The 144,179-nt window shown below is 46.2% G+C and overlaps 1 protein-coding gene across 1 annotated transcript; it reads right to left on the bottom strand.

Moving 5' to 3' along the window:
• Nucleotides 1-56,925: 56,925 nt before the first annotated feature.
• HRH3 (histamine receptor H3) lies at nucleotides 56,926-101,149 on the bottom strand. The gene is made up of 3 exons (XM_068262290.1): nucleotides 100,587-101,149; nucleotides 94,415-94,581; nucleotides 56,926-58,507 (listed from the first exon to the last, which is right to left on the bottom strand). Exons 1-3 carry the CDS (start codon nucleotides 100,828-100,830, stop codon nucleotides 57,620-57,622), a joined length of 1,299 nt encoding a protein of 432 aa, XP_068118391.1. The 5' UTR covers nucleotides 100,831-101,149; the 3' UTR covers nucleotides 56,926-57,619.
• Between the last annotated feature and the right edge of the window lie 43,030 nt (nucleotides 101,150-144,179).

The raw sequence follows: 144,179 nt of genomic DNA, 5'->3' as shown, positions 1-144,179 counted from the left end.
AGCCTAGTTTCCCAAAATTCCCAGGTGGGGGGGAATTGTAGACCTCACCTCAGTTTGGCCTTTCTGAACGCACACGAAATATGTGGAATAACAAAGGTATCTCCTTGTGGTATTTACACTTCAGCATATCTCCCAACAGTCCCTGTTTGGGAACCCAGTTCCTCCGTTCTCCTTTCTCCCTTATTTGTCCCTCTTTCAGGACTGATGTACAGATGTATGTAAGTATATGTGTTCTACTACTGAAAATGTGTTTAAAGGACTTACGAGCCCAAATAAAAAAAGAGGTCTGTACCTGCAGGAATTTTGAAGGCACGGAGGACGCCCTCCGTGCAGTTCCGCTGTGTCCCCGATGCTTATTTTCCCCCCGGCCGGATCTCGACCCCACAGCCCGGGTCGGGCTCTCCTGCCTCCTCAAATATGGCCGCCGGAGGAGGCCGCGGCTGTGCAGTCCACACAGACGCGAGTGCGGCTGCGCAGCTCTAGGGCCTCCCTCCCAGATCCACGCTACAGGCTATCTCCTGTAGCGTGGATCGGGGGGGGGGGGGGGGGGGGGGCGTGACCTCTCCTCTGGCAGAGAAAAAGTAAATAGTTCAATAACACTTGAGATAATAAAAGTCAGATAACAGCCCTCTCCACGACTTTGAAAGTCGTAGAGCTTAATTGCTTTTTTGCATAGAGATAACAACTGGAGTTTCTTAACTCTTCCTGTACTGGAAACAATTAGACTGATGTATGTGATCTTAATGTTTTATTTCTTAGCTGTACTACACATACAAATCATAATATCATAATTTTTTTTCGCTTCAGTGTCTTTCAGCTTATGATCTGCAGAAGAGGGGATAACATTATAGTTGGTTTACATTCCTCAGTTGATACAATTAGTTAAAGCCAGCTATGTGCTTATACGGAACAGTACTGAGCTCAGAAACAGAGACAGATGAGAAATTATCACTAGATAGCTGCTGTATTTATATATTAAAACCTATGAATAAAATGCAATGGCAGCTTTCAGAGCAGACAAACTGTACTTTGGGACCATGTAATTTGTAAACAGACAATATTACTTGTGCATAAAAGCAAATATGGTAACTGTATGGGTAATAAAAAGTAGGAAAACACATTTCTATTTAATGTCAGAGTTTTATTCTACTTTATGTTCCCTGCTCTTTACATTACCATTCCAGCATAAGCCTGAAGATGGCGCTGTTGCTATAGCTGCTCGTCCAAGAGATTCTCCTTCCATAGCAAGATTTAGCAGATCTAAAACTCATGGCAACTTCTGGAGCAAATGACATTGTTCAGTAATATTTATTTCTTTTGCTGAAGATGTAACAGGAAATTGTATTTGGATGATATTCCTCCTGGTGAGGGCGGTTTGTGTGGCGGGTAATTCTCCAGCACACGGTGCTGCATTCTAATGACTGGGTGAGGCTGAGAAGCTGATTGACTTTGCCAGACTCCACACTGGAGATTATTAAGCAAGGAACTCTCAGTGATAGCTGGAAATCTTCACTCATATTGTGTTCTATCCAGACAGTGAGAGGTGACAGCGCTATTCACTCTCTGTATGCTGCAGTAATGACAGAGTGCTGCAGAGACTCACTGTGTACACCTGGCTGGATGGTGTAATGGTTAAGGGCTGTGCCTCTGACACAGGAGACCAGGGTTCGAATCTCGGCTCTCCCTGTACAGTAAGCCAGCACCTATTCAGTAGGAGACCTTAGGCAAGTCTCCCTGACACTGCTACTGCCTATAGAGCTCGTCCTAGTGGCTGCAGCTCTGGCGCTTTGAGTCCGCCAGGAGAAAAGCGCAATATAAATGTTATTTGTCTTGTTTACCTGCCTGTCTATCCATCCATCAGTAATGATCTGTTATCAAGTACTGCAGCCCTACCTACCCAGCCACCCGTCCATCCATCCAATAATCAGTAATGATCTTTAATCAGGTACTGCAGCCCTACCTACCTACCCATCCACCCAGCCATCCATCCATCAGTAATTATCGGTTATCAACTACTGCAGCCATACTTACCTACCTACCCATCCACCCAGCCCCTGTCTATCCATCCATCCAGCCATCCAATAATCAGTTATAATCTGCTATCAAGTACTACAGCCCTACCTACCTACCCATCCATCCAACAATCTGCTATCAAGTACTGCAACCCTACTGACTATATATTCTTGTGTATAACTACTTTTTAACCCTTTAAAATAATCTGAAAAGTCAGGGGTCGTCTTATACGCCGGGTGTCATTGATGCCGGGTGATAACGCCCTATCCTGTTACTGCCTCTCAGATCTCACTGCTGAGGACTGTAGTGAAGCGGCCCAGGCGCACATGTGCGAGATCTGAGAGGCAGAGAAGGAGGTAAATGGGATACAAGGGTGGGCCAGAAGGGTGAAGGAGGCGTGTTTTATGGGCACAGCGCGATCTATTCCATACCGATCTGATGAACAGGTAGACAAGGAGAGCTGACCAATCCACTTAGTGAGAGTTGACCAATCCAACCAGGCAAATGCCTGTATACTGTTATATACTGGGTACCACATACAGTACAGCACCAGTATCTGTCCATACATAGCACCAGTACATGATGTTTTTTTAACTTTTATTTGGTGTGCGTTGGAAGAGGGGTAGTCTTATATGGTGAGTATATCGCAAACTCTATCTTTTATCTGGAAAAGTTGGGGGGGTCGTCTTATATGCCCAGTCGTCTTATACGCCGAAATTTACCGTTACCTACCTACCTATCCATCCATCCATCCATCCAATAATCAGTAATGATCTGTTATCAAATACTGCAGCCCTCACAGCTGACACACACACCTACCTTCCTACCTACCAACCCAGCCACCTGTTCATCCATCCATCATTCATTCATTAATGATCTGTTATAAGTTGCTGCAGCCCTCACTGCATACACCTACCTGCCTGCCTACCTACCTATCCATCTATCCATTCAATAATCAATGATCTGTTATCAAGTGCGAGTCCCTCTCCAATCAGATAATGATGTGAGAGGAATCTTATCTGCTGGCCACATCAACCAGTGTATGGCCACCTTAACTACATATCCATCCTTCTGTCTACTTAACTATCCATCTATCTACATACAGTGGCTTGCAAAAGTATTTGGCCCCCTTGAAGTTTTCCACATTTTGTCACATTACTGCCACAAACATGAATCAATTTTATTGGAATTCCATGTTAAAGACCAATACAAAGTGGTGTACACGTGAGAAGTGAAACGAAAACCATACATTATTCCAAACATTTTTTTACTAATCAATCACTGAAAAGTGGGGTGTGCGTAATTATTCAGCCCCCTGAGTCAATACTTTGTAGAACCACCTTTTGCTGCAATTACAGCTGCCAGTCTTTTAGGGTATGTCTCTACCAGCTTTGCACATCTAGAGACTGAAATCCTTGCCCATTCTTCTTTGCAAAACAGCTCCAGCTCAGTCAGATTAGTTGGACAGCGTTTGCGAGCAGTTTTCAGATCTTGCCACAGATTCTTGATTGGATTTAGATCTGGACTTTGACTGGGCCATTCTAACACATGGATATGTTTTGTTTTAAACCATTCCATTGTTGCCCTGGCTTTATGTTTAGGGTCGTTGTCCTGCTGGAAGGTGAACCTCCGCCCCAGTCTCAAGTCTTCTGCAGACTCCCAAGAGGTTTTCTTCCAAGATTGCCCTGTATTTGGCTCCATCCTTCTTCCCATCAACTTTGACCAGCTTTCCTGTACCTGCTGAAGAGAAGCAAAACCAGAGCATGATGCTGCCACCACGATATTTGACAGTGGGGATGGTGTGTTCTGAGTGATGTGCAGTGTTAGTTTTCTGCCACAAATAGCGTTTTGCATTTTGGCCAAAAAGTTCCATTTTGGTCTCATCCGACCAGAGCAACTTCTTCCACATATTTGCTGTGTCCCCCACATGTCTTGTGGCAAACTGCAAACGGGACTTCTTATGCTTTTCTGTTAACAATGGCTTTCTTCTTGTCACTCTTCCATAAGAGCCAACTTTGTGCAGTGCACGACTAATAGTTGTCCTATGGACAGAGTCCCCCACCTGAGCTGTAGATCTCTGCAGCTCGTCCAGAGTCACCATGGGCCTCTTGACTGCATTTCTGATCAGCGCACTCCTTGTTCGGCCTGTGAGTTTAGGTGGACGGCCTTGTCTTGGTAGGTTTATAGTTGTGCCATACTCCTTCCATTTCTGAATGATCGCTTGAACAGTGCTCCGTGGGATGTTCAAGGCTTTGGAAATCTTTTTGTAGCCTAAGCCTGCTTTAAATTTCTCAATAACTTTATCCCTGACCTGTCTGGTGTGTTCTTTGGACTTCATGGTGTTGTTGCTCCCAAGATTCTCTTAGACAACCTCTGAGGCCGTCACAGAGCAGCTGTATTTGTCCTGACATTAGATTACACACAGGTGCACTCTATTTAGTCATTAGCACTCATCAGGCAATGTCTATGGGCAACTGACTGCACTCAGACCCAAGGGGGCTGAATAATTACGCACACCCCACTTTGCAGTTATTGATTTGTAAAAAAAATTTGGAATCATGTATGATTTTTGTTCCACTTCTCACGTGTACACCACTTTGTATTGGTCCTCCACGTGGAATTCCAATAAAATTGATTCATGTTTGTGGCAGTAATGTGACAAAATGTGGAAATCTTCAAGGGGGCCGAATACTTTTGCAAGCCACTGTATCTGTCTATCCATCCACCATTCTATCTATCTATCTATCTATCTATCTATCTATCTATCTATCTATCTATCTATCTATCTATCTATCATCAGTATGTCTATCTGTGTAGCATGGTGGCACAGACTAGCTATACAATATGCAGTAGATCAGGTAAACCATTGATACATCCTGATTTTCTGGTGTGGATTCTTTACCCCCTGCACCCTATCTTGGGCCCCAAAACTCCTGACCCATGCACATTTCATACTTGGATGCTAAATCCTGCCAGTCTTTGCACAGCAGCAGAGATCAGTGGCAGCAGCCCTGTGTTTGCAGATGTCATCAGCACTTGAAAAAAGGAGTAATTATGAGTGCAGAGAGAGATTTAAGCCTGTAGAGACCACAGTGCAAAGATTCTGACACATTATCCAACCACAAACAGCAGCTCACTTAGTTACTATCTGTATGGCCTATATCACACTCGGGTTGATTCACTAAAACTATCGTGCTGCAGCAGCGCAAGTTAAATGAACTTACACACCCTAATGCTAGCAGCGTGACTTATTTACAGAGCGGGCATGCTACACGTGCTACACGTACACGTAGCGCGAGCTCCTTGTGAAGTCTCGCGCGATAGTGACAACTGCTACTACAGCCGTCACTATCGTGGGGAACTCTACAAGGACTCCACATGGCCATTGCTAAGAAGTCCATGCTATGCTGCCTGTAGCACGTGTAGCGTGCCCGGTTTGTAATGAAGTCACGCTGCTAGCATTAGGGTGCGTAAGTTAACTTAACTTGCGCTGCTACAGCGCAATACTTTTAGTCAACCCCATTAACACTGAAAAACCCATATGGACTTTTACACATATATAAATAAAAGAGGTCTTCCATATTGATGTCATTTTGTGAAGTGTTTGTGAATGCATTGCACTGAAATGAATGTAACAGTTTGTTACAAAATCGTGTACTGCCCAACGCACACATGTGAACGACAAGGTACTTTATAAAGCATTACTTTCCTAATGTCCTTGTGGATCACAGACCATACGCATTGCTGAAGAGTGGAGAGCAATGCATGTAGTGTGAATGAGTAACACCATATACTGTACATACTGGCTGTAGCAGAGATCTGCACACACTGCAGCTAGTTTACTATCAGTACAAGCACAGAGTAACAGCTTATACTGTACATACTAGAGGCAGCAGATATCAGCATACACTGCAGCTAGTTTACTATCAGTACAGGTACAGAGTAGCAGCTTATACTGTACATACTGGAGGCAGCAGAGATCAGCACACGCTGCAGCTAGTTTGCTATCAGTACAGACACAGAGTAACAGCTCATACAGTACATAATGGAGGCAGCAGAAATCAGCACACACTGCATCTAGTTTTCTATCAGTACAGGCACAGAGTAACAGCTCATACAGTACATAATGGAGGCAGCAGAAATCAGCACACACTGCATCTAGTTTACTATCAGTACAGGCACAGAGTAACAGCTTATACTGTACATACTGGCTGTAGTAGAGATCTGCACACACTGCAGCTAGTTTACTATCAGTACATGCACAAAGTTACAGCTTATACTGTACATACTGGAGGTAGCAGAGATCAGCACACACTGCAGCTAGTTTACTATCCGTACAGGAACACAGTAGCAGCTTATACTGTACATACTGGAGGCAGCAGAAATCAGCACACGCTGCAGCTAGTTTACTATCAGTACAGGCACAGAGTAACAGCTTATACTGTACTGTACATTCTGGGGGTAGCAGGGATCAGCGCACACTGCAGGACCAGTGTGGTTTGAACTATAAAAACACATACTTTTCTTTTGAAATCTTTATAGTATGTGTGTCTAGGGGTGTGGCAAGGGTGTGATTAGGGGTGGGGCTTAAGTGTCCCTCCCTACTCATCTGAAAAAGTTGGGAGGTATGCTGATATTTCGATACTTCCACCACATTAAATAGTCCCACTTCAAAGCCTGAAGACAGGGAACTATTTCCATGTATTGATATCACAGGGCTGTAGTTCGGTTAGGCGGAAGGATACTGTTTTGCATTGCAGTGAAGCTGTTTTGAATCACAAAGTGGGACAGGAGACCAGGAAGCAAGCAGGGGGAATCCTCAGGCAGCAGGCAGCTGATCCTGTGAGTGCTCACCCCCCTCATCTTTCCTCACACACTGACCCTCATAACAATTGTATAAAGTAGTATCTGTTTATCTGGAATGTCAGTGAAGGGTGGACCCACAGTGTGATTCTCCCCTCATGACTGTGCTGTGTGCAGGCGGCTGTGTACAGAGGCTTCCTCACAGGAAATCCCTGAGGTGATAATGCATTGTACACAGCAGTGGGTGCTGTCAGTGGATTCTCCCACCATGACTCTGCTGTGTGCTGGCTTCTGTGTACAGAGGCTTCCTCACAGGAAATCCCTGAGGTGATCATGCATTGTACACAGCAGGGGGCGCTGTCAGTAGAGGGTGGCCACACAGTGTGATTCTCCCCTCATGACTGCCGTGTGCAGGCGGCTGTGTACAGAAGCTTCCTCACAGGACATTGCTGAGGTGAGGGGTTCATTGTACACAGCAGGGGGCGCTGTCAGTGGAGGGCGGCCACACAGTGTGATTCTTCCCTCATGACTGTGCTGTGTGCAGGCTGCTGTGTAGAGAGGCTTCCTCACAGGAAATCCCTGAGGTGATAATGCATTGTACACAGCAGTGGGCGCTGTCAGTGGATTCTCCCACCATGACTGTGCTGTGTGCTGGCTTCTGTGTACAGAGGCTTCCTCACAGGAAATCCCTGAGGTGATAATGCATTGTACACAGCTGGGGGCGCTGTCAGTGGATTCTCCCCCTATGACTGTGTTGTGTGTAGGCTGCTGTGTACAGAGGCTTCCTCACTAGAGATGGGAAGTTCGGATCTTTTCAATGATCCGGATGATTCGAATCGGATCATTGAAAAGATCCGGTTCTTTGATCCGAATCTCGGATCATTTTACAAGGTAAGCATTCGGGGGTAAAATGACTAGCAGGATAGGAGAAGGGGAGGGGGGTGGACACTCTGAGAAGGGGAGAAGATGGACAGAGGGCAGGGAGTGGACAGAGGAGGGACGAGAAGAGAGCAGAAATGTTTGTTTGCAGGCAATACCCACATGCTGCAATCATATGCATTACATATATTTCATCTATATGTTCATCTGTATACTCTGAATGCAAGTAAAAGAAAAAATTCCCCAAAGCATTCCCAGAAGTGAAGTGCAGCTGTTTAGTGCCCAGTGCAGCAGGATCATATTGCACAGCAATTACAGTGCCTGCAAAGTTACTGAGCTGTGCTGAGCCAAAAGTTTCCAATGTGTTCACTGTGCACAACTAGGAACAGACAGCCTATAATGAGCAGCACATCTCATCCAGTATGTGTGCTCTACACATATCTGGCAGTGGCACCCATGTCCCCTCTACCTGTCCCTGCAAGGCTGGCTCCCCTGAGTCCCCTCCAACAGAGCGATCCATCTCTGCTCTGCTTCCAGAACCCCGCTGCCCGCTGAGAGGGGGCGTGTCGCTCCTGGCCCCGCCCCTTTTGCAATCCGAATCACTCATTTTGATGATTCGGATGATTCGACTCACAAAAGAGATTCGGATCAAAGATCCGAATCGTTCATGATCCAGACAACACTATTCCTCACAAGACATTCCTGAGGTGAGGGGTGCATTGTACACAGCAGGGGGCGCTGTCAGTGGAGGGCGGCCCTTCAGTGTGATTCTTCCCTTATGACTGTGCTGTGTGCAGGCGGCTGTGTACAGAGGCTTCCTCACAGGAAATCCCTGAGGTGGTAATGCATTGTACACAGCAGGAGGCGCTGTCAATGGATTCTCCCCCCATGACTGTGTTGTGTGCTGGCTGCTGTGTACAGAGGCTTCCTCACAGGAAATCCCTGAGGTGATAATGCATTGTACACAGCAGGAGGCGCTGTCAGTAGAGGGTGGCCACACAGTGTGATTTCCCCCCTCATGACTGTGCTGTGTGCAGGCTGCTGTGTAGAGGCTTCCTCACAGGAAATCCCTGAGGTGATAATGCATTGTACACAGCTGGGGGCGCTGTCAGTGGATTCTCCCCCTATGACTGTTGTGTGTAGGCTGCTGTGTACAGAGGCTTCCTCACTAGAGATGGGAAGTTCGGATCTTTTCAATGATCCGGATGATTCGAATCGGATCATTGAAAAGATCCGGTTCTTTGATCCGAATCTCGGATCAATTTACAAGGGAAGCATTCGGGGGTAAAATGACTAGCAGGACAGGAGAAGGGGAGGGGGGTGGACACTCTGAGAAGGGGAGAAGATGGACAGAGGGCAGGGAGTGGACAGAGGAGGGACGAGAAGAGAGCAGAAATGTTTGTTTGCATGCAATACCCACATGCTGCAATCATATGCATTACATATATTTCATCTATATGTTCATCTGTATACTCTGAATGCAAATAAAAGAAAAAATTCCCCAAAGCATTCCCAGAAGTGAAGTGCAGCTGTTTAGTGCCCAGTGCAGCAGGATCATATTGCACAGCAATTACAGTGCCTGCAAAGTTACTGAGCTGTGCTGAGCCAAAAGTTTCCAATGTGTTCACTGTGCACAACTAGGAACAGACAGCCTATAATGAGCAGCACATCTCAGCCAGTATGTGTGCTCTACACATATCTGGCAGTGGCACCCATGTCCCCTCTACCTGTCCCTGCAAGGCTGGCTCCCCTGAGTCCCCTCCAACAGAGCGATCCATCTCTGCTCTGCTTCCAGAACCCCGCTGCCCGCTGAGAGGGGGCGTGTCGCTCCTGGCCCCGCCCCTTTTGCGACCCGAATCACTCATTTTGATGATTCGGATGATTCGACTCACAAAAGAGATTCGGATCAAAGATCCGAATCGTTCATGATCCGGACAACACTATTCCTCACAAGACATTCCTGAGGTGAGGGGTGCATTGTACACAGCAGGGGGCGCTGTCAGTGGAGGGCGGCCCTTCAGTGTGATTCTTCCCTTATGACTGTGCTGTGTGCAGGCGGCTGTGTACAGAAGCTTCCTCACAGGACATTCCTGAGGAGAGGGGTGCATTGTACACAGCAGGGGGCGCTGTCAGTGGAGGGCGGCCACACAGTGTGATTCTCCCCTCATGACTGTGCTGTGTGCAGGCTGCTGTGTACAGAGGCTTCCTCACAGGAAATCCCTGAGGTGGTAATGCATTGTACACAGCAGGAGGCGCTGTCAATGGATTCTCCCCCCATGACTGTGTTGTGTGCTGGCTGCTGTGTACAGAGGCTTCCTCACAGGAAATCCCTGAGGTGATAATGCATTGTACACAGCAGGAGGCGCTGTCAGTAGAGGGTGGCCCCACAGTGTGATTTCCCCCCTCATGACTGTGCTGTGTGCAGGCTGCTGTGTAGAGGCTTCCTCACAGGAAATCCCTGAGGTGATAATGCATTGTACACAGCAGGGGGCGCTGTCAGTAGAGGGCGGCCCCACAGTGTGATTCCCCCCTGGTGACTGTGCTGTGTGCAGGCTGCTGTGTACAGAGGCTTCCTCACAGGACATTCCTGAGGTGAGTGGTGCATTGTGCACAGCAGGGGGCGCTGTCAGTGCATTTTTCCCCCATGACTGTGCTGTGTGCAGGCTGCTGTGTACAGAGGCTTCCTCACAAAACATTCCTGAGGTGAGGGGTGTATTGTACACAGCAGGGGGCCCTGTCAGTGGAGGGCGGCCCCACAGTGTGACACCCCCCCCCCCTCCCCCCCATGACTGTGCTGTTTGGAGGCTGCTGTCTACAGAGGCTTCCTCACAGGACATTGCTGAGGTGAGGGGTGCATTGTACACAGCAGGGAGTGTGGTGAAGGTCTTCAACTTCATCATTTATAGGTATTGGTATCAGAAAATGCAACCCAACCTAACCCTTTTCGTACGCAAAACCCTCCTCTGCCGGGCAACTAACAACCCCCTGGAGGGAACTAATTGCCCCCCCCCCCCCCCCCCCCCCATGGACAAGTTGCAGAATGTGTCGTAATATCTTTCACCACAGGGGCTCTGTCAGTTTGTGTCACAGGGCTTGTTGTGAGGCTGGCAGCCTGGTTTCAATGGGAACATGTTCAGTGAAGTAATATGAAGAACGGGAAATCTGTGTATGCCACGGCCACTTAGGAACACTGCACTATGATAGCATTTCTAGCTTTAAACCACTATATGTACTGTACAGTATATATTACCTTGCCTTCTTCATTTCTCTCTGTGACCAGCCTCTCGCTCTCACTCCACATCCCCTTTTTCCATTTTGTTCAGAATATATGTGTATTCTCTCCCACTCTCATGTGTAAAGGAAACTTTAACTGAATAAAAAATATCTAGTTAATCACTGTGACGCTCACATGTTTCCCAAGAAAACCGTGTGTGCACCATTCAAGTTGCAAACGCAAATTCCATTGCAAAATAGTCAAAATGACATTTTTGGTTTAAATCCACTGTGTTTTTTTCTCTCTCTCTCCTTCCTGGCTCTGCTAGCAAACACTGACTCCTCTAATTACACAGCTTCTCTCACCTCAGTGTGATGAGCGGGTTTCCTGACCTCCTGGGACCCCCTGAGATGTTTATAGCCCCATCCATCACAGATAAGCCTGACAGAAATCGTGAAGCCTAAAGCTTCGTACACACATGCGACAACGATCGTTCGTTGTCAACGAGAACAAACTTTTAATTGATTAAAGAACGACCTAAGTAAAGTTAGTTTTAAAAGGTGTGTAACGATCAGATCGTTAGAACGAATGTTACATCACGTAAAAGTAACTATTGCGCCTGCGCATAAAAATGAAAAGTTCCATGGAGGAATAGTGAAATGCGCATGTCAAGCCTAGTACGAACGATCGTTTCCAACGATGTACTACTTTTGCAAAGGATCGTTGGGAAAAATCCGCCAAGCTAGATCATTCGTTTTGAACGATCTAGCTCGTCCGTCGTTAGACTTGGTCGTTGGCTGCTTTTTTTCAAACGATTGTCGTTTGAAAGGATCGGGGAACGATCGTTTCAAACGACTATAGTCGCATGTGTGTACGCACCTTAAGTTTCTGGGAGAATGGTGTCTCCAGCTTTCACACCTCCACACAGAGCTAGCAAATGCACAGATCTTATCAGGGTCTCTCTGGAAGCAGCTGACCTACTGTGACCCAGGAATCCCAATATCCATAGTTCCTTCACATTTTCTTCATAATTCATGGCATAGAAAGTTCCTAGGCCACTGAAAAGTGCACTAGTTCTGAGGTTCAACTTGGTGCAGGTGCTGAGAAAGTTTGGAGAAGCTAGATGCGTCCAAACCCAGGCTTACAAAGGGGAAAAGTAAAGGGCTGTGTTGTGGGTCATATCTGGTCCTCGTGTTTGGTACTAGAGATGTTGCGAACTGTTCGCTTGGCGAACATCTCTGGGGCTTTTACTACTTCCGGGTCGCTCTGACCCGGAGTAGTACGCCTGCACTGCCCGGCGAAGCGCGTCCTAGATCGCGCTCCTGTTGCCGGGCACTCTCTGCGCATGTGCGTGACGTCACACACATGCGCAGAGAGTGCCCGGCAACAGGAGCGCGATCTGGGACGCGCTTCGCCGGGCAGCGCAGGCGTACTACTCCGGGTCAGAGCGACCCGGAAGTAGTAAAAGCCCCATGTATCCAGAGATGTTCGTCGGCGAATGGTTCGGGAACCGTTCGCTACATCTCTATTTGGTACCAAATGATCCTAAAAGAGTACGGTACTCTGATGAAAGACACGCTCTGACACGTACAGTGTAAGCTGAGGAAGATTGTAAGCTTGATGTGAGAACGCGGAAAAGCCGCCACGTGTGCTGAAAGCGGCTGATTCCGCGTCCAACGCGGCGGTTTGCACGCGTAGGCCTACATCTGTTAGTATGGCCGAACGCGGAGAAACCGCCGCATGCCCTAATAGCGGTGCGGCTGGTTCCGTGTCCAGCGCGGCGGGTGGTACACAACATATGTCTGGTGTGGCTGGGACTGATAGTCCTCACAGGTTCAGAAGGACGCGCGTGCGGAGAGGCAGAACTTTTATGACAGCCAGAAGGTAATCAGCTGACCAGGCTGGTCAGCTGACGCTTGTACCAGTTCCCATTGGTCCAGCACTTAGGGGAGGCGCTGGAGAGCGCTGTGCTATATATACTGGGTGCTAGTCATTCACTGGTTGTCTGCCATTGCAAACACTTTTGTGGAAGCATTCAGACCATAGTCAGATCCTTACAGTGTGTTTGAACCAGGTGGACCTGGGAATTCACACTGAGCCAGATTACCTTGTACTGTTGTTGTTTATTATTATACCCAGTTCCAGGGTGTTGAGATCAAGGCCCTCCCACCCCAGACTAGGAATACTGTGTATTTTTTGTGTATTCTCTAGCATAGTTCCAGGGTGTTGAGATCAAGGCCCTCACACCCAAGACTAGGGAACTGTATTGTCTTTGTGTTATATTCCAGACTAGTTCCAGGGTGTTGATGATCACAGACCTCACACCCAAGACTAGGGAATTGTATTATCATTTATGTTATGCTCCAGACTAGTTCCAGGGTGTTGTGACTACGGACCTCACACCCAAGACTAGGATATTGCTATTCCTGCAATCCAGCCTCGGTCCCTCGCCCAGGGGTCCACAGGCTACAGGAATATCACCCACAGTCAGGGGTGAATTCCTCAGGAGTCTTAGGCCGCCAGCTCCTCTGGTGGTCCCTACTCAGAGTTGTTACTGTTACACCAAACACTCTCACTATTCTGGTGTCGAGAGGTTAGTAATACATCTGTATTATCGCTGATTCTGCAGATCATCGATAATCAGGCGTATATCTGCATTCTTGGTGATTCTGCAGATCACCAATAATTGGATTCTCTCTGCGTGCTGACACCGATCGTTACAGAATGGCAGACCGAACCCAAATGGACACACTGTATAGCCATGTTGAAGTCCTGACCACCGCGGTAAACCAACTTTCCGCGGCAGTTTTGAACCAACAGACCCAGATATGTCAGATATTTGGGGCTATTCAGGAACTTCAAGCAGTGCGATCTCCTCTTAGCACAGACATACGTATGCCTGTACCTGAAAAGTTTTCTGGCGACAGATCTGACTTTCGGAACTTTAGAAACAGAGTGTTATCATACTTGAGTTAAGGCCTAACTAGTCTGGAACCGTGGCACAGAGAATTACATTCATTAAGACTCTGTTGTCAGGGGATTCCCAGACCTGGGCGTATGGTCTTCCTGTTGGGCATCAAGCCCTGACCTCTGTCGAGGAATTTTTTAAGGCTATGGCTATGATTTACGATGACCCGGACATTGCCTCGACTTTTGAACGGAGGCTTAAGCTTCTACGTCAAGGCAAAGGTCCGGTAGAGAATTATGCTGCGGAGTTCAGGAGGTGGGCAGTCTCGGCTAGATGGGATGCATTCGCCCTCCTAGACTGTTTTTTGGCCGGATTGTCAGATACTATTCATGAGGTAATGATAGGTCATCCTGAGCCCGAATCATTGGATGAGGCAATTTCTTTGGCTATACAGATAGATCGCCGTTTGCGCCACCAGAGACAGGTTCGTGGCAGAGTGGCCAGAAGGTCTATCTTACACGACTCTTCTCGGTCTCCCTCACCCCCTGGCGAACCTATGCAAATTGGGTACACAAAGCTGAGTCTAGGGAAGAGGAATCACAGGAGCCCAAAAAAAGAACGCTTTATATGGGTCCACTAGACCAGACAAATGCTACCACCTGGGATTAGTCAATACCATAGGAGAGCAGGGTTCATCTCTGAACGATGGTCGGCTGATCCTTAATTGTTCGGTTGCGTGGGAGGGTCGGGCCAAGTCCGCAGAAGCCATGGTGGACTCGAGTTCAGCAGCGAACCTCATAGAGTACGATTTTGCTAAAAGTTTGGCGATACCGTTATCCGCACCCGACTGGCAGATTTCGGTCACTGCAGTGGATGACTCTCCATTGCGCAGTGCCCAGTTTCTTTACCAAACCCCCCTATTGTCATGTTGTTTAGGGGCATTGCATGAAGAGAGTTTACAGTTCCTGGTCCTGCCGATGAAAGGCTCTGCTGTTGTTCTCGGTATGCCCTGGTTAGGGCTTAATTTACCGCTGATTGACTGGGCTTCAGGACAGCTACTGAAATGGTCAGCCCATTGTCAGGAGCACTGTTTGAAGAGGGGTAAAGCAGGACAGTGTACAGATATTTCTAACGGATCCTGTTCCTCACGGTTACCTCTCATGCATGAATCAGATAGCAAAAGTCCCAAAGCAGACGCTATAGACAAGGGTTTTTGGGCCCAAAATCTTTCTATCACCGAAAATACAGGCTGACAAGAAATCATTTCAGGTGTCCCTGCTCAAGCCAGCAGTGCATGTGGATTCCACTCCCCCCCACCCTGTGTTGATTGATGGCCAGCCTGAGTATGAGATAAAAAGGGGATTCTCTAAACTACATCCTGGAAAGCCAGGAAGGAGATGTCCAAAGTCCACTCCTCATGGGGGGTGTACTGTGAGAAAACGCGGAAAAGCCGCCACGTGTGCTGAAAGCAAGGCAGCTGATTCCACGTTCAATGCGTCATAGGCCTACATCTGTTAGTATGGCCGAACGCGGAGAAACCGCCGCATGCCCTGATAGCGGTGCGGCTGGTTCCGCGTCCAGCGCGGCGGGTGGTACACAACATATGTCTGGTGTGGCTGGGACTGATAGTCCACACAGGTTCAGAAGGACGTGCGTGCGCGCTGAGAGGCAGAACTTTTATGACAGCCAGAAGGGAATCAGCTGACCAGGTCGGTCAGCTGACACTTGTACCAGTTCCCATTGGTCCAGCACTTAGGGGAGGCGCTGGAGAGCGCTGTGCTATATATACTGGGTGCTGGTCATTCACTGGTTGTCTGCCATTGCAAACACTTTTGTGGAAGCATTCAGACCATAGTCAGATCCTTACAGTGTGTTTGAACCAGATGGACCTAGGAATTCACACTGAGCCAGATTACCTTGTACTGTTGTTGTTTATTATTTGTTAGACCAGTTCCAGGGTGTTGAGATCAAGGCCCTCACACCCCAGACTAGTAATACTGTGTATTTTCTGTGTATTCTCTAGCATAGTTCCAGGGTGTTGAGATCAAGGCCCTCACACCCAAGACTAGGGAACTGTATTGTCTTTGTGTTATATTCCAGACTAGTTCCAGGGTGTTGATGATCACGGACCTCACACCCAAGACTAGGGAATTGTATTATCATTTATGTTATGCTCAAGACTAGTTCCAGGGTGTTGTGACTACGGACCTCACACCCAAGACTAGGATATTGCTATTCCTGCAATCCAGCCTCGGTCCCTCGCCCAGGGGTCCACAGGCTACAGGAATATCACCCACAGTCAGGGGTGAATTCCTCAGGAGTCTTAGGCCGCCAGCTCCTCTGGTGGTCCCTACTCAGAGTTGTTACTGTTACACCAAACACTCTCACTATTCTGGTGTCGAGAGGTTAGTAATACATCTGTATTATCGCTGATTCTGCAGATCATCGATAATCAGGCGTATATCTGCATTCTTGGTGATTCTGCAGATCACCAATAATCAGATTCTCTCTGCGTGCTGACACCGATCGTTACACTTGAGATTCAAAATGCTATAAGCCATGGGCGCAATCATTAACAGTTCTAGGAAGATTGTCGATCTAAATTGCGAACTGCATGTTAACATCGAAGTTTGGATGGCTGAATAAGGAAGGAGACATAATAGTTTTGATTACAAATTGCCATATCCCCAAAGGTGTCACCGAAAAAAGGATACAATAGCAATTGCAGGACAGTTATTGGTTCCAAAGCAGAGCCGGCTTAGTGTTAATAACAGTGCACTGTTACGGTGTGAATGTGGAGGCCTCGTGGTGTGCGCCGGGTGGAGGGCCCACATATGTCCAATTGTGATTGGGTACCTGATTGATTTGCATAGGCTTCTGCTGGGCGATCAATACAGGGATATTCCCTTGCAGTAACAGTGGGGTTGTGCACAGTAGCAGCTCTTTATGCCAACCATTGTTTTTAGGATGTTTTAAAGGAGTATTGTGAACTCCGCGTTGTATTGTCATTTTGTAAGCCACAAATAAAATTATATTAAGCGCATGAAGACACTCTGTTTTTTTGTACGGTTAAGACCTGGTGCACACCAAAACCTGCTAGCAGGTCCGTAAAACGCTAGCGGATTTTGAAATGCTTTTTCCTATTATTCTGAAGCATTTCAGCTAGCGTTTTACGGTTTTTGGAACTTTTTTGTGTAGCAGATTTCATATATTGTTACAGTAAAGCTGTTACAAAAACACCTGCAAAACCGCTCTGAACTGGCGTTTTCAGAGCGGTTTACGTTTTTCCAATGCTTTACATTGGAGGCAGAAACGCCTCCGAAATCCAAAAAATGCTGCAGCCCAGGAGTATGCGTTTCTGCAAAACGCCTCCCGCTCTGGTGTGCACCAGCCCATTGAAATACATTACCCAAGTGTTTCCACAGCCGCAAGCTTTCTTCATAGAAGGGGCAACAAAACGGGTAATTTTTTACAGGATGTTGGTAAATGTATGCGTAGTTGTAAGCCGAGTAGAAGGCAAAGCAGCCAATCAGATTTCAGCTAAGGAATGAAGCCAGGATTGTGGTTGGTTGCTCTGCTCACCTGTTGCTCAACTTTGACTTGCACCGGTTATTATAAATTAGGCTTCAATTCGCCAGAAGACGTTTGGCAAAAAAAAAAATCATGTTTGGTGATTTACCTCATGTGTTTAACTGTTTTTCCAAATTCACTAAGATTGTGGTATTTCATTCTACATTTGCTGGATTATTGCAGTGCAGGGAAAATCGATTAAAGATGTGATACAGGCAGCATTGTTTATTAATTACCGGTATACAGGACTGTCAAATAAAGTGCAAGTCCAAGCTGCATAAAATTAACATAAAATGTGTGTCACTAAAATAGCATCCATATCTTATTAAATTGGACCTAACTCCTACACAGGACAGAAGCAAAGCATAGAGAAATGCACCCTGTATGTACTTAGAGAGTTTAGCCTGTCCGATTCCTACTCATCTGTGACTAATCACAAGTGTAATTTGATCTCTCAGCTGTGTCAGCTGGCTACCTCGGCAGAGCAGCTAGATGGTAAACATGGGATGTTAACCCTATGTCTGATTACATGAAAGCACTATTGACTGTTTATAACCAACAGCTCAAGGCTGGAGACCCCGGAGAGCTCACTTGTGTTACCGCATGCTCTATTCTTTGTGAATTCACATTTATTGAGGTATTTACCTCACAAGTTGGTATCGGCCTAAGTGAACACAAAACCCTTTGTAAAATCAGCTGTTTTCTGTTGTACCGCATGCGGTGATGCTTAGTGGAGTGAAACTTTAGTCTGAGTTTGTAGACGGAAGGCACTGATAGGCCTATGCTCGTCCGTTGTGTCACGCCTCTTCACTGCCATAAAAAGAGCAGCCGCAGGGTGTCTGTTGCGCACATCTACATGTGATGGTCACGTCATAAGATGATAGACTTTATAAGCCACAATAAAGCATTTTGTCCTGATCGAGTGGCATCACATTATGCTGATACTTGCAGGGCTGGTACTAGACTTTTTGCTGCCTGAGGCAAACTTGTGAGTGTGCATCGCATTATGCTGCTCTTCCGGGTAGTGTGTGCGGCATCGCATTATGCTGCTCCTCGGAGTAGTGTGTGCGGCATCGCATTATGCTTCTCCTCAGGGTAGTATGTGCTGCATCGCAGTATGATGTTCCTTGAGGTAGTTTGTGCTGCATCATATTATGTTGCTCCTCCGGGCAGTGTGTGCAGCATCACATTATGCGGCTCCTCGGGGTAGTGTGTGCTGCATCACATTATGTTGCTCTTCGGGGTAGTGTGTGCTGCATCGCATTATGTTGCTCCTCGGGGTAGTGTGTGTTGCATCGCATTATGCGGCTCCCCGGGTAGTGTGTGCTGCATTGCGTTATGCGGCTCCTCGGGTTAGTATGTGCTGCATCTCATTATGATGCTCCTCGGGGTAGTGTGTGCGACATCGCATTATGCTGCTCCTCGAGGTAGTGTGTGCTGCATCGCATTATGCTGTTCCTCGGGGTAGTATGTGCTGCATCTCATTATGCTGTTCCTCGGGGTAGAATGTGCTGCATCACATTATGCTGCTCTTTGGGGTAGTATGTATGGCATCGCATTATGTTGCTCCTCGGGGTAGTATGTGCGGCTTCGCATTATGCTGCTCCTCGGGGTAGTATGTATGGCATCACGTAATGCTGGTCCTGGGGGCAGTGTGTGCGGCATTGCATTATGCTTTTCCTCTGGGTAGTATGTGCTGCATCGCATTATGCTTTTCCTCGGGGTAGTGTGTGCAGCATCGCTTTATAAAATATAGAGAAACCGAGAGCCCAATATAGTGTAGTATGTTAAAACATAAACGAAGTAAGGCAAATCAGTTGTAACGATTGTGGAACTTTCTCCGTGATCGGCGCTGCGCTGATACGGCGGAAATCCTCCACAAGCGTATATTTGCAGGAACCCAGCAAAAGGTGCTACGCACCCGTAGAGGGAAATTCCTGTCGGCAGATGGTGCTGAGGAGTGCAGAGGAACCAATCCTCTGTACCTCCACAGATGCCAGACAGGAATTGTACGAAGCGCAGAACGCAATCGCAAGAGAAGCGATTGCGAATGAGAACGAGCAAAGGGACAGGTTGTATGTGTGTGCGCCAATCTAGTCGCCACCCCGCGACAGCGCACACACAACAGCAGATACGAAAACAGAAACGCAACTGCAAGAAAGGCGATTGCCAAAAGTGACACAAGGCAGATCAGAACAGAATACGAGGATAGCAAAGGCACAGCAAATCATACAATGAGGAGATACGGAAAATAACAAATGCTAACTGAACGCGAACACCGCACTCATTCGCAACAGTGCACGCGTTCATGCGCGGTCTCCACGTGATAAGCACAATAGAGACAAGCACGCCTAACTAACCATCGAAAGACAAACATGTAACAGAGGACGCGAGCGCTTGCTTAACGGTTACCTCACCGAGCCTCCGGCAAGCGTTCGTAGCAGACAAGACAGACACACGAAAACAGGGACAAGCGAGAGATAGGATCCACAGCACTAGCGAAAGTGGCTAGTGCGATCCAGGAAGACAGAACAAAAGGATACACAGTACGAGCGCAGGATGCTAGTGCGATCCAGGTACAGAGTAGCAGAACAGAAGGATCCACAGCACTAGCGCTAGGCGAGTGCGATCCAGGCAGACAGAGTAGAAGAACAGAAGGATCCACAGCACTAGCGCAGGATGCTAGTGCGATCCAAGAAGGCAGAACAGAAGGATCCACAGCACTAGCGGAAAGTGGCTAGCGCGATCCAAGGAGACAGAACAGAAGGATCCACAGCGCTAGCGCAAGATGCTAGTGCGATCCAAGTGAGACAGATCAGAAGAGATAGCTGGTAGCAACCGCTGCACCAGCTATACTCCAAGAACAGAGATCAGAACGATTTCCTGTCGACCACCGCTGGGACAGGACAATCGCAACAGAACAAACAAAACAGATAAGCAATCCTAACTGCACTAGGGGAACCTGCCTAGCGCAGTTTCAGAAATTACTCTAAGCTGATCTTCAAACAGAGAGTAAGGCTGACACTCCTCCAGGAGTGTTTCACAGGAAGGAATCCTTATGACCAGCCAAGCATTGTGGGAAACACATAGTACTTATAGTACACGCCTCCAATGAATGTGGCCAGGCAATTTGCATGACAACGTATGCAAATTCCTCAGCAAACACAAGCTGCAAAACTGACAGAAGCTCTTCTTTCCAGAGTCCTGCAGCATGCAAACCTAAACAATGGTCAAAAAGCTTTCAATCTTCAAGAAAAAAGCAGTTAGCGTGCACCTTCCGTCTGAGAATGGGTGATTTAATGACCAAGAATGGACAGATAAGGGAGGCAACCTTGTAATTATGTCGGTAACCCAATATCGAGATGAGGCATTAAGACAGTTGGAGGATAGGGACACCTATCTCCCACTGCCATCCGATCCAACGTTGAAGTATCAGAAGAAATTACATACACTGTTACGAGAAGGCGTAGATAAAGGTTTCCTCCCTAAAAAGTTGGCCAATGATCTGTTACCACTCTTCCCACGTCGGCCTGTTTGGTATCACATACCAAAACTCCATAAATCCCTGGCCGCACCCCCGGGATGGCCCATAGTGTCTGGCTGTGGATCTCTCACAGAGAGATTATCCAGATACCTCGACCACCTCCTACGCCCCCTACTTGCTGGGGTCCCCTCTCACTTAAGAGATACCCTGGAGGTTTTGCAAATGGGGGAGCGTGCCACCTGGGTCCCCGGAGATAGACTGGCCACGATTGATGTGGTCAGTCTGTACAGCCGTATCCCGCACCGACTTGGTGTCGCTGCGGTCAGACATTACTAATCCCGCACCAATAAAGATGCGGACTACATAGAGTATATTCTGAAATGTCTTGAATTTGTATTGGCAAATAATGCCTTTTTGTTTGACCGCAGGTGGTACCAACAGGTGTCAGGGACGGCTATGGGGACCCCGGTGGCATGCTCCTACGCTAACCTCTTTTTGGGGGCGTGGGAAGAGTCTGCCGTGCTTTCGGAGCAGAACCCATTCCGGAGGTACGTCAGACAGTGGTCGAGGTATGTGGATGACGTCCTGGTGGGGTGGTCGGGAACAAATGACCAATTTATATCCTTCATGCAATATTTGAACACAAATACAGTAAATATGCAATTCACTCATGAATTGAGTGAATATGAGATCACTTTCCTAGATGTAAAGTTGGTGGTAGAGAACAACACCTTAATTAGCAGAGGATACAGAAAGGCAACAGCCACCAACTCGGTTCTCCATGCACACAGTTTCCACCCGGGACATGTGATCGAGGCCATACCTTATGGCCAATATTTGCGGTTGAGGAGAAATAACAGCAATGAAGAAGATTTTAATACCCAAGCAGATGAATTGACCTCAAGATTTTTACAGAGAGGTTATAATGAGGAACTGTTAAAAAGAGCCAAACAAAGAGCACAAAGACAGGAGAGACAATTGTTACTAGTTCCAAATAAAAAATCAAGAGCTGGAAATAACAGAACCACCTTTACATTTGAATTCTCCCCAATGGCAGAACAGATTAGAAAAACCATATATTCAAATTGGACAATGATCACTAGGGACTCCGATTTAGATACCATCTCTAAAGTACCCCCAAGGGTGGCTTTTAGAAGAGCACCCACCTTAGGTAACTGGTTAACTAGTAGCGAATTTACTACTCCGAGAACCAAAGACTGGTTAAGTATGTCCCTCCCAGTAGGGAACTTTAAATGTGGACATTGCAATTTGTGTGATAATATTAACTTGAACAAATGTATCCGCATCGGCAAAGAAAGGTTTAGAGTGAAGGAGTTTTTTACATGCCAGACAAATTTTGTAGTATATGTGATGTTATGTCCTTGTGAATTCTTTTATATTGGGCAAACTACCCGCCCAATGAAAGTCAGGGTAGGTGAACATGTTGCCTCAATTAAATCGGGCAAAGGCTGTACCCGTTTTATAACACACATGAGAGAAATCCATGGTGGAGACGGATCGGTCATCCGTTTTGCTGGTATAGACAAACAGAATGTCCCACGAAGGGGAGGAGATAGAGAAAAGCTATTACTTAGTAAAGAAACAAAAATCATTTTGAAAACAGAAGCAATGGGCCCTTTAGGCCTTAATGATAAGATTGAATTATCCTGTATGCTTGACCCATGAAAATATTGATATTTTGGCTGGTGTATCCTCTTTCTTCCCGCTTTACTTCCCCTGTCCCTCCGTTTTTTCCCCTCTCATCCTCTACTCCCTAGTTTCTAAAACCATTTTTGATTATTTACTGAAATTTACTCAATATGAAATTTAAAAGACCTCCTTCCCGCAGGACCTAGATACGTGTTGCAGATGACACCCGGGCATGGTGGGGGTTTATAGCGTTCACCTTGGAAAACTGGTTTATAGTCCAATACAATTCCTTGGAATCCCTAGCTGTAATTCTCCAGTAATGATCCTTGTGGAAATTCCGAATTTTTGGTGGGCGCTGTTCCTCTATGCCATGGTTGGTATCATGCTGTTGTTCCACCCCCATAATCTGGGTCCTATGTATGTTATGTACTACCCCTTATAACGATATGCCCCCTACCATGTCCATATAATATTTATTAAACCGCTCTGATTTCCTTAGCAACCAATTTTAATGTGCACTTTCACTTTAAGATGTTTTTACACCATTACGGAACGGCATCAATGGCATGGCGCTGCAATGTTTGTCTGGACGCATCCACCAGTGGAGATCTACGGTCCGCCTTATTTGCAGTTAAAAAATGTACGCTTAGGCGGCCCCCCCACTGGTGTTAGCAGCCCGGGGCAATTGTGCCTGTAAACAGGCGTCCAAAGGGCCGCTTTAGTATGCTTCCTTGACAACTAAGTGGTTCACTTCCGCCTTCTGCAGTGCCTTGTCATGTTTGCGTTCCACGCACAACTAGCCTTTGACTCCAGGAAGTGATGCCACCGGAAGAGGCGGGGATATCTCCCCGCTATAGATCGGGTCTTTCACTTCCGCACTTCACAGTGGTACGCGTGACCAAGCGTCAGACAGACGCGAAACGGCCGTCGCTCCACCGCTACAGCCTCCACCCACCTCCTACTCTCACACCCCTGCTACCATCGGTCACGTAAGAGTTGTCTGACTTTGTTTACCCCATCCGGGGATGTCACTGTATGATGAAATGGACAACCTGCTTGCAATTTTGAATGTACTGTCAGACGGAAGGTGCACGCTAACTGCTTTTTTCTTGAAGATTGAATGTTGATGTGCTTTTTCACTACACATAGCTGTGCACACGTCCATTACGCCAATTGATGGAAAAAGCAAGCAGGCAAGGTGCAGGGATTTGAATCAGCATATTGCAAAGTGTCACTTATACTGCTCGGCTCAAGTGTACATATATTTCCTATGGGATGTGCCACACACCTATATTTTCTCATCTTATTTAAAAAATTCCAATGGTCAAAAAGCTGCCTGCCTGCACAGGCAGCTGAGCAGATCATTACATCAGTGAGAAGAATATACTCACAAACGTGGGTTACCACACAGGCAACCACTGTATAAGCAGGTGAGGAGATTAGACCTGTCCTCACTCAGGATTAAGAAGTCGCTCTCTGTAGATGAGAAAAAGGGGTAGATCACCCCTCCACCAGGGGTGGACACGGTTTTGCAGTAGAACAGAGGCGCCAGCAGTAGCAGGTGTAGGCGCTACACCTGCTACTGCTGGAATTCTGTTTTGTCCCCACTTTATTGCCTGATGAAGCGGGCTCGGCCTGCGAAACGCGTTTCACTTTTGGGGTACCATATAATAAATGTGATTGCTACTTTTCAGACAGTCTTTCGTGTCTGCTTTATGGAGGTAAGTCCACCACTTCCTCCAAGCAAATTTTAAAGGTTTTATCCACTTTTATTCTGCTGGCGCCTCTGTTCTCCTACTGCAGCATCGCTTTATGCTGCTCCTCGGGGTAGTGTGTGCGGCATCGCATTATGCTTTTCCTCTGGGTAGTATGTGCTGCATCGCATTATGCGGCTTCTCGGGGTAGTATGTGCAGCATCGCTTTATGCTGCTCCTCGGGGTAGTGTGTGCTGCATCGCATTATGCTATTCCTTAGGGTAGTGTGTGCTGCATCATATTATGAGGCTCCTCGGGGTAGTATGTATGGCATCGCATTATGCTGCTCCTCGGGGTAGTATGTGCTGCATTGCATTATGCTGCTCCAAGAGGTAGTGTGTGCTGCATCGCATTATGCGTCTCCTGGGGGTAGTATGTGCTGAATCTCATTATTCTGCTCTTCGGGGTAGTGTGTGCTGCATCACATTATGCTGCTCCTCGGGGTAGTGTGTGCTGCATCACATTATGCTGCTCCTCTGGGTAGTGTGTGCTGCATCACATTATGCTGCTCCTCTGGGTAGTGTGTGCGACATCGCATTATGCTGCTCCTCGAGGTAGTGTGTGCTGAATCGCATTATGCTGTTCCTCGGCGTAGTATGTGCTGCATTGCATTATGCTGCTCCTCGGGGTAGTATGTGCTGCATCACATTATGCTGCTCCTCAGGGTTGTATGTATGGCATCGCATCATTGCACGCGTATGCCTACATCTGTTAGTATGACCGAACGCGGAGAAACCGCCGCATGCCCTGATAGTGGTGCGGCTGGTTCCGTGTCCAGCGCGGCGGGTGGTACACAACATATGTCTGGTGTGGCTGGGACTGATAGTCCACACAGATTCAGAAGGACGCGCACGCGCTGAGAGGCAGAACTTTTATGACAGCCAGAAGGGAATCAGCTGACCAGCCGGTCAGCTGACGCTTGTACCAGTTCCCATTGGTCCAGCACTTAGGGGAGGCGCTGGAGAGTGCTGTGCTATATATACTGGGTGCTGGTCATTCACTGGTTGTCTGCCATTGCAAACACTTTTGTGGAAGCATTCAGACCATAGTCAGATCCTTACAGTGTGTTTGAACCAGGTGGACCTGGGAATTTACACTGAGCCAGATTACCTTGTACTGTTGTTGTTTATTATTTGTTAGACCAGTTCCAGGGTGTTGAGATCAAGGCCCTCACACCCCAGACTAGGAATACTGTGTATTTTCTGTGTATTCTCTAGCATAGTTCCAGGGTGTTGAGATCAAGGCCCTCACACCCAAGACTAGGGAACTGTATTGTCTTTGTGTTATATTCCAGACTAGTTCCAGGGTGTTGATGATCACGGACCTCACACCCAAGACTAGGGAATTGTATTATCATTTATGTTATGCTCCAGACTAGTTCCAGGGTGTTGTGACTACGGACCTCACACCCAAGACTAGGATATTGCTATTCCTGCAATCCAGCCTCGGTCCCTCGCCCAGGGGTCCACAGGCTACAGGAATATCACCCACAGTCAGGGGTGAATTCCTCAGGAGTCTTATGCCGCCAGCTCCTGTGGTGGTCCCTACTCAGAGTTGTTACTGTTACACCAAACACTCTCACTATTCTGGTGTCGAGAGGTTAGTAATACATCTGTATTATCGCTGATTCTGCAGATCATCGATAATCAGGCGTATATCTGCATTCTTGGTGATTCTGCAGATCACCAATAATTGGATTCTCTCTGCGTGCTGACACCGATCGTTACAGAATGGCAGACCGAACCCAAATGGACGCACTGTATAGCCATGTTGAAGTCCTGACCACCGCGGTAAACCAACTTTCCGCGGCAGTTTTCAACCAACAGACCCAGATATGTCAGATATTTGGGGCTATTCAGGAACTTCAATCAGTGCGATCTCCTCTTAGCACAGACATACGTATGCCTGTACCTGAAAAGTTTTCTGGCGACAGATCTGACTTTCGGAACTTTAGAAACAGAGTGTTATCATACTTTGAGTTAAGGCCTAACTCGTCTGGAACCGTGGCACAGAGAATTACATTCATTAAGACTCTGTTGTCAGGGGATTCCCAGACCTGGGCGTATGGTCTTCCTGTTGGGCATCAAGCCCTGACCTCTGTCGAGGAATTTTTTAAGGCTATGGCTATGATTTACGATGACCCGGACATTGCCTCGCCTTCTGAAGGGAAGCTTAAGCTTCTACGTCAAGGCAAAGGTCCGGTAGAGAATTATGCTGCGGAGTTCCGGAGGTGGGCAGTCTCGGCTAGATGGGATGCATTCGCCCTCCTAGACTGTTTTTTGGCTGGATTGTCAGATACTATTCATGAGGTAATGATAGGTCATCCTGAGCCCGAATCATTGGATGAGGCAATTTCTTTGGCTATACAGATAGATCGCCGTTTGCGCCACCAGAGACAGGTTCGTGGCAGAGTGGCCAGAAGGTCTATCTTACACGACTCTTCTCGGCCTCCCTCACCCCCTGGCGAACCTATGCAAATTGGGTACACAAAGCTGAGTCTGGGGAAGAGGAATTACAGGGGCCCAAAAAAGAACGCTTTATATGGGTCCACTAGACCAGACAAATGCTACCACCTGGGATTAGTCAATACCATAGGTGAGCAGGCAGAGGCGTAGCTAGGGTTTTCAGCGCCCGGGGACAAAGACTATTAATGCGCCCCCCAAAGTCAAGGTTGCGGCGCGCGTAGCGCGCCGTGCCAAAAAGGGGCGTGGTCACATAATAAATGTGGGCGTGGTTATGGGTGGAGCCAAATGTATATGGAGGTTAGCAGGCTCACGCTCACCCACCCTCCCTCAGTATGTACCTTCCAGCATGTTCCAAGACAAATTCAGCAATCATGAGCCCCCCCCCCCCCATCAAGACAAATTCAGCAATCATGAGACCCCCAACATAACCAACTCAGCAATCATGAGGCCCCCAACAAGACAAATTTAGCAATCATGAGGCCCCCAACAAGACAAATTCAGCAATCATGAGGCCCCCAACAAGACAAATTCAGCGATCTTGAGACCCCCAACAAATCATGAGGCCCCCAACAAGACAAATTCAGTAACCATGAGGCCCCCAACAAGACAAATTCAGCAGTCATGAGTCACATAAATAGACAGCATTTCACATAAATAGGTAGAATGCCCCCTTAATATGGTAGACACCTCTCACCTGGCAGCAGTTCTCCAAAATACACTCAATCTGACGTGGTTCCCCAAAAATAGGTAGCCCCAGGTCTATAGTTGTCCCAGAATAGGTGGCAGCAGTATAGATATCCCCAGAATAGGTGGCCAGCGGTATAGATGTCCCCAGAATAGGTGGCCAGCGGTATAGATGTCCCCAGAACAGGTAGCCAGGGGTAGAGATGTCCACAGAACAGTGTAGCCAGGGGTATATGTGCCCAGTATATGTAGGCAGGGATATGTGTGCCCAGTATATGTAGCCAGAGGTATATGTGCCCAGTATATGTAGCCAGGGGTATATATGCCCAGTATATGTAGCCAGGAGAATAATATGTGCCCAGTATATATAGTCAGGCGTATATGTGCCCAGTATATGTAGCCAGGGGTATATATGCCCAGTCCATGTAGCCAGGGGGTATATATGCCCAGTATATGTAGCCATGGGGGTATATATGCCCAGTATATGTAGCCAGGGGGTATTATGCCCAGTATATGTAGCCAGGGGGTATATATGCCCAGTATATGTAGCCAGGGGGTATATATGCCCAGTCCATGTAGCCAGGGGGTATATATGCCCAGTATATGTAGCCAGGGGTATATATGCCCAGTATATGTAGCCAGGGGGTATATATGCCCAGTATATGTAGCCAGGGGGTATATATGCCCAGTATATGTAGCCAGGGGTATATATGCCCAGTATATGTAGCCAGGGGGTATATATGCCCAGTCCATGTAGCCAGGGGGTATATATGCCCAGTATATGTAGCAGGGGTATATATGCCCAGTATATGTAGCCAGGGGTATGTATGCCCAGAGTAGGTAGCCAGGGGTATATATGCCCAGTATATGTAGCCAGGGGGTATATATGCCCAGTCCATGTAGCCAGGGAGGTATATATGCCCAGTCCATGTAGCCAGGGGGTATATATGCCCAGTATATGTAGCCAGGGGTATATATGCCCAGTATATGTAGCCAGGGGGTATATATGCCCAGTCCATGTAGCCAGGGGGTATATATGCCCAGTATATGTAGCCAGGGGGTATATATGCCCAGTATATGTAGCCAGGGGGTATATATGCCCAGTATATGTAGCCAGAGGGTATATATGCCCAGTAGATGTAGCCAGGGGGTATATATGCCCAGTAGATGTAGCCAGGGGTATATATGCCCAGTAGATGTAGCCAGGGGTATATATGCCCAGTAGATGTAGCCAGGGGGTATATATGCCCAGTATATGTAGCCAGGGGGTATATATGCCCAGTATATGTAGCCAGGGGTATATATGCCCAGTATATGTAGCCAGGGGGTATATATGCCCAGTAGATGTAGCCAGGGGTATATATGCCCAGTAGATGTAGCCAGGGGTATATATGCCCAGTAGATGTAGCCAGGGGTATATATGCCCAGTAGATGTAGCCAGGGGGTATATATGCCCAGTAGATGTAGCCAGGGGTATATATGCCCAGTATATGTAGCCAGGGGTATATATGCCCAGTAGATGTAGCCAGGGGTATATATGCCCAGTAGATGTAGCCAGGGGTATATATGCCCAGTAGATGTAGCCAGGGGTATATATGCCCAGTAGATGTAGCCAGGGGTATATATGCCCAGTAGATGTAGCCAGGGGTATATATGCCCAGTAGATGTAGCCAGGGGTATATATGCCCAGTAGATGTAGCCAGGGGGTATATATGCCCAGTAGATGTAGCCAGGGGTATATATGCCCAGTATATGTAGCCAGGGGTATATATGCCCAGAGTAGGTAGCCAGGTGTCCCCCTCCCTGCCTCCCCAGCAGGAGGGGAGCAGCGCAGAGAAGAGGGAGAGCTGCTCTCTCTCCCTCGCTGTCCCCTCCATTAATGTCCGGGTGCTGGCAGCGGCGGGCGGAACTTACCTCCGTCTCGTCGCAGCGCGGATGGATCTGCCGCTACTCTGGTCTAGTCCAGACCAGAGCAGCGGCTGCGGGACCCGAACTTCCGGCCGGCGCTGGAGCGAGACGGAGGTGAGTCCCGCCCGCTGCGCCAGCACCCGGACAATAACGGAGGGGACAGCGATGGAGGGAGGGAGAGCCCTAAGGTGAGAGAAGGGGGGGAGATGGCCCCCTTCTCCACCGTCCGCATAGCTCTCCCTCTTCTCTTCTCTGCGCTGCTCCCCTCCGCAGAGAAAAAAAAAAAAATCAGCTCAGCTGGGCGCCCTTAGGGACCCGGCGCCCGGGGGCACTTGACCTACCCCGACCCCCCCTAGCTCCGCGCCTGTGAGCAGGGTTCATCTCTGAAAGATGGTCGGCTGATCCTTCCTTGTTCGGTTGCGTGGGAGGGTCGGACCAAGTCCGCAAAAGCCATGGTGGACTCGGGTTCAGCAGCAAACCTCATAGATTACGATTTTGCTAAAAGTTTGGGGATACCGTTATCCGCACCCGACCGGCAGATTTCGGTCACTGCAGTGGATGACTCTCCATTGCGCAGTGCCCAGTTTCTTTACCAAACCCCCCTATTGTCATGTTGTTTAGGGGCATTGCATAAAGAGAGTTTACAGTTCCTGGTCCTGCCGATGAAAGGCTCTGCTGTTGTTCTCGGTATGCCCTGGTTAGGGCTTCATTTACCGCTGATTGACTGGGCTTCAGGACAGCTACTGAACTGGTCAGCCCATTGTCAGGAGCACTGTTTGAAGAGGGGTAAGGCAGGACAGTGTACAGATATTTCTAACGGATCCTGTTCCTCACGGTTACCTCTCATGCATGAATCAGATAGCAAAAGTCCCAAAGCAGACGCTATAGACAGGGGTTTTGGGCCCAAAATCTTTCTATCACCGAAAATACAGGCTGACAAGAAATCATTTCAGGTGTCCCTGCTCAAGCCAGCAGTGCATGTGGATTCCACTCCCTCCCACCCTGTGTTGATTGATGGCCAGCCTGAGTATGAGATAAAAAGGGGATTCTCTAAACTACATCCTGGAAAGCCAGGAAAGAGATGTCCAAAGTCCACTACTCAGGGGGGGGGGGGGGGGGGGGGGGGAGGGGGGGAGGGGGGTACTGTGAGAAAACGCGGAAAAGCCGCCACGTGTGCTGAAAGCAAGGCGGCTGATTCCGCGTTCAATGCGGCAGTTTGCACGCGTAGGCCTACATCTGTTAGTATTGCCGAACGCGGAGAAACCGCCGCATGCCCTGATAGCGGTGCGGCTGGTTCCGCATCCAGCGCGGCGGGTGGTACACAACATATGTCTGGTGTGGCTGGGACTGATAGTCCACACAGGTTCAGAAGGACGTGCGCGCGCGCGCTGAGAGGCAGAACTTTTATGACAGCCAGAAGGGAATCAGCTGACCAGGCCGGTCAGCTGACGCTTGTACCAGTTCCCATTGGTCCAGCACTTAGGGGAGGCGCTGGAGAGCGCTGTGCTCTATATACTGGGTGCCGGTCATTCACTGGTTGTCTGCCATTGCAAACACTTTTGTGGAAGCATTCAGACCATAGTCAGATCCTTACAGTGTGTTTGAACCAGGTGGACCTGGGAATTCACACTGAGCCAGATTACCTTGTACTGTTGTTGTTTATTATTATACCCAGTTCCAGGGTGTTGAGATCAAGGCCCTCCGACCCCAGACTAGGAATACTGTGTATTTTCTGTGTATTCTCTAGCATAGTTCCAGGGTGTTGAGATCAAGGCCCTCACACCCAAGACTAGGGAACTGTATTGTCTTTGTGTTATATTCCAGACTAGTTCCAGGGTGTTGATGATCACGGACCTCACACCCAAGACTAGGGAATTGTATTATCATTTATGTTATGCTCCAGACTAGTTCCAGGGTGTTGTGACTACGGACCTCACACCCAAGACTAGGATATTGCTATTCCTGCAATCCAGCCTCGGTCCCTCGCCCAGGGGTCCACAGGCTACAGGAATATCACCCACAGTCAGGGGTGAATTCCTCAGGAGTCTTATGCCGCCAGCTCCTCTGGTGGTCCCTACTCAGAGTGGTTACTGTTACACCAAGCACTCACTATTCTGGTGTCCAGAGGTTAGTAATACATCTGTATTATCGCTGATTCTGCAGATCATCGATAATCAGGCGTATATCTGCATTCTTGGTGATTCTGCAGATCACCAATAATCAGATTCTCTCTGCGTGCTGACACCGATCGTTACACTTGAGATTCAAAATGCTATAAGCCATGGGCGCAATCATTAACAGTTCTAGGAAGATTGTCGATCTAAATTGCGAACTGCATGTTAACATCGAAGTTTGGATGGCTGAATAAGGAAGGAAACATAATAGTTTTGATTACAAATTGCCATATCCCCAAAGGTGTCACCGAATAAAGGATACAATAGCAATTGCAGGACAGTTATTGGTTCCAAAGCAGAGCCGGCTTAGTGTTAATAACAGTGCAATGTTACGGTGTGAATGTGGAGGCCTCGTGGTGTGCGCCGGGTGGAGGGCCCACATATGTCCAATTGTGATTTGGTACCTGATTGATTTGCATAGGCTTCTGCTGGGCGATCAATACAGGGATATTCCCTTGCAGTAACAGTGGGGTTGTGCACAGTAGCAGCTCTTTATGCCAACCATTGTTTTTAGGATGTTTTAAAGGAGTATTGTGAACTCCGCGTTGTATTGTCATTTTGTAAGCCACAAATAAAATTATATTAAGCGCATGAAGACACTCTGTTTTTTTGTACGGTTAAGACCTGGTGCACACCAAAACCTGCTAGCAGGTCCGTAAAACGCTAGCGGATTTTGAAATGCTTTTTCCTATTATTCTGAAGCATTTCAGCTAGCGTTTTACGGTTTTTGGAACGTTTTTTGTGTAGCAGATTTCATATATTGTTACAGTAAAGCTGTTACTGAACAGCTTCTGTAACAAAAACGCCTGCAAAACCGCTCTGAACTGGCGTTTTTCAGAGCGGTTTACGTTTTTCCTACGCTTTACATTGGAGGCAGAAACGCCTCCGAAATCCAAAAAATGCTGCAGCCCAGGAGTATGCGTTTCTGCAAAACGCCTCCCGCTCTGGTGTGCACCAGCCCATTGAAATACATTACCCAAGTGTTTCCACAGCCGCAAGCTTTCTTCATAGAAGGGGCAACAAAACGGGTAATTTTTTACAGGATGTTGGTAAATGTATGCGTAGTTGTAAGCCGAGTAGAAGGCAAAGCAGCCAATCAGATTTCAGCTAAGGAATGAAGCCAGGATTGTGGTTGGTTGCTCTCCTCACCTGTTGCTCAACTTTGACTTGCACCGGTTATTATAAATTAGGCTTCAATTCGCCAGAAGACGTTTGGCAAAAAAAAAAATCATGTTTGGTGATTTACCTCATGTGTTTAACTGTTTTTCCAAATTCACTAAGATTGTGGTATTTCATTCTGCATTTGCTGGATTATTGCAGTGCAGGGAAAATCGATTAAAGATGTGATACAGGCAGCATTGTTTATTAATTACCGGTATACAGGACTGTCAAATAAAGTGCAAGTCCAAGCTGCATAAAATTAACATAAAATGTGTGTCACAAAAATAGCATCCATATCTTATTAAATTGGACCTAACTCCTACACAGGACAGAAGCAAAGCATAGAGAAATGCACCCTGTATGTACTTAGAGAGTTTAGCCTGTCCGATTCCTACTCATCTGTGACTAATCACAAGTGTAATTTGATCTCTCAGCTGTGTCAGCTGGCTACCTCGGCAGAGCAGCTAGATGGTAAACATGGGATGTTAACCCTATGTCTGATTACATGAAAGCACTATTGACTGTTTATAACCGACAGCTCAAGGCTGGAGACCCCGGAGAGCTCACTTGTGTTACCGCATGCTCTATTCTTTGTGAATTCACATTTATTGAGGTATTTACCTCACAAGTTGGTATCGGCCTAAGTGAACACAAAACCCTTTGTAAAATCAGCTGTTTTCTGTTGTACCGCATGCGGTGATGCTTAGTGGAGTGAAACTTTAGTCTGAGTTTGTAGACGGAAGGCACTGATAGGCCTGTGCTCGTCCGTTGTGTCACGCCTCTTCACTGCCATAAAAAGAGCAGCCGCAGGGTGTCTGTTGCGCACATCTACATGTGATGGTCACGTCATAAGATGATAGACTTTATAAGCCACAATAAAGCATTTTGTCCTGATCGAGTGGCATCACATTATGCTGATCCTTGCAGGGCTGGTACTAGACTTTTTGCTGCCTGAGGCAAACTTGTGAGTGTGCATCGCATTATGCTGCTCTTCTGGGTAGTGTGTGCGGCATCGCATTATGCTGCTCCTCGGAGTAGTGTGTGCGGCATCGCATTATGCTTCTCCTCAGGGTAGTATGTGCTGCATCGCAGTATGATGTTCCTTGAGGTAGTTTGTGCTGCATCATATTATGCTGCTCCTCGGGGCAGTGTGTGCAGCATCACATTATGCGGCTCCTCGGGGTAGTGTGTGCTGCATCACATTATGTTGCTCTTCGGGGTAGTGTGTGCTGCATCGCATTATGTTGCTCCTCGGGGTAGTGTGTGTTGCATTGCATTATGCGGCTCCCCGGGTAGTGTGTGCTGCATTGCGTTATGCGGCTCCTCGAGTTAGTATGTGCTGCATCTCATTATGATTCTCCTCGGGGTAGTTTGTGCGACATCGCATTATGCTGCTCCTCGAGGTAGTGTGTGCTGCATCGCATTATGCTGGTCCTCGGGGTAGTATGTGCTGCATCTCATTATGCTGTTCCTCGAGGGTAGAATGTGCTGCATCACATTATGCTGCTCTTTGGGGTAGTATGTATGGCATCGCATTATGTTGCTCCTCGGGGTAGTATGTGCGGCTTCGCATTATGCTGCTCCTCGGGGTAGTATGTATGGCATCACGTAATGCTGGTCCTGGGGGCAGTGTGTGTGCGGCATTGCATTATGCTTTTCCTCTGGGTAGTATGTGCTGCATCGCATTATGCTGTTCCTCGGGGTAGTGTGTGCAGCATCGCTTTATGCTGCTCCTCGGGGTAGTATGTGCTGCATTGCATTATGCTTTTCCTCGGGGTAGTGTGTGCAGCATCGCTTTATAAAATATAGAGAAACCGAGAGCCCAATATAGTGTAGTATGTTAAAACATAAACGAAGTAAGGCAAATCAGTTGTAACGATTGTGGAACTTTCTCCGTGATCGGCGCTGCGCTGATACGGCGGAAATCCTCCACAAGCGTATAATTGCAGGAACCCAGCAAAAGGTGCTACGCACCCGTAGAGGGAAATTCCTGTCGGCAGATGGCGCTGAGGAGTGCAGAGGAACCAATCCTCTGTACCTCCACAGATGCCAGACAGGAATTGTACGAAGCGCAGAACGCAATCGCAAGAGAAGCGATTGCGAATGAGAACGAGCAAAGGGACAGGTTGTATGTGTGTGCGCCAATCTAGTCGCCACCCCGCGACAGCGCACACACAACAGCAGATACGAAAACAGAAACGCAACCGCAAGAAAGGCGATTGCCAAAAGTGACACAAGGCAGATCAGAACAGAATACGAGGATAGCAAAGGCACATCAAATCATACAATGAGGAGATACGGAAAATAACAAATGCTAACTGAACGCGAACACCGCACTCATTCGCAACAGTGCACGCGTTCATGCGCGGTCTCCACGTGATAAGCACAATAGAGACAAGCACGCCTAACTAACTATCGACAGACAAACATGTAACAGAGGACGCGAGCGCTTGCTTAACGGTTACCTCACCGAGCCTCCGGCAAGCGTTCGTAGCAGACAAGACAGACACACGAAAACAGGGACAAGCGAGAGATAGGATCCACAGCACTAGCGAAAGTGGCTAGCGCGATCCAGGAAGACAGAACAAAAGGATACACAGTACTAGCGCAGGATGCTAGTGCGATCCAGGTACAGAGTAGCAGAACAGAAGGATCCACAGCACTAGCGCTAGGCGAGTGCGATCCAGGCAGACAGAGTAGAAGAACAGAAGGATCCACAGCACTAGCGCAGGATGCTAGTGCGATCCAAGAAGGCAGAACAGAAGGATCCACAGCACTAGCGGAAAGTGGCTAGCGCGATCCAAGGAGACAGAACAGAAGGATCCACAGCGCTAGCGCAAGATGCTAGTGCGATCCAAGTGAGACAGATCAGAAGAGATAGCTGATAGCAACCGCTGCACCAGCTATACTCCAAGAACAGAGATCAGAACGATTTCCTGTCGACCACCGCTGGGACAGGACAATCGCAACAGAACAAACAAAACAGATAAGCAATCCTAACTGCACTAGGGGAACCTGCCTAGCGCAGTTTCAGAAATTACTCTAAACTGATCTTCAAACAGAGAGTAAGGCTGACACTCCTCCAGGAGTGTTTCACAGGAAGGAATCCTTATGACCAGCCAAGCATTGTGGGAAACACATAGTACTTATAGTACACGCCTCCAATGAATGTGGCCAGGCAATTTGCATGACAACGTATGCAAATTCCTCAGCAAACACAAGCTGCAAAACTGACAGAAGCTCTTCTTTCCAGAGTCCTGCAGCATGCAAACCTAAACAATGGTCAAAAAGCTGCCTGCCTGCACAGGCAGCTGAGCAGATCATTACATCAGTGAGAAGAATATACTCACAAACGTGGGTTACCACACAGGCAACCACTGTATAAGCAGGTGAGGAGATTAGACCTGTCCTCACTCAGGATTAAGAAGTCGTTCTCTGTAGATGAGAAAAAGGGGTAGATCACCCCTCCACCAGGGGTGGACACGATTTTGCAGTAGGAGAACAGAGGCGCCAGCAGAATAAAAGTGTCTAAAACCTTTAAAATTTGCTTGGAGGAAGTGGTGGACTTACCTCCATAAAGCAGACACGAAAGACTGCCTGAAAAGTAGCAATCACATTTATTATATGGTACCCCAAAAGTGCAATGCGTTTCGCAGGCCGAGCCCGCTTCATCAGGCAATAAAGTGGGGACAAAACAGAATTCCAGCAGGTGTAGGCGCTACACCTGCTACTGCTGGAATTCTGTTTTGACCCCACTTTATTGCCTGATGAAGCGGGCTCGGCCTGCGAAACGCGTTTCACTTTTGGGGTACCATATAATAAATGTGATTGCTACTTTTCAGACAGTCTTTCGTGTCTGCTTTATGGAGGTAAGTCCACCACTTCCTCCAAGCAAATTTTAAAGGTTTTATCCACTTTTATTCTGCTGGCGCCTCTGTTCTCCTACTGCAGCATCGCTTTATGCTGCTCCTCGGGGTAGTGTGTGCGGCATCGCATTATGCTTTTCCTCTGGGTAGTATGTGCTGCATCGCATTATGCGGCTTCTCGGGGTAGTATGTGCAGCATCGCTTTATGCTGCTCCTCGGGGTAGTGTGTGCTGCATCGCATTATGCTATTCCTTAGGGTAGTGTGTGCTGCATCATATTATGAGGCTCCTCGGGGTAGTATGTATGGCATCGCATTATGCTGCTCCTCGGGGTAGTATGTGCTGCATTGCATTATGCTGCTCCAAGAGGTAGTGTGTGCTGCATCGCATTATGCGTCTCCTGGGGGTAGTATGTGCTGAATCTCATTATTCTGCTCTTCGGGGTAGTGTGTGCTGCATCACATTATACTGCTCCTCGGGGTAGTGTGTGCTGCATCACATTATGCTGCTCCTCTGGGTAGTGTGTGCGACATCGCATTATGCTGCTCCTCTGGGTAGTGTGTGCTGAATCGCATTATGCTGTTCCTCGGAGTAGAATGTGCTGCATTGCATTATGCTGCTCCTCGGGGTAGTATGTGCTGCATCACATTATCCTGCTCCTCAGGGTTGTATGTATGGCATCGCATTATGCGGCTCCTCGGGGTAGTGTGTGCGGCATCGCATTATGCTGCTCCAAGTCCTCGGGGTAGTATGTATGGCATCGCATTATACTGCTCCTCAGGGTAGTATGTATGGCATTGCGTTGTGCGGCTCCTGGGGGTAGTGTGTGCGGCATCACATTATGCTGTTCTTCGGGGTAGTATGTGCTGCATCGCATTATGCTGCTCCTCGGGGTAGTATGTGCTGCATCGCATTATGCTGCTCCTCGGGGTAGTGTGTGCGGCATCACATTATGCTGTTCTTCGGGGTAGTATGTGCTGCATCGCATTATGCTGTTCTTCGGGGTAGTATGTGCTGCATCGCATTATGCTGCTCCTCGGGGTAGTATGTGCTGCATCACATTATGCTGCTCCTCGGGGTATTGTGTATGGCATCGCATTATGCTGCTCCTCGGGGTAGTGTGTGCAGCATTGCAGTATGCTGCTCCTAGTCCTCGGGGTAGTATGTATGGCATCGCATTATGCTGCTCCTCGGGGTAGTATGTATGGCATCGCGTTATTCCGCTCCTGAGGGTAGTGTGTGTGGCATCGCATTATGCTGTTCCTTGGGTAGTATGTGCTGCATTGCATTATGCTGTTCCTCGGGGTAGTATGTGCTGCATTGTATTATGCTGCTCCTCGGGGTAGTGTTTGCGGCAGTACATTATGCTGTTCCTTGGGGTAGTATGTGCTGCATTGCGTTATGCTGTTCCCCGGGGTAGTATGTGCTGCATCACATTATGCTGCTCCTCGGGGTAGTGTGTGCGGCATCACATGCGGCTGCTTGGGGTAGTGTTTGCTGCATAACATTATGCTGCTCCTTGGGATGTTATGTGCAGAATTGCATTATGCGGCTCCTCGGGGTAGTTTGCGCTACATCGCATTTTGCTGCTCCCGCGGTAGTATGTGCAGCATTACATTATGCGGCCCCTCTGGGTAGTATGTGCTGCATCACATTATGCTGCTCCTCGGGGTAGTATGTTCTGCATCGCATTATACTGCTCCTCGGGGTAGTGTGTGCTGTATCATATTATGCTGCTCCTCGGGTAGTGTGTGCGGCATCACATTATGCTGCTCCTTAGGGTAGTGTGTGCTGCATCCCATTATGCTGCTTCTCAGGGTAGTGTGTGCGGCATCGCGTTATGCTGCTCCTCGGGGTAGTATGTGCTGCATCACTTTATGCTGCTCTTCGAGGTAGTATGTATGGCATCACGTTATGCTGCTCCTCGTGGAAGTATGTTCTGCATCGCATTATGCTGCTCCTCAGGGTAGTATGTGCTGCATCACATTATGCTGTTCCTTAGGGTAGTATGTGCTGCATCGCATTATGCTGCTCCTCGAGGTAGTATGTGCTGCATTGCATTATGCTGCTTTTCAAGGTAGTATGTGCTGCATCCCATTATGCTGCTCCTCGGGGTAGGATGTGCTGCATCGCATTATGCTGCTCCTCATTGAACTAATCAGTGCTGTATTCCCCTGGAAGTAAGCTGCCATGTCTTGCGTCAGTCTTACACTAATGTCCTTTATGATTAGCCATCCAGTGATGAAAGCACATTCGGTGCCCCAATGTTCCTGTGTGTCTATGTGACATTGATCAGGGCTCGTGCTTGCTTTTATCAGCCATCTTTCATCTCTCTATCGTCCTTGTCACTTATGTTGTCACCTAAACAGCTCGAAATAACATCATTATACAAAGGAGAACGGGAGGGGGTGGAATCTTGTCACCGAAAGATTACATAACATTGCAGTATACCAGGATAGCTGTGTTAAGGGGGGGTACACTATAAGACGTTCTTAATAGATTAGATGTTAGTTTTAATGTAATAATTGAATCTAATAAACCCTAATAAAGGGAAACTATTGCGAAAATTTTTAAAATTTAACATACAGATATATAAATGTAAATTTCTATTAGAGTAAAATGCACTATAAATTCGTTTTTTTCCTATGCTTCTGTAACTTACAATAGGTAGTTAAAATCTGAGTCGCCGAGTGATGCAGCTGTATATTGGTAATTTAGATATTTACCAATATTTGACTATGCAATACCTGGCACCCATTCTAACTTGTACCTTCCCCTCCTAGTGCTTAACCCTCACCCCCATCTTAATGCCTTACCTTGACCCTCCTACTAATGCCTAATACTAACCTCCCCTCCTAATGCCTAACACTAACCTCCTAATGCCTTACACTAACCTCCCTCCTAATGCCTTATACTAACCTCCCTCCTAATGCCTTACACTAACCTCCCTCCTAATGCCTAACACTAACCTCCCTCCTAATGCCTTACACTAACCTCCATTGTAATAGCTAACACTAACTCCCTCCTAATGCCTTACACTAACCTCCCTCCTAATGCCTAACACTAACCTCCCTCCTAATGCCTTACACTAACCTCCATCCTAATGCCTTACACTAACCTCCCTCCTAATGCCTTACACTAACCTCCCTCCTAATGCCTAACACTACAATAACCTCCCCTCCTAATGCCTAACACAAACCTCCCCTCCTAATGCCTAACACTAACCCCCCCTTCTAATGCCTAACCCTAACTCCCCTCCTAATGCCTAAAACTAACCTCTCTTCCTAATGCCTAACACTAACCTCCCCTCCTAATGCCTAACACTAACCTCCATCCTAATGCCTAACTGTAACCTCCCCTCCTAATGCCTAACCCCCTCCTAATGCTTAACATTAACCTCCCTCCTAATGCCTAACTACAACCTCCCCTCCTAATGCCTAACACTAACCTCCATCCTAATGCCTAACGCTAACCTCTCTCCTAATGCCTAACCCTAACCCCCTCCTAATGCATAAAACTAACCTCCCCTCCTAATGCCTAACACTAACCCCCCCTCCTAATGCCCAACACTAACCCCCTCCTATTGCCTAACATTAACCTCCCTCCTAATGCCTAGCACTAACCCCCTCCTAATGCCTAACATTAACCTCCCTCCTAATGCTTAACCCTAACCCTCTTAATGCCTAACTACCACCTCCCCTCCTAATGCCTAACACTAACCTCCATCCTAATGCCTAACACTACCCTCTCGCCTAACCCTAACCTCCCTCCTAATGCCTAACAATAACCTCCCCTCCTAATGCCTAACACTAACCTCCCTTCTAATACCTAACAATAACCTTCCCTCCTAATGCCTAACAATAACCTCCCCTCCTAATGCCTAACACTAACCCCCTCCTAATGCCAACACTAACCTCTCCTCCTAATGCCTAACACTAACCTCCCTCCTAACACTAACCTCCCTCCTAATGCCTTACACTAACCTCCCTCCTAATGCCTTACACTAACCTCTCTCCTAATGCCTAACACTAACCTCCCTCCTAATGCCTTACACTAACCTCCATTGTAATGCCTAACACTAACTCCCTCCTAATGCCTTACACTAACCTCCCTCCTAATGCCTAACACTAACCTCCCTCCTAACCATCGTAATGCCTTACACTAACCTCCCTCCTAATGCCTAACACTACAATAACCTCCCCTCCTAATGCCTAACACAAACCTCCATCCTAATGCCTAACACTAACCTCTCGCCTAACCCTAACCTCCCTCCTAATGCCTAACAGTAACCTCTCGCCTAACCCTAACCTCCCTCCTAATGCCTAACAGTAACCTCCCCTCCTAATGCCTAACACTAACTTCCCTTCTAATACCTAACAATAACCTCCCCTCCTAATGCCTAACCCCCTCCTAATGCCTAACAATAACCTCCCCTCCTAATGCCTAACACTAACCTCCCTTCTAATACCTAACAATAACCTTCCCTCCTAATGCCTAACAATAACCTCCCCTCCTAATGCCTAACACTAACCCCCCTTCTAATGCCAACACTAACCTCTCCTCCTAATGCCTAACACTAACCTCCCTCCTAACACTAACCTCCCTCCTAATGCCTTACACTAACCTCCCTCCTAATGCCTTACACTAACCTCTCTCCTAATGCCTAACACTAACCTCCCTCCTAATGCCTTACACTAACCTCCATTGTAATGCCTAACACTAACTCCCTCCTAATGCCTTACACTAACCTCCCTCCTAATGCCTAACACTAACCTCCCTCCTAATGCCTTACACTAACCTCCATCGTAATGCCTTACACTAACCTCCCTCCTAATGCCTAACACTACAATAACCTCCCCTCCTAATGCCTAACACAAACCTCCATCCTAATGCCTAACACTAACCTCTCGCCTAACCCTAACCTCCCTCCTAATGCCTAACAGTAACCTCTCGCCTAACCCTAACCTCCCTCCTAATGCCTAACAGTAACCTCCCCTCCTAATGCCTAACACTAACCTCCCTCCTAATGCCTTATACTAACCTCCATTGTAATGCCTAACACTAACTCCCTCCTAATGCCTTACACTAACCTCCTTCCTAATGCCTAACACTAACCTCCCTCCTAATGCCTTACACTAACCTCCATCGTAATGCCTAACACTAACCTCCCACCTAATGCCTTACACTAACCTCCCTCCTAATGCCTAACACTACAATAACCTCCCCTCCTAATGCCTAACACAAACATCCATCCTAATGCCTAACACTAACCTCTCGCCTAACCCTAACCTCCCTCCTAATGCCTAACAGTAACCTCTCGCCTAACCCTAACCTCCCTCCTAATGCCTAACAGTAACCTCCCCTCCTAATGCCTAACACTAACTTCCCTTCTAATACCTAACAATAACCTCCCCTCCTAATGCCTAACCCCCTCCTAATGCCTAACAATAACCTCCCCTCCTAATGCCTAACACTAACCTCCCTCCTAATACCTTACACTAACCTCCCTCCTAATGCCTAACACTACAATAACCTCCCCTCCTAATGCCTAACACAAACCTCCATCCTAATGCCTAACACTAACCTCTCGCCTAACCCTAACCTCCCTCCTAATGCCTAACAGTAACCTCTCGCCTAACCCTAACCTCTCTCCTAATGCCTAACAGTAACCTCCCCTCCTAATGCCTAACACTAACTTCCCTTCTAATACCTAACAATAACCTCCCCTCCTAATGCCTAACCCCCTCCTAATGCCTAACAATAACCTCCCCTCCTAATGCCTAACACTAACCTCCCTCCTAATGCCTTACACTAACCTCCCTCCTAATGCCTAACACTACAATAACCTCCCCTCCTAATGCCTAACACAAACCTCCATCCTAATGCCTAACACTAACCTCTCGCCTAACCCTAACCTCCCTCCTAATGCCTAACAGTAACCTCTCGCCTAACCCTAACCTCCCTCCTAATGCCTAACAGTAACCTCCCCTCCTAATGCCTAACACTAACTTCCCTTCTAATACCTAACAATAACCTCCCCTCCTAATGCCTAACCCCCTCCTAATGCCTAACAATAACCTCCCCTCCTAATGCCTAACACTAACCTCCCTTCTAATACCTAACAATAACCTTCCCTCCTAATGCCTAACAATAACCTCCCCTCCTAATGCCTAACACTAACCCCCCTCCTAATGCCAACACTAACCTCTCCTCCTAATGCCTAACACTAACCTCCCTCCTAACACTAACCTCCCTCCTAATGCCTTACACTAACCTCCCTCCTAATGCCTTACAATAACCTCCCTCCTAATGCCTAACACTAACCTCCCTCCTAATGCCTTACACTAACCTCCATTGTAATGCCTAACACTAACTCCCTCCTAATGCCTTACACTAACCTCCCTCCTAATGCCTAACACTAACCTCCCTCCTAATGCCTTACACTAACCTCCCTCCTAATGCCTAACACTACAATAACCTCCCCTCCTAATGCCTAACACAAACCTCCATCCTAATGCCTAACACACTAACCTCTCGCCTAACCCTAACCTCCCTCCTAATGCCTAACAGTAACCTCTCGCCTAACCCTAACCTCCCTCCTAATGCCTAACAGTAACCTCCCTCCTAACACTAACCTCCCTCCTAATGCCTTACACTAACCTCCCTCCTAATGCCTTACACTAACCTCTCTCCTAATGCCTAACACTAACCTCCCTCCTAATGCCTTACACTAACCTCCATTGTAATGCCTAACACTAACTCCCTCCTAATGCCTTACACTAACCTCCCTCCTAATGCCTAACACTAACCTCCCTCCTAACCATCGTAATGCCTTACACTAACCTCCCTCCTAATGCCTAACACTACAATAACCTCCCCTCCTAATGCCTAACACAAACCTCCATCCTAATGCCTAACACTAACCTCTCGCCTAACCCTAACCTCCCTCCTAATGCCTAACAGTAACCTCTCGCCTAACCCTAACCTCCCTCCTAATGCCTAACAGTAACCTCCCCTCCTAATGCCTAACACTAACTTCCCTTCTAATACCTAACAATAACCTCCCCTCCTAATGCCTAACCCCCTCCTAATGCCTAACAATAACCTCCCCTCCTAATGCCTAACACTAACCTCCCTTCTAATACCTAACAATAACCTTCCCTCCTAATGCCTAACAATAACCTCCCCTCCTAATGCCTAACACTAACCCCCCTTCTAATGCCAACACTAACCTCTCCTCCTAATGCCTAACACTAACCTCCCTCCTAACACTAACCTCCCTCCTAATGCCTTACACTAACCTCCCTCCTAATGCCTTACACTAACCTCTCTCCTAATGCCTAACACTAACCTCCCTCCTAATGCCTTACACTAACCTCCATTGTAATGCCTAACACTAACTCCCTCCTAATGCCTTACACTAACCTCCCTCCTAATGCCTAACACTAACCTCCCTCCTAATGCCTTACACTAACCTCCATCGTAATGCCTTACACTAACCTCCCTCCTAATGCCTAACACTACAATAACCTCCCCTCCTAATGCCTAACACAAACCTCCATCCTAATGCCTAACACTAACCTCTCGCCTAACCCTAACCTCCCTCCTAATGCCTAACAGTAACCTCTCGCCTAACCCTAACCTCCCTCCTAATGCCTAACAGTAACCTCCCCTCCTAATGCCTAACACTAACCTCCCTCCTAATGCCTTATACTAACCTCCATTGTAATGCCTAACACTAACTCCCTCCTAATGCCTTACACTAACCTCCTTCCTAATGCCTAACACTAACCTCCCTCCTAATGCCTTACACTAACCTCCATCGTAATGCCTAACACTAACCTCCCACCTAATGCCTTACACTAACCTCCCTCCTAATGCCTAACACTACAATAACCTCCCCTCCTAATGCCTAACACAAACATCCATCCTAATGCCTAACACTAACCTCTCGCCTAACCCTAACCTCCCTCCTAATGCCTAACAGTAACCTCTCGCCTAACCCTAACCTCCCTCCTAATGCCTAACAGTAACCTCCCCTCCTAATGCCTAACACTAACTTCCCTTCTAATACCTAACAATAACCTCCCCTCCTAATGCCTAACCCCCTCCTAATGCCTAACAATAACCTCCCCTCCTAATGCCTAACACTAACCTCCCTCCTAATACCTTACACTAACCTCCCTCCTAATGCCTAACACTACAATAACCTCCCCTCCTAATGCCTAACACAAACCTCCATCCTAATGCCTAACACTAACCTCTCGCCTAACCCTAACCTCCCTCCTAATGCCTAACAGTAACCTCTCGCCTAACCCTAACCTCTCTCCTAATGCCTAACAGTAACCTCCCCTCCTAATGCCTAACACTAACTTCCCTTCTAATACCTAACAATAACCTCCCCTCCTAATGCCTAACCCCCTCCTAATGCCTAACAATAACCTCCCCTCCTAATGCCTAACACTAACCTCCCTCCTAATGCCTTACACTAACCTCCCTCCTAATGCCTAACACTACAATAACCTCCCCTCCTAATGCCTAACACAAACCTCCATCCTAATGCCTAACACTAACCTCTCGCCTAACCCTAACCTCCCTCCTAATGCCTAACAGTAACCTCTCGCCTAACCCTAACCTCCCTCCTAATGCCTAACAGTAACCTCCCCTCCTAATGCCTAACACTAACTTCCCTTCTAATACCTAACAATAACCTCCCCTCCTAATGCCTAACCCCCTCCTAATGCCTAACAATAACCTCCCCTCCTAATGCCTAACACTAACCTCCCTTCTAATACCTAACAATAACCTTCCCTCCTAATGCCTAACAATAACCTCCCCTCCTAATGCCTAACACTAACCCCCCTCCTAATGCCAACACTAACCTCTCCTCCTAATGCCTAACACTAACCTCCCTCCTAACACTAACCTCCCTCCTAATGCCTTACACTAACCTCCCTCCTAATGCCTTACAATAACCTCCCTCCTAATGCCTAACACTAACCTCCCTCCTAATGCCTTACACTAACCTCCATTGTAATGCCTAACACTAACTCCCTCCTAATGCCTTACACTAACCTCCCTCCTAATGCCTAACACTAACCTCCCTCCTAATGCCTTACACTGACCTCCATCGTAATGCCTAACACTAACCTCCCTCCTAATGCCTTACACTAACCTCCCTCCTAATGCCTAACACTACAATAACCTCCCCTCCTAATGCCTAACACAAACCTCCATCCTAATGCCTAACACACTAACCTCTCGCCTAACCCTAACCTCCCTCCTAATGCCTAACAGTAACCTCTCGCCTAACCCTAACCTCCCTCCTAATGCCTAACAGTAACCTCCCCTCCTAATGCCTAACACTAACTTCCCTTCTAATACCTAACAATAACCTCCCCTCCTAATGCCTAACAATAACCTCCCCTCCTAATGCCTAACACTAACCCCCCTCCTAATGCCAACACTAACCTCTCCTCCTAATGCCTAACACTAACCTTCCTCCTAATGCCTAACACTAACCTCCTCTCCTAATGCCCAACACTAACCTCCCCTCTTAATGCCTAGCCTTACCCCCCTTCTAATGCGTAACTCTAACCCCCCTCCTAATGCCTAACACTAACCCTCCCTCCTAATGCCCAACACTAACCTCCCTCCTAATGCCTAACACTAACCTCCCCTCCTAATGCCTAACCCTAACCTCCCTTCTAATGCCTAACACTAACCTCATCTCCTAATTCCTAACCCTCCCTCATAATGCCTAACACTAACTTCCCTTCCTAATGCCTAACACTAACCTCCCCTCCTAATGCCTAACTCTAACCTCCCTTCCTAATGCCTAACCCTAACCCCCCTCCTAATGCCTAGCACAAATCCCATCCTAATGCTTAACTATAACTTCCTCTTCTGATGCCCAACCCTAACCCCCTCCTAATGCCTAACACTAACCTCCCTCCTAATGCCTAACACTAACCTCCCCTCCTAATGCCAAACACTAACCCTCTTCCTAATGCCTAACACTAACCACCTCCTAATGCCTAACACTAACCCACCTCCTAATGCCTAACACTAATCTCCCCTCCTAATGCCTAACCCTAACCTCCACCTTACTGCCTAACACTAACCCCCCTCCTAATGCCTAACGCTGACCTCCCTCCTAATGCCCATAACTAACCCTGCTTCTAATGCCTAACACTAACCTCCCCTCTTAATGCCTAACACTATTCCCTCTCCTAAGGCCCATCACTAACCCACCTTCCTAATGCCTAACACTAACCCTCTCCTAATGTCTAACACTAACCCCCCTCCTAATGCATAACACTAACCCCCCTCCTAATGCATAACACTAACCCTCCCTCCTAATGCCTAACCCTAACCCCCTCCTAATGCCTAACACTAACCCCCCCTCCTAATGCCTAACACTAACCCCCCTCTTAATGCTTAACACTAACCCCCCTCCTAATGCCTTACACTAACCTACCTCCTAATGCCTAACACTAACCCCCCTCCTAATGCCTAACACTAACCCTCCCTCCTAATGCCTAACCCTATCCCCCTCCTAATGCCTAACACTAACCCCCCTCCTAATGCCTAACACTAACCACCTCCTAATGCCTAACACTAACCCACCTCCTAATGCCTAACACTAATCTCCCCTCCTAATGCCTAACCCTAACCTCCACCTTACTGCCTAACACTAACCCCCCTCCTAATGCCTAACGCTGACCTCCCTCCTAATGCCCATAACTAACCCTGCTTCTAATGCCTAACACTAACCTCCCCTCTTAATGCCTAACACTATTCCCTCTCCTAAGGCCCATCACTAACCCACCTTCCTAATGCCTAACACTAACCCTCTCTCCTAATGCCTAACCCTAACCCCCTCCTAATGCCTAACACTAACCCCCCCTCCTAATGCCTAACACTAACCCCCCTCCTAATGCCTAACACTAACCCCCCTCCTAATGCCTAACACTAACCCTCCCTCCTAATGCCTAACCCTATCCCCCTCCTAATACCGTCATTTACTTAACGTATTTATTACTCTATCTCAGATAAAGATGAAGAAACTATAAAAAGAATTGTTATAGACAATATTTTAACATTTCAGCTATACCCCGCACCCTATTCCTCCCCCCCCCCCCCTTTGATGTACAGTGGTTTGCAAAAGTATTCTTGCCACAAACATGAGTCAATTTTATTGGAATTCCACATGAAAGTGGTGTACACGTGAGAAGTGAAACGAAAATCATTCATAAGTCCAAACATTTTTTTACAAATAAATAACTGCAAAGTGGGGTGTGTGTATTTATTCAACACCCTTTGCTCTGAGTGCAGTCAGTCGCCCATAGACATTACCTGATGAGTGCTAATGACTAAATAGAGTGCACCTGTGTGTAATCTAATGTCAGTACAAATACAGCTGCTCTGTGACGGCCTCAGAGGTTGTCAAAGAGAATATTGGGAGCAACAACACCATGAAGTCCAAAGAACACACCAGATAGGTCAGGGATAAAGTTAAGAAATTTAAAGCAGGCTTAAGCTACAAAGAAATTTCCAAGCCTTGAACATCCCACGGAGCACTGTTCAAGCGATCATTCAGAAATGGAAGGAGTATGGCACAACTGTTAATCTACCAAGACACCTAAACTCACAGGCCGAACAAGAAGAGCGCTGATCAGAAATGCAGTCAAGAGGCCCATGGTGACTCTGGATGAACTGCAGAGATCTACAGCTCAGGTGGGGGAATCTGTCCATAGGACAACTATTAGTCGTGCACTGTACAAAGTTGGCCTTTATGGAAGAGTGGCAAGAAGAAAGCCATTGTTAACAGAAAAACATAAGAAGTTCCGTTTGCAGTTTGCCACAAGACATGTGGGGGACACAGCAAACATGTGGAAGAAGGTGCTCTGGTCAGATGAGACCAAAATGGAACTTTTTGGCCAAAATGCAAACCAAAATGTGTGGCAGAAAACTAACACTGCACATCACTCTGACCACACCATCCCCACTGTCAAATTTGGTGGTGGCAACATCATGCTTCGTGGGTGCTTCGCTTCAGCAGAGACATGGAAGCTGGTCAGAGTTGATGGGAAGATGGATGGACCCAAATACAGGGCAATCTTGGAAGAAAACCTCTTGGAGTCTGCAAAAGACTTGAGACTGGAGCGGAGGTTCACCTTCCAGCAGGACAACGACCCTAAACATAAAGCCAGGTCAACAATGGAATGGTTTAAAACAAAACATATCTATGTGTTAGAATGGCCCAGTCAAAGTCCAGATCTAAATCCAATCGAGAATCTGTGGCAAGATCTGAAAGCTGCTGTTCACAAACGCTGTCCAACTAATCTGACTGAGCTGGAACTGTTTTGCAAAGAAGAATGGGCAAGGATTTCAGTCTCTTGATGTGCAACGCTAGTAGAGACATACCGTAAAAGACTGGCAGCTGTAATTGCAGCAAATGGTGGTTCTACAAAGTACTGACTCAGGGGGCTGAATAATTACGCACACACCCCCCTTTGCAGTTATTTTATTTAATGTATTTTTTTGGGGGAATCATGCATGATTTTCGTTCCACTTCTCATATGTACACGACCTCCCCACCAGCCTTGTACCTCTCTCTCTGTGCTGCATGGAATATGTAAAATATGCCTTTTAATTTGTTATAATCGGAATAAAAGTGACGTTTTATCAAGGGATGTGCAAAGCCCTCTTCTTCTCTTTGTTGGATCTCATATGTACACCACTTTGTATTGGTCTTTCACGTGGAATTCCAATAAAATTGATTCATGTTTGTGGCAGTAATATGTAAAAATGTTGAAAACTTCAAGGGGGCCAAATACATTTGCAAACCACTGTATGCTTCTATTAGATTGGTCACTTGCTTACCACCTCCTAAGTGTGTATGCCCCACGTAAGCAACTACATCACTTCTACAATGGCTTGTACTTCTGTAACGGCAAAAGTGAGTCTACAGATTTATATAACCGTGCTAGTGACTTTAGCCCATTTAAAAACGGGCTAGGTCTGTCACTACATCGCTGCGCACGTGCGCCCCACATGCGCCCGCCGCACATGCCCGCCCCTTCTGGCCCTGTCCTCCCTCAGCTCTTCACAGTGTCTCTGTCCATCCCTGCACATGTACAGTAGCTCAAAACACGGGACACACACACACACACACACACACACACACACACACACACACACACACACACACACACACACACACACACTTCAGGGACGCAGAGACACTTAAATATTATTATATAGGATGAGGAGATAAAAACCATATAGAAGCGAAGGTATTGATTTTGTGTACTAGCTTACTGTTGGCAGCAAAATGTCTACCCTTAAAGGACATATGCACTTAAAGCAAACCTGTGGGGGGAAAATAGTTCCAAGTATACTTACCTCAGTAGGAGAGCCTCTGGATGATTGATCCTTTTCCACCCTACCAATGCTCGCCAGGACCCCTTCATCTTCACAGTCGCTCTCCCTTCCGTATATGAGTTCAGTAGCACAAAGCCGCTTGTGCACGGATGAAAAAGTCATGCATGAGCGGCTTCATGCTACTGTGCAAGCACAGCCATACTTGTAACTGTACACTGCGGCCACACGCATATACGGACAGGAGCGCCAATGCGAGATCATATTCACACGCTCTATCAAATATGTTCGGAGGGTCGTAGCGCTGCATCGATGCGGCCGGAAGGATGAGGGAAGCCCCCGCGCTACTATTATTGAGTTATTAGTTGTGAACACTTACAGCCAAAATAAGAAGAAAGGAAAGTGTAAGATCCCCAGTGTTTAGGCGGCGACAGAACACCGAGATCCAGGCTGCAGCTCGAAATTTCGGGTCTCGGCGAGCCGCTGACGTCACTGGAGCACAGGGTGGCTCTCAGACTTCATTGGATAAGCGGAGGACGCGTTCCCAGTACGCGCTCCGCAGATGTAAACTAAAAATTAGTTCACGTGTGTCAGCTGATTAGCTGACACGCTTAATAGCGATTGGTTTACTTTCAATTCTGCTTTATGTTGATTGGCCAGTCCTTGTTTTTAAACTCAGAGAGCGCCCCCAGTCATCGCCCGTGATAGCATTAGCTGTGGCTTGTTGCTGGGTATGGGCTCTCTTCCTGATTGATTCCTGTTGCCGACTATTGCCTTGTATCCTGACCATGCTAACCTCTGATTGATTCCTGTTGCCGATTACTGCTTTGCATCCTGACCACGCTAACCTCTGATTGATTCCTGTTGCTGACTACTGCCTGATACCTGGATTACGCGTGCTAGCTGCCTGGATTGACCTCGGCTTGGACACGGACTTGCATGAATGCTGCCTGGACTGACCTCAACTTACCTTGACTACGCTATTTTTGGAAAGTAATATCTGGACTGCCTTGCCATTCTGGGACATCTGTCTCTGCAGTCATCTGACTCATTCGTCTGGATTGCCTCATCCTCTAGGCCTCAGTTGACTATATATGTATATACTTGTGAATTCTGTGCCCTTTGCATTGCTAAAGTTATCGGGTTCTGTTGGTGGATTACTATCTGTCAATCTGTATGCTACATCTACCTGCAGGGTGAGTTGTAGTATTGTGCTAGGTAGGAGTTTTCGCAGGTGTTACGGGCTGGGCTATAGGTCAGTCATATGAGCATACAGCCTGACCTATAGTCATTGACCAGACAAGCCTGACAGAATGTAGGCAAGTTCTGTTTAGAGTTAGTAAATTTTTCCTATTTATCTCATTATGCTACGTGTCACTTTGGTGCCACATTAACCTTTTAATGGCCTCGTTTCTATAGTTAGTGATTGGTAAAGACACCCTGTTGTTCTGTGGAACCATCTTACCATTACTGAACTTCAGCAAAACAAGAAGGTAGAGCACTAAACAAATAGCACTCTTTCATTTGCCATTTTTTTTTTTAAAACCTAATAAATAAATGAAACACAAGTAAATAAAAATAATAAATTCCTTTTAGAATAATTCTTTAGCAAAGGAAATACCTGTAACTAGGGAAGAGGGTTGAGGAGTGTAACTACTGGGGAGTAGCCCCTGGAATCGCATGGGGGCCCAGATCTGTGACGGGTGCCCAACTACTAACCTTCCCTCCCTCCATAAGTAGCCACTAATGATACAAGTTGCTGAATGATCGTTTACAAACAATTCTTCCTATGAACGATTGTAAATGATCATTTGGAACCACTAATGGACAAAAATCTCCTAACCATTAATTAAATCAATCTGATTTTTGCTTCAATCTCCTCAATCTGATCGGATTGCTTAGGAGATTTTTGCCCATTAGTGGCCCCAAATGATCATTTCCGATTGTTCATATAAAGAAATGTTCTTAAACGATCGTTTGGGAAATACAGTGGGATGTGAAAGTTTGGACAACCTTGTTAATTGTCATGATTTTCCTGTATAAATCTTTAGTTGTTACGATAAAAAATGTCAGTTAATATATCATATAGGAGACACACACAGTGTTATTTAAGAAGTGAAAGGAAGTTTATTGGATTTACAGAAAGTGCACAATAATTGTTTAAATAAATTTAGGCAGGTGCATAAATTTGGGCATTTGTCATTCTATTGATTCCAAAACCTTTAGAACTAATTATTGGAACTCAAATTGGCTTGGTAAGCTTAGTGACCCCTGACCTACATACACAGGTGAATCCAATTATGAGAAAGAGTATTTTAGGGGGTCAACTGTAAGTTTTCCTCCTTTTTTAATTTTCTCTGAAGAGTAGCAACAACTCAAATGTCTTAAAACAACTCTCAAATGACCTGAACACAAAGATTGTTCACCATCATGGTTTAGAGGAAGGATACAGAAAGCTGTCTCAGAGATTTCAGCTGTCTGTTTCCACAATTAGGAACATATTGAGGAAATGGAAGACCACAGGCTCAGTTCAAGTTAAGGCTCGAAGTGGCGGACCAAGAAAAATCTCGGATAAACAGAAACGACGAATGGTGAGAACAGTCAGAGGCAACCCACAGACCAGCACCAAAGACCTACAACATCATCTTGCTACAGATGGAGTCACTGTGCATTGTTCAACCATTCGGCGCACTTTGCATAAGGAGATACTGTATGCAAGAAGAAGCCTTTTCTCCACCCACAGCACAAACAGAGCTGCTTGAGGTATGCTAAAGCACATTTGGACAAGCCAGCTTTATTTTGGAATAAGGTGCTTGTGGACTGATGAAGCTAAAATTTAGTTATTTGGGCATAACAAGGGGTGTTATCCATGGAGGAAAAAGAACACAGCACTCCAAGATAAACACATGTTACCTACAGTAAAATATGGCGGTAGTTCCATCATGCTGTGGGGTTTTGTGGCCAGTGCAGGGACTGGGAATCTTGTCAAAGTTGAGGGATGCATGGATTCCACTAAGTATCAGCAGATTCTGGAGACCAATGCCCAGGAATCAGTGACAAAGCTGAAGCTGCACCGGGGCTGGACAACGACCCTAAACACTGCTCAAAATCCACTAAAACATTCATGCAGAGGAACAAGTATAACGTTCTGGAATGGCCATCTCAGTCCCCAGACGTGAATATAATTAGAAATCTGTGGTGTGAGTTAAAGAGAACTGTCCATGCTCTGAAGCCATCAAGCCTGAATGAACTACAGTTGTTTTGTAAAGAGGAATGGTCCAAAACACCTTCAACCAGAATCCAGACACTCATTGGAACCTACAGGAAGCGTTTAGAGGCGTAATTTCAAAAGGAGGATCTACTAAATATTGATTTCATTTCTTTTTTGTGGTGCCCAAATTTATGCACCTGCCTAATTTTGTTTAAACAATTATTGCACACTTTCTGTAAATCCAATAAACTTACATTCACTTATCAAATATCACTGTGTGGGTCTCCTATATTATATATTTAACTGACATTTTTTATCGTAACAACTAACGATTTGTACAGGGCTACAAGGCTGCCCAAACTTTAGCATCCCACTGCATCATTGGTGGCTACCTTAACACAGTGGTCCATCCTCCAGTTCAGGTGCTTTTGAGGCTATACTTGCCATTGGTTGGGGGCGTCATGATGGCCACACTTGTTTTATGACCTTTGTAAGATGGGCCCCCACCTGTGACGGCCACCAGGGGTAGGTAAGGGAAAGCATGTGAACATTGGGAGGCCCCATCAAAGTTTTGCCGGGGGGCCCCATGATTGGTACTTACACCCCTGGGAGGTTTTTGTTTTATTAGGCAACTCTTTCATAAGTAACACAAAATCAGAGAAGTTTCATCCAGGCCCTCAGACCAGGGTCATCTCTCACTTATTAATACATCTGAGGCTTCTGGCTAATATCCTCAATTGTATTAAGGAGCCTAACGCAATTACTGACATTTTATTAAATCAGCGGAATCTTCCATATATATGCAAATCTCAGAGGTCATCTGCGCTGACTCAGTTTTTTATGAAGGAATTTGCAATCACATCACACCTCAGTGTCTGCGCTCAGAACAATGGCAGCACCATGCATAACAGCGTCCAACTGCAAGTGTAGAAAAATAGCCTTTTATTTTATAGACCAGGTTTGCAATCAGTTGACCTCTATTAGTTGAGGGACTAGAAATTCTAGCTCGTTGGACAATGCCAGTCGTTATGGGACTCTTAGGCCTGGTACACACGAGGGTATCTCTTGGGAGATTTATCCATCTAATTGATTCTACTATCAGTTAATTGAATGGGACTGTCATACCATTGAACACTTGGTACATGATGGCTCTACCATTAAGGCAGGGAACACACTACATGCGTTTTTGCGGCAAAACGCGCACGATTTTAAAGGCTATTGAAATTAATAGCCTAGCTCAGGAAACGCTGCGCCACATGCGTTTGTGCGCGTTTGCGTTCGCGTTTTTTTCCGCGTTTTGTACCCGCACAGTTTTCTGCTTTTTCCCGCACATTGCATGGCACTACATGCCATGCAATCGCATAAACGCGGAAACGCACGCGGAAAATCGCACGCGTTAGACGCGACCGCAAAACCCGACGGAAACTTGGGAAACGCAGGGGAAAACGGCCCTGCAAGTGTGTTCCCTGCCTCAGTCTTTTGTGAAATATTCTCCAATATTAATGTAGTGAAATAATACTCACAAAGGTGGGTTACCACCAAGGTAACCACTGTAAAGACAGGTGGGGAGATTAGACCCGACCCCAATTGGATTAAGATGTCGCTCTCCGTAGATGTTGAAAAACAATGAAAGGGTTCGCACCCCTCTACCAAGATTGGACTTCTGGTAATAGAACTGCTAGAAACAGAGGCACTAAAATAGAATAAAATATGCTAAAAACAGTTTGAAAAGGGAGGTAGTTGTGAACTCACCTCCCCAAACATAGACTCGGAAGGTCAAGAATCATAGTCTGACGTTCTATTTCTGGCTTACTATTCCACAAAGCTGCTCCTTTTATTGCCTGAAGAAGCTGGTTGATGCCTGCGAAACATGTTGACTGGAGCTTTTTTTATTAAAGTTTGAATTATGTGGAATCTCGGACTTCCTGAGTCTATGTTCGGGGAGGTAAGTCCGCTACTGCCTCCCTATTTAAACTGTTTTTAGCATATTTTATTCTATTTTGGTGCCCCTTTTTCTAGCTGTCTTATTTGCTTCTAGTAAATTCCTTTGTGTTATAAGATATAAGAATTAGCGGGTGTGTATGGTAGTGGAACATCAACAATCTATAGGAACCCGGGGGAAGAAAAGACAGAGAACACCAGGAGTGCTGATATAGCGTATTATTTAAAACACTGGGAAATTAGAGCTAGTAGATTACAACTTCTAGACTATTTCACTAAAAGGCTACCACAGTTACAAGCAGTTGGAGAATTTATTCTCCATGCTAATCTGTCAAAAAAAATCTTCTTAAAAATGTTGTAGTTGCTCTCCAATAAAAACATGGACCACTGGACTAATGTCACGGGGGAGCTCCTGTCTAGGGGAAAACACTGGGGTGGGAAACCTGAAGAACCAGGTAGGACCAGCGAAATGCTATAATAAAGTTGTGTTTTTTTATACTTTACCTCAAACTTGAGGTAAGACTGATTCATTATTCTAACATTCTTAGTTACATTTTTATTGCTGGGACACCTCCTCTGACCCCATCCAGACATTCCTGCCACGTTATGTGCAGGACAGGTCAATTTATTCTGCCATATTGGTCAATATTTCACACCTAGTCAATCACTTTGCTCTTTAGTTTAGAGCACATATTGCCTCGTGTCTAGCAGGCCTTAAGTTCTGTCACCACCAGAGAGCCAAAAGATACAGTCAACTGCGAAACAGGAAAAACAGGAACACAGTACATCACATGGAAAATACAATTTTTTGTTTTCTTCAGTGTGTCAGCTTGCCAAAGCCTGTCACCTTCGCTTATTACATGCAGTAAACATAAATGTTGCTCAGGACTGGAATAAGAACAACTCCAAGCAAATATTTAAACACACTCTCTCAACAAAAGTGTGAAGGCCTTTTTCAATCCTACTTTACGTCATTAGCAGAAATCTCGCTGTAACCTGATGGAGAGGATAAGGCCTCGTTCACATCTGCTGCGCTGAAAAACGTGTGAAAGCGCGTGGTAAAAAAATGCATGCGCTTGTGCGCGCTTTAGTGCGCGTTTCTGTGCGTTGGGCTGCGCTTCTTTAAAGCACGTTTTGCTTGTTGTACCAGCAGCAGTTGTCAATAAAACTTTGTTTTTGTATGTAAATGTATTTTTTTCTCCAATTAGGGGTAGAAAACGCATGCGCTTCTATGCGCTTGTACGCGCTTCTATGCGCTAAAAAAGCACACCCATTCACTTGCATTGATGTGCGCTTTCCAGCTCAACGCACAGAAATGCATGCAACCCTACGTTTCTGTAACGCTGCTCAGCGCAGTGCATAGATGTGAACCAGCTACATTTAGTTACATGGGAAAGTAAATACCTTGCTGATCGCACAGGGCAGTGCGCTGTAAAAAGCGCACAGAAACGGCCCTGATGTGAACAAGGCCTTAGTGTGTTCAGGTGGGCAAAATCAAATTGGTGATATGTAACAGGTCATAGGTGGGGCAATGATCCAGTATTTTTGCTCAATCTTTATCTTTCAAAAGGGACCAGAAGGACATCGAGGCAGCTGACAGACTACAGGGGATGGAAGAAGCCTCATTTAGTAAAAATCATTTTGTTCCCTTTTCACAATAGATGACATTGAGAACTGTCCATGCAGAAAGCAGGCAGCACTGTCCTGACGGATGAACCAGTGGACCCGTAGCCAAATCTTGCATAAAAAAAAATAAAAAAAAATAATATATATATATATATATATATGGTATTTAAATTTGGATGTTTCCAATTTAAGAAATAAAACAAAGATCATTTTAATACTTTGATGTTTACATAATTCCATACAAATCATAGAGAGAATGTTGTCTTTCTGTTGTAACTTCCATCTTTGTACAAACCCATTTGCCTGAGCACTGAACCACGCATGGCCCCCGGGTGCACCAAGAAGCTGTATAGAGGTTATTTTAGGTTTAGTAAAAATTGTCCAAACTCCAAATAGTGTAGAACCAGGCCAGTAACTACCATAGCATTTGTGAATTTGTATATTGATTAAGTTGAAGGCACGAGAAGACCCAGTCGGTAGGCTAGGAATGTGGTGTTTGAATTACATTGACCAGTACACATTCTTGAAGCAATTTCGCTTGAGGATTTTATGTTATATCCATTTGCTGAACATGAAGAATATTTCCAGATGTGGTTGAGAGCAGACAGATCCCAACCTTGGATAGGTGACACCAGTAGCAGCAACAAGACATTTTCTCAAAGCTGAACATCAAATGACTACTAGAAAATAAAGCAGTGTCCAGATAGTTGGTGGGGAACTTCTGCTTTAAGGGTTGCCCATCAAAAATAATCATTCTGACCACTTTTACCAAAGTATGTTTTTTTTCTAGACCCTTCCAATACGTTGACCTTGTAGATCAAAGATCTCTGTGAAACCTCTTGTGTCATGGAATATTTTCATTCAACCTGTTTCAATCATCATCACTTAAAGCAAGGTCTCTCCTTTTCTTTTCTGAAGGTCATTCATTTCCAGCAGAACGGAAATTTACTGTGTGGTTTTATTTTTATCTTTTGGGGACACAAGATCTTCTTGAATGCCCTCTTAAAGCTGTAATGGCAGAGAGGATAGAGAATGGGATTAACAGCTGAATTTATCCACAGGAGCCAAAAAGAGGCCTCATACCAAACCTCTGGCACACAGTGACCCCTACAAGCTGCCCTAATGATCATCAGTAAGGTGTAGGGTGCCCAGCATATCCCAAATACACAGACAATGACCGCTAAAGATTTTGCAACTTTTTTGTCTCTGGACAACCTGAAACGTTGGGCAATGCCTTGGGAGACCATTCTCATACGCTTCTCCAAAGACGGGTTGGTTGCCGACTCCGTAAAGCTTCGTCTAGTACTCCTTGTTTTACCTAGTACAGTCAGTGTACTTCCATTCAGAGAGGTTCTTTTAACGCCTTTAACCTTTTCCAGGATCTCAGCTTCAGCTGCCTTGTAGGCCTCCTCATCAGACCTTCTCTTTTTAGAGGCTTTCCAGCATTTCAGAGAGCTGGATTCGGTCACTTCCGGCTCTGGCTTTACATTGTCAGTGGTGGTCTGGCTATAAGGCTCTTGCAATAGGTCTAGCCTACTCTTTGTCCTCTTCTGGATATTTAAATAAATACTGACATTGAAGAAGGTCACACTGATGAAAGGAGTAAAGAATTCTATAGTGGAAGCTGTCATCAGGAAGTACCAATTGTAAAAGAATTCGGCAAAGCACTCTCCCTCAGGGATGATGGTTTTGCCTGCAATGTATTCCCAAGTTATGATGGCAGGTCCGTAAAGAAGGAAGGCAAGGAGCCAAACCATGGACATCTTCATGACTGCCCGTCTGCTGTTACCCTGCTGAGCTCGGTAACTCACCTAAAAGGAAAGAATAAATGGTTAGTAGGAACTTTGGTTAAAATATTGTGCATATAACTAAGAGTGATAATAAAAATAAAATAAAAGCCACTAAATACAGTCAGATCTGATGACACTCTCTTGGGCACCATTCAAATTTCAGAGCCAAAGACCAATCTGATAAGGCTGATAATCTGGTCCTTGTTCCTTCTCTCTACATCAGGGATATCGAACTCCAGTCCTCAGGCCACAGCTCAAATCAGTTGATGGGAGTGAATCAGGAAAGGTGTGGATCATCAGGTAGATCACATTTCTCAGTCTATCCTAAACACTGGCCTGGATATGGCCTTTGAGAATTGGAGTCCGACACCTGTGCTCTACATAAACCATTGATAGGTGACAACCACTGCTCTTGTCACCTGCTATAGGCATGAACGTTTTTCGGAATAATAAATCTGCCCTTTTGTGTTTGTGTCTTAAGTCATTTCAAACTGTTTGGGTGCCCCATAAAGTCATACGACAGCACTCAAAATCGATCATTATGATCTATCGGAAATGATCGGTTGTGCGCAATAATGGCCAAAAACCTGCTAACCAATTCGATCAGATTAATGGAACTGATCCATTTTTTTGAGTCGATCCCATCAATCTGATCAGATTGGTTAGCGGGTTTTTCGGCTATTAGTGGGCACAACTCATTATTTACTACTACGGAAACAATCGAAATTGAGCGATATTGTCTCATTCATTTCAAGGTCAGATTTGGTTGGAACTACAGTCGGGAGTAGTGGAAAATCTTTAAAGCAAATCTTAAAGAGAACCCGAGGTGTGTTTAAAGAAAGTTATCTGCATACAGAGGCTGGATCTTGCCTATACAGCCCAGCCTCTGTTGCTATCCCAAACCCCACTAAGGTCCCCCTGCACTCTGCAATCCCTTATAAATCACAGCCGTGCTGTGAGGCTGTGTTTACATCTGTAGTGTCAGTCTCAGCTGCTCTCCCGCCTTCTGCATAGCTCCGGTCTCTGCCCCCAGCCCTTTCCCTCCAATCAGCAGGGAGGGAAGGGATACAGGCGGGGACTGGAGTTCTGCAGGAGACGGGGAGAGCAGCAGACTGACACTATAGAGATAAACACAGCCAGCTCTGACAAGCTGTTTGTCAGCAGCGTGGCTGTGATTTATGAGGGATTGCAGAGTGCAGGGGGACCTTAGGGGGGTTTGGGATAGCAACAGAGGCTGGGCTGTATAGGCAGATCCAGCCTCTGTATGCAGATAATATTCTTCAAACCCAACTCGGGTTCTCTTTAAGTAAAAAAAATGAAGACCCAGTTATGAAATATTTTTCCCATTATGAAAAAAAATGAATGAAATCTCTAAAGATATTACTTGGTTCAAAAACCACCATTCAATTGTCTGAAAAATGGTACAGAAATTTCCACCACTCCTGAGTTTTATTGAAAAAAGTGGAAATAAGTTTAGATTTCTTGCTCAAATTTAAAAAAAAAAAGCATTTTTACAAGCTTTTTTTTCTGTAAAACCGATAGTTTTTATTAAATTGCCGTAAAATCTGATCTGGAATCGGAGTGGAATTGGCATTGGATTCTGTTCTTTCACTGACCAGAGCTTTAAGAGGATGAGGGGTGTATAGGGGCGAGATGATATCCACCATATGAGATAGACCTTTAACCTTCGCTCTTTACTGTTACAGCAGAGAAAGGCAAAGATGTAAAATACATAGTTACATAGTTATTTTGGTTGAAAAAAAGACATGTCCATCGAGTTCAACCAGTATAAAGTACAACACCAGCCTGCTCCCTCACATATCCCTGTTTATCCAGAGGAAGGCGAAAAAACCCTTACAAGGCATGGTCCAATTAGCCCCAAGAGGAAAAAATTTCTTCCCGACTCCAGATGGCAATCAGATAAAATCCCTGGGTCAACATCATTAGGCATTACCTAGTAATTGTAGCCATGGATGTCTTTCAACGCAAGGAAAGCATCTAAGCCCCCTTTAAATGCCAGTATAGTTTTTTCCATAATGACTTCCTGTGGCAATGCATTCCACATCTTAATCACTCTTACTGTAAAGAACCCTTTCCTAAATAAATGTCTAAAACGTTTTTTCTCCATGCGCAGATCATGTCCTCTAGTCCTTTGAGAAGGCCTAGGGACAAAAAGCTCATCCGCCAAGCTATTATATTGCCCTCTGATGTATTTATACATGTTAATTAGATCTCCTCTAAGGCGTCTTTTCTCTAGACTAAATAAACCCAGTTTATCTAACCTTTCTTGGTAAGCGAGACCTTCCATCTCACGTATCAATTTTGTTGCTCGTCTCTGCACCTGCTCTAAAACTGCAATATCTTTTTTGTAATGTGGTGCCCAGAACTGAATTCCATATTCCAGATGTGGCCTTACTAGAGAGTTAAACAGGGGTAATATTATGCTAGCATCTCGAGTTTTTATTTCCCTTTTAATGCATCCCAAAATTTTGTTAGCTTTAGCTGCAGCGGCTTTGCATTGAGTACGAATACTGTCTAGCAACCATAAATACATAAGTTTTAAATGTATAATAACAATAGACATTAAAAATAAACACGGTAGTAGTTTAACCACTTCCCAACTGAGGGGTTTTACTCGTTGACCACCAGAGCAATTTTCACCTTTCAGCGCTCCTTCCATTCATTCATCTATAACTTTATCATTACTTATCACAATGAAATGAACTATATCTTGTTTTTTTTGCCACCAATTTGGCTTTCTTTAGGTGGGACATTATGCCAAGAATTATTTTATTCTAAATGTGTTTTAATGGGAAAATAGGAAAAAATGTGGGAAAAAATTTATTATTTTTCAGTTTTCGCCTTTATAGTTTTTAAATAATGCATGCTACTGTAATTAAAATCCATGAAATGTATTTGCCCACTTGTCCCGGTTATAAAACCGTTTAAATTATGTCCCTATCACAATGTTTGGCGCCAATATTTTAATTGGAAATTAAAGGTGCATTTTTTTCAGTTTTGCGTCCATCCCTAATTACAAGCCCATAGTTTATAAAGTAACAGTTTTATACCCTCTTGACATAAATATTTAAAAAGTTCAGTCCCTAAGGTAACGTAACTATTTATGTATTTTTTTTAATTGTACTAAAAAAAAAATGGGGGAGTGTGGGAGGTGAAAAGTTAATTTTTTGTGTAAAACTAATTTATTTGTATGTAAAAAAATGCTTTAGGGTGTAGTTTTACTATTTGGCCACAAGATGGCAACAGTAACTTTTTGTTTAATGCGACCTGCAAGCGTCCTTCCGGACGCTTGCAGGAAGTACTAGGAGGCTGGGAAAGTTTTTGTTTTTTTTTCACAATGATCGCGCTGCTTATCGGAGAAGCAGCGGATCATTGCGGGGCTTAGATCAACGAACGGGAATGGATTTTCCCGTTTATTGATCTCCGGGTGAGCGGCCGGCGGCGTGTTTACGAGCGGGAGTGCACGCATGAGCGAGCGGGAGTGCGGAAAGTACGGATTTCTCTGTCCCTGGTGGTGAAAGGATGGAAAAAGGGACGGAGAAATCCGTACGCGTGGGGGTAAAGTGTTTAGGCTATATTAAACAAAATAAATAAGACAGGAAAATTGCCTACAAAAAAAAAATCTATATTAAATTACATTTTAAGTCACCGTAATGTATTTTTAAATTTTGCAATGTTAACTTCATGATGTTTTGCTTAAACTTTTTCTTTTTAATAACCTTGTAATCTATGGAAGTGATTATCGATCAGTGATAATGATCAGTAGCTGCTGTTGTTTCATAGTATTCCCTGTTCTATAATAGGTCACTGACTCTCAGCTGCTCTTTATCTCGTAGAAAAAGAACTTTTATGTATTAAAGAGGAACTGTAGTCAAAGTAACATAATAAAATTGCTTATTTTTGTTGCAGTATTTAGGGCCGAATTTGCCACAAGGCACTGTAGGCACATGCCTACAGGCGCCTGATGATGGAAAGGCAGCTTACTCCCCTTCCCGAGTGCCTCCCTCCCTTCTTGTCTATGCAGAGTCCTGATGAGAATTGGAGGCTAATCACCCTGCTCTCAGCATTCCACTGACGAGATCTTGCTTCAGTTAGGGGCATCTCCAGCTACTTAAAGCGTTATAAAACCCTGACATAATATTCAATAAAAACATTTTTTCTACTTTTTATATGCCATACGGTTATCATATTTGCATTTGTGCATAAATATTATTCATTTAGAAATTACAAGTTCCCAAAAGTAAAGTTTTTTGCTTTGAGAGCTGAATTTGCATTTTATTAATAACTGGTTTTATTCATTATGTATTGAAGGCAGAAATGCTTTAAGTGTCTGTCTGTGTCCAGGAGCTTCTGCACAGTCAGAGAATGTGTCACCTTCCTCACTTGATACAATTAAGTAAACACAAGATAACATTATCTACACTTTTGATGCCACCAGATTTCTCTGCACTGAACTTTGAAGTCCTGTGTGTAACCCTTTGAATGCTGTTCTAGTTAAAAAAAAAATGGTGGTAGTAGATAATATGCTGTAAATAATTTTTTACAGCAAAGAAGAAATGCTGAGTTTCATTTTGCTTTAAAGGGAAGATCTGAGGTAAAAAAAAAAAAAAGTTCTACTTACCCGGGGCTTCCTCCAGCCCCTGGCAGCCGATATGTCCCTCTCCGCAGCTCTGCTCCCAGCTAGTGGCCCAGAGTCCCCTCTGTTGGAAATGCCGACCTTACCAGGTCAGCCTCTACCGTGCCTGTGCGAGTGCGCGGCTGTGCCACTCGCGATCGCGCTCATTTGGCTTGGATTGTTCTGCACAGATTGCTCTAGACCACGTGAGTGTGATCATGAGCGGCGCAGCCACGCGCTCATGCAGGGCCACTGACTGGGAGCAGATCTGCGGTGCGGGACATATCGGCTGCCAGGGGCTGGAGGAAGCACCAGGTAAGTAGAACTTTTTTTTTACCCCGGATCTTCCCTTTAATATTGAGGGTACTTCTGGCTACCTAATGCTAAGGGGCACCTGTAGCTACCTATGACAGGCAAGTAAAGTAAGGGAGAAGTGACAGCTGAGTCAGCCAGCACACTTGTGGTGCAGTTCTGCGGGTGTTTGTAGGTTCATGGTGGGCGAAGTCTAGGGTGCCAGGACATCTGTGCCTATAGATTCCTCTGCGATAAATCCAGGCCTGACAGCAGTGGCATAGCTAGAGATCATGGGGCCCCATAGCAAAACTTTCATGGGGCCTTCAGATGGAGGCACTCTTTAGCACTGCCACCTCCCCCCTACCCTATGGATATGACTTAATTGGGCAATTTACATTTTCATGCAATCAACACTGCACATAGTTTATGGTCACTGAGACAAAGTCATCGTGTGAAGAAACAAGAAAGTTAATGGTGAATACATTAAGTACCCCCTGGGCCCCCTATGCTTCTCTATGCTTCTGTGCCCCATAGCAGCTGCTATGGCTATTGCTACGCCCCTGCCTGACAGTATTCATTTATAAATGATTTAGTCAGTGTTTGCCCATTGTAAAAACTTTCCTCTCCCTGATTTACTTTCTCAAATTTATCACAGGCGGCGACATTTTAGTATTGTCAGGTGATCTCTGCGGAATGTTTGTTTACTGAGCGTTCTAAAGCCAGAAGAGAAGATCTCTAGTTTCCCAGAATGCTCTGGGGTGAGGGCGCGGGAGAATTCCACATAATTAGCCTGGGCTAAGTCTCAGTGGGAGAGCAGGACTGCACACCAAAATACAGCAATATATACATAATAGATAAAAGGCCTGCCCATTTAAAAAAAAACGGGTGCTAGGCCTTGACTGCGACCTCCCTCACCCCCGCAATGCCGCACGGCCTCTTTCTCCCGCCACGACGTGCGTACAGGGACACGCCTGCCTCCCTTTGCTTGTCCTCCACTGCTCTCTGAAGTCTGTCCGCGTGCTGCGCATGTGTTCCAGGCACAACGCATGGGCACAGGAACACAGGAGCACGCAGCGACAGGGAGTTTATTATATAGGATATACTGATGCTGAAACCAGGAGATACCAAGTAAAAGTGGGTATCCTGAAACATTTCCTGCATTCTATTATATGTCACTACAGAGCCTCTTTAAAGTGTTTTCCTGACATGTCTTGTAGGGTAATTATTCTGGTGAGCTGTCCATGTGGGGCCTTTTATTTGATGTGCAGAAATCCAATAAAGGCATTGAGGATTACCCGGCTGATTGCTCCGCTGGCTGACACCGACCTTCCATCCCCCAGAGGAATGAGACGCTGTTACAAGTGTCTCCATGTAATTCCGCACATAGCGGCAGAGCTGGGAGCAGCTGTAGCAATCTTCCACCATTGCCGTACGGGCGATCTGCTCGCTGTGTTACTGTGTGACCTATCCTGTGATCCCCGTAGCTATGTATGCCTATGTGTAGGTGTTTATGATTATGACAGGTCCTCCATACAGCCAATGTAGCACATCATGCTTTGAGGTGCCCCCCCCCCCCCCGCAACACCCAGGCAGGCAGGAGCGATCAGACCCCCCCTGCACATCATCCCCATAGGGGGGAAAAAAGGGGGGCTATCTGATCGCTCTACCTGCAACCTGATCTGTGCTGGGGGCTGCAGAGCCCACCCAGCACAGATCATAAAAAAACACGCTGGTCCTTAAGGGGGGGGGGGGGTAAAGGCTGAGTCCTCAAGTGGTTAAAAGACACGGAGGACGCTATCCACGCCTTCCGTGTCATTCCGCCAGGTCCCCGCCGCTCATTAGACCCCCCGGCCTGTCACGACCGCAGGGCTCGGGTCGCGCTCTCCTGCCTCTGCCAATATGGCCGCCGGAGCTGGCCGCGGCTGTGCAGTCCGCACCTGCCGCGAGTGCGGCTGCGCAGCTCTAGGGCCAACCCCCTAATCCTCGCTACAGTAGCGTGGATCGGGGGGTTGGCCCTAGAGCTGCACAGCCGCACACGTGGCAGGTGCGGACTGCGCAGCCGCGGCCAGCTCCGGCATCCATATTGGCAGAGGCAGGAGAACACGACCAGGGCCGTGCGGTCGTGACAGGCCGGGGGGTCTATTGAGCGGCGAGGACCCGGCGGAATGACACGGAGGGCGAGGATAGCGTCCTCCGTGTCTTTTAAAGAGATGCAGGTACTTCACTTTTTTAACTTTTTTTTTTTTAATAATTTGGCCTCGTAAGTCCTTTAAAGGTACCTATTAATGGTACAATTTTTTCACCAAATGTGATCTTTCGATGCAATTTGAATGATCGAATTGTATAGAAAATTCACTGTTTAGGAAGGCAATCAATAAGTAATGATTCTTTGGTTGATTGCTAAATAGGATAAAATTGATTCAAAAGTTGGATTTTATGATCAAATTTGAAGACAGACTCATTCAGTAAATGTGAACAATCGATAATTACTTTCCGATTAGTTACCATCATTCAAATCTCATCGAAATATCGCATCTGATAAAAAAATTGTACCGTTAATTGGCACCTTTATAGAGAGGCCTTTTCTCATGTGGAGCGCAGCTGCACTAGTGGCTATGAGAACTGCGCAGCCGCGGCAGGACCTGTCGACCATCTTCATTGGGGAAGCTGCTGCAAAGCTGTGATTAGTGGCAGTAGGCAGACATTTGGGCTCCCGAAGGTGGCTGGTAAAATAGCATGTGCCGGACCACTCGCTTTGCAATTTGCATAATGGGTAGCCTCGGTGCCCGCTATTCTATCGTGCACCTCCGGGCACTCAAATTTTCGCCTATTGCTGCTAATCGCAGCTTTTATTATTGCTGAAAGGGACGGCAGCCTTCTTTCCGCGCTGCGCTATGTTCCACTCAGCCCCGTTTCTAAGGGCGTGCGGAGCGTGCAATCACCCGGGGCGCCAGACTAAGCAGCAGGAGGGGGGAAAGGCAAGGGGAGCGACCATAGCTTGTTAACTCACCTTTCTTCAGCCAATCCCCCGCAGCTTCAATCTCTTTCCTCTCCCGGCGTCCATCGCATGGTAATAGTGCCTCCTGTGATGATGTCACCGCATGTCATCACAGGGGGCGCTGTTATCAATGAGACAGATGCCAGGAAAGGAAAGAGATAGAAGCTGTGCGGGATCAGTAGAAGGAAGATGAGTTATAATTGCTATGTCCCTCCCCCGCCTAGCCTATACTGCGATTTTTACACCCTCGCCCTGGGTGAAATTTAGCCTAGAAAGTGCCCTGGTTCCACTACAGCTCATTGGAGATTGTACTCCCTATATATGCCTGAAGAAGTCCCAAGAAACAAGTTGCAGTCTATGAGAGTTTTGTTTTAGTGGATCAATAAAATTAGTTCTTAATTTCACCACTGAGTTTTTCCCTCAAGAAAAGAGGTAAGTTTATCTTTACCTCCTCTATTTTTGACCTCCCTGGCAGTTTGATTATTTCCAGATTTTAGGGTCTAAAAGTGGTGCAATTTTTTTGCACGCTTTTAGACCCTAAAACTAGGGAAAAAAATCATGCTCCTAGAGAGCCTGGAGCAGCCCTGCACATACTCACCTCCCTGGGATCCAGCGCTGCAATGCTCCCACTGTCCTCCGGGTGGCGCTGTAACCATGTAGTGAGATCACCACCTGTCGTCGTGATCTCACCAGAGGGATCCACAGCCTCCGAGGACAGGAAGGAGAATGACTGCTGGCGTCTGGATCTCGGGGAGGTGAGTTAAAACACCCACTGCGCACTATATTCAGCACAAGCCTCCCACCGGCTACCCCGAGTCAGACTCGGGGTTGCCACTCCTGGTTTCTTTTATTCCACCACGATGGATTCAGGCCTGGTGTTCTAAAGGCTTTTAATTTATATATCCTAAAAGCCTCGCATTGAAGTAATTTGCCATCCCAGTCACCACCCTGGGGTTCCCGATGTACCCTATCCAATCCGAAGAAACACATTTTTGAAGGATCCGCATTTTTACATTTTTCAAAGTGTCGTGCTACTGGGATTTGGTGTCGTTCACCAATATTATATGTGTGTTCATATATCCGCCTATTACATGTTCTACCAGTCTTACCCACATAGAATGCTCCACATGGGCAGAGAAGAAGGTAGATAATCCCCTCTGTTTCACAATTAGTGTAATGTCTAGTTGTAAAAGTCAAATTTCGCGTTGACAAAACACATTGGTTTATACAGCATTTCACTTCTTTGATATGGTGACTTTGATGCGAAAAAGATGCCCAAAGTGATCAATATATATCTTGCTATCTTCTAACAGGGGCAAATGAGATTTCCTATGTCAATACTTCTGGGGATGATACTGCATAAGGATTATATCCTGGTGGACTTTCTTATTACCCTATGGTGAAGTAATGTGATGTATAATACACAATCCTCATCAAGAAGGACCAATACTCCATGTTTAACAGTGCATTGTGGCCTTGATTTGTGGGGGCCAGTTCTTGTGGGGCCTTTGTAAATGGCTGCACATGATATAAAGACAAAGCTCAATATCTCCAATGAACTTCTTCCTATATGGTCTAACCTGCATAAGGCTTCTATCCTGGCGGACATTCCTCTATACATTTATACAGTCGAACCTGCATAAGGATTGTATCCTGGCGGACTTTTTGATCAACTGATTGAACAATCTTTAAGGTGTTAACTGCATAAGGAGAACCCTTGGTGGCGTATAATATCCCCTCTTTGTGATCTACATCTGTTGCGTAAACCTCTGTGATGTGGAATACTGAGGAATATTTACTATGAATTGAACTTTGGAACGTTTTCTTTACAGGCCATAAAAGATCAAAACACGTACAGTATTGTGCAATTTTGAGTGAACAGCTGTTATTAATGAAAAAATTCAATTGACTGACCAATCATAGACGATTAGCCACTCAGGTCCATATGGCCAAAACAGTCAATACCAGATGAATCCACTTCTAATCATGTGCTTGTGCTGAGGTTATATAATTTTAACCTTTTTATGAGAGGATAAATAAAATTTTGATAGTTTTATAATATTTCAGTAGATATGGTCTTTTCTTCCCTTTTTCCTTTGTGTATAAAATGCATTTTGCAAGCCTGTATCCTGGGAGGCAATTAGTGTGCGTGTGTACAGAGATGAAGGATCAGTGTATGTGATCTTCAGACTTGGAAGCAAGTTAGCATAGGCGGGGAAAGGCATGTAATCAGGAAAAAAAACAGATTGCTTTTAATATGCTTTCTAGGACGTTAACCATTGGGTTCCACGGCACCGTCATAGACAGCAATACAAAAGAAGCAAATTACGCAAAGCAGAACAAGATATGCTTTGCTTACAAGCAACGCGTGGCAAAAACATTACCGAACAGCTATAAATATGTAATTTCATAGCTTGCCAGGCTGAGTGCTTTAGAGTAGGTTTTATTACTCTTTTAAGTTGCATACGATTTCTGAAAATCTTGCTTGGTTATGAGATTCAATCCAAACAAGATTTCTTTAGACAGGAATAGGTGGAGATATAGTGACTCTTGATTTCATCTCTGTAGCACCTCACGATTGATCTTGCCTTATTAAGGTGTAGAGATAAGATTTCACAGTGAGAGAGTTATCTTATCTCTTCAGTCCTTAAAGAGGAACTCCAGTGAAAATAATCTAGTAAAAAAAAAAAGCTTCATTTCTACAATAATTATGTATAAATGATTTAGTCAGTGTTTGCCCATTGTAAAAGCTTTCCTCTCCCTGATTTACATTCTGACATTTATCACATGGTGACATTTTTACTGCTGGCAGGTGATGTCACTAGAAGTAGCTGCTGCTTGCTTTTGTGGCAGTTGGAAACAGCTGTAAACAGCTATTTCCCACAATGCAACAAGGTTCACAGACAGGACCATGGTCCTCACTGTTTCCTGTGGGAGGGGTTTCACCAAAAATATCAGCCATACAGAGCCCCCTGATGATTCGTTTCCGAAAAGGAATAGATTTCTCATGTAAAAGGGGGTCTCAGCTACTGATTGAGATAAAGTTCAATTCTTGGTCATGGTTTCTCTTTAAAGAGAAACTCCGACCAAGAATTGAACTTTATCCCAATCAGTAGCTGATACCCCCTTTTACATGAGAAATCTATTCCTTTTCACAAACAGACCATCAGGGGGCGCTGTATGACTGATATTGTGGTAAAACCCCTCCCACAAGAAGCTCTGAGTACCGTGGTACTTCTGGCAGTTTCCTGTCTGTGAACCTTGTTGCATTGTGGGAAATAGCTGTTTACAGCTGTTTCCATCTGCCAAGAAAGCATGCAGCAGCTACATCACCTGCCAACAGTAAAAATATCATCATGTAATAAATTGTCAGAATGTGAATCAGGGATTTAAAAGATTTTACAATGCGCAAACACTGACTAAATCATTGATACATAATTTTTGTAAAAATGAAGCACTTTTTCTATTACATTATTTTCACTGGAGTTCTTCTTTAAGTTTCTCCTCTGTAGTTATTTTCAAAAGTTTGCTTTCTAAAAACAGAAAGAATTTGCGATAATTCAGGTTGGAGTGAGCTCCGAGATTTCTCCCAGTGCATCGCTGCCCAATATATGCAAATTAACCATTGTTACCCTTAGAAGCTAAACACACCTCCAGAACCGCTGGAATGCAATAATGTGTCAGCTTGTTGATTTGTACAGAGCCATAATAATCCAACATGCATACAGACTGTTTCGGATTGTTTGATCCTCATCAGTGCATGGCATGGATTAATTTGGCTCTATGGAGTAGGGCTTGTAACACCGAGAGGCAGGGGCGTAGGAATAGGCCCTGCAGCCCCTACGCCCGCGGGGGGGCCCGGCCCCCCCCTGGGGCCCGCTTGGGGCCGTTTTGTGGGTGCTGGAGGGGTGGCAGCATGAGGGGAAAGCCTTGCCCACAGTCGGCGGGGAGAGGGGTAGTTCCCCCCTCTCCCTCACCTCGGGGCTCTCCCCTCTGTGCTCCCCTCCAGCTCGTAAGTGTCTGTGGGGCTGTGGTGGGCAGCGAGCGGCGGGCAGATACATACCTGCTTCCGTGCGTTCCATCGGAGACTTCTCCCTCTAGCGGCTGACGTCACTTCCGGAAGTGACGTCAGCCGCTAGAGGGAGAAGTCTCCAATGGAACGCACGGAAGCAGGTATGTATCTGCCCGCCGCTCGCTGCCCACCACAGCCCCACATTACTGCTGCCCTCATTACGATTTTCAGGTGTCTGCTGCCCTCATTACGATTTTCAGGTGTCTGCTGCCCACATTACGATTTTCAGGTGTCTGCTGCCCTCATTACGATTTTCTGGTGTCTGCTGCCCTCATTACGATTTTCAGGTGTCTGCTGCCCACATTACGATTTTCAGGTGTCTGCTGCCCTCATTACGATTTTCAGGTGTCTGCTGCCCACATTACGATTTTCAGGTGTCTGCTGCCCACATTACGATTTTCAGGTGTCTGCTGCCCACATTACGATTTTCAGGTGTCTGCTGCCCTCATTACGATTTTCAGGTGTCTGCTGCCCTCATTACGATTTTCAGGTGTCTGCTGCCCACATTGTGATTTTCAGGTGTCTGCTGCCCACATTACGATTTTCTGGTGTCTGCTGCCCTCATTACGATTTTCTGGTGTCTGCTGCCCTCATTACGATTTTCTGGTGTCTGCTGCCCACATTACGATTTTCAGGTGTCTGCTGCCCACATTACGATTTTCAGGTGTCTGCTGCCCTCATTACGATTTTCAGGTGTCTGCTGCCCTCATTACGATTTTCAGGTGTCTGCTGCCCACATTGTGATTTTCAGGTGTCTGCTGCCCACATTACGATTTTCTGGTGTCTGCTGCCCTCATTACGATTTTCTGGTGTCTGCTGCCCTCATTATGATTTTCTGGTGTCTGCTGCCCACATTACGATTTTCAGGTGTCTGCTGCCCACATTACGATTTTCAGGTGTCTGCTGCCCTCATTACGATTTTCAGGTGTCTGCTGCCCTCATTACGATTTTCAGGTGTCTGCTGCCCACATTACGATTTTCAGGTGTCTGCTGCCCACATTGCGATTTTCAGGTGTCTGCTGCCCACATTGCGATTTTCTGGTGTCTGCTGCCCACATTACGATTTTCTGGTGTATGCTGCCCACATTAGGATTTTCTGGTGACTGCTGCCCACATTGCGATTTTCTGGTGACTGCTGCCCACATTGCGATTTTCTGGTGACTGCTGCCCACATTGCGATTTTCTGGTGACTGCTGCCCACATTAGGATTTTCTGGTGTCTGCTGCCCACATTACGACATTCTGGTGACTGACTGCTGCCCACATTAGGATTTTCTGGTGACTGCTGCCCACATTACGATATTCTGGTGACTGCTGCCCACATTAGGATTTTCTGGTGACTGATGCCCACATTGCAATTTTCTGGTGACTGCTGCCCAGATGGCGATTTTCTGGTGACTGCTGCCCACATTGCGATTTTCTGGCCCACATTACGATTTTCTGGTGAACACTGCCCACGTTACGATTGTCTGGTGAATGCTGTCCACGTTACGATTTTCTGGTGAATGCTGCCCACATTACGATTTTCTGGCCCACATTACGATTTTCTGGTGAACACTGCCCAAGTTACGATTGTCTGGTGAATGCTGTCCATGTTACAATTTTCTGGTGAACTCTGCCCACATTACGATTTTCTGTCCCACATTACGATATTCTGGTGAACGCTGCCCACATTACGATTGTCTGGTAAATGCTGCCCACGTTACAATTTTCTGGTGACTGCTGCTCACGTTACTATTTTCTGGTGACTGGTGCCCACATTACGATTTTCTGGTGAACTCTGCCCACATTATGATTTTCTAAAGGCCCACATTACGATTTTCTGGTGAACTCTGCCCACATTACGATTTTCTGGCCCACATTACGATTGTCTGGTAAAATGCTGCCCACTTTACAATTAATTTACAGTGAAACGCTGCCCCATTACGATTATTTGGCACCTATGGGGGGGGCCCCATCCAAATATTCGCAGGGGGGCCCAGTGATTTCTAGTTACGCCCCTGCCGAGAGGTACAGACTAACCAGCAAGCTCATAGTGACCTAGAACTCATTGGAGTGTGTAAGGGACTACAATGGTCCTAAAAGCCTCCTTACTAAAATGCTAAGAAAAACAAAAGTTATTTTCACATGCAGTCAACTAACAGCCTGTCTTTAACTTTAGAATTCTGTAGTTATTTTAAGGATTGAAACGTTAATTTTAGAGGTCTCACCTAAAGATAGAAGAGTTAACTTTAGGTTTGCCTGAGGTAAATTGTTTCCTGAATACGAAACGTTAGTAGCAGGAGATAAGCTTAGTGATTTGAGGCCATTGTCTATATAGGTCATGCTTCTCTAGCACCTCTCATGTCTATGCACGGACCTTTTTCATGAATACACACAGTGTTGTGTCACTTTACCAGGTTTACATAGGTTTACTCGTCTCCAGTGTAAATATAGAAAATGGGATTAAGGGACATAGCGTCTCATCCCATTTTTTGTAGAAACATGGACAGAACCCGGCCCACTTGCATTTTTGTGGAGTGGAAAAGGTTCAGAACCCAAGGAGAGGAGGCAACTATATTAGGCTGCTTTCACAAAAAGAAACAAAATTAATTTTTGGACTTGAAACATTGACCCCTAAAGGATTCAATGTTGACATAGATTTAAAATGTTTTATCAAACAGGGCTGAGGCTGCTGGCCACAGTATATGCACGTATTAATTTATCTGAAACTCATTCCCGGCCCATTGTCTTTGAGAGGTCCCCCTAACTGCCAAAATTGGTACTGTATTGGAGTGATGTTTTGATCTGGGGAGTAATTTAATACATTGTAATAGAACTATATATTTGTACGATTAAAGTTTGAATGAAGATGGATTGGCATGGGAGTCTCATATGTATGGCTGTGTGCGCTTAATGCACCTGTGAGGGGTGGGCGGCACATAGCCTTGCATGTGTACATTCTTATGTCCTGATCTTGAAACGTTATTGGAACTGTAGACACCTATTGAGACTAAAAGTATTGAGATATAAGAACCCTAATGTATGAAATTATACAGTGTCTCCTGCTTTATAGAAATATATGTGAACATATGTAGCCTGAAGGCTCTCAGCTGCTAATGTCAGCCGGGCTGACTGCACTGCTTTAGGTACTTTAGATAGGGGAGGAACTAACTCCATATGCGCATATCTTTTTCTATAATTTTTTACATTTTTCCTCGTTTTTAAAGTTTTAAATTTTTATATGGTATTTTTCCCAAAAACTCATAGCAAGGTTACAGCACCAAATAATAAACCACGCTGGAGCGCATTGGGACAATAACGTTTTATTAAAGGGAGGGCTAAGTGTCAGTCCAACCTATGGCATAGCACTGAGCTATGTAAAGCAGCACTGAGCCGCGCAGCCCCGAGCCCCTGATGAGTCATGCACTTGTGACGAAATCGATTGGGCGGGGCTGCTGGTGGAACATGCGAGCAACTGGCATGGGGAAAGATTAGGCTAGGTTAGGATACCGGCGGAAATCTGGGAAGCCGATTGGTCAGTGTGACGGATTGCGGAGAAACCGCCGTGCGTTCTGGCAGTGAGGCAGCGGAATCCGCGCACGGAGCGGCGGTTTCCCCGCAGCAGCATGCTTCTGGTTTGTCTGGACCTAGTAGTGCACACAGATGAAGAGCTGCGCGCGCGCCGCAAGACAGGCTCTTTATGCCAATAGGAGAAGGGTCAGCTGATCGAGGCGGTCAGCTGATCCCAGCTCAGCAGGTGATTGGTTGATGGGAGCTGGGCGGCGCTGTGGAGCGCTTTACTATATATATATCTCTTGCTGTTCAGTTGCTGGTTGTCTGGAGTTGGGAATACCTATGTGTTAGCACTCAGACCTTAGTCAGATCCTTCAGTGTGGTGGAACCAGGAGGACCTGGGAATCCACACTTAGCCAGTTCACTGTATTATTATCTGTGTTATTCTCTAGCATAGTTCCAGGGTGTAGAGACCACGAACCTCACACCCCAGACTACGAATATTGTATATCATCTGTGTTATTCCTTAGACCAGTTCCAGGGTGTCGAGACCACGGACCTCACACCCAAGATTAGGGACTTTGTGTTATTGTGTTATACCTCAGACTAGTTCCAGGGTGTCGAGACCACGGACCTCACACCCAAGATCAGGGACTTTGTGTTATCATTCTATTATACTTCAGACTAGTTCCAGGGTGTAGAGACCACGGACCTCACACCCAAGACTAGGCATTGTTTGATATCTGTTATGACCTACTGCTTTCTTGACTTCTCTTCTGTTTTCTGATTCGGTACCTTCGCACATCTGATCTACTGTTGCCGACCCTGCCTGTCCCTGGTTACCGAATCAGTCTCCTGTCTCTGTACTTTATCTGCCTGTGTGTTGCCGACCCGGCCTGCCCGACCCTTCTGGCTGTCACCCACCCTTTGGGTGCTCAGTCCTCCTGCAGGGGTCCCCTGCTCCTCAGAGGGGGGCCCTGCTGCAAAACCAGTCGGGGACTCTCCCTCCTGGAGCCCTTGACTGCAGTAGAGTCCTTCTCTACTTATTGGACCACCTGCTACCCCGGTGGTTCAATTCCTACTGTTACACCAAACACTTACACGCTTCAGGTGTCTAGAGGTTAGTACTATATCTGTATTATTGGTGATTCTGCAGATCATCCATAATCAGGTATAGATCTGTATTCTTGGTGATACTGCAGATCACCAATAATCAGATTCTCTCTGGTTGCTGACACCTATCATTACAGTCAGCCCGGGGGACCAGGGGGGAGAGCCCGCAGGAAAAATTATATGCTGTATCCAATCCCGCACAGATTGTGAGTGTAATTTTGAATACATTTGACAATTTTTAATGATATTTGAGCAATGAGAATGATATTTGAGCACTGAATGTTCATTATCTTGAGGTGACACACTGTTAAGCAAGCTAAGGAGACACTGTGGACTATGGTGACTGCTGCAAGAAGGGGGATACGGGAATAGGCGGGGAAAGCCTGTGAATATCCCAAATGCGCATTTAGACCATTGTTGATAGTGGTCCAGCTTATCCGGTGAGTCGCTCTCCACGAAGGTGTTGGTGGTGGGAGTGACTTAGTATATACAGCGCTGGTCAAATAATTATTGATGTTTACTCTCCAGTGTATTCACCTCATTATATGTTGCGCCATCTTGCATGCTTTATGCTGGGAATACACGATGACATTTTTCAGCAGATTTACTGTCCGATCGATTGTCTATTCGATTTCTATTCACTTCTATGAAAGATGAATCAGAAAAATGATCGAAAATACGATCGGACCTGTCGGAAATTATCTATCGAACCATCTATCTGCCAAAAAAATCTCATGGTGTATTCCCAGCACTACTCTCAGATTCAGATTGACCTTTATCTATGTTGATATATCTTATACCATACAACGGTGTATTGTGGAGTCACTTATAATAATCCAATTTTATAAGCTGCAAGGACTTTCTCTTAGTGTTTTCTGACCTTTATGCTAACTCCTAGGTCTTTTAGGTTGTAATAAAGGGACAAAGGGGAATATTCCCACAATTGCAAAGGTCCCACAGTCCCCCAAAGGCTAGTCTGCGAATAAGCATGGATTTGGAGGCTGTCAAAATGCTCATATTTGCCCTTGACAACCTTGCGACCCTTGACTGGATATACTAAGGTTGGAGAAAACTGGAGAAAATGATCTGGCAAACCTAGACTAGCTCCCCCATATTGTATTAAAAAAAATATGTTATACGTTATTATGGACATAAAGAAGGCAACCCAATAATAATGGTGTCCGCTCAAAAAATAGGTGGGAGGAGTGGGGTTGCTCATATAAAAACTATATAGCTTTAAAAGAGTAAATAGCCAATTCTATTGGGAAGTTTTCAAATAGACAATGCCTTTCGCGGGTCTTTGCCTGCTTCCTCAGGTCAAGTAATCACTGTCTTTAAAGAGACACTGAAGCGAAAAAAAAATTATGATATTATGATTTGCATGTGTAGTACAGCTAAGAAATTAAACATTAAGATCAGATACATCAGTCTAATTGTTTCCAGTACAGGAAGAGTTAAGAAACTCCAGTTGTTATCTCTATACAAAAAAGCCATTAATCTCTACGACTTTCAAAGTCGTGGAGAGGGCTGTTATCTGACTTTTATTATCTCAACTGTTCCTTAACTATTTACTTTTTCTCTGGCAGAGGAGAGGTCATTAGTTCACAGACTGCTCTGAAAGAATCATTTTGAATGCTAAGTGTTGTGTAATCTGCACATATTATAGAATGATGCAATGTTAGAAAAAACACTATATACCTGAAAATAAAAGTATGAGAATATTTTCTTTGCTGCTAATCTTCTAGTAATTATTCATAGTACACAACCAATTCATTATATCATATATTTTTTTTCGCTTCAGTGTTACTTTAAAAATAGACTCTGTAGCTTAGAGCACCTGTAGGAAAGTTTTTTTTTTAAATGTAGTTAATGTTATATATTACCTCTCCTGCCACTTGACACAATGCAAAATACAATTCCCAGCCTAACCAGTGGCTAAGTCCTGTACTCCACCTACAATACTCCTGCAGCTACACAGCGCCCTCTGCTGCCTTGAGACTTAGGAAAGATGCCTGCAAGCGATCCTCCTCTTGCATAGTTCTCCTTGTGGAACCCTAGAGCCAGTTTTTTTTTAAATGAACGGAGGAAGAAGAAAAGCTGGCACTGCTGCAATGCTTTATTTATTGGTATAAAAGTAAACATCATAAATTATGTAAAGCACATACCAGGTATAGGAGGAGGCACGGTGGGTGATGGTGGGTGATAGGTGATGGATTGCTTGACGGCCATTTTGCGCACTGCTACGCTTCTACGGATGCTCGAAGCGGCCGGCAGGCAATCCATCACCTAGCACCCACCATCACCCACCGTGCCTCCTCCTATACTTGGTATGTGCTTTACATCATTTATAATGTTTACTTGATTGCACCGAGATGTTTACTTTTATACCAATAAATGAAGCATTGCAGCAGTGCCAGTTCTCCTTCTTCCTCCGTTCATCTATATAGCACATTGTTTTGCTTGAGCACACTGCAGAAGCTGTCTAAGAGGAGTGCCTGTTGGGAAGCCAGGAATACACGGCTCATCACAAAGTAACACTGTAGTGCCAACCTACTGCTACTCTTTCCATAGCCAGCTTTTTTAGCTGGGTTAAGACTGCGGAATCTGTGGAAGGTCCGTCTTCTCAGCTGCAATTAGCTGGTGTTTGACAAGAGTGATCTGAGGCTTCCTTCAAGTGAATTAAGCTTCATATCACCGGTTTATATTAACCACTTCATCACTAAGGGGTTTATCCCCTTATGGACCATAGCACTTTTCCACATTTCAGCGCTCCTCCCATTCTTTTGCCAATAATTTTATCACTACTTATTACACCAAAATGATCAATTCCTTGTTTTTCACCACCAATCAGGCTTTCTTTAGGTGGTACTTTTTGCTAAGAATTATTTTATTTTATATGGAATTTAAAGGGAATAAGAAGAAAAAATGTAAAGAAATAATTATTTTTCAGTTTTCAGCCATTATAGTTTTAAAATAATAAGTGCTACTGTAATTAAAACACACATTTTATTTGCCATTTTTTCACAGTTATTACAACATTTAAATTATGTCCCTAGTGCAACAATATTTTATATGGAAATAAAGGTGTATTTTTTCCATTTTGTATTTCCTTTTATTATAATCCCTTATATGCAAAAAAAACTATAATATACCCTTATGGCATCCATATTTTAAAAAGTCCCTAACGTAATATTTTATGTAATTGCTTTTAAATTCTGTAACTTTGGCTTTTTTTATTATAGTAACTGTAAAAAAGGAGTTAATGGGGTTTTTATTTATACGGTATGTGCTGTTTTTTCTTTTGTATGGATGAAAATAATAGTGCAGCGCATTAAGTATAGAAAGATGAATTACAGTTTTCTATACTACGAAAGTGAAAGTATGGTGATTTTTTACAGTTTTTCAATGAATAATCTCTGCTGTTCATTACAGCAGAAATTATTATTAAATCTGGCACCTAGATTGGCTTTGGGAACATATTTTCCCATTCACCAATCTGTTCCGTAACTGCTGGTCATGGGTACGAGCGCGGGTGCGCGCACTGCACAAGAGAAGCCATAGGCGAATATCTATGCCCCTGGTAGAGTAAGAGACATACTGCAGTCACGAGTGCGAGTGCGCGCATCAGAAGCCATAAACAAATACCTATGCCCCTGGAACAGTAAAAGATATACCGTGGAGTGGAGATATACTGCCGCGATCGTGGCTAGTGGTTAATTACAGTGGGTGATCAAAGCACTGCTATTTAGGGTCATCTGTTCTCAGCAGGAGGAAAAACCCATTGGAAAAGCCATTCTAGTTTTGGTGTTCCTCGATGTCCTCTAAGCTTAGATGATGAGCAGAGCATCACCCTTATGTGTCTAATATAATTGTAAATTCTTTTTCAAACAACATTATCGAGAGTGTGATGTTGAGCTCTAATCCTTCCCTTCCAGGAACCTTCACATTAATATAACCATGATCCCTGATAGATCTGCCGTGATATTTCCAGCTGAAACGATTACATATTAGTCACCTTCACTTACATGTGTGAAGATGTTATGTTGGCCATAATGATGTGGACGTTCCTTTTTCTTAATAATAGCAGGGGGAGGTGGCAACGCTTCCCAAAAACAGGCTACATCTGAATGACTACCAGGATAGGTGTACAGAGCCAAATTCTAGGAAGGATACACATCTTGCATTCTAAACAAATGCACCAAATTAACACCAATGGAGGATGTCAGCTTCCAAAACAGTTTACATGCAAAGTATTACTGGACCCTTCCACTGCAATGAGACCTCCTTTGGGAAGGGACCCTAACCTCTAACTAAGTAAGCAAACGAGCATAGTGTAAACCTGGGAGCAGCTGGTCATAAAATGGTTTACAAATTTCTTAATGGGTACGGCTATTTTAGCCACACCCATGACTTAATGGAACATAATATCGGAAATACAGCCACAACTTTTTAACTTTTATTATTGTTATTATTATTATTATGCATTTATATGGCACTGACGTTGATAGGAACGGTGCAGTTTGTGTAATTCCCAGCTAGATGCGATTACTGATGCTCTACTATATCTGCTGTGCTGTGCTGTTTTTTTGATGAGTTTAGCGCCTCTCCTCTGTCAGTCACTTAACCCGAACTGATCTCCTTATTGCTAAAACTCCTTCACGATGCGTAACCTTAACCCCTTCCTGACATCTAACCTTAACCTTTCTTCCTAACATTAACCCCTTCATGACACTTAACCCTAACCTTCCTAGCTATAATTAAATTCTTCCTGACATCTAACCTTGCTTCCAATGTTAATCCCCTTCTGCCACCTAACCCTAACCTCCTCTTCCAATGTTAACCCCAGGGTCGGATTTACCATGAGGCACTGTAGGCACGTACCTAGAGGTGCCTGATGATGAAAAGGCAGCTAACTCCCCTCCCCGAGCATCTCCCTCCCTCTTTCCCTATACAGAGTCCTGTTGCAAGTGTAAATGTGAGGTTACTCACCCAGCTCTCATTATTCCACTGATGAGATCTCCCTTCAGTCAGGGGCAACTCTAGGTACTTAATACTGAGGGTACCTCTGGCTACCTAATACTAGGGGGCACCTGTAGCTACCTATGACATGCAACAGAAGTAAGGGAGAAGTGACAGCTGAGGCAGCCAGTACACTTGCAGTGCGGTTCAGTGGGGGTTTGTAGGTTCATGGAGGGAGAAGTCTAGGGTGCCAGGACATCTGTGCCTGTAGGCTTCTGTGAGGTAAATCCAGGCCTGGTTGACCCCTTCCTGACACCTAAAGGGCACCGGAAGTGAGAGGGAGATGGAGGCAGCCATATTTATTTTGAACAATCCACTTTGCCTGGCACCCTGCTGATCCTCTGCCTCTAATACTTTTAGCCATAGGCCCTGAACAAGCATGCAAACAGCGGCAGAACAGAGAGGACTGGATGGACACGGAATGGAGCTAACGGATTACTTGGGTCAGATCAGAAAGAAGCCCCCGGTAAGTGCGTAGCCTTTTGTTTAGTGTCTCAGTTTTGCTTTTAGTGAACGTCAAAAGCAGAATTTAAGCGAAGGGCAAAGCAGGTGAGCTTCAAGAAGCAGCCCCCAGCTCATCGCAGTATTTGGCATCGGCCCCCCTCCGCACACTGCAATCTTCCCACGACACGTACAGGTGCACTTCAGTGTGACACAAGCGCACCGCTATGTGATTCACTCGGGGAACGCAGGCGGCCGCTAAGGGACTCTATTATCCTGTGCAGCTGGGTGCCAGCACCTAAATTGTCAGCTGCCAATATACTTATTTTCTAAAATTGATTCAGGGAAATCGCAGGACAAGTGGTAGAAGGTTCTGAGCATCGCCCTCTTTAATTCTCTTACAAGGAGATCGCAGAGCACAGATAATTACTCTTTCCGAGAGCCTAATATTATTAGCACATGAAGGTCATGAGGTTGATCTGACTGGTGCATTCTGGGACATGTAGTTCCTCCACCTGGCATATTCTTATGATTCATTTTTATAGTGCTGACATTTTCTGCAGTGCTTTACAAACTACACTAAATAATTAATGTCACGAACTGTGCCCAGAGGAGCTCACAGTCCCTACCGTATTATTATTATTATTATTATTGTATATTTATATAGCACTGACATCTACTGCAGCACTTTACAGAGTACATAGTCATGTCACTGACTGTCCCTCAGAGAAGCTCACACTCTAACCCTACCATAGTCATAGTCTTATATCCTACCATATTATTATTTATAAGTAGAAAATAAATATTTATATAGCGCCAACATATTACTCAGCGCTGTACAGAGTATATTGTCTTGTCACTAACTGTCCCTCAGAGGGGCTCACAATCTAGTCCCTACCATAGTCATATGTATTGTGTTAACTTATTGGTATGTTTTTGGGATGTGGGAGGAAACCCACACAGACACTGGGAGAACATGCACGCTCCTTGCAGATGTTGACCTCGCTGGGATTCAAACCGAGGCTTCAGCACTGCAAGGCGAGAACGCTAACCACTACGCCACCGTGCTGCCCGATATTTATGTATTTATATAGAGTTACAGAGTACCTAGCAAGCTCATGGTAAACCAGTATTTATATAGCACATAGACATCTTCTGCAGCACCTTACAGATTACATACACATGTCACTGACTATCCTCAGAGGAGCTCACAATCTAATCTTACCATAGTCAAAGTCTATGTTTTTATAAACCGCCCTGTATTCACAAACCATGAACACAGAAAAAAAAACCTCTGCCTCTGAAGAAGTGACCTGGTCATTGGTCACGAAACGTGCGTCAGGCTATTGACATGATCAATGTGTATTAACCCTCTGGGCGATACAATTATATCGCCCAGGAGGTGGCGCAGCACTATTTTTTTAAATTTTTTATTTTTTAAATCATGTAGCGAGCCCAGGGCTCGCTACATGATAGCCGCAGCGCAGCGGCATCCCCCCACCCACTCCGATCGCCTTCGGCGATCAGAGTAAGCAGGAAATCCCGTTCAGAACGGGATTTCCTGCTGGGCTTCCCCGGTCGCCATGGCGACGGGGCGGGATGACGTCACCGACGTCATGGACGTCGTGACGTCGGAGGGAGTCCAGATCCACCCCTCAGCGCTGCCTGGCACTGATTGGCCAGGCTGCGCAAGGGGTCGGGGAGGGGGGGGGACTGCACGGCACGGCGAGCGGCGGCGGATCGGCGGCGAGCGGCAGCGATCGGAAGTTACACGCAGCTAGCAAAGTGCTAGCTGCGTGTAACGAAAAAAAAATTATGCAAATCGGCCCACCAGGGCCTGAGAAATCCTCCTGCGCGATATACCCCGAGCTCAGCTCGGGATTATCGCTCAGACTTTTTTATGCTCTATCACTTGCACAACTATTCAAAGTTATGTGTGTTATTCATGAGATTACTAGGCCGTGAAACCCTCAAACTATATATATATATATATATATATATATATATATATATATATATATATATATTTATATATATATATATATATATATATATATATATATATATTATCTTGTATTCAGAGGGGTGACCTCCTTTTTTCCCCAGATAGAAATACCAATATTTAACATATACAGTGGCCTGATTAGAGGTTTTGGGACCTATAGCAACATTTTGATGGGCCCTCCTGACCTGGGCACACCAAATGACAATTTCTCCTGCCCATTGCATCTGTCATCTGAACACAGATGTAACATCAAAAGGGTGGTAAATACGTTAAGGACCATCTTGGCTTCAGGGCCCCATAGAAGATGCTATGGTTAGAACTATAATTTCATTACTGTACTGTTTGCAGCCAAAAGGATCAGAGGGACTGCCAGGCAACTGGCAATCCATAAAAGGAAATAAATATGGCAGCCTCCACATGCCTCTCACTACAGTGTTACTTTAAACAATCATATGCTTAAACAGCCAATGACTGGATCACGGTTGCAGAGATTAACATGTTTCCTCTGGTAAAAATTGTTTGCTTTCATTGATGCCAGTTGCAGCTTCTTTTAATTGATGCCAGTTGCAGCATCTTCTGTGATCGGGGAAAAGAGGTTCGTGTGTTTCAGAAGGGAGAAATTATTGCCTAATGTCACGCAAGAAAACTGCTGAGGAGATGGTGGAAAAAGTTAGTTAAATTGGGAGCGATATGGAGGCTGCCATATTTATTTCATTTTAAACAATACCAGTAGCCTGGCAGCCCTGCTGGTCTATTTGGCTGCAGTAGTATCTGAATAACACCAGAAACAAGCATACAGCTAATCTTTTTAGATCAGCAGCATGCTTGTTCATGGTCAATGGCTAAAAGTATTAGAGGCAGAGGATCAACAGGACAGCCAGGCAACTTGTATTGCTTAAAAGGAAATACATATGGCAGCCTCCATATCTCTCTCATTACAGTTGTCCTTTAACTCCTTCCCGACCGCCTAACGCCGATAGGTGTCGGGAAGGTGGCAGCCCCAGGGCAGCCTAACGTGGAAAAGTGGCAAGTCCTGGGGCGGGGTTTTTGCAGGGAATCATGTGCGCTGATGTTCCGCACCGCGGAAAAAAATAATTACACAAAGCTGCAGCAGCGATCAGAGCCCACCAACAGAATTCTCTGTTGGTGGGCGCTTTCTGTTGGTGGGCAAAAAAGGGGGGGGGGGGAATCATTTGTGTGCTCAGTTGTATGGCTCTGCAGCATGCTAAATGGGGGGGGTGGTTGTTAAGAATTGTTCAATGTGTCATTAAACCTTGATGGAGAAGTGGCACAGCAGCCGCCGGGAGAATGCAGCGCGCTTATCCTTTTCAGCAATGAAAACAATGTGAATGGCACACCGGCGGTATGCTCGAGTGTTTACCCGCGTCGCATAAAAAATAGGACATGTGTGATTCCGATCCACTTGCCGCATTTCCATCTGATTTTCAGATTGGACATTATTTGCTGATTGCAAGGTCAACCTGTTTAACATAGTAACTGTGGCACCCCCTTTTCCACTTGTTCAATTCTATTGCGCCAGCGCATGCAAGCTGCATCTTTTCCTGCATTTGCATTCAGTCAGTTGGAACTTTTTCCAGCTTTTTGTTTCTTTTACGATCAAAAATTGCACATGTGATCCTGTCGTGAAACCTGTCTGAATGTCTGAATGTACGATAACCAGTAGCAATGCACACAGTCTCAATAGATAAAATAGCGATCTCAGCAAATTTGTGGTCACGATTTTAAAGTGAACCTTAACTCTTGCACAGGACAGAAGAAAAACAGAGAGAAATGCACCCTGTGTGTATTTAGAGAGTTTAGCCTGTCTAATTCCCCCTCATCTGTGACTAACTACAAGTGTAATTTGATCTCTTAGCTGAGTCAGCTCAGAGGTCTCGGCAGTCCTCAGCGGAGCAGCTAATTTGTAAACACAGGATGTTAACCTATGTCTGCTTCCATGAAAGCAGGAAGTAGACACACTGAAGATTTATTGCAGGATTTGTATCAGCTGTAACAAAAATACTTTGTGGTCATTATGCTGTTGCTTATCTTTTAGAGCAGAGAGGAAGTTCCGAGTTCAGGTCCGTTTTAAATAGTCACATAAGTGACGATTTAAACCCAACAGGGTATATTTCTCACTTTATCCAAAACAAAAATGAAGTTTCTGGTGAAAGTCCTACTTTAATGTCTTATAATGGGTTCTCTCATCAATACTGCAATACATTTATATTATTTATTCCCACTTCAAAGCAAACCTGTGGTGAACATTTTTTTTTATCAAAAGTTAGATACATACCTCTGAATGATCACCCCACTGCTGCTCGCTGGGACCCCCTCTTCTTCATAGCTTCATGGCTGCACTTCCATTCATGTACGAGTGTGGACACACTGTGCAGACGCAACTACGATCAACGTTAAGATCCACACGTGAGCCATGCTTACACCCGCGCAGAGCGGTCGTGGTCATACAAGGACAGGATTGCAGCCGCAAGAACATATTCAGCAAGGCTTGAGGGGGATGGTTGATTCCCCTGTACTATACAGAGGCTGACCTCTATTGGGCTACGTATCTATTGTTTCCCTATTCCCTTTTTCTCACCCCAGGTACACTGAAAGAAACTGCCAAACCTCCCCCAGTATTAACATTAAAAGCTTTAAAGAGGAACTCCAGTGAAAATAATGTAGTAAAAAAGTGCTTCATTTTTACAATAATTATGTATAAATGATTTAGTAAGTGTTTGCCCATTGTAAAAGCTTTCCTCTTCCTGATTTAAATTTTGACATTTATCACATGGTGACATTTTTACTGTTGGCGGGTGATGTAGCTTCAGAATGCTTTTTTGGCAGTTGGAAACAGCTGTAAACAGCTATTTCCCACAATGCATCAAGGTTCACAGACAGGAAACTGCCAGTAGTACCACGGTCCTCAGAGTTTCCTGTGGGAGGGGTTTCACCACAATATCAGCCATACAGAGCCCCCTGATGATCCGTTTGTGAAAAGGAATAGATTTTTCATGTAAAACGGGGTATCAGCTACTGATTGGGATGAAGTTCAATTCTTGGTCGGAGTTTCTCTTAACTGTGTACTTCTGTTTACAGTAAACTAGATGTGGCAGTTGTACCTTACTGCAGAACCGCACCCAGAGGACAATGGTGGCCAAAGTTCAGTTTTATTAGTACAGGGAGACAATATAGAGACTTGTTTAGTATAGAAACAAACTGCACTGTTCCCCTTTATTCTTTGGAGTTGTGTTGCTGGAGTTCCCCTTTATTGTCTGGAGTGTAGAGCGGAGGCCACACAATTCCTGTGAGCTGTTTAGCTGGAGTTCCCCTTTATTGTCTGGAGTGTAGAGCGAAGGGCCACACAATTCCTGTGAGCTGTTTAGCTGGAGTTCCTCTTTATTATCTGGAGTGTAGAGCGAAGGGCCACACAATTCCTGTGAGCTATTTAGCTGGAGTTCCCCTTTATTATCTGGAGTGTAGAGCGAAGGGCCACACAATTCCTGTGAAATGTTTAGCTGGAGTTCCCCTTTATTGTCTGGGGTGTAGAGCGAAGGGCCACACAATGCCTGTGAGCTGCTTAGCTGGAGTTCCCCTTTATTGTCTGGAGTGTAGAGCGGAGGCCACACAATTCCTGTGAGCTGTTTAGCTGGAGTTCCCCTTTATTGTCTGGAGTGTAGAGCGGAGGCCACACAATTCCTGTGAGCTGAATAGCTGGAGTTCCCCTTTATTATCTGGAGTGTAGAGCGTAGGCCACACAATTCCTGTGAGCTGAATAGCTGGAGTTCCCCTTTATTATCTGGAGTGTAGAGCGGAGGCCACACAATTCCTGTGAGCTGTATAGCTGGAGTTCCCCTTTATTATCTGGAGTGTAGAGCGGAGGCCACACAATTCCTGTGAGCTGTATAGCTGGAGTTCCCCTTTATTGTCTGGAGTGTAGAGCGAAGGCCACACAATTCCTGTGAAATGTTAAGCTGGAGTTCCCCTTTATTGTCTGGAGTGTAGAGCGGAGGCCACACAATTCCTGTGAGCTGTATAGCTGGAGTTCCCCTTTATTGCCTGGAGTGTAGAGCGGAGGCCACACAATTCCTGTGAGCTGTATAGCTGGTGTTCCCCTTTATTGTCTAGAGTGTAGAGCGGAGGCCACACATTTCCTGTAAGCTGTATAGCTGGAGTTCCCCTTTATTGCCTGGAGTGTAGAGCGGAGGCCACACAATTCCTGTGAGCTGTATAGCTGGAGTTCCCCTTTATTGCCTGTAGTGTAGAGCGGAGGCCACACAATTCCTGTGAGCTGTTTAGCTGGAGTTCCCCTTTATTATCTGGAGTTTAGAGCGGAGGCCACGCAATTCCTGTGAGCTGTTTAGCTGGAGTTCCCCTTTATTGTCTGGAGTGTAGAGCGGAGGCCACACAATTCCTGTGAGCTGAATAGCTGGAGTTCCCCTTTATTATCTGGAGTTTAGAGCGGAGGCCACACAATTCCTGTGAGCTGTTTAGCTGGAGTTCCCCTTTATTGCCTGGAGTGTAGAGCGAAGGGCCACACAATTCCTGTGAGCTGTTTAGCTGGAGTTCCCCTTTATTATCTGGAGTGTAGAGCGAAGGCCACACAATTCCTGTAAGCTGTTTAGCTGGAGTTCCCCTTTGTCTGGAGTGTAGAGCGGAGGCCACACAATTCCTGTGGCTGAATAGCTGGAGTTCCCCTTTATTATCTGGAGTTTAGAGCGGAGGCCTAACCATTCCTGTGAGCTGTATAGCTGGAGTGCCCCTTTATTGTCTGGAGTGTAGAGCGGAGGCCACACAATTCCTAGGAGCTTTTTAGCTGGAGTTCCCCTTTATTGTCTGGAGTGTAGAGCGTAGGCCACACAATTCCTGTGAGCTGTTTAGCTGGAGTTCCCCTTTATTGTCTGGAGTGTAGAGCGGAGGCCACACAATTCCTGTGAGCTGAATAGCTGGAGTTCCCCTTTATTGCCTGTAGTGTAGAGCGGAGGCCACACAATTCCTGTGAGCTGAATAGCTGGAGTTCCCCTTTATTATCTGGAGTTTAGAGCGGAGGCCACGCAATTCCTGTGAGCTGTTTAGCTGGAGTTCCCCTTTATTGTCTGGAGTGTAGAGCGGCGGCCACACAATTCCTGTGAGCTAAATAGCTGGAGTTCCCCTTTATTATCTGGAGTTTAGAGCGGAGGCCACGCAATTCCTGTGAGCTGTTTAGCTGGAGTTCCCCTTTATTGTCTGGAGTGTAGAGCGGCGGCCACACAATTCCTGTGAGCTGAATAGCTGGAGTTCCCCTTTATTATCTGGAGTTTAGAGCGGAGGCCACGCAATTCCTGTGAGCTGTTTAGCTGGAGTTCCCCTTTATTGTCTGGAGTGTAGAGCGGAGGCCACACAATTCCTGTGAGCTGTTTAGCTGGAGTTCCCCTTTATAGTGTCTGGAGTGTAGAGCGAAGGGCCACACAATTCCTGTGAGCTGAATAGCTGGAGTTCCCCTTTATTGTCTGGAGTGTAGAGCGGAGGCCACACAATTCCTGTGAACTGAATAGCTGGAGTTCCCCTTTATTGTCTGGAGTGTAGAGCGGAGGCCACACAATTCCTGTGAGCTGAATAGCTGGAGTTCCCCTTTATTGTCTGGAGTATAGAGCGGAGGCTACACAATTCCTGTGAGCTGAATAGCTGGAGTTCCCCTTTATTGTCTGGAGTATAGAGCGGAGGCCACACAATTCCTGTGAGCTGTTTAGCTGGAGTTACCCTTTATTGTCTGGAGAGTAGAGCGAAGGGCCACAGAATTCCTGTGAGCTGTTTAGCTAGAGTTCCCCTTTATTGTCTGGAGTGTAGAGCGGAGGCCACACAATTCCTGTGGCTGAATAGCTGGAGTTCCCCTTTATTATCTGGAGTGTAGAGCGGAGGCCTAACCATTCCTTTGAGCTGTATAGCTGGAGTTCCCCTTTATTGTCTGGAGTGTAGAGCGGAGGCCACACAATTCCTGTGATCTGTTTAGCTGGAGTTCCCCTTTATTATCTGGAGTGTAGAGCGGAGGCCACACAATTCCTGTGATCTGTTTAGCTGGAGTTCCCCTTTATTGTCTGGAGTGTAGAGCGGAGGCCACACAATTCCTGTGAGCTGAATAGCTGGAGTTCCCCTTTATTGTCTGGAGTGTAGAGCGGAGGCCACACAATTCCTGTGAGCTGAATAGCTGGAGTTCCCCTTTATTGTCTGGAGTGTAGAGCGGAGGCCACACAATTCCTGTGAGCTGAATAGCTGGAGTTCCCCTTTATTGTCTGGAGTATAGAGCGGAGGCCACACAATTCCTGTGAGCTGAATAGCTGGAGTTCCCCTTTATTGTCTGGAGTATAGAGCGGAGGCCACACAATTCCTGTGAGCTGTTTAGCTGGAGTTCCCCTTTATTGTCTGGAGAGTAGAGCGAAGGGCCACAGAATTCCTGTGAGCTGTTTAGCTAGAGTTCCCCTTTATTGTCTGGAGTGTAGAGCGGAGGCCACACAATTCCTGTGGCTGAATAGCTGGAGTTCCCCTTTATTATCTGGAGTTTAGAGCGGAGGCCTAACCATTCCTGTGAGCTGTATAGCTGGAGTTCCCTTTTATTGTCTGGAGTGTAGAGCGGAGGCCACACAATTCCTGTGATCTGTTTAGCTGGAGTTCCCCTTTATAGTGTCTGGAGTGTAGAGCGGAGGCCACTTAATTCCTGCGAGCTGAATAGCTGGAGTTCCCCTTTATTGTCTGGAGTGTAGAGCGGAGGCCACACAATTCCTGTGAGCTGTTTAGCTGGAGTTCCCCTTTATTGTCTGGAGTGTGAAGCGGAGGCCACACAATTCCTGTGAGCTGTATAGCTGGAGTGCCCCTTTATTATCTGGAGTGTAGAGCGGAGGCCACACAATTCCTTTGAGCTGTATAGCTGGAGTTCCCCTTTATTGCCTGGAGTGTAGAGCGGAGGCCACACAATTCCTGTGAGCTGTTTAGCTGGAGTTCCCCTTTATTGTCTGGAGTGTAGAGCGAAGGGCCACACAATTCCTGTGAGCTGTTTAGCTGGAGTTCCCCTTTATTGTCTGGAGTGTAGAGCGAAGGGCCACACAATTCCTGTGAGCTGTTTAGCTGGAGTTCCCCTTTATTGCCTGGAGTGTAGAGCGGAGGCCACACAATTCCTGTGAGCTGAATAGCTGGAGTTCCCCTTTATTGTCTGGAGTGTAGAGCGGAGGCCACACAATTCCTGTAAGATGTATAGCTGGAGTTCCCCTTTATTATCTGCAGTGTAGAGCGGAGGCCACACAATTCCTGTGATCTGTTTAGCTTGAGTTCCCCTTTATAGTGTCTGGAGTGTAGAGCGGAGGCCACATGATTCCTGTGATCTGTTTAGCTGGAGTTCCCCTTTATAGTGTCTGGAGTGTAGAGCGGAGGCCACACAATTCCTGTGATCTGTTTAGCTGGAGTTCCCCTTTATAGTGTCTGGAGTGTAGAGCGGAGGCCACACAATTCCTGTGAGCTGAATAGCTGGAGTTCCCCTTTATTGTCTGAAATGTAGAGCGGAGGCCACTTAATTCCTGCGAGCTGAATAGCTGGAGTTCCCCTTTATTGTCTGGAGTGTAGAGCGGAGGCCACACAATTCCTGTGAGCTGTATAGCTGGAGTTCCCCTTTATTGTCTGGAGTGTAGAGCGGAGGCCACACAATTCCTGTGAGCTGAATAGCTGGAGTTCCCCTTTATTGTCTGGAGTGTAGAGCGGAGGCCACACAATTCCTGTGAGCTGAATAGCTGGAGTTCCCCTTTATTGCCTGGAGTGTAGAGCGGAGGCCACACAATTCCTGTGAGCTGTTTAGCTAGAGTTCCCCTTTATTGTCTGGAGTGTAGAGCGGAGGCCACACAATTCCTGTGATCTGTTTAGCTGGAGTTCCCCTTTATAGTGTCTGGAGTGTAGAGGGGAGGCCACACAATTCCTGTGAGCTGAATAGCTGGAGTTCCCCTTTATTGTCTGGAGTGTAGAGCGGAGGCCACACAATTCCTGTGAGCTGAATAGCTGGAGTTCCCCTTTATTGCCTGAAGTGTAGAGCGGAGGCCACACAATTCCTGTGAGCTGAATAGCTGGAGTTCCCCTTTATTGTCTGGAGTGTAGAGCGGAGGCCACACAATTCCTGTAAGCTGTATAGCTGGAGTTCCCCTTTATTGTCTGGAGTGTAGAGCGAAGGGCCACACAATTCCTGTGAGCTGTTTAGCTGGAGTTCCTCTTTATTGTCTGGAGTGTAGAGCGAAGGGCCACACAATTCCTGTGAGCTGTTTAGCTAGAGTTCCCCTTTATTGTCTGGAGTGTAGAGCGGAGGCCACACAATTCCTGTGAGCTGTTTAGCTGGAGTTCCCCTTTATTGTCTGGAGTGTAGAGCGGAGGCCACACAATTCCTGCGAGCTGAATAGCTGGAGTTCCCCTTTATTGTCTGGAGTTTAGAGCGGAGGCCACGCAATTCCTGTGAGCTGTTTAGCTGGAGTTCCCCTTTATTGTCTGGAGTGTAGAGCGGAGGCCACACAATTCCTGCGAGCTGAATAGCTGGAGTTCCCCTTTATTGTCTGGAGTTTAGAGCGGAGGCCACACAATTTTTGTAAACTGTATAGCTGGAGTTCCCCTTTATTGTCTGGAGTATAGAGCGGAGGCCACACAATTCCTGTGATCTGTTTAGCTGGAGTTCCCCTTTATTGTCTGGAGTGTAGAGCGAAGGGCTACACAATTCCTGTGATCTGTTTAGCTGGAGTTCCCCTTTATTGTCTGGAGTGTAGAGCGAAGGGCCACACAATCCCTGTGAGCTGTTTAGCTGGAGTTCCCCTTTATTGTCTGGAGTGTAGAGCGAAGGGCCACACAATTCCTGTGAGCTGTTTTGCTGGAGTTCCCCTTTATTATCTGGAGTGTAGAGCGGAGGCCACACAATTCCTGTAAGCTGTATAGCTGGAGTTCCCCTTTATTGCCTGGAGTGTAGAATGGAGGCCACACAATTCCTGGGAGCTGTTTAGCTGGAGTTCCCCTTTATTGTCTGGAGTGTAAAGCGGAGGCCACACAATTCCTGTGAGCTGTTTAGCTGGAGTTCCCCTTTATTGTCTGGAGTGTAAAGCGGAGGCCACACAATTCCTGTGAGCTGTATAGCTGGAGTTCCCCTTTATTGCCTGGAGTGTAGAACGGAGGCCACACAATTCCTATGAGCTGTTTAGCTGGAGTTTCCCTTTATTCTCTGGAGTGTAGAGCGGAGGCCACACAATTCCTGTGATCTGTTTAGCTGGAGTTCCCCTTTATTGTCTGGAGTGTAGCGCGAAGGGCCACACAATTCCTGTGAGCTGTTTAGCTGGAGTTCCCCTTTATTGTCTGGAGTGTAGAGCGGAGGCCACACAATTCCTGTGAGCTGTTTAGCTGGAGTTCCCCTTTATTGCCTGTAGTGTAGAGCGGAGGCCACACAATTCCTTGGAGCTGTTTAGCTGGAGTTCCCCTTTATTGCCTGAAGTGTAGAGCGGAGGCCACATGATTCCTGTGAGCTGTATAGCTGGAGTTCCCCTTTATTGTCTGGAGTGTAGAGCGGAGGCCACACAATTTCTGTGAGCTGTATAGCTGGAGTTCCCCTTTATTGTCTGAAGTGTAGAGCGGAGGCCACACAATGCCTGTGAGCCGTATAGCTGGAGTTCCCCTTTATTGTCTGGCGTGTAGAGCGAAGGCCACGCAATTCCTGGGAGCTCTTAAGCTGGAGTTCCCCTTTATTGCCTTGAGTGTAGTGCGGAGGCCACATGATTCCTGTGAGCTGTATAGCTGGAGTTCCCTTTTATTGTCTGGAGTTTAGAGCGGAGGCCACACAATTCCTGTGAGCTGTTTAGATGGGGTTCCCCTTTATTGTTTTCAGTATAGAGTGGAGGCCACACAATTCCTATAAGCTAGGAGCAGGATAAAAAGAACACAGATACTGGGATCCTGATCTGATGTAGTATATTAGTAGTGAGATGTGGAGAGAGCAAAGTTGATAGAAATATACTCAGAAGTCCAGTTTGCTTATTAAAGGATACCCAAAGTGACATGATGAGATAGACATGTGTATGTACAGTGCCTAACACACAAATAACTATGCTGTGTTCCTTTTTTCTTTCTCTGCCTGAAAGAGTTAAATATCAGGTATGCAAGTGGGTGACTCAGTCCTGATTTAGACAGGAAGTGACTACAGTGTGACCCTCACTGATAAGAAATTCCAACTATAAAACACTTTCCTAGCAGAAAATGGCTTCTGAGAGCAAGAAAGAGGTAAACAAGGGAAGTTTCTTATCAGTGAGGGTCACGCTGTACTCACTTCCTGTCTGAGTCAGGACTGAGTCAGCCACTTATATACCTGATATTTAACTCTTTCAGGCAGAGAAAGAAAAAAAAGGAACAATTATTTGTGTGCTTGGCACTGTACAAACACATGTCTTTATCTCATTATGTCACTTCGGGTATGCTTTAAAGCAACCACTCTATATGGGAAGTACCATCCCCTCTTGGACTTGGTTTCGGTGTCGGTCGCAGCTCCAAAAAATAATCCTATGAATAAAACATAAAATTCAACACCCCAACAGGGGTAACAAGTACGGTATGCGGGAAAAAAACAGCTCCTGTAGGCAGCTGATAGATAATAAAACATCTAAAAACAGATTAGAAAGGATGGTAAGTGTTCCCTTACCTTCTCAACACTCAAAGGGTTAGTTTTCTAATATTGCACAAAAGGAACTACACATGTCATGGCCCAAGGCTGCTCCTCAGATGAACACTTAAAGTGAACCTAAAGTCAAGGCCAGGAGGTCGCAATAGCAGCATAGGGGGCGATATACAGGCTGGGAACGCGAAGAATCGCTCGCGTTCCCATGCCTGTCTGCCGGTGACGGCCAAACCGGAAGTGTTCGCCGGCGAGTGCAGGAGCATCGGAGCGGGGCTGCGAGGGCACCGATCGGCTGCAGGGAGCTGAGGGAAGCCCCAGGTGAGTAAATCTCGTTTTTTTCATTTGACTTTAGGTTCACTTGTAAGAAGAAGAAACCCGCTGGGGGGTACTTACCTCGGGAAGGGGAAGCCTCTGGATCCTAATTAGGATTCCCCATCTTCCTCCGCTTCAGCCCTGGCAGCCCTCAGCAGTAGCCGAATGGACTCGGCTATTTCTCCTCGAGCCCGAAGGAAGAGCCGCTATTGCCCCTGCACTGTATTGTGGTAGGTGAATATATACTACTCTGCTGTTCGGCAGCTGCCAGCGCTGGATTGCTGGGACACAGGAGGACGAGGGAAGCCTCATTAGGATCCAGAGGCTTCCCCCTCCCAAGGTAAGTATTGCCCAGAGGAGTTGTTCTCTTAGATTTTCTTTTAATCTGTTTTTAATTGATCTATTATGTATCGGGGGCCTCAAGGAGTTCTTTTTGTTTAATTCCTGTGAGCTGTTTAGCTAGAGTTCCCCTTTATAATCCCAGCTTCCCAGGCTTTTTCATCTCTGCTCTCTTCCCAGGAAATAACATTGCCCAGTCTATGTGCCTGCACAGAACTTCCCTCTACATAAAGTGATAGCTCTTCAGGGATTGCGGGGTGAATGGGTCGCCTGCTGCCGAGATAGAACGCAATCCCGAGGTGATTAATGGAATAAGCTGTGATTAATGAACCTCGTTAATCTCTGCGTCTCACAGCAGTGCTCCAGAAGTGAAAGAGTTACTCCCGGGCGCCGTCTGAGACACGTCTCGATGTAAAGTGTTGAATTATCTGTATATGCCGCGTTGTGCATTCCCGTCTCAGCGGTACCATTTGCATGAAAATGCCTAGATTTGCATGATCAGGAGCTGTCGGCTTCTGGCGGCGCGCGTTTAACCAATCGACTGCCGGACTCACCGCTCTGGTGACGGAGATGAACCTGTCGTAGCTGATGAGGACGATGTTGAAGACTGAGGACGTGCACAGCAGGTAGTCCAGGACCAGCCACAGTTTGCAGACACTTCGTCCGAAGCTCCACCTTCCAGTCAGCACGTAGGGCACATAGAGCGGGATGCAGAGCGCACCTGCAAAGAGAGAACAGCTGATTACTGCATGTTGTGGGACAGGGCGAGGGGGTCAGCTTCACTATGCTTATTCCTGGCTGTGCCTGCGGCTAATCAAAAGCAAATGCAACTGGCTTTCCCACCGACTGAAGCACCAATCCCAATGCGTGATGGAGGGGGTGACATATAGCTGTACTCTGACAAATATGGAAATAAATCATCCAGTCTTCTATTGGGTACAAAAATAATTGAATGCATTTAAAGAGGAACTGTAGTGAAAATAACATCATGAATGAAATTGCTTATTTTTTATAATATTACTTTATAAAATATCGTAGTCAGTGTTTGCCCATTGTAGAATCGTTTCTCTGCCTGATTTACATTCTGAAATGTATCTCAGATGACAAAATCTTTAGTCTTGTCAGATGTTTACTGAGCGTTCTGAAGCCAGTAGAAATAACACCTGGTCTCCCAGAATGCTCTGGGAGGAGAGTTCCACATAGCTTAAAGTGCACCTGAGATGAACAGTAGTGCACCATTTGTACTTACCTGGGGCTTCCTCCAGCCTCATGCAGGCCGAGGTCTCCCTTGCCGGCTTCTCCCTAGTCCCATCGTCAGCATCTGAGATTTTGCCAGTCGTGGTCTGTCACACATGCGAGATGAACGACATTTCAAGTGCTGACCACGGGACAACAGAGATGCCCAGGAGCAAGGCGATGAAGCCTCTTTACAGCACCTCTTTAAAACACATGTAAGCTCTTGACTCCAGCTTTATCAGCCTCTTGTTACCCCCATCCTGACCCCCCCCCCCCCTCCAGCACACTCTGCACTCACATTGGATGGGGGTACTGTACTGTCGAGCCAGGCAGGCTGGGGAGCATTTACTCATTTTCTGAATGTTTTTTGGCTGATCGAAAAAGCGGACACGAAGATCATTCAACATTCTGCTAATGGTGGCCACTAACAATACATTTCTTGTCCTCCAATTTTACCAAATATATGTAGTAGAAGGGTAAACTGAGTGAATATATTGAATGGATGATTTAGTTAGTTACCTTATATTACATAGAAATGGCAAGATTGTATCGTTAGTGGCCAGCTTTACTCTTTACACCAGGTATGTCAAACCGGTCCTACGAGGGCCGAGGTCCTCACACATTTTTGATACAGCTCAAATGAATTGGTGGGTCTGAATCAGGAAAGGTGTGGTCTATCAGGTAGAACACATTCCTCTCTTTCTCAGTCCATCCTAAACACTGGCATGGATCTGGCCCTCCAGGCCTGAAGTTCGACACATGTGCTTTACACTGTCCAATCAGCAGTCTGTGGGGCGGGGCTTTGCCCAGTATGTGTTGGTCATCTGCTGATAGGAGAAAGGTGAGACACAGAGCTGGTTATGCTGAGTGGATGATCGGTCTGGCTGTTTCATATGCATTGTATCTACACTCTGCCCCTTAATATCTGCTGGCAGTTTAAATCCAAGTACACACATACAATCTTGATTGGCCAACTTTACTGTCTCCATGTAGCATGAGGGCCAACAGGTTGTGACTGCTTTGAACAGACTGTGTAGGTAAGCTCTCATACTACGTGGAGGAGGTAAAATTGGCCAATTAAGATTGGATGTGTCACATGATTTCACTCAATTGATTATTGACTTTCCTATCACTGCAGTATGTGAGGTGCGATTATTTGGGCTGGAGCTAATTGAAGGTTTCTAGGATAAACCATTCTTATCGTAGTCTACTAGGGGGCTTCGATCATCCAATGACGGCAAGAGATAGGAGCATTATGCGGATTGCTGCGGTAATTGAGATATTGATACTAGGTAAAGATTACCACAGATGGGAGAAGCTGTCTGCAGAACAATTGTGGTACAAACATTAGCAATCACACATCCACAACAAGCACTACTATGCTTTTCAAATACTCCAACAACATAAGCAATACAATTGCTGTTTTTTGGGTTTTTTTTAATATTATTTATTTATAGATTATTTAGTCAGTGTTTGCCCATTGTAAAAAAAAATTTCTCTGATTTACATTCTAAAATTTGTCACAGGTGGCGACATCTTTAGTGCTGTCAGGTAAATCACTGCGGAATATTTGTTACTGAGAGTTTTATGCACAGAGGTAGGCATTGCTTGCTTGGCAGTTGGAAAAAGCCATTATTTCTCACAATGCAACAAGGTTCACAGACAGCAAACTGTCAGGACTATGGTAATGACTTCACAATGTGGGAGGGGTTTCACCACAATATCAGCCAGAATGCTCTGGGAGAAGGGGGAAAATTCTGCATAGCTAATGTGCCTAGGCTAAACATCACTGGGAGGGCGGGGCTAAATTCAGTATAGTGCAATATATAGATATAGGAAGTGTTTCCGATACTGAAGCTCGGATAATTAACATAAAAGTGGGATCCTGAATAATTTATTACATTCTACTATATGTCACTACTCTTTAAATCATTCAGCAGCTAGATGACTTTCTAAGATTGTGTTCACACTATGCTGTATTGGCAGCGTACCCCTATAATACAGGTACACTGCCAGTGTGTCGGGGCCTGGCAGTGCCCACTGCACTTGCTAACAGGTCTCGGCAGTTCCATGGCAGTGCATTCGCTGTATGAAATAGTCATGCAGGTCAGGTTGTACGTTGTGTAAATGCAACGGACAGGACCCGGACATGGTGGAAACAGATGAGTAAACAAGTCCATGTCTTTCTATTGCAACAACGCATGGGTTTGTTCTGCAGGTCCGTCAGTCTCCTGCCATCTGCTCTGATACATAGTCACTATTTTAATAACTCTCCCTCTTTGTTTACGAGACCCCTTTCCCCCTGCTCTCTATCTTTACTGCTACCATTCAGATGAAGTGATCCAAAACCCCCACTTTCCAGCATTCCATTTGACGGGTTTTACACAATCCGATGGACGACTGTGATAATTGAGCCTGTCAGAATTGGTTTGTAAGAGATCTCTCCCGTTGCGTGAAGTAAATCAGAATGGAATGGGTACAGTGCCTGACACTATCTACATATACATAGGTCTCGGGGGAAGCCCATGGAATGATGGAGAGGTTAGATGATGTGAAACGGTGAAGGAAATTGTCTTGTTTAGTGGAATTACCAAATCCTCTTTAATACACACAAAAAGCAAGAAGTCCCTCTAAAAACTAAACATTCATACCTTGAGGTCCATGGATGGATTTCCGAGGTCGATGAGCTAGGATTAAGGACTAACCCTTAGGGTACCTAGACACCACAAGATAAAATTGTTGGAGACGATTGTTAAAGGATACCGGAGCTGAAAAGCAGGGTTGCTCGTAGTCGTAGTACCGCCATTCGAAGCTTCGCCTGATACGCGTAGTTGACGTATGTATTGCGAAGTCAATTACTTCGTGTGGTAACTGCATCTATAGCATGCGCAGAAATATTATTGCCCTTCTATACGTATACAATTCCGCATTGGAAGGTGGAATGTACGCATATATTAGTTCACCCATGCACATATTTAGCGGATTATTGCAGACATTTTTCCGCATAAGGACATAAGCATCCGCATACACTATGCTTCGCACTACGCGAAGCTTCCGTATTTTAACGCGTAGTCTACGAAATGCAAAGGTAGCGAAGTTTCTGATTTTGAAACCATAGTTTGGGAAGCGTAATTGCGTAGAACTATGTGTAGTTCCAGCGTAGCGAAGTTGGCTGACTACGACCATCCCTACTGAAAAGATTAGGAGAATCGGGGAGCAGGCATGTATGGGAAGCTGTCCTGATGGCCACTGCTCCCCCTGTTCTCCCCTGTCCCCCCCCTGTCCCCCTCCTTTCGCAGCTAAAGGCCCCCCAACAGCCTCTTCCTGGTCACCAGAGTCAGGCATCAGTGCGCAGGTGCTGGCCCGGCTGCACGCATCCTACAGTGCACGGCCGGAAATGCATGTGCATGATGTAATCTTGACATCATGCGCAGAGCGCTCCAAGCCATGGTCTCATGCTATACAGCGCGTCTAACCGGGCCTATGCCTGCGCATTGATGCTCAACTCTGGAGACCCGGAAGAGGCTGCTTGGGGGACATTTCACTACGAAAGAATGGGGACAGGGCAGAACAGGGGGAGCGGTGGCCATCAGGACAGCTCCCCATAATTGCCTGTAACTGATCCCCCCCCCCCCCTTTCTAATCTTTTCAGCAATGTTATCCTTTAACCAATAGGGTCGTTAAATGATGCAGGATGCAGAAATTGCTCTTCGCTCTGTACACACGGCAGTCGATGAACGATTATCAGCCGAAGTGATCTGTCATGTTGGTCATTCAGAATGCCTGAGCACGATCGGGGATCGTTTATTGTTCCCTTTAAGTTGTCATTTGTGAACTAATGATTTTCAAACGACATCTGAAAGATAAGTCGGTCATTTCCAACAATGTTTACCCCCTGGGTGCACAAAGCTTTAACCGTAGTTTAGTATTCCCTTCTAGTTGTGAAGGTAAGCTACAAACAACAGGGTTCTAGCAGAAATCTCTCTCTACACATGATTTTTCTCGAGGAATCCAAATATCATGAAATGCTTAGAAAGAAAGGCAATTATCCAAGGAAATCAGTCTTCTTAGGGAGGGGAGAAGGGCGGGGGGTCCATCTGCTCCCACCGAGACAGTCAGCATCACAGATCAGATCAGAGCCCCCCAATCGATAAGTGGTCACACAGATTCCGAGATACATGGAATAAGCTCTCAACTTGTGGCTCTCTCCTCTGACAGCTGGGGACAGCTTGGGTGGCAGAGTTGTTGTTAAGGTTGGTTGTTGTCATGTCAGTTACGCCTTCACAGTGATATTTCCTTTATAACCTTTCAGCTGAGATCTTAAGTTACGACAGAGCTTAACGAAAGTTCATCATCATATAGAAGAATTGCCTCCAGCATATTGTATACAATGAACAGAGGCGCCAAAAGTATAAGATTAGATTAAATGAGCTTAAAAACCAACTTAAATGGCAAAATTGAAGGAGGAAGTGGTGGTCTTACCTCCCTCAAGCAGACACGACAACGACTGCGATTCAGACAGTCAAACACATTTATTAGGAACTCCAAAAAGAAATGCAACGCGTTTCGCAGGTTCAACCCCGCTTCATCAGGCAATATAGGGAGGAGTATCAAACAATCTGCACAAGGATTCAAATTAAGCGCTACCCTTTCTTCCTGTCTACAGAGAGCGACTTCTTAATCCTGAGTGGGGTCAGGACAATCTCCCCACCTGCCTTTACAGTGGTTGCCTGCTGGTGACCCTGACTTGTGAGTATTTAGCAATACAAACTTATTGCCACCTTGTCCAGTACGAATTACACTATTGGGGCTCTTGGTGTTCCCTGTTTTTGCCTCCAGCATATGGTTCCTAGTCTTGCTATTTACATATCCTATTTAACAAAGCATGGTCCTTCTGGCCGTCAGCCTCCCCCTTGCTACATAAAAGCATTCTTTTGCCCGTGTTCCGTATGTTTGAAAATCGTTTTAAGGGAGAGTAAACATTTACACGGTATGCAAAGCAGAGGAATAGGCAGGGAGGATGTACAGAGGACAGTAACCCATGGCAACCAATAATCAGTCAGTGAAATGTGAATTTTAATTGGTTGCTGGGGGTAGCTGTACTTTTCCCATCTTATGAGCTTGACTAGATGCCTTGCTAATAATTGAACATGAAGTTAACCTGTTTCTAAGTAATGTGTTATGTATCCACTGTTACCGACCCCTTCTAACAAGGTCATTAAGTCCTAGCCCTTAATAAGGGACTGTGTGGGATGTGAGGTTTCTTCAGGTGTTCCAATTTCTTCCCACAAACAACAAAAAAACCCCATGTACGGTTTAGTTAATTGGCTTTCGCCTAAACCGACTCTGTTGTGAGTCTTTGTGTGCCTGTGGATTGTCATTTTCTAGCAAGAGCAAAAATTGACAGGAATAACACAGATCTCAAGAGTGTTGGCTGTAAAGAAAGGCATAACACCGATAGAAACGATAACAAACTCATTGATACATTACCTACTAGGAAGTCCGAGATGGCCAGGTTGAGCAAGAAGTAGTTATTTTGCGTCCTGAGGCTGGAGTCCACCACAAAAGCAAACATCACCAGAGCATTGCCCAGCACGGTGGTCACTATCAAGATCCCCATGAGCACAGCCAAGACAATGGTCCAGGAGAAGGTAAAGTTGCCCCCAAAGCCACTCCCCCCTCCATTGCCCTTCCAGGAGTCATTAAGATGCCAAGTTTGCTGGGTGCTGGCCATGTCAGCACCGCAGCGTTATCCCGTGGTGTCTAGGTGGGGATCATAGTATCCGGCGACGAAGGTTCAGCTGTTCAGTTATCCTCAGATCATCATTGTTAGAAGAAACAGAAGCAACTGATTGCCTTGAAGTATAGTTGGTGGAATATCCAAAGGCATTTGTCTTCTCATAGTCCTTGTGAAGTGAACTTTGCTTTACGGAGAAGCTGATGAGCTTTTGTTTGTCTGAGTGGCTTCAGTTATCTGTCTGAGCCCATCTGCTCCTCCTAGCACCAGGTTCTTCTCTGCCCCACTCCTGTAAAGAGGAGACACCAGCTTCCAACATGACTCTGGCAGGACTGAGCCTCCTACCAACCTCTCTCTCTTTCCCATCTCCCTCCCTCCTCCCACCTCCAGCCACAGAACCTCACACAATTCACACACTCCACAACCTCTCGGAGAGCAGAGAGGGAGCAGAGCTCAGTTATAAATATCAGACACAATCAGCTGGAAATCAGCTCTGAAAAGGAATCTGGTTAACTCAGTGCTGTCTGAAGGATGGAGAAGTGTTGTGGGGAGGCTTCTAGGCGACAACGCTCCAGGATTTGACATTAAGAGGGAAGAAAAAATTAACTGAGAGGCATCTGTTTAGACAGTCAATGCTCTAAGTGAAACATATCAGGGTGAGACAGAAATAACGTGTGTTAAACAGGGACACTTTACTGAATATAACTTCATTAATACAATTTTTCTTTTTTTTCCGTAAATGATTTAGTCAGTGTTCGCACATCGTAAGATCTTTCTTCATCCTGATTTACGTTCTTAACCCCTTCCTCTCCATTGATGGACGTGGTCAGACATCAGGAACGTTCTCCAGAGCTGCTGATGTCGGACCACGCTTGGTCAACTGCTGACCACAGACCTAGCCCTGCATGGCATCAGGCCCCTCTGATCAAAGTGTTGGATTAAGTTATTTATAAAAAAAATAGACAGTTGTATGTGTGTTTCTCACAAAAAAACAAAATATAATTAGGCAGCACATCCCACCTAAACAACATTAATAGGCAGCATACCCACTGTCCCCTCCCATTCCAAGAAACATAATAAGGCAACATCCCCCCAACACAACATAATTAGGAGTTAGTATCTCTTTAAACAACAAAAATAGACAGCATATCCTTCCAAACAACATGATTAGGCAGAATGAGCCCCAAACAGCAGAACATAGCAGAGTGTCTCATCAAGCAACCTAATTAGTAAGCATATCCCCAAAAACATAAATAAGCAACATATATCCCATAACATGATTAGCTAGTGTGTTCCCAAAACATAATAAGGCAGTACTGTATACTGAGAGACTCTGGTGATGTGGCAGAGCTCTGATCATTCCACATGACGTGAGTCTGTCAGATATCCTTGGTGTGTTGTGCTACCTGCTGCCTGGCCACACGTCGGATACCTTGAAGTGGGCTTGCTTTCTTTCGCAGAAGGATCGGGACATGGGTCCTGAATCCTTGATCCTAGTTGCACCACCGGCTATAGTTACAGAATGTTGTATTAATGGTTAATCTTATCAATCTTATCACTGGCACATGCTGCTTCCTGCTATAACTGTCACTCGCTGCCCTGCTATAACTGTCACACACTGCCCTGCAATGATGAGCTTTACCAGCATACAACTGTTCAACTGTCATTGAATTGCCAGAGTTGGTACAGAGGCAGAGTTACCCCTTAAATAACCAGTCACGTTTTATTGCGCTTTTTTTTTTTCCAACTCCGGAGTGCAGCTTGTTTGTGCAGTGTAGCCTTGGTCTCTTTTGCAAGAAGCGAAGCTCTAAATTGGGAAACAGTCAGATGAAGTACCTCTTAGAAATCGGTGCCAGCAGCCTGAGGGATTTATTGTGGTTGGAGGGTCAGCCAGGTGCAGGAGATGAATGCCAGGGGAAATGCCGAGCCATTTTGCAGATTACACTCACATTGCGTTCCCCTCTTGTAGTTGGAAAGGAATATGTTTGTACTTGACTTGAGTGTGTCTTTAAAGGAAAAACAAAACAAAATTTCCTTCATTTCATCTCACCTCCGCATGTTCTGTGTCCCTGAATAATATTGTTCCACCAGCACACATTCTTTCATTTACTCACTGAGAAGGGTTAAACATTGAGGTATGCAAACGAGTTTCTCGTTAGTTGGGATCTAATTGGACTATAGCATAACCTTCACTGATGCGGAATTACAGCCATAAAACTCTTGCCTGACAGAGAACAGCTTCTGAGGGCAGGGATTGAACATGTCATTAGTTCATAGATTGTAGCTTTTGGACACTAATGCTTGGAAACACACGTTACGTTTTTTCATTAGATAGATGTGTTGGATTGATAAATTCTTTCATGTCCAATATTGCTCTGGATTGTTTTACCACTCGATTCCTCCTAGAAGTGAATGGAAAAAGATAAGAAAAATGAGCGAAAGATAAGAGTGGAGGATCGAGTGGAAAAAACGATCGAGCGGAGAATCGAACAGGAGAAATGTATTGTGTGTTCCCAACATAAAAGACTGTGTCACTCAGCTTAACAGTAAAATATTAAACCTACTTTTTAGGCTTTTAAACAAAAAATAAAACTGGAGGAGCGCGCCAGAGGAAGGTGAGCTTAAGCACCGCTTCAAAACGCAACACGGGCCCAGGGCGAATAAATTACATATGTGGGGAAGCTGGCGGTGGGGTCCGTCAGGTTTTTTTGTCATCAAGAAATCTATCGCCGCAAACACCCGACTGAGCCCTTTTGAGTGAGATCTTTCCAGCATGCCGGATCGATCATTTGGAGATTAAGGGAAACCCCGGTGTCTCACTAGATGGAGGAGGACAATCAACGCATTCTCATTCACAACATCATTCATTCTATATGTCTTCCTTTTTTGTTTTGATCTATTCCTTTTGGATTTAACCCTGAGAATGATCTGTGTCCTCTTGGACACTACCGCTCTTATGCGTGCCGGGGTAGAAAACGTGCTCTTTCTCCCCTTATATACATGATTACTTATTTTCTGTTTTCCTGAACATGGAGCAACCCAGCCTTCTATATTGCCTGTAATTTTAAGGGATTGTAGTAAAAGCCCTAATGACTGCCCATCCCAAGGTGCGTACACACCTTTGTCCAGGGCCAGATTTACCAAAAGGCACTATAGGCACATGCCTACAGGAGCCTTATGTGGCAGGGGTGGCTCTTCTCCCTTCCCGAATGTCCCCTCTCTCAGCAGAGACAAAGGGCAATATCACTCACTACCCGATTCCAGTCTGTCAGCTGCAGGCACGTAGTTAGGGGCAGAGATCCATGGCTTAATCAATGCATTTTGTGAAATCGAGAGTAATGTGGTGGAAGGATTGGGTATTGCATTCTCTCTGCACAGCACAGCAATCACTCTGGCCAAACACACTGCCATTTGCAGCCTGCTCTTCTCATCAGTGGGGGGGGGGGGGGGGGTGGACTTGAGGCAACGTAACGTGGTGACTTAGTTGTGTGTAGCTCCCGATCGTCTGGATCCTGATGAGGCTTCCCCCGTCCTAAGCCACAGAGACCCATCGCTGGAAGCCCACAAACGTCAGCAAGGTAAATACCAACCAGGATCCAGTGCAGGCACAGCTCTGCACTTGGGCTTTGGCGACAATAGCAGTACTGCACAGGCGACTCGCTATTTCCTCCAATCGGAAAGCAGCTATTGTGCCCGTGCTGGAGGTGGGGAAAGTAAATATTGCAGGTGCTACTGCCCCTGCGCCACAGTTGATATCCTTTGTTGGCTGTGATTTCGTGGGAGCCAGAGCAGTATCCCCGAGAGTAAACTGGATGGGGAAGCCTCATTAGGATCCAGAGGCTTCTCCCTCCAGAGGTAAGTATCCCCCCCAGGGTTTATTTTTGAGGTTACAGAGTCGAAGTCAGGCGTGTGTACGGGCCTTTAAGGATGCCGGATTTATCTTCAGAGATAAAGTGATGCCAAACTTTGGCTTTATTGCCTACAGAAACCTTATTCCCTCAGTGTCAAGGAAGGCTCTCCAGATACCGACCGCATGGAACAGTTATTATTAGATGGGCGCCCAACTTGACTATGATAGTTACTTCCCTGTGTGAAAGTTGTTTTGGAGATATCGATGGTTTTAGCCCCTGGCACCAGTCGATGCTGATCACATTTCAGCAGAAATCTGATTGAATATTGATCAGAATGCTGCCACAGCTGTGAACTCTGTGATGCAGTACGAATCCGTGAGAACGTAGAGCATGCACCGCCATGTGTCCCCTACCCCCACACTCCTGAAGCTGCTCAATTCAACTAAACAGTCCAATCAATGTTTGGTCAATATGTCCCTTGAACATGGTTCGGTTTCTGTTACATTTAACGTTTTTAACCAATATAACATCTGCTCTGTTAAAAAGGTCTATAAGTGTTAAGTATTTATAGAGTACCTGCAATTTACTAACCTTCCCTTCCTCCAATACAGGGGACAATACTTCAGATCTGGTGTTTTTGTAGCTACACATGTTATTGGTGTGAAAATGAAGAAGGCCACAATTGTTTTATAACCCATGTGAGATGGACCTCTAAGGGGCACATAGGGAAGCCAAGGGAACATTGAGGGACCCCATCAAAGTTTTGCTGGAGGGCCCCATGAATTAAAGTTACACCACTGCTCTGGATAGTCCAGAGGCTTTCCTCGTCCTTCTCAACCCCACCAAGCCAGCACAGGGGCCCTCCGAACGTATCTGACAGGAGCTTGTTAAATATGTTCTCTCAGCCGTGCTCCTGTCCAGGGCGTATGCACTATGCTGGTGCAAGTACGGTCTGTGCGGTAGCATGGAGATGCTCATGCATAGCTTTTTTCTCTGTGCACCAGCGTTTCTGTGCTACTAAGCCTTCAGGGGCCCAGTGTTCTTCCCAGACATTTTTTCCAGCCGGGTGGCATGAAAAAGTAGCTGGGCGGGGCATAACTGGGGGAATGCAGGGATGGTGCAACTCTGCTTACAGCACAGAAGGAGCATGAGGAGGCAAGCCAATGACAGCCGGGTGCTCCCCAAAATTAGCTGGGTGGAGCACCCGGCTAAAAGAGCCTGGGGAGAGCACTGGGGGCCACTATTAAGCCTGCACAGTACGGCCACCCTTCTACACGGACAGGAATGCGGCCGGGAAAGGGAAGATGAGCAGCGGTAGGGTGGAGGAGGGTCGGAGAGACCTTTTGGTCATCCAGATTCTTCCCTTTTTACTGAGGTAAGTATCTAACATTTGTTTTGTTTTAAGTTTTTAATTAGGAATGTTTAATGAAATGCAAATAATGGCCTCAATTCACTAAGATGCTGGTGATAAAAAGGCAAGAGAAAACTTACCACCACACATCATCTTGCTTTATTAAGGTGTAGAGATAAATTTTCACAGTGAGAGAGTTTTCTTATCATTTCTGTCCTCAAGTTACCTCCTCTGTAGTTATTTTCACATGCAGTTAATTAACAGCCTGTCTTTAACTTTGGAATTCTGTAGTTATTTTAAGGATTGAAAGGTTAACTTTAAGGTGCATACACACGCACTACCAGAGGCAACAACGGGTCCGCTGGGCGGTCTTTTAGCCGACAGTAGCGCGTGTGTACGCGCGCTGTCGGCAGACTGATGAGGCTGTTTCTGAACGATCCGCTGAGTGGATTGTTCAGAAACAGCCTTATCAGTCCGCCTGTCTGCTGAACGTCCGCCCAGCGGGAGGGTCTGACGGACCCGTCGTTGCGGCATGTAGTGCGTGTGTACGCACCTATATGCTGGATACGCACGGTGCGTTCCCGCACTCGATTCTCGGCTTGATTCGCATTTATTCCTGGCCACTTGATTATTTCCGACATGCCCGATTCCCGTTTCGATGGATCGTTAGGCCGATTTGGCATACTTTGCATGAGAATCGACCTAACAATCATCGAAATGCGCTCGGAAATGCTCGGAAATAATCGGACGGCGGGGAATTGGGCGGGGCATCGAGTGCGGGAACGCACCGTGTGTACCCAGCATTAGAGATCTGTCCTTAACTTAAAGAGAGAAGAGTTAAGTTTACTACATGTCTTATCACCATGGTGATAAGACTAGAAACAGCTCAGAAACGTTATTAAAGACAGGAGATAAGCCTAGTGAATTTAGGCCAATTTCAGTTGATACAGCTTTTATGCAAATTTTCTTTGCAAATGTATGCAGCTTGCAAATGAACCAATCAAATCCTACTGAGGCAAAATTCGATTGGTCCATTTTCACAATGCATTAAATTGCATAAAAATGTACATAATCCTTCATCGACTCAAAATTATTTGCATCTCATTGACCAACCCTATTTTCAATGCCTGGAATATTTAAATGACTGATGTGGTTTAGTTGCCAGGGTTTAGTTGGTGGCACCCTAGTTTGTGCCAGTCAACAAGAGGACCAATTGTTACTCTCGTTTTCTAAGCAGTGGATCGGGGTTGGGATGGAAATCTGGGTTAGTGGGGTGACCACTTAACTCTCCTGAGCAGTCTGGAATGAGGCCAATCAAAATTGGCAACACCGTTTGACTGGCCTAGTTCCGAGCGGCATACAATCTGCATTAAATTTGCATGCATAATGATTAGCATTTCATTGGTCGTCAGTAGTAGCTACCCTGATGATACGCTGCAGAGAGGATGGGACTTCCTGGGAAATTATCGGGAAACACAACTGAGTGACTCCCTAATCTAAATGACAGCAGCAGCTTCACGGCTCTGAGCAATCCACGGGAAAAGGCAGAACAATTTACCTCCTAAGATGAGGACTTGACTCTATTAAGCGCCATTTATGGAAAAGGCACAAATAAAACTATAGAAACTGGAGGAGCACGTAAGGTAGGCATGTTTCCTCCTCTTTACTAGTGGCGAGCCAGCCAAGTGTTAGGGTAGATTGTCAATTTCTTGATTTATCGACCCAAGTATTTTTTTTCAAAGTTTAAAGAAACAATTTTTCATAATTGGGGAAAAACTGAACACTTGAGTGTGATACAGTGGTCAGACTTTTGAAATGTTAGTCAATCAGAAAAATTAATTGTAATTATTGAATTTAAAAATTGTATGGTGTGTGGCCACCTTAGCGAGATTCTCATTCAGTTCAGCTGCCAATTCTCACAGTGAAGCCACATTTGTCTATAAAAAATATACATGGAAGGAAGATGATCTTAAATCGAAGTAAAAATGTTAGCACAATGTTTCAATCGACTGATTTTAGCCCTTATAACAATGAGCAAAGGAATGCTGGTAAATGTTAGATCCGTATTATAGCCGTCTATATGTCCCCAGCAAAATCAGTGAATTTTCAGTCGTTTGGCAAATTTCAGTGATTTTGCCGGGTATCGAAGTACAACCGCAAAAGGACAGTAAAGGGATCTCTTACAAATATACTGTATATTCCTGCGTATAAGACTACTTTTTAACCCTTGAAAATCTTCTGAAAAGTTGGGGGTCGTCTTATACGCCGGGTATCATTGATGCTGGGTGATACTCCCTATCCTGTTACTGCCTCTCAGATCTCACTTCTGAGGACTGTAGTGAAGAGACGCAGGCGCACATGTGTGAGATCTGAGAGGCGGAGAAGGAGGTAAATAGGATACAAGGGTGGGCCAGACAGGGGAAAGAGGCGTGTTTTATGGGCACAGCGCGATCTATTCTTCCATACCACTCTGATAAACAGCGAGACAGGGAGAGCTGACCAATCCACTTAGGGAGAGTTCACCAATCCAACCAGTCAATTGACTATATACTTTTATATACTGGGTACCACATACAGTACAGCACCAGTATATGATGATTTTTTTTTATTTGGTGTACGTTGGAAGAGGGGTAGTCTTATACGGTACTACAAGGATATTCTGCAAAAACAATCTTAGAAGTAAAATGATCATAAGTACCTTGCTTCCCCGAAAATAAGCCTTAGCTTTATAGAAAATTGGACACTATGCACCTCCCTTGTGGCGGCGTCCCCCTCAGTCCGCCTATAACAGGCTCTAGTATCCTAACATGGTCGGCGACCTTTGACCTGGTCGCCACACATGTGCTATATGCTGGGTTGGATTCTTTGTGACCGTGTGTGTGTGTGTGTGTGTGTGTGTGTGTGTGTGTGTGTGTGTGTGTGTGTGTGTGTGTGTGTGTGTGTGTGTGTGTGTGTGTGTGTATGGGCTGGTGCGTCCCCAATGCGGTCACAAAGGAGCCAATGCTGCATACAGCGCATGTGCAGCGACCGGGTCAAAAGTGCGCTGACCACCTTAGATACTAGAGCTGTTAACAGGTCAACAGAGGGTAAACAGAGGGGGATGCAGTCACAAGGGAGGTGCGGTAAGAGATTGCACACCTCCCGGTACACTAACATAGAGCCCGATTTTCTATACCCCTCAAAATATTAGACATCCCCAAAAATAAGCCCTAGCATAACCTTGGAGGAAAAATTAATACGACAGCGTCTTATTTTCAGGGAAACACGATAGAATCATTTTCACTTTCTTTTTATAACTGAAAGTGCCAGTTTTACGGAACTGGTTCGCAAGATTCTCGCTTGACTGATTAGAAAATCTTGCAAGACTGATAGTGATGATTTTGCTCATCCTGTCTCACTTCAGTCCAAAGTGGGTAAAATTGCAATGTGTTCAGTTCTTATTAGTCGTAAAGTAAACCTGTACAGGTACACAAAACAGATACTTACCTAAAGAGAGGAAAGCCTCAGGATCCTATTGAGGCTTCCCTCTCTATTCTGCTGTCCCCTGTCGCTGACCTCGGCCCCCCAGAAGACTTGCGACAATGCATTGTCACTTATTAGATCAGGGCCATGCAGCTCCTCTTCCTTATTCATGGCCATGCAACAGCCAACTGAGCCCGCCCGTGCATGTGCAGTGAGCCGGAGCCCCTGGCTCTGTGTTACTGCCCATGAGCGGGCAGGCTTGCGTGGCTACAGCGCAGCCCTTAATGCGGAAGGGAAGCTGCGCGTCCCTGATATGGAGGAGGGCTGCGCTCTGCAACAGAAGCTGCCGCCGACTAGAGAGGGAAGCCTCAAAAGGATCCTGAGGCTTCCCTCTCTGCAGGGTAAGAACTTATTTTGAATCCAAGCCTCAGCTTTAAAGCTATTTGTGTTTTCAAAAAAACAGGTTAATGTAGCACTCCCCTTGGATAATGGAAAGTATGAAAGTAAATATAATCAACAATACTCTCACCACAGTGCTTGTCTGTTCCTCTGTATGGACCTCTGGATGTGTGCTCCATGGTTAGTCCAGGGAGGAAGAATCCGAATTGCAAACCATCACAAAGAAAAACAGAAGTCACGTACACCTTCCATCCGTGCCAAACTGACATTTATTACCTTAGGTCTCCATACAAAAACGTGTTCCAACGATTGCCAAGGCTCATAAGCATACTTTCGGTTAGGCTAGACTGGTCACTGTGTGTGTGGAGGTGGGGGCGGGGACAAAAAGGGAGCTGGCGACAGCCGTTTCGCGTCACAAAAGCCTTTTTGTTTAAACTAAATTTTTGTATGGAGACCTAAGGCAATTAATGCCAATTCTGCAAGGAAGGAAGGTGCACGTGACTTCTGTTTTTGTTTATGATGATATTATTAAATCTACCATTGCACAGATAAAAATAACAATGCCTGTCTGGTTGGTGTGCTGATCCTCTGCCTTGTATAGTTCCAGAGTCACTGGCCCAGAATAGTTATGCAGAAAAGTTTCTCACATCACGTTGCTCACCTGTGCTCAAATGAAAGCCTAACAAAACACACAGCTGAACCAGGCAAATTCCAAAACAGTCATGTCGATTGTTGTAGCACGGTGGCGCAGTGGTTAGCGTTCTCGCCTTGCAGTGCTGGGGCCCTGGTTTGAATCTCAGTCAGAGCACTACCTGCACAGAGTTCATATGTTCTCCCCGTGTCTGTGTGGGTTTCCTCCGAGCACTCTGGTTTCCTCCCACATACAAAAAACATACAGATAAGTTATTGTCTTCCCCCTAAATTGGCCCTAGACTACGATACATACTCTACACGATACATACATAGACATATTACTATGCTAGGGATTAGATTGTGAGCCCCTCTGAGGGACAGTTAAGTGACAAGAGAATATACTCTGTACAGCGCTGTGGAAGATGTTGGCGCCATATAAATACTAAATAATAATAAACTATAAGTAGCATCTTTGGAGCTTTTTTCAAGCAGAAAAAGCCTTTGCGCATTTGTGGTTGGTACAGTTATGCACCTATCCATATAAGCTTAAAGCATACCTGAGACGAGTAGTGTCTTAAGGTCACTTGTCCCTCCCCATCTCCCTGGGTAGCTCCTGTCCCCCGCAATACGGCCTGAGAACATGGCTAAGTTGCGCTTGCGCAGCTCGGCCATGAATGCGCACCCATCGTACTCCCGTGGCTGGTTGCATTCTGCGCCTGAGCAAGGGCAGAACGCTCCCAGACGCAGAAGTGAGACGGGAGCATGCGCGGACGAACCGTGCAAAGCGCAATGAATTTCAAATTGGCCAAGCTTTTGGGCCATCCAGCGAGGCACCGGAGCCACCCAGGGAGACGATGAGGGACGAGCGGCCTCAAGGGGGCTTAAGGAAGCCCCAGGTAAGTATGGAACCTGATACACTACTCCTCTACTAAGCGTCTCAGGTTCTCTGTAATGCCTTGTACACATGCTAGATTAAACTTGGCCATCGTATCTGATAATGACTGCCTATGCTAGTGTGTGTACAGCGACTCTGACACCTCAGCCAACAGTCAGCGCCGCGGATCAACTTGGCTGAACGTGGAACGGGATCATTGGCCTCTTCACTAACCCCCCCTGCACCCACAGTGACCTCTCTCAGCAGCCATAGTGACCTCTCCCAGCACCCCTACTGACCTCTCGCTCCCCCAGCATCCACAGTGACCTCTGTCAGCACTCCCAGTGACCTTTCACTCCTCCAGCACCCACAGTGACCTCTCTCAGCAGCCACAGTGACTTCTCACTCCCCCAGCACCCACAGTGACCTCTGTCAGTAGCCACAGTGACCTCTCCCAGCACCTCTAGTGACTTCTCGCTCCACCAGCACCCACAGTGACTTCTGCCAGCACCCACAGTAACCTCTCCCAGCACCCACAGTAACCTCTCCCAGCACCCATAATGACCTCTCCCAGCACCCATAATGACATCTCCCAGCACCACTAGTGACCTCACTTCCCCCAGCATCAACAGTGACCTCTCCCAGCACCCATAATGACCTCTCCCTCCCCCATCACACCCTCAGTGAACTCTCCCGGCATCCCTAGTAACCTCTCCCTCCCACAATACACCTACAGTGACCTCTCCCGGCACCCCTAGTGACCTCTCTCTCCTTCAGTATCCACAGTGACCTTTCTCAGCACCCATAATGACCTCTCCCTCCCCATCACACCTACAGTGACCTCTCCCTCCCACATCACACCCACCGCGACTTTTCTTGGCACCCCTAGTGACATATATTGACCTCTTCCAGCACCATTTGTGACCTCTGCGTCCCCCAGCACACACAGTGACCTCTCCTGGCACCCACAGTGACCTCTCCCAGCACCCATAATGACCCCTCTCTCCTCATCACACCCACAGTGGTGACCTCGTTTCCCCTTTATAAGGTACTGGAAAAAAAGACAACAGGAGCCCAAATTGTGCAGTATATCACAGGTAGATGGATAAATAAAGTGTTCGAAAAGGGAATACTCACAAAGGTGGGTTGCACACGGGGCAACTGACCACTTCAAGCAGGTGGAGTGTCTTATACCTGACTCCACTAAGGAATGCCAGTAATCCTGAAGGCGGTCGCTCTCTTGGTAAAGAACCTCATACACTCTAAAACCGTGAGGTGGTGTGGGTTCCACCTCAAGTTTGGTATATGGGACTCCCCTCACTGGAACGTGGAGGGGAATATGACACAGAAGGGGGTAAAGAGGCGCCCAATTGAGTATAAAAGAGTTAAAGTCACTAAAAACTAAAAGGTTGAGGTGGCTTACCTCAGACGACAACACGCTTTGAGTAGAAATGTTTATTAATAAGCACAGGCAACGCATTTCGTGGAATCTAGCCACTTCATCAGGCAAAATAAAGTGCCACTGCAGTCTAACAGCCGCATTCGGCATTTCATAGTACCCAGTACTCACCATGGCCTGAACCTACAGTACAGACCAAAAGTTTGGACACACCTTCTCATTCAAAGAGTTTTCTTTATTTTCATGACTATGAACATTGTAGATTCACACTGAAGGCATCCAAACTTTGAATTAACACATGTGAAAGTATAGTACATAACCAAAAAGTGTGAAACAACTGAAAATATGTCATATTCTAGCCACCTTTTGCTTTGATTACTGCTTTGCACACTCTAAAGCCCCATCTACACGATACGATTCTTTGTGCAATTCAGTTACGATTCTATTCACGATCCGATTAAATCCGACATGTCCGATCGGGATTCGATTCAATTCGATTTGCCATTGTTTTGCAATGGCAAATCGAATTGAATCAAATCGAATCCCGATCGTACATGTTGGATTTAATCGGATCGTAAATAGAATCGTAATCGAATTGCACAAACAGGGCCGTTTCTTGCCCCGTTCAGCCGGTTCTGCTGAACAGGGCGCCGATGAGAGTGCCTGATTGGGGGGCGCCAGGCAGAAGGATGTAATGTGACGTCACGTCACTGCTAGGAGCCGGTGACGCGCGGACACAGTGCAGCGAGAGGCAGGAGGAGCTGTGCACCAGCGCGATCACCGGCTTCCTAGATCCTTCTGGGCGCTCTCCCCCTGTGGCCGCTCTCTCCCTCCCTCTGGCCGCCGGCGCCGCCGCGTCAGACCTCGATCAGGCGGCGACCAGTAGTGCGGGCCTACATATACTGGGCACATATACCCCTGCCTACATATACTGGGGACATATACCCCTGACTACATATACTGGGGACATATACCCCTGGCTCCATATACTGGGCACATATACCCCCTGGCTCCATATACTGGGCACATATACCCCCTGGCTCCATATACTGTCTGGGCACATATACCCCCTGGCTCCATATACTGGGCACATATACCCCCTGGCGCCATATACTGGGCACATATACCTCTGGCTCCATATACTGGGCACATATACCCCCTGGCTCCATATACTGGGCACATATACTCCTTGGCTCCATATACTGGGCACATATACTCCCTGGCTCCATATACTGGGCACATATACCCCTGCCTACATATACAGGGCACATATACCCCCTGGCTCCATATACTGGGCACATATACCTCTGGCTCCATATACTGGGCACATATACCCCCTGGCTCCATATACTGGGCACATATACTCCCTGGCTCCATATACTGGGCACATATACCCCCTGGCTCCATAAACTTGGCACATATACCCCTGGCTCCATGTACTGGGCACATATACCCCTGGCTCCATATACTGTGCACATATACCCCCTGGCTCCATGTACTGGGCACATCTACCCCCTGGCTCCATATACCTGGCACATATACCCCCTGGCGCCATATACTGGGCACATATACCTCTGGCTCCATATACTGGGCACATATACCCCCTGGCTCCATATACTGGGCACATATACCCCCTGGCTCCATATACTGGGCACATATACCCCCTGGCTCCATATACTGGGCACATATACCCCCTGGCTCCATATACTGGGCACATATACCCCCTGGCGCCATATACTGGGCACAAAGTGCATTTACTGGTGAAAAGCGGTCTCTTGTTATGTGCATTTACTGGTGAAAAGCGGTCTCTTGTTATGTGCATTTACTGGTGAAAAGCGGTCTCTTATGTGCATTTACTGGTGAAAAGCGGTCTCTTATGTGCATTTACTGGTGAAAAGCGGTCTCTTATGTGCATTTACTGGTGAAAAAAACTGTCTTTAATGTGCATTTACTGGTGAAAAAAACTGTCTTTAATGTGCATTTACTGGTGAAACGCTGTCTTTAATGTGCATTTACTGGTGAAACGCTGTCTCTTATGTGCATTTAGTGGAGAAATTTTTTTTGACTCTTGAACTGGGTGAAATTTAGCCTAGAAACTGCCCTGTGCACAAAGAATCGTATCGTGTAGATTGGGCTTAATGTTCCCACTGATATATATGGTAAAATACATGGGGACGTGTCATCTCTGGTTCAGTTTAAAAAGCCAAGTATCTAAGGCAACAATATATGGTTTTCCTTTTATATTCTGTCACGTTGGTTTCATTCTACACATCTTTTATTTTGGTACAGAATATGTGAAAATGTAATTGCTTTTGATTCAGTTTGTGACTAAAATGAATACACAAGACATGGGCCTCCCTCGACCCAAAACTCTCTAAACTCTATTCTACTACTTATCATGAGTAAAAAGTTTACCCATGTCTCTTGTAGTTTTGCTAAAACCTTAACAAGTTTGATCATAATTTTGAAATTAACTTTTTATGATGGATTGAGTTTGTCCCTACCTATTTTTTATGTGACGTGGGTCCAAGATTAAAGATACACCGTAATGTATTCTACAACTTGTCACGGTTACAATGATACCACATGTGCCTCATTTAGTAACAAACTGGTGGTGCGCTCTCCACAACTACACCCGGTGGCGGCGCTACACTGGGGCTCACCCAGGCTCAAGCCCCAGCTGACAAACTGTCAGCCCCCCCCCCGCCAGGGTTGCCAAGCAGCAGGTGGGAGGGAAGCCGAGAGAGAAGAGGGAGCGATGGGCACAGCGGTGGGGAAGGGAGGACGTCCCCCCCCTCTGACCTTGGGGCTCCCCCTCTCTCCCTCGCTCCCCCCTATAGATATGAGCGGCAGGCCGGTGGCAGAAGACTTCCTCTCTTTCTAGCGCGGCTGATCTGTGCGCCGCTACTGACCAGAGTAGTGGCGCACAGATCGATCTCTCCCGCGTTGGGAAGAGAGGAAGTCTTCTGCCGCCGGCCCGTCGCTCTTATCTGGAGGGGGAGCGAGGGAGAGAGGGAGCCCCAAGGTGAGGGAAGGGGGAGACGTCGACCCTTCCCCACCGCTGTGCCCACTCTTCTCTCCACTTCCACCCCTCCTGTGGACATCTATACACCTGGCTATACTGGGGACACGATAAGTCCTACCTTCCTATACTGGGGACAACTATACACCTGGCTACATATACAGGGGACACCTATACCCCTGGCTACATATACTGGGGCCATATAACCCTGGCTACATATACTGGGGATACCTATACGTCTGGCTACATATACAGAGGACACCTATACCCCTGGCTACATACAGTGGCTTGCAAAAGTATTCGGCCCCCTTGACATTTTCCACATTTTGTCACATTACTGCCACAAACATAAATCAATTTTATTGGAATTCCACGTGAAAGACCAATACAAAGTGGTGTACATGTGAGAAGTGAAATGAAAATCATACATGATTCCAAACATTTTTTAAAAATAAATAACTGCAAAGTGGGGTGTGCGTAATTATTCAGCCCCCTTTGGTCTGAGTGCAGTCAGTTGACCATAGACATTGCCTGATGAGTGCTAATGACTAAATAGAGTGCAACTGTGTGTAATCTAATGTCAGGACAAATACAGCTGCTCTGTGACGGCCTTAGAGGTTGTCTAAGAGAATATTGGGAGCAACAACACCATGAAGTCCAAAGAACACAGCAAACAGGTCAGGGATAAAGTTATTGAGAAATTTAAAGCAGGCTTAGGCTACAAAAAGATTTCCAAAGCCTTGAACATCCCACGGAGCACTGTTCAAGTGATAATTCAGAAATGGAAGGAGTATGGCACAACTGTAAACCTACCAAGACCAGGCCCGCCATCAGGGGGGGACATCCGTGACTCCCGTCACGGGCCCCGGCCCTGCAGGGGGGCCCCATCTCGCCGGGGCCCCGGCGGGTGCCGCCCGGCCGCCGCATAATCCCCCTGACCGCTGCTCCCTCCCTCCATCCCTCTAGTCGCCGCCTCCGCCTCCGCCTAGTCAGACCCCGATCAGGCGGCGACAATAGTGCGGGCGCTAGGACCCAGCGCCCGCACTGATGTGCGGAAGTGACGTCACTTCCGCATATAGAGCGGGTGCGTCCAGCACCCGCTCTTACTGGTCGGGTCGCCGCTGATCTTGAGGTCTGACGCTGGGCAGCACTGGCAAGGTAGGGGAGGCGGCGGCTGGGGGGGGGGGGGCTCCCTGTCACTCGCTCACTAGCTCACTAGCTAAAGGGCCTCCCTGTCACTCACTCACTACTTAAAGGGCCTCCCTGTCACTCACTCACTACTTAAAGGGCCTCCCTGTCACTCACTCACTACCTAAATGGCCTCCCTGTCACTCACTCACTACCTAAAGGGCCTCCCTGTCACTCACTCACTACTTAAAGGGCCTCCCTGTCACTCACTCACTACTTAAAGGGCCTCCCTGTCACTCACTCACTACCTAAAGGGCCTCCCTGTCACTCACTCACTACTTAAAGGGCCTCCCTGTCACTCACTCACTACCTAAAGGGCCTCCCTGTCACTCACTCCCTAAAGGGCCTCCCTGTCACTCACTCACTACCTAAAGGGCCTCCCTGTCACTCACTCCCTAAAGGGCCTCCCTGTCACTCACTCACTACCTAAAGGGCCTCCCTGTCACTCACTCACTACCTAAAGGGCCTCCCTGTCACTCACTCACTACTTAAAGGGCCTCCCTGTCACTCACTCACTACCTAAAGGGCCTCCCTGTCACTCACTCCCTAAAGGGGCTCCCTGTCACTCACTCACTCCCTAAAGGGGCTCCCTGTCACTCACTCACTGCCTAAAGGGGCTCCCTGTCACTCACTCCCTAAAGGGGCTCCCTGTCACTCACTCACTAGCTAAAGGGCCTCCCTGTCACTCACTAGCTAAAGGGGTTCCCTGTCACTCACTCACTAGCTAAAGGGCCTCCCTGTCACTCACTCACTACCTAAAGGGCCTCACTGTCACTCACTCACTCACTCCCTAAAGGAGCTCCCTGGCACTCACTCACTGCCTAAAGGGCCTCCCTGTCACTCACTGCCTAAAGGGCCTCCCTGTCACTCACTCCCTAAAGGGGCTCCCTGTCACTGACTCACTAGCTAAAGGGCCTCCCTGTCACTCACTTACTAGCTAAAGGGGCTCCCTGTCACTCACACACTAGCTAAAGGGGCTCCCTGGCACTCACTCACTGCCTAAAGGGGCTCCCTGGCACTCACTCACTGCCTAAAGGGGCTCCCTGTCACTCACTCACTCCCTAAAGGGGCTCCCTGTCACTCACTCACTGCCTAAAGGGGCTCCCTGTCACTCACTCCCTAAAGGGGCTCCCTGTCTCACTCACTAGCTAAAGGGCCTCCCTGTCACTCACTCACTAGCTAAAGGGCCTCCCTGCCACTCACCCACTACCTAAAGGGCCTCACTGTCACTCACTCACTCCCTAAAGGGGCTCCCTGGCACTCACTCACTGCCTAAAGGGCCTCCCTGTCACTCACTCCCTAAAGGGGCTCCCTGTCACTCACTCACTAGCTAAAGGGCCTCCCTGTCACTCACTCACTAGCTAAAGGGGCTCCCTGTCACTCACTTACTAACTAGCTAAAGAGGCTCCATGTCACTCACTCACTACCTAAAGGGGCTCCCTGTCACTCACTCACTACCTAAAAGGGCTCCCTGTCACTCACTGCCTAAAGGGCTCCATGTCACTCACTACCTAACCTGGGGGTCCCTGTCAGAATCCAGGTGAGAGGTGTCTACCATAATAAGGGAGCATTCTGCCTATTTATGTGAAATGCTGTCTATTTATGTGCCTCATGACTGCTGAATTTGTCTTGTTGGGGGCCTAATGATTGAATTTTTACTTGTTGGGGGCCTCATGATTTGTTGGGAGCCTCAAGATTGCTGAATTTGTCTTGTTGGGGGCCTCATGATTTGTTGGGGGCCTCATGATTTGTTGGGGGCCTCATGATTGCTGAATTTGTCTTGTTGGGGGTCTCACGATTGCTGAATTTGTCTTGTTGGGGGCCTCATGATTGCTGAACTTGTCTTGTTGGGGGCCTCATGATTGCTGAATTTGTCTTGTTGGGGGCCTCATGGTTTGTTGGGGGCCTCATGATTGCTAACTGCGAGACTATGGGAAAAGCTGAATCATTACCATATGAGACAATAGCATTAAACCTTTTTAGCTTTTTTAAACAGAAAATAAAACTGGGAGGTTCTAAAAAAAATGATGGAGCACTTCCTCCTTCCGGCTTGAAGGAGGAAGTGCTCGATATCGAGGCTTGCAACGCGTCCATTCGGACACTTGCACCTCGTTGAAACGCTGGGCGGAGAGCGGCGTTCTGGGTAATTAACCCCGCCGCATCTAGCCGCTCAGCTGTGGCAATTAGAGCTAACTTGAATCACGAGTATCCACCGTGGTTATTCGTGGTTAATTTGTGGACAGCAAGCCTCCAACTAGCTCTGCCAACATGTAATGGCTACGCACATTTCTCAGTTTGTGGGGGGGGGGGGCCCGGACTGATGATTTGTGAGGGGCCCCAAAATTTCTGATGGCGGCCCTGACCAAGACAAGGCCATCCACCTAAACTCACAGGCCAAACAAGGAGAGCGCTGATCAGAAATGCAGTCAAGAGGCCCATGGTGACTCTGGACGAGCTGCAGAGATCTACAGCTCAGGTGAGGGAATCTGTCCATAGGATAACTATTAGTCGTGCACTGCACAAAGTTGGCCTTTATGGAAGAGTGGGAAGAAGAAAGCCATTGTTAACAGAAAAGCATAAGAAGTCCCGTTTGCAGTTTGCCACAAGCTATGTGGGGGACACAGCAAACATGTGGAAAAAGATGCTCTGGTCAGATGAGACCAAAATGGAACTTTTTGGCCAAAATGCAAAACGCTATGTGTGGCGGAAAACTAACACTGCACATCACTCTGAACACACCATCCCCACTGTCAAATATGGTGGTGGCAGCATCATGCTCTGGGGGTGCGTCTCTTCAGCAGTGTCAGGGAAGCTGGTCAGAGTTGATGGGAAGATGGATGGAGCCAAATACAGGGAAATCTTGTAAGAAAACCGCTTGGAGTCTGCAAAAGACTTGAGACTGGGACGGAGGTTCACCTTCCAGCAGGACAACAACCCTAAACATAAAGCTGGGGCTACAATGGAATGGTTTAAAACAAAACATACCCATGTGTTAGAATGGCCCATTCAAATTCCAGATCTAAATCCAAAATCTATTAACCCTTCGCACTCTCGCATGCAAATGTTCAAACAAATGCATTCACAGATTCACTCATCCAGGCACAACTGTTATCCCTACAGCTAAGTTAAAAGGCGGGGTCTTAGTTCACAGAAGAGTACATTTTTATGCTTAGTCACCTATACTGCGCAGAAGTACCCAGGTAAACATAGGTGTCCTAACTCTGGCTCTGTAACATGCATAGTGCAGACATGCAAACACATTCATTGCATCAAACCTATCAATGGATTAGGAGCACACATCCTGACGTCCTCTCCTGGGACAGATAGTGCATCTTACCAATCGCACAAGGGAGCTAACGTAATGTATCCATGTGCACCATGCACATACACCAGCATAAGCTTCTTGTTACTGACCCCTGTGGCTAGGGTCTAATTCAGTTTACTCCCTCCTTCCCCTGTATGCGTTTGTCAGCATGCACACAGCTTATGCTGGTGTATGTGCACGGTGCACATGGATACATTACGTTAGTTCCCTTGTGCGATTGGTAAGATGCACTATCTGTCCCAGGAGAGGACGTCAGAATGTGTGCTCCTAATCCATTGATAGGTTTGATGCAATGAATGTGTTTGCATGTCTGCACTATGCATGTTACAGGGCCAGAGTTAGGACACCTATGTTTACCTGGGTACTTCTGCGCAGTATAGGTGACTAAGCATAAGAATGCATTCTTCTGTGAACTACGACCCCGGCTTTTAACTTAGCTGTAGGGATAACAGTTGTGCCTGGATGAGTGAATCTGTGAATGCATTTGTTTGAACATTTGCATGCGAGAGTGCGAAGGGTTAATAGATTTTTGCTGTTTTCTAGCCACACCCCTTCAGCACCTCCCTTTCCTTAATAACTTATTTAATGTCCTAACTAGAGGCGATGTGCTTGGATATATGTATTTTTTTTCTTGTTACTGACCCCTGTGGCTAGGGTCTAATTCAGTGCACTCCCTCCTTCCCCTGTATGTGTTTGTCAGCATGCAGACAGCTTATGCTGGTGTATGCGCATGGTGCACATGGACACAACGTTAGCTCCCTTGTGCGATTGGTAAGATGCACTATCTGTCCCAGGAGAGGACGTCAGGATGTGTGCTCCTAATCCATTGATAGGTTTGATGCAATGAATGTGTTTGCATGTCTGCACTATGCATGTTACAGGGCCAAAGTTAGGACACCTATGTTTACCTGGGTACCATGGGCGTCCGCAGAAAATTTTCCAGGGGGGGGGCAAAAAGTGGGGAGTTAAAAATTTGGGCTGGTGTAAAACGGAGCTACGTCATGCGGCGCGCTTAGCGCGCCGCGCCGAAAAATGGGTGTGGTCATGAACCAGAATGTGGGTGTGGTCGTGGGTGGAGACAAGTTTACATGAACTAAGCAATGGTGGGACATTAGATTAGGACAGTGGTGGCGAACCTTTTGGAGGTCGAGTGTCCAAACTGCAAAGTCACTTTACTATCACAAAGTGCCAACAGCAATTTAAACTAAATACAAACGTTTTAACTCATACATGAACATTATGGAAAATTAAGTTGAAAATAAACTGTGAAGATAAACAATTTCATCCATCGTACTCCTGAAAAAAATTATTCATTTTTTTTAGAACCTCCCAGTTTCATTTTCTTTTTTAAAAAGCAGAAAAAGTAGGTTTAATGCTATTGTCTCATATGATGATGATTCAGCTTTTTCCATAGTCTCGCAGTTAGCAATCATGTGACCCCCAACAAGACAAATTCAGCAATCATGAGGCCCCCCCCATCAAGACAAATTCAGCAATCATGAGGCCCCCAACATGACCAACTCAGCAATCATGAGGCCCCCAACAAGACAAATTCAGCAATCATGAGGCCCCCAACAAGACAAATTCAGCAATCATGAGGCCCCCAACAAGACAAATTCAGCAATCTTGAGGCCCCCAACAAATCATGAGGCCCCCAACAAGACAAAGTCAGTAACCATGAGGCCCGCAACAAGACAAATTCAGCAGTCATGAGGCACATAAATAGACAGCTTTTCACATAAATAGGCAGAATGCCCCCTTAATATGTAGACACCTCTCACCTGGCAGCAGTTCCCCAAAATACACTCAATCTGACAGCAGTGGTTCCCCAAAAATAGGTAGCCCCAGGTCTATAGGTGTCCCCAGAATAGGTGGCCAGCGGTATAGATGTCCCCAGAACTGGTAGCCAGGGGTAGAGATGTCCCCAGAACAGGTAGCCAGGGGTATATGTGCCCAGTATATGTAGGCAAGGGTATATGTCCCAGTATATGTAGGCAGGGGGTATATGTCCCAGTATATGTAGCCAGGGGGATATGTCCCAGTATATGTAGGCAGGGGTATATGTCCCAGTATATGTAGCCAGGGGTATATGTCCCAGTATATGTAGGCGGGGGTATATGTCCCAGTATATGTAGGCAAGGGGTATATGTCCCAGTATATGTAGGCAGGTGTATATGTCCCAGTATATGTAGGCAGGGGTATATGTCCCAGTATATGTAGGCAGGGGTATATGTCCCAGTATATGTAGGCAGGGGTATATGTCCCAGACAGTATATGTAGGCAGGGGTATATGTAGGCAGGGGTATATGTCCCAGTATATGTAGGCAGGGGTATATGTCCCAGACAGTATATGTAGGCAGGGGTATATGTCCCAGACAGTATATGTAGGCAGGGGTATATGTCCCAGACAGTATATGTAGGCAGGGGTATATGTCCCAGTATATGTAGGCAGGGGTATATGTCCCAGTATATGTAGGCAGGGGTATATGTCCCAGTATATGTAGGCAGGGGTATATGTCCCAGACAGTATATGTAGGCAGGGGTATATGTAGGCAGGGGTATATGTCCCAGTATATGTAGGCAGGGGTATATGTCCCAGACAGTATATGTAGGCAGGGGTATATGTCCCAGACAGTATATGTAGGCAGGGGTATATGTCCCAGACAGTATATGTAGGCAGGGGTATATGTCCCAGTATATGTAGGCAGGGGTATATGTCCCAGTATATGTAGGCAGGGGTATATGTCCCGGTATATGTAGCCAGGGGGATATGTCCCCAGAAAAAGTGGCCATGTGTGCAGGAGGAGGGGAGCAGCGGAGAGAAGAGGGAGAGCTATGGGCACTCACCTTAGGGGGCTCTCCCTCCCTCTCTCGCTCTCCCCTCCGGAGTCCGGAATGAAGTGTGCAGCGGCTGGCAGCGGTGGGCGGAACTTACCTCCTCTCGTCGCACGCGCCGGATGGATTAGCCGCTACTCTGGCCTGATCCAGACCAGAGTGCGGCACCAGAACTTCCGGCGCAGGAGCGAGAGGAGGTAAGTTCCGCCCACCGCTGCCAGCCGCTGCACACTTCAATCCGGAGGGGACAGCGAGGGAGAGAGAGACCCCTAAGGTGAGGGAAGGGGGGGGAGACGTCCGCCCTTCCCCACTGTGCCCATAGCGCTCTCTCTCTTCTCTGCGTGTTCCCCTCCTGCTGGCTGCACGGGCACGCGGCCAGGGGGGGGCAGCGGGCGGCCAGGCTCGGGCAGATGCCCGGTTTTGCCATATGTGCGGACGCCCATGCTGGGTACTTCTGCGCAGTATAGGTGACTAAGCATAAGAATGCATTCTTCTGTGAACTAAGACCCCGGCTTTTAACTCAGCTGTAGGGATAACAGTTGTGCCTGGATGAGTGAATCTGTGAATGCATTTGTTTGAACATTTGCATGCGAGAGTGTGAAGGGTTAATAGATTTTTGCTGTTTTCTAGCCACACCCCCTTCAGCACCTCCCTTTCCTTAATAACTTAAATAATGTCCTAACTAGAGGTGATGTGCCTGGATATATGTATTTTTTTCAGATCTAAATCCAGTCGAGAATCTGTGGCAAGATCTGAAAACTGCTGTTCACAAACGCTGTCCATCTAATCTGACTGAGCTGGAGCTGTTTTGCGAAGAAGAATGGGCAAGGATTTCAGTCTCTAGATGTGCAAAGCTGGTAGAGACATACCCTAAAAGACTGGCAGCTGTAATTGCAGCAAAAGGTGGTTCTACACAGTATTTACTCAGGGCGCTGAATAATTACGCACACCCCACTTTGCAGTTATTGATTTGTAAAAAATGTTTGGAATCATGTATGATTTTCATTCCACTTCTCACGTGTACACCACATTGTATTGGTCTGTCACGTGGAATTTCAATAAAATTGATCCATGTTTGTGGCAGTAATGTGACAAAATGTGGAAAACTACAAGGGGGCCGAATACTTTTGCAAACCACTGTATACAGGGGATACCTATACGCCTGGCTACATATACAGGGGACACCTATACCCCTGGCTACATATACAGGGGATACCTATACACCTGGCTACATATACAGGGGACACCTATACCCCTGGCTACATATACTGGGGACACCTATACGCCTGGCTACATATACAGGGGACACCTATACCCCTGGCTACATATACTGGGGACACCTATACGCCTGGCTACATATACAGGGGACACCTATACCACTAGCTACATATACAGGGGATACCTATACCCCTGGCTACATATACTGGGGACATATACATCTGGCTACACATACTGGGGACACATTTACATCTGGCTACATATACTGGGCACATATACCCCTGGCTACATATACTGGGCACATATACCCCTGGCTACATATACTGGGGACATCTATATCCCTGGCTACATATACTTGGCACATATACCCCTGGCTACGTATACTGGGGACACATATACCCCTGGCTACATATACTGGGGACATATAACCCTGGCTACATATACTGGGCATAATATACCCCTGGCTACATATACAGGGGACAGCTATACACCTGGCTACATATACTGGGGACAGCAATACACCTGGCTACATATACTGGTGACAGCTATATGCCTGGCTACATATACTGGGGACACCTATACGCCTGGCTACATATACTGGGGACAGCTATACGCCTGGCTACATATACTGGGGACAGCTATACACCTGGCTACCTATACTGGGGACACTGTCTGTCTGTCATTATGTGCATTTACTGGTGAAAGGCTGTCTGTCGTTATGTGCATTAACTGGTGAAACGCTGTCTCTCATTACATGCATTTACTGGTGAAAGGCTGTCTGTCATTACGTGCATTTACTGGTGAAAAGCTGTCTCTTATATGCATTTACTGGTGAAACGCTGTCTCTAATTACATGCGTTTACTGAGGAAACACTGTCTGTCATTATGTGCATTAAATGGTGAAACGCTGTCTGTCATTACGTGCATTTACTTTTGAAAGACTGTCTGTCATTACGTGCATTTACTGGTGAAACGCTGTCTCTTATGTGCATTTAGTAGTGAAACACTGTCTCTCATTACGTGCATTTACTGGTGAAAGGCTGTCTGTCATTACGTGCATTTACTGGTGAAACGCTGTCTCTCATAATGTGCATTTACTGGGGAAACGCTGTCTGTCATTACGTGCATTTACTGGGGAAACTCTGTCATTACGTGCATTTACTAGGAAAACGCGGTCTGTCATTACGTGCATTTACTGGTGAAAGGCTGTCTCTCATTACCTGCATTTATAGGTGAAACGCTGTCTCTTATGTGCATTTAGTGGTGAAACACTGTCTCTCATTACGTGCATTTACTGGTGAAAGGCTGTCTCTCATTACGTGCATTTACCGGTGAACCGCTGTCTGTCATTACGTCCATTTACTGGTGAAATGCTGTCTTTCATTACGTGCATTTACTGGGGAAACGCTGTCTGTCATTACATGCATTTACTGGGGAAACGCTGCTTGTCATTACGTGCATTTACTGGGGAAACGCTGTCTGTCATTATGTGCATTTACGTCATATTTTTTTTAATGTAACTACATTAACTGGTACAACTACATTACAGTTATCCCCGTCCACATGACGTTATGACCACGCCCATTTTTTCACCTTCCCCCCCCCCCCATGAGCCCTGCCTGGCAGCCATTGTGCCCCTTTTGAGCCCCCCTAAAAAATCTGAAGCTGGAGCCCCCGCTGACTACACTGGAAGTATATATACATTCAGTTGCCATTAAGTGGTTTTAAAGATTTCATCAAGGTCAAAAGCTGCTTTCTATTCTCAGATATATGCATAGCTGCACACCTACACATGCAAAGAGCAAAATATATAACGGTAAGTAACAATGTGCTCGGGATGTTAAACTTGAGAGATCCACCTATGAGAGATGTTTTGTAGATTAGAAGCGCGTCTGTAAATAAAAGAGGGTATCTGGGGCAGGTTATCCTTCAGCACATGATCACTCTGTAACATTCCCCAGTGATTAGAGAAAACTTGTTCAACCTGCTTATATTGCGCTGAAAAATTACTGACAAAAGCAAAAGGCTGGTGCTCATTCCACTCTCTTCTCCGATCAGTATTTACCAAGTATTTGCTATCAATAGCTGGAACCTCATGTTGAATCTCCCCCAACCACTGTGCATTATACCAAGGTGAGGCTTCTTTCCAGGAGGCCCCTCAGGAGATACCCACTCCAACCACTAACCCCACTCCACAGGACTATAGGGCAGGAAGTATTCCTAGGAATTCTGGGCCTGGAGGTCTGAGGAGAGGAGGGGGGGGGGGGGAGGGCTTTCAACTTGGCCTGAGACCTACACCACAGTGGGATAATGGGGGGAGACCAGAACAAGGGAAGTGTGGCCAATCATTTTTTACTTATAGATTTCAACCCCTGGCAGAAAATTGTGAGTACCAGTAGCCACATTTTTTACCTCCACGACCGATATATTGGAGAGAAGAATGGGGGGAAGGGTCATATGGAGGGGAATATGCTCACAGTCCAAGTAAAAGAGGGCCAGAAGGGAGTGGTGAACCGGTAGGAGTGAAAAAAAAAAAAAAGCAGTGGTAAGAAAATGAATTTTTTATTTGAGTGGAGTAGAGTTGAACAATAGGGAACTGAGATTACTTGATCATAGATTAAAGTATGCCTCTAAGAAGAATCTCAATAAAATTCACATTTTTATTGATATGTATAAATATACAAATAAATTAAACATTAAATATGTTTTACAGAAGGAAGGCTGAAATTCTAAACCAATGAAGGTGGATCGCATGCAAGATCCATTTTTAGGAATGCCTCCACTTTCAACCCCCAGGATCCTTCAAATCGAAACTGTGGAAATTTTTAAAGACAGTTTTAGTAGCTCTTAATAATATTGAAAGTGAAGGGAGAGATGACTATCGAGATTCTATTAATAGCCTGATTGAAGAGAAGAATCTGGTGGTTCAGCCTGAAGACAAGGGAGGTGGGGTTGTGTTTTTGAGGAAAGCGCAGTATATTGAAGTACAAATAGGTTAGTACACTAGAAAGTCACCTATGATAGACTCCCCAACAACTCCACCTCCACATACAAATGTGAACTATCACTCCTACTGCATGAGGGACTAATGAATTGGATGCTGGACAAACGGCAGTGCAAGGCTCTTGTGCCACCTGCACCCAGCATCCCAGCCATTTACCAAATGCCAAAAATACACAAGAGCCTAATGAATCCCCCAGGCCGACCCATCCTGAGTGGGATAGGGTTAGTTATACATGGATTGGGTCAATATTTGGGCTCTTTATTCAGCCCCTGTTTGCATGATTATTTTCATATTTTATTGTCTAAAAGTGGTGCAAGTTTTTAACAGGCTTTTAAACCCTAAAAATCATACCGCTAGATAAATCTGCGGCAGCCCTGCACATTACACACCTCCCATGGATCCAGCTCGGGGTTACCACTCTGAGCTGCGGATTTCCAGCCCGAGCTTAACTCGGGGTTACCGCTAAGGAGGTTAAACAACTTCCCATAGTCCTACTAGATGCTAACCATACAGCCCAACTTTTGAAGGATCTACAAGTGGAGGGTGATACCTTATTGGCCACTTGCGATTTTGGCTCGTTATATACTAACATACCCCACAAAAGGGTATAGAAACAGCGAGATTCTGTTTGGGGCAGGCAGATACCTTACCCACGTAAACAACTATTTTCTCCAATCAGAGCTTCAAAAAACTGGGTTTGTGGAAAAGGGGTATAATGCATAGTGGTTGGGGGAGGTTCACCAAGAGGTTGCAACTATTGATTGATAGGAAACATTTGGTAAATACTGATCGGAGGAGAGAGGGGAATGAGCAGAAGCCTTGCTTTTAAAGTCAGTCATTTTTTTCAGCGCAATATAAGCAGGCTGAACAAGTTTTCTCTAAACACTGGGGAATGTTACAGAGTGATAATGTGCTGAAGCATAATCTGTCCCAGACACCCTCTTTTTTTATTTACAGACGCGCTCCTAATTTAAAAAAAAAAATCCTGTTCCTAGTTGTGTTGTCCCCCCAGAATTACCCATGTTCGCTGGTTGGTCAACTCTTTGATTTTTCCCTTGTAGAAACTGCACATGTTGCAGACATGGTTGGGGATGGTTACAGGGAACCTGAACTGAGTACAATTATTTAAAATAAACACATGAGGTAACATCAAATAAACATTACATAGTTGCCTTGCCATCAGTTTCTCTCACAAGCTCACAATTTTCTTCTAACAATGATCCTTTCCAATTCTGACAACATTTTGTCAGAACTGAAATATATCAGTTGCTGTCAGTTATAGCTGAGACGACAACTGATGTGCCATGTTTCCCTATGGCTCAAGTGGGCAATATTACAGTTTAACAGTGTGCAGACCCAAAAGCTGTTAGGGGGTAATGGCCATTTTCAAAATGGAGGATGGCGAATTCCATTGATCACAGTGAACAAACAGGACGCAGGAGAGGAGAAAGAGATTGATGAGTAGACTACACGGGAGGTAAGTATGACTTGTGTATGTTTATTTTGGCTTTTAATTTTCAGTTCAGGTTTTCTTTAAGGTTAGGCATGACTGGGGTGGGGGGTAGTTAAAAGAAACCTTAACCTAAGTAAAAAAAAAGACCTGGGGCTTTTGCCAGCCCCCTGCAACCGTCCTGTGCCCACGCCATCACTGAATGATCCTCCAGTCCCCCACAGCATCCCTCTTTTGCTTGTGTGACTTGGTGAGCGGCTGGGGTGCAGCTAAGGTATTGGTGGCCCCAAGCAGTTCATAACTTGAGGCCCCCATCCATGAGAGAAGCGGTGCGGCGAAAAAATGGGTAGCCACACTATTAGAAATGGCCCATGTAGTGATGGCCGTGCTGGTGCGCATGTTGGCGAGGGTGCAGGCGATGGCGGTTTTCCAGCCCATATGGTCGGGTTGAGGTAGCTCAATGACAGAACAACAGTGACTGTCCAGTTGATCAAATTTGGTCTGTCCACAATGAAGCAACGACCTTATTATCTTGGGTGTACCCTCAACACACTCATATAGGTCATTGCTTCATTGTGATATGCAAGCCCCTTCATCGCGGCAAGGTAATGATTATGAAGGGGAATTGACACATGTACATGCCTTTTGTTTTGTTGTTGTTGCAGCCAGAGTGCAGCCAGAAAAATGAGGCATGTACACACACCAGAAAAATTATTATTTTTGGTAGCGGCTACTGCTAACATTCAGGAATTCACCTGGAGTCCTGGACCCTGTTGGTGGTGGCGGAGAAGGCAGTCAAGCGGCCTGCAGGCAGAGATGCTGTGTGGGGACTGACTTAGTCTTCGGGCAGGCAGTCGCGCAGCTTGCAGGCAGAGATGCCGTGTGGGGACTTAGTCTTCAGACAGGCACTGCAGTAGCCCTCCGGGATCCATGCCTCATTCATTTTAATAATGGTGAGGTGTTGAACACTTTTTATACCTAGGCGACTTCTCCTCTCAGTGACAATGCCTCCTGCTATGCTGAAGGTCCTTTCTGACAGGACGCTTGAGGCGGGACAAGCCAGAAGTTGGATGGCAAATTGTGACAGCTCTGGCCACAGGTCAAGCCTGCGCACCCAGTAGTCCAGGGGTTCATCGCTGCTCAGAGTGTCTATATCCGCACTTAACTGGTTCTCGTTCCACGGTTTTTACACCTTAAAGTTCCTGACATTTTTGACACTTTAGCTGTGTCGTTTTGACACAGCAGTAACTTTAATTATCTATGCCATCTTAGTGATACATATCTTGTTTTTTTCAGTACAATCTAGACTTTCTTTCGGTATTATTTTTCTCCAAAAACTATTTTGTTTTATAGTCCATTTATGGGGAAAAATTAGGTATAAATGCAGAAAACAAACATTTTTTAATTTTTCACCCTTCCTAATTTTCACATCGCACATCCCACATTAATAAAACATTTACAAATAAATTATTTGGCCCTTCCGATTAAAATGATACCCCTTATGCCACATTTTACTTCTAGCTGAGCATGTGGTGGACCGTTCTCCCCAATCTGCACGTCTGTGGCGATCGAATGCATTTGCTAGGGTGACAGTTCAGGGGCCATAGAGTTGTACAGATGCATCACTAGGCAATGGCAGAGAATTACATCTGTAGATCATTGGGGCCTGAAACTTTCGCCCTAGCGATTGCATCCGATCGATACTGGCGGCAGTCATTAAACATTTATAAACAGGTTTAGGTATTGTAACGGTTATTAATGTGTTAATGGGCTAGGTTTGGGTTAAAAATTAATGGGGAATAAAAAAAAAAATACTTTTTATTTTATTTGGACTATGTCACTTTAACCACTTTACCCCCAGACGTATGGATTTCTCCGTCCCTTTTTCCATCCTTTTACCACCAGGGACGGAGAAATCCGTACTTCCCGCCGCTGCCCGCGCTCCCGCTCGCTCATGTGCGCACTCCCGCTCGCATGCACGCCGCTGCCGCCCGCTCACCCGGAGATTAATGAACAGGAAAAACCATTCACGTTCGTTGATATAAGCCCCGCAATGATCCGCTGCCTCTATGAGAAGCAGCGCGATCATTGTGAAAAAAAAACAACTTTCCCAGCCTCATAGCACTTCCTGCAAGCGGCCTTCCGGACGCTTGCAGGTCGCATAAACAAAATGTTACTGTGGCCAAATAGTAAAACTACACCCTAAAGCATTTTTCAAATACAAATACATTAGTTTTACACAAAAAATTAACTCATTACCTCCCACACTCCCCAATTTTTTTTTGTAATAAAAAATAAATTTAAAAAATTACAATTAAAAAATATACATAAATAGTTACCTTAGGGACTGAACTTTTTAAAGAGCAACTGTTAGCTCCAAAATGCCCCCTCAAAAAAACACATACATAAGTAGATAAATACATGCTCTACTTACATAACAGATGTATCTGGGTGTCAAAGTTTTCATTTCAGTTATAATCATATTTATATATTAGAAGGTTCCTGTTGCTGGCAGGGGCCATCTTGTGTCCGGTTAGATCTTCTTCCCCCCCAGCATCCCCCTCCTCCCCGCACTGACTCTGAGCACAGCGGGGAGGAATAAATGCAGCAGCCACACACAGACTCACCTAATAATGGATCCAAGCGCTGTCGTTCCCATCTATTCTCTGCACTAGTGCAGAGTGTAGGATACTGCAGCGCCTGGAACCATTATTCCGGGAGTCTGTGTGTGTGCACCACCTTTATCCTTCCCCCAAAGCTCAGTGCGGGGAAAAAGGAGAATGCGGCGACGGCGGGCGGCAGAACGGCGGGGGGGGGGCGCGGACATGCCACTGGAGGAGGGGGGCAGAGGACAGTGACAGGAGATAGCCTCTGGCCCTCCTCCGTGCGCTCTAACAGCAGCGGCGACCAGGCAGACAAGGGGAGACCAGGCGGCCAATCGCACTGCAGAGAGATGAGTGACAGAGGCATCAGCCAATCAGGCTGATTCAGCATGCCTGTCACTCTCTCTGCGGCTTGCGTTCACTTTTAGAGACTGGGACATGAGGAGAGAAATATACTAAAGTAAGAATGATTTTGAATGTTTACATTGCCTGGTTAGCATCCTTTCTACTGCTCTATTAGCCTGCAGTAGAGAATGTATTGGGTATTTTCTGCCTAACAGTTACTCTTTAAACATTTATGTCAGTAGGGTACAACACTGTTACTTTATAAACTATGGGCTTGTAATTAGTGATGGACGCAAAACTGAAAAAAATGCACCTTTATTTCTAAATAAAATATTGGCGCCAAACATTGTGATAGGGACATAATTTAAACGGTTTTATAACCGGGACAAATGGGCAAATACATTTCATGGGTTTTAATTACAGTAGCATGCATTATTTAAAAACTATAATGGCCGAAAACTGAAAAATAATGCATTTTTTCCCACATTTTTCCTATTTTCCCATTAAAACATATTTAGAATAAAATAATTCTTGGCATAATGTCCCACCTAAAGAAAGCCTAATTGGTGGCGGAAAAAACAAGATCATTTCATTGTGATAAGTAATGATAAAGTTATAGACGAATGAATGGCAGGAGCGCTGAAAGGTGAAGTGGTTAAATATTTATTATGCTAGCTAACAGCAACAATCATTCACTTTACCATTCATGTGACTGTGCACGGTCACATGCGCGGGCGGCGGTGGCAGACAGCGGGAATTAATGGTGGATGTAGATTCTACGTCCTAGAACACAGAGACGGCTAATTAGAACGTAAAATGTACGTCCTGAAACCTTGATCAGTTAAGGGCAGGTAATCAGCTACCTGCCGGTCGTGGCGTGGTCGGAGGCTGCATCCCGAACGGCTGAGACGAGGCGTTGGACTAAAGAAAGTCTGCATGTCCAACATCACCATCAGATCGCTAGAGCGTCCTGTCCTTGCCTGCGTGGACATGGGAGGAGGAGGATTACTGGCACCTTTTTCCCGTTGTGCTGTGACATCACTCTTAAACGCAGTGTAAAGCATACCTGCCAGATTGTTATGCAAGTGCTGCCTCCTTTCAGCCTTCTGGTAATTTGGTAACATCTCCGCCACTTTGTGCATATAATGAGGGTCTAGTAGCGTTGCCACCCAGTACAGATCATTCCCCTTGAGCCTTTTTATACTGGGGCCCCTCAACAGGATGAAAGACCCCATCTGCACAAAGGTTGGATGCCGACCCACTAGTCCTCTCCTTCCTTGTCCTCTTCCTCAGTGATGTCAGGTAAGTTCTCTTTCTCCCTCCTTCCACGAACAATACCACGGGAAAGGTAAACAGCACAAGCCCCCCTGTGATGCCTGCTGCAGTTGTTCTTCCACCTCCTCCTCAAAGCCACCTTCCTCCTCTGACTCCTCTTCCCCAGACGACTCCTCTTCCTCCTCCCCCCTCCTCTTTGTTGTCGACAAATCTGGTTCTGCTGATGATGGTTCCCACAACTCTTCCTCCTCTTCCTGTTCATGCTCCTCTCCTGATCCACCACTCTACGCATTGCATGCTCCAGGAAGAAAGCGTATGAGATCAGGTTGCTGATGGCGCCTTCACTGTGACTCACCAGGTTTGTCGCCTGCAGGCATTACACATGAGTGTCCAGTACCTAGGAAAGAAAAGTCCCCAGTCCCCAGCTCCCCTGAGCCTACCCTAGCACCACGGCTGTACAGATACTCGTTTGCTTTTTCCTGTTGTAGCAGGCGGTCAAACAGGAGCGTTGAATTCTAGCGAGTCGGGCTATTGAAAATCAAGCGCCTCACTGGCAAGTTCTTTCTCCGGAGAAACGCACCATGGCCATGTAAGAACGCCTGAAATGCGCACACACCTTCCTAGGTTAGATAGGTAGGTGCCTCCAGTACAGGTTAGATAGGTAGGTGCCTCCAATATAGGTAGCCAGCATAGTTGCCCCCAGTATAGGTTAGATAGGTAGGTTCCCCAAGTATAGGTTAGATAGGTAGGTGCCGGGAGTATAGGCTAGATAGGTAGGTGCCGCCAGTATAGGTTAGATAGGTAGGTGCCCGCAATATAGGCTAGATAGGTAAGTGCCCACAATATAGGTTAGATAGGTAGGTGCACGCAGTATAGGTTAGATAGGTAGGTACTCTTCAGTATAGGTTAGATAGGTAGATGCCCCCAGTAAAGATTACATGGGTAGGTGCACGCAGTATAGGTTATATAGGTAGGTACCCCTCAGTATAGGTTAGATAGGTAGGTACCCCTCAGTATAGATTAGATAGGTAGGTGCACGCAGTATAGGTTAGATAGGTAGGTACCCCTCAGTAAAGTTAGATAGGTAAATATCTCCAGCATAGGGCGAGGGGAGCGGGCAGAGCGAAGTTTCAACTCACCTTCTTCAATTCCCGCATGCAGCCTCTATCTTCTTCCGCTCCCGGCATCCATCACAGCGGTAAGAGCTCCCCCTGTGATGACATGCGGTTACGTCATCACAGGGGGCACTGTTACCATCGCGACAGATGCCGGGACATGATGAAGATAGAGGGATCGAGGTAGGTGAGTTGAAATTTCTCTCTGCTCCCCCCGGCCCCCGCCGCTGCACCCTTCCTCCTGCCGCACCACTTGGGAGCCGCCAGGAGCAGAGCGAGGCCCCCCGTAATGTGAGGTGCATGGCTCGCTTGCACGCTGGCAGCGCCCCTGCGAGCAGACAGTCACAGCGCATGCGCGGCCCTGGTTGCTTGAGTTCACAATTGCGCTCCCATCCTCAGGAGCATTCTGCGCAGGCACAGTAGAGATTTCCCTGTACTGCACATGCGATTAGGAGGCGCGCAGACCGGGGCTGTGCATCCATAGAAAAGAAGGACGTTGTGGGGACTGGAGGATAGTTCAGTGACAGTGCGGGCACAGGGTGGCTGCAGGGGGTTGGTAGAAACCCCAGGTAAGTTCATCTCGATTTTTTTTCTACATTTACTTTAAGGTTGGGTATTACCGGGGTGGGGGGTGGGTGTTAAAGGAAATGTCAGGTTATTTAAGCAAGGCCAGCCCCTGGCAGCCGATATGTACCCCCCTCCGGAGCTCTGCTCCCAGATGCCATCCTGGGGTCCCCACCGGTGCAGAGGCTGACTTTGCGAGATCGTCCTCTACTGTGCTTGCGTGAGCGCCGCTGTCAATCACTCGCACGTGGGCTGGAGTGCTCTGTGCAGGCACAGTAGTTCTCCAGGCGGCCTCTGCACCGGAGGGGACCCCATGCCACTGGCTGGGAGAGGAGCTGCGGCCGGAGACTGAGGGGGTTCTGTGTGAGAGTAGAGAGAGGATGGGACATTGTGGGATATCGGCAAATATTACTGATATTTCACTATATGCATTAAGTAGTAGAATGTCTGTAAATACCAATATTCTACCACTGCTATTTCCTGCACCCATTAAACCTATGCCCAAATTTGCTCGCCGTACTTATTAATGTACGCCACTGCAAACTGACTGCGCATGGAAACTGATTGCACCCAGATAGGCTGATATTTCCAGGCATTCATTCACCTGTGTAGAGTGGTTTCGGGCCTGTTAGTGCTCCTTAGTGCTGGCTGCACAAACTACAGTACATCTGGTGGGGGGAGTTTTCCCCAGATCATCTCCTAAATATTCTACAACATGGCACAAAACCCAGGAAGAGAGGTCCATTATAACACAAGACCCCCTCCCTGCCAACCTCTGAGAAAATGATTAACATATCAATTACCCTTTGATAACACTGATATTTGATTTAATGAGACATGCAGGCTGGTAAAAGGGTTTCAATCATTGCTTGGCAGATATAAATCTCCTGGCCTTTTTGTCTTTCATTATGTGCAGAATTATATTCATATCTTGAAGAATGCGGCGGCTGGAGTGAGACCACTCGTTGGAACTGCGGCTCGTTGCGGACTTACGCGGGTTAATGGGTATTATTATTTATTATCCACCAGCTTTGTAGAGCCAGGATCCTTCAGACGCCAGCATAGCCAATCATAGGAAAGCAGAGGCGAGATAACAGGTCACTTCATACTGCCAAACTGGGGGTCCCTGTATACTGCCAGACTGGAGATCACCTCATACTGTCAGACTGGGGGTCACCTCATACAGCCAGGCTGGGAGTCACTTCATACTGCCCCGGTGGGGCTCACATCACACTGCCAGGCTGGGGGTCACATCATACTGCCAGGCTGTAGGTCACATCACACTGCCAGGCTGGGGGTCACATCTAGTGTTGGGCGAACAGTGTTCGCCACTGTTCGGGTTCTGCAGAACATCACCCTGTTCGGGTGATGTTCGGGTTCGGCCGAACACCTGATGGTGTTCGGCCATATGGCCGAACTAAGAGCGCATGGCCGAACGTTACCCGGACGTTCGGCTAGCGCTGTGATTGGCCGAACGGGTCACGTGTAGTGTTGGGCGAACATCTAGATGTTCGGGTTCGGGCCGAACATGGCCGAACTCCGAACATAATGGAAGTCAATGGGGACCCGAACTTTCGTGCTTTGTAAAGCCTCCTTATATGCTGCATACCCCAAATTTACAGGATATGTGCACCTTGGGAGTGGGTACAAAAGGAAAAAAAAGCAAAAAGAGCTTATAGTTTTTGAGAAAATCGATTTTAAAGTTTCAAAGGGAAAACTGTCTTTTAAATGCGGGAAATGTCTGTTTTCTTTGCACAGGTAACATGCTTTTTGTCGGCATGCAGTCATAAATGTAATACATATAAGAGGTTCCAGGAAAAGGGACCGGTAACGCTAACCCAGCAGCAGCACACGTGATGGAACAGGAGGAGGGTGGCGCAGGAGGAGAAGGCCACGCTTTGAGACACAACAACCCAGGCCTTGCATGAGGACAAGAAGCGTGCGGATAGCAATTTGCATTTTGTCGCCATGCAGTCATAAATGTAATACAGATGAGAGGTTCAATAAACAGGGACCGGAAACGCTAACCCATCACAGATGTTCATTGTTCATGTTACTTGGTTGGGGTCCGGGAGTGTTGCGTAGTCGTTTCCAATCCAGGATTGATTCATTTTAATTTGAGTCAGACGGTCTGCATTTTCTGTGGAGAGGCGGATACGCCGCCGATCTGTGACGATGCCTCCGGCAGCACTGAAACAGCGTTCCGACATAACGCTGGCTGCCGGGCAAGCCAGCACCTCTATTGCGTACATTGCCAGTTTGTGCCAGGTGTCTAGCTTCGATACCCAATAGTTGAAGGGTGCAGATGGATTGTTCAACACAGCTACGCCATCTGACATGTAGTCAGGGCCGGATTTATAGCTCAGGAGCCTATAGGCACATAAGCTCTGGCGCCCTAAACTCCACCCTTTAAACAGGCCACACCCCTAAAATCACGCCCCCTTTTACAAAAGTAAAGCACACCAACAATGTGCAGGTATTATTCTGAAAAGAAAAAGGCTTGCCTATATATCTAGAGCCACTCTATAGGTAGGTTATATCTATTTATTTTAATTATATTCACCATTAGCAAAGCAAGTCACGGAGGAGAAGGAAGGTATCAATCAGGGTGGATTTGACGAAAACTGACATCCCCTGTCACTGCACTCTGTGGGCTTGCACCATTCGAAAGGGGCAAGGGAGTCTTTTTGCATTTAGATAATAATTAGTTGTAGCACTTAGATGAAGATTAGCATTAGAGGAAAACAGCTGCAAGGAGAATTACAGGAGAACTACAGCTCCTGTCCAGTGAAGAGAACAAAGTAAAAATATATCTCCTGTGATTGGCTAAAAACACTGTTCAATAACACATATTTAGTGTGGCATTAAAAATAGAAAATCCATAGTTGCCACAAACAACACTAACAGCCAATGCCAATCTGCCCAAAATCCCAAAACACACTAGTACACACAATACAATTTACCATTGAATCAATTACATCCAATAGGTCCGATCTAATTTCTGTTTGTTTTTCTGGTCGATTTTGTAAAGAAGTGATTGGAAAATTGAACGGAAAAACATTTAGAAAACAGATCGGACCTGTTGGAAATAACCGATTCAACTGTCAGTCTGATGGGAAGTTGCATTGTGTGTACCAGGTATCACACTTCGAGATCCTATTAAGAATGGCCACCACAAAAAGCTAATTTGCTAATAGCTGTCCTTGGTATCTTCTGTGCAAATGAATGGGTAAATTCAATCTCTCCCTGATGCCAGTTTCACACTGCCTCTCTGCAGTAGCCTGAGGGCTGCACCGCACCGGCAAAAGAAGTCTCCGGAGATTACCACATTAGTCCGCAGTAATCCAAGCAGGAAGGGACAATTGCTTCCTGTGGCTGAAGTGATCACATGCGCAGAAGCATATTTTAGCATGCATGTGCAGAAATATGCTTCCAGCACATGCACGATGCGCAAAACTTGCGGTGGACGTTTTGAAATATGCGCATCTTCATAAACTTACATGACGCCATAGACTTACCGCAAGGTAACATCGATATGCACTCGTGTCGGGGATGCAATGCAAATGTCACTTTTGTTGCATTGCGCCGCACTGCGTCAATATGAAAGCCCCCATATACTAACATTGCCCCAGAGTTGGGCTGCAGTAAAATGCCGCACTGCGCCAGTGTGAAAGGGCGCTGAGTCTCCTTTTGTCCACACAGTTCCTCAATGGTTATAACAAATTCTTGTCAAAGTGTGATTCAACTTGCGTACACACACACACACACACTACACACACTTTGTACACTCACACACTGTACACACACATACTACACACACTCTGTGCACACAAACACACACACTGTACACTCCAACACGCTATACACACACACTGTACACACACTCACTATACACACTGTACACACACACTGTACACACACACACACACTGTACACACACACACACACTGTACACACACACACTGTACACACACTCACTATACACACACACACTGTACAGACACACACTGTACACACACACACACAAACTGTACACACTCACTATACACACACACTGTACACACACACTGTACACACACACACACTGTACACACCCTCACTATACACTTACACACACACACACTGTACACACACACACACACTGTACACACTCACTATACACATACACACACACTGTACACACACACACACACACTGTACACACACACACATACTGTGTACACACACACACACTGTACACACACACACACACACACACACACACACACACTGTACACACACACATACTGTGTAGACACACACACACACACACACACACACACTGTACACACACACACACACACACACACTGTACACACACTCACACACACTGTACAAACACACACTGTACACACACACACTGTACACACACACACTGTACACACACACACACACACACTGTACAAACACACACTATACACACACACACTGTACACACACACACTGTATACACACACACACACACACACACACACTGTATACACACACACACACACTGTACACACACACACTGTACACACACACACACACACACTGTACACACACTCACTATACACACACACACTGTACACACACACACACAAACTGTACACACACACTGTACACACACACACACACACACACTGTACACACCCTCACTATACACTTACACACACACACACACACACACACTGTACACACTCACTATACACATACACACACACTGTACACACACACACACACACACACACTGTACACACACACACATACTGTGTACACACACACACACACACACACACTGTACACACACACACACACTGTACACACACACACACACTGTACACACACATACTGTGTAGACACACACACACACACACACACACTGTACACACACTCACACACACTGTACAAACACACACTGTACACACACACACTGTACACACACACACACACACACTGTACAAACACACACTGTACACACACACACTGTATACACACACACACACACACACACACACACACACACACACACACACACACACACACACACACACACACACTGTACACACACACTGTATACACACACACACACACACACACACACACACACACTGTATACACACACACACACACACACACACACACACACACACACACACACACACACACACACACACACACACACACACACACACACACTGTATACACACACACACTCACACACACCATGTGCAGGCTGTAACCCGATCTACCTTCTGCTGCCTGTCATTCTCAGATTCCTCAGCTCTATCTCTGTGAATGATGTTTAGATCTTGCAGGGATAAGGTACAGCACGCTGCCCACTGGTCTCAGCAACTTGCTCTACTCACGGACCTGGCCAGGCCAGTTGTCCTCTCAGTCACTCAGGAGCAATTAATCAGCATGTGCACTGTGCAATGAAGATAAGCCGGAAGTTCAGACCGGGAGCGTCAGTGTGTCAAAAATAAATAAAGCTGCCTGATGCCTTCTCTGCATGCAATTGACGTGCAGTGCAGTGTTACGCCCTGCGTGCAGCTTGATTGAGTACAGTAGCCGCCAGGGACCCTCACAGTGCGCTGCTGACTGCAGGAGAGATACGCTGAAAGCAAGAGGGCGGGCGGGAGACTGATATTGCGCTCTGCCGCTACTGTAGGGGACATTCAGAGAGCCGCTTTTGCCCCCTAAGGCGCCTGTAGGCACGTGCCTACAGTGCCTTATGGTAAATCCGGCCCAGCATGTAGTCCTTGACCATCTTCTCCAGGCGATCGGTGTTGGAGGTGGATCTGCACGCTTGCTGTTCTGTGTGCTGCTGCATGGGTGTCAGAAAATGTTCCCACTCCAAGGACACTGCCGATACCATTCCCTTTTGGGCACTAGCTGCGGCTTGTGTTGTTTGCTGCCCTCCTGGTCGTCCTGGGTTTGCGGAAGTCAGTCTGTCGGCGTACAACTGGCTAGAGGAGGGGGAGGATGTCAATCTCCTCTCTAAAGTCTCCACAAGGGCCTGCTGGTATTCTTCCATTTTGACCTGTCTGGCTCTTTCTTCAAGCAGTTTTGGAACATTGTGTTTGTACCGTGGATCCAGAAGGGTATAAACCCAGTAATTGGTGTTGTCCAGAATGCGCACAATGCGTGGGTCGCGTTCAATGCAGTCCTAGGCCGAAGAGGTCATAGCCTAGGGTCACAAAACCTGTTTATTTGGGCAATGTCAATGGTGGCGAGTCTGACGTACATAAATCGCAGCAATGGCCGTTAGCAACGTCTGAATCTCACGAAATGTCTCATGCAGGTAGAAGACATATTGTTAGACTTGGGCTCCAAAGATGGGTTCCCTACATCTCTGCAAACCAGAGTTACAGGGCTCCAAATTTGGTAAAATCCCCCATAGGCTTTCATTGGGCCTCCTATTTACAGTTCCAAAATCTCACATCTTTTCAAAGGGCAATTACTCAGCAGTGGCAAATTTTCTAGCATTGTAGGGACCCTTAGGGGGAACATGACTGGTGAGTTTCGGGCCCCTAGGCCAAAGAGGTCATAGCCTAGGGTCACAAAAACCTGTTTATTTGGGCTATTTCAATGGTAGTGATGGTGACGTACATAAATCGCAGCAATGGCTGTTAGCAAAGTCTGAATCTCACGAAATGTCTCATGCAGGTAGAAGACATATTGTTAGACTTGGATTCCAAAGATGGGGTCCCTACATCTCTGCAAACCAGAGTTACAGGGGTCCAAAATTGGTAAAATCCCCCATAGGATTTCATTGCCTCCCTATTTCACTTTCCAAAATCTCACATCTTTTCAAAGGGCAATGGCTCAGCAGTACCAAATTTTCTAGCATTGTAGGGACCCTTAGGGGGAACATGACTGGTGAGTTTCGGGCCCCTAGGCCGAAGAGGTCATAGCCTAGGGTCACAAAAACCTGTTTATTTGGGCTATTTCAATGGTAGTGATGGTGGCGTACATAAATCTCAGCAATGGCCGTTAGCAAAGTCTGAATCTCACGAAATGTCTCATGCAGGTAGAAGCCATATTGTTAGACTTGGATTCCAAAGATGGGGTCCCTACATCTCTGCAAACCAGAGTTACAGGGGTCCAAAATTGGTAAAATCCCCCATAGGATTTAATTGCCTCCCTATTTCACTTTCCAAAATCTCACATCTTTTCAAAGGGCAATGGCTCAGCAGTACCAAATTTTCTAGCATTGTAGGGACCCTTAGGGGGAACATGACTGGTGAGTTTCGGGCCCCTAGGCCGAAGAGGTCATAGCCTAGGGTCACAAAAACCTGTTTATTTGGGCTATTTCAATGGTAGTGATGGTGGCGTACATAAATCTCAGCCATGGCCGTTAGCAACGTCTGAATCTCACGAAATGTCTCATGCAGGTAGAAGACATATTGTTAGACTTGGATTCCAAAGATGGGGTCCCTACATCTCTGCAAACCAGAGTTACAGGGGTCCAAAATTGGTAAAATCCCCCATAGGATTTAATTGCCTCCCTATTTCACTTTCCAAAATCTCACATCTTTTCAAAGGGCAATGGCTCAGCAGTACCAAATTTTCTAGCATTGTAGGGACCCTTAGGGGGAACATGACTGGTGAGTTTCGGGCCCCTAGGCCGAAGAGGTCATAGCCTAGGGTCACAAAAACCTGTTTATTTGGGCTATTTCAATGGTAGTGATGGTGGCGTACATAAATCTCAGCAATGGCCGTTAGCAAAGTCTGAATCTCACGAAATGTCTCATGCAGGTAGAAGACATATTGTTAGACTTGGATTCCAAAGATGGGGTCCCTACATCTCTGCAAACCAGAGTTACAGGGGTCCAAAATTGGTAAAATCCCCCATAGGATTTCATTGCCTCCCTATTTCACTTTCCAAAATCTCACATCTTTTCAAAGGGCAATGGCTCAGCAGTACCAAATTTTCTAGCATTGTAGGGACCCTCAGGGGGAACATGACTGGTGAGTTTCGGGCCCCTAGGCCGAAGAGGTCATAGCCTAGGGTCACAAAAACCTGTTTATTTGGGCTATTTCAATGGTAGTGATGGTGGCGTACATAAATCTCAGCCATGGCCGTTAGCAACGTCTGAATCTCACGAAATGTCTCATGCAGGTAGAAGACATATTGTTAGACTTGGATTCCAAAGATGGGGTCCCTACATCTCTGCAAACCAGAGTTACAGGGGTCCAAAATTGGTAAAATCCCCCATAGGATTTCATTGCCTCCCTATTTCACTTTCCAAAATCTCACATCTTTTCAAAGGGCAATGGCTCAGCAGTACCAAATTTTCTAGCATTGTAGGGACCCTTAGGGGGAACATGACTGGTGAGTTTCGGGCCCCTAGGCCGAAGAGGTCATAGCCTAGGGTCACAAAAACCTGTTTATTTGGGCTATTTCAATGGTAGTGATGGTGGCGTACATAAATCTCAGCCATGGCCGTTAGCAACGTCTGAATCTCACGAAATGTCTCATGCAGGTAGAAGACATATTGTTAGACTTGGATTCCAAAGATGGGGTCCCTACATCTCTGCAAACCAGAGTTACAGGGGTCCAAAATTGGTAAAATCTCCCATAGGATTTCATTGGGCCTCCTATTTACCGTTCCAAAATCTCACACCATTTCAAAGGGCAATGGCTCAGCAGTGGCAAAACTCACCAGTCATGATCCCCCTAAGGGTCCCTACAATGCTAGAAAATTTGGTACTGCTGAGCCATTGCCCTTTGAAAAGATGTGAGATTTTGGAAAGTGAAATAGGGAGGCAATGAAATCCTATGGGGGATTTTACCAATTTTGGACCCCTGTAACTCTGGTTTGCAGAGATGTAGGGAACCCATCTTTGGAATCCAAGTCTAACAATATGTCTTCTACCTGCATGAGACATTTCGTGAGATTTAGGCAGGGAACACACTACATGCGTTTCTGCGCGTTTTGCCGCGAACGGCAAAACGCGCACGATTTTAGAGGCTATTGAAAATAATAGCCTAGCTCGGGAAACGCTGCGCCGCATGCGTTTGTGCGCGTTTGCGTTCGCGTTTTTTTCCGCGTTTTGTAGCCGCACAGTTTTCTGCTTTTTTCCGCACATTGCATGACACTACATGCCATGCAAACGCAGAAACGCAGAAACGCACGCGGAAAAACGCACGCGTTAGACGCGACCGCAAAACCCGACGGAAACCTGGGAAACGCAGGGGAAAACGGCCCTGCAAGTGTGTTCCCTGCCTCAGACTTTGCTAACGGCCATTGCTGAGATTTATGTACGTCACCATCACTACCATTGAAATAGCCCAAATAAACAGGTTTTTGTGACCCTAGGCTATGACCTCTTCGGCCTAGGGGCCCGAAACTCACCAGTCATGTTCCCCCTAAGGGTCCCTACAATGCTAGAAAATTTGGTACTGCTG

Source organism: Hyperolius riggenbachi, chromosome 12, assembly GCF_040937935.1.
Source record: "Hyperolius riggenbachi isolate aHypRig1 chromosome 12, aHypRig1.pri, whole genome shotgun sequence".
Lineage (NCBI taxonomy): Eukaryota > Metazoa > Chordata > Amphibia > Anura > Hyperoliidae > Hyperolius > Hyperolius riggenbachi.
Note: the sequence above shows the minus strand (reverse complement) of the source record. Positions and strands in the feature narration are given on the sequence as shown.

What these genes read in the sequence shown, in the direction of transcription:
- HRH3 (XM_068262290.1), bottom strand. Translation starts at nt 100,830, where the DNA reads ATGGCCAGCACCCAGCAAACTTGGCATCTTAATGACTCCTGGAAGGGC. An exon ending in CATCTCGGACTTCCTAGTAG is followed by an intron (nt 94,582 to 100,586) that starts GTAATGTATCAA and finishes CTCTCTTTGCAG; the next exon opens with GTGCGCTCTGCATCCCGCTC. An exon ending in TCATCTCCGTCACCAGAGCG is followed by an intron (nt 58,508 to 94,414) that starts GTGAGTCCGGCA and finishes CTTTCCTTTTAG; the next exon opens with GTGAGTTACCGAGCTCAGCA.